At 41.0% G+C, this 141055-nt stretch overlaps 13 protein-coding genes, 8 non-coding genes and 6 pseudogenes across 26 annotated transcripts; 11 read left to right on the forward strand and 16 right to left on the reverse strand.

Annotated features, from left to right (window-relative positions):
* The first annotated feature begins 4544 nt into the window (after positions 1-4544).
* Positions 4545-4616, forward strand: TRNAM-CAU (transfer RNA methionine (anticodon CAU)). The gene has a single exon. It is a non-coding gene; the product is annotated as a tRNA-Met (tRNA).
* A 1355-nt stretch (positions 4617-5971) lies between these two features.
* TRNAM-CAU (transfer RNA methionine (anticodon CAU)) lies at positions 5972-6043 on the forward strand. Its single transcript has one exon. It is a non-coding gene; the product is annotated as a tRNA-Met (tRNA).
* A 224-nt stretch (positions 6044-6267) lies between these two features.
* Positions 6268-6339, forward strand: TRNAM-CAU (transfer RNA methionine (anticodon CAU)). The gene has a single exon. It is a non-coding gene; the product is annotated as a tRNA-Met (tRNA).
* A 3176-nt stretch (positions 6340-9515) lies between these two features.
* TRNAM-CAU (transfer RNA methionine (anticodon CAU)) lies at positions 9516-9587 on the forward strand. Its single transcript has one exon. It is a non-coding gene; the product is annotated as a tRNA-Met (tRNA).
* Positions 9588-10490: 903 nt separating this feature from the next.
* Positions 10491-15522, reverse strand: LOC135634309 (uncharacterized). The gene is made up of 13 exons (XM_065144695.1): positions 15151-15522; positions 14824-14989; positions 13622-13702; positions 13101-13183; positions 12906-13021; positions 12696-12806; positions 12451-12563; positions 12064-12364; positions 11896-11979; positions 11765-11815; positions 11587-11658; positions 10937-11005; positions 10491-10792 (listed from the first exon to the last, which is right to left on the reverse strand). Exons 1-13 carry the CDS (start codon positions 15158-15160, stop codon positions 10754-10756), a joined length of 1296 nt encoding a protein of 431 aa, XP_065000767.1. The 5' UTR covers positions 15161-15522; the 3' UTR covers positions 10491-10753.
* Positions 15523-17276: 1754 nt separating this feature from the next.
* LOC135634431 (5S ribosomal RNA) lies at positions 17277-17395 on the reverse strand (annotated as a pseudogene).
* A 524-nt stretch (positions 17396-17919) lies between these two features.
* LOC135634429 (5S ribosomal RNA) lies at positions 17920-18038 on the reverse strand (annotated as a pseudogene).
* Positions 18039-18225: 187 nt separating this feature from the next.
* LOC135634470 (5S ribosomal RNA) lies at positions 18226-18344 on the reverse strand (annotated as a pseudogene).
* A 279-nt stretch (positions 18345-18623) lies between these two features.
* Positions 18624-18742, reverse strand: LOC135634437 (5S ribosomal RNA). The gene has a single exon (XR_010495354.1). It is a non-coding gene; the product is annotated as a 5S ribosomal RNA (ribosomal RNA).
* A 6564-nt stretch (positions 18743-25306) lies between these two features.
* Positions 25307-25425, reverse strand: LOC135634430 (5S ribosomal RNA; annotated as a pseudogene).
* A 280-nt stretch (positions 25426-25705) lies between these two features.
* On the reverse strand, positions 25706-25824 carry LOC135634423 (5S ribosomal RNA; annotated as a pseudogene).
* A 280-nt stretch (positions 25825-26104) lies between these two features.
* Positions 26105-26223, reverse strand: LOC135634459 (5S ribosomal RNA; annotated as a pseudogene).
* A 285-nt stretch (positions 26224-26508) lies between these two features.
* On the reverse strand, positions 26509-26627 carry LOC135634417 (5S ribosomal RNA). Its single transcript, XR_010495339.1, has one exon. It is a non-coding gene; the product is annotated as a 5S ribosomal RNA (ribosomal RNA).
* A 262-nt stretch (positions 26628-26889) lies between these two features.
* Positions 26890-27008, reverse strand: LOC135634448 (5S ribosomal RNA). The gene has a single exon (XR_010495365.1). It is a non-coding gene; the product is annotated as a 5S ribosomal RNA (ribosomal RNA).
* A 9984-nt stretch (positions 27009-36992) lies between these two features.
* Positions 36993-38563, reverse strand: LOC135632470 (U-box domain-containing protein 4-like). The gene is made up of 2 exons (XM_065141071.1): positions 37443-38563; positions 36993-37341 (listed from the first exon to the last, which is right to left on the reverse strand). The coding sequence occupies exons 1-2, from the start codon at positions 38460-38462 to the stop codon at positions 37279-37281; spliced, it is 1083 nt and encodes a 360-aa protein (XP_064997143.1). The 5' UTR covers positions 38463-38563; the 3' UTR covers positions 36993-37278.
* Positions 38564-39197: 634 nt separating this feature from the next.
* TRNAG-UCC (transfer RNA glycine (anticodon UCC)) lies at positions 39198-39269 on the forward strand. Its single transcript has one exon. It is a non-coding gene; the product is annotated as a tRNA-Gly (tRNA).
* A 457-nt stretch (positions 39270-39726) lies between these two features.
* On the reverse strand, positions 39727-41047 carry LOC103979639 (mitogen-activated protein kinase kinase kinase 18). The gene has a single exon (XM_009395807.3). The coding sequence runs from the start codon at positions 40963-40965 to the stop codon at positions 39742-39744; it is 1224 nt and encodes a 407-aa protein (XP_009394082.2). The 5' UTR covers positions 40966-41047; the 3' UTR covers positions 39727-39741.
* Positions 41048-48197: 7150 nt separating this feature from the next.
* Positions 48198-49474, forward strand: LOC135633116 (uncharacterized). The gene is made up of 4 exons (XM_065142226.1): positions 48198-48309; positions 48385-48576; positions 48637-48819; positions 48937-49474. The coding sequence occupies exons 2-4, from the start codon at positions 48388-48390 to the stop codon at positions 48991-48993; spliced, it is 429 nt and encodes a 142-aa protein (XP_064998298.1). The 5' UTR covers positions 48198-48309; positions 48385-48387; the 3' UTR covers positions 48994-49474.
* A 705-nt stretch (positions 49475-50179) lies between these two features.
* LOC103979418 (UDP-D-apiose/UDP-D-xylose synthase 2-like) lies at positions 50180-53627 on the forward strand. Its single transcript, XM_009395560.3, has 9 exons — positions 50180-50601; positions 50871-50963; positions 51058-51165; positions 52268-52382; positions 52464-52597; positions 52701-52802; positions 52886-52978; positions 53082-53217; positions 53301-53627. The coding sequence occupies exons 1-9, from the start codon at positions 50293-50295 to the stop codon at positions 53414-53416; spliced, it is 1206 nt and encodes a 401-aa protein (XP_009393835.1). The 5' UTR covers positions 50180-50292; the 3' UTR covers positions 53417-53627.
* Positions 53628-54029: 402 nt separating this feature from the next.
* LOC103979415 (DDT domain-containing protein PTM) lies at positions 54030-65697 on the reverse strand. 3 transcript variants are annotated; one of them, XM_018823773.2, is made up of 10 exons: positions 64377-65697; positions 63599-64288; positions 62796-62983; positions 61663-62687; positions 57424-57712; positions 57192-57316; positions 56628-57097; positions 56499-56527; positions 55935-56405; positions 54030-55853 (listed from the first exon to the last, which is right to left on the reverse strand). In XM_018823773.2, the coding sequence occupies exons 1-10, from the start codon at positions 65207-65209 to the stop codon at positions 54880-54882; spliced, it is 5094 nt and encodes a 1697-aa protein (XP_018679318.2). In that variant the 5' UTR covers positions 65210-65697; the 3' UTR covers positions 54030-54879. The 3 variants fall into 3 exon arrangements, with proteins under 3 accessions (XP_018679318.2, XP_018679317.2, XP_018679316.2); XM_018823772.2 differs by having other exon boundaries at positions 61663-62708; XM_018823771.2 differs by having other exon boundaries at positions 61663-62983.
* A 5942-nt stretch (positions 65698-71639) lies between these two features.
* On the forward strand, positions 71640-72880 carry LOC135634396 (uncharacterized). Its single transcript, XM_065144829.1, has one exon. It carries the CDS (start codon positions 71693-71695, stop codon positions 72656-72658), a length of 966 nt encoding a protein of 321 aa, XP_065000901.1. The 5' UTR covers positions 71640-71692; the 3' UTR covers positions 72659-72880.
* A 324-nt stretch (positions 72881-73204) lies between these two features.
* LOC135633052 (uncharacterized) lies at positions 73205-74140 on the reverse strand. Its single transcript, XM_065142112.1, has 4 exons — positions 73853-74140; positions 73645-73755; positions 73460-73540; positions 73205-73348 (listed from the first exon to the last, which is right to left on the reverse strand). Exons 1-4 carry the CDS (start codon positions 74063-74065, stop codon positions 73274-73276), a joined length of 480 nt encoding a protein of 159 aa, XP_064998184.1. The 5' UTR covers positions 74066-74140; the 3' UTR covers positions 73205-73273.
* Positions 74141-75626: 1486 nt separating this feature from the next.
* LOC135633797 (neutral/alkaline invertase 3, chloroplastic-like) lies at positions 75627-80273 on the forward strand. Its single transcript, XM_065143712.1, has 6 exons — positions 75627-76848; positions 77200-77365; positions 77730-77941; positions 78428-78921; positions 79005-79053; positions 79700-80273. Exons 1-6 carry the CDS (start codon positions 76201-76203, stop codon positions 80021-80023), a joined length of 1893 nt encoding a protein of 630 aa, XP_064999784.1. The 5' UTR covers positions 75627-76200; the 3' UTR covers positions 80024-80273.
* A 29934-nt stretch (positions 80274-110207) lies between these two features.
* LOC135633208 (zinc finger A20 and AN1 domain-containing stress-associated protein 5-like) lies at positions 110208-111916 on the forward strand. Its single transcript, XM_065142406.1, has 2 exons — positions 110208-110447; positions 111201-111916. Exon 2 carries the CDS (start codon positions 111222-111224, stop codon positions 111693-111695), a length of 474 nt encoding a protein of 157 aa, XP_064998478.1. The 5' UTR covers positions 110208-110447; positions 111201-111221; the 3' UTR covers positions 111696-111916.
* Positions 111917-113062: 1146 nt separating this feature from the next.
* LOC108952300 (uncharacterized) lies at positions 113063-131414 on the reverse strand. 3 transcript variants are annotated; one of them, XM_065142404.1, is made up of 17 exons: positions 131193-131414; positions 130166-130250; positions 129978-130048; positions 128344-128458; positions 128105-128184; positions 126992-127076; positions 126825-126905; positions 124452-124546; positions 124287-124337; positions 123291-123371; positions 120819-120891; positions 120359-120436; positions 117515-119342; positions 116550-116606; positions 114146-114356; positions 113538-113711; positions 113063-113374 (listed from the first exon to the last, which is right to left on the reverse strand). In XM_065142404.1, the coding sequence occupies exons 1-13, from the start codon at positions 131327-131329 to the stop codon at positions 119313-119315; spliced, it is 1062 nt and encodes a 353-aa protein (XP_064998476.1). In that variant the 5' UTR covers positions 131330-131414; the 3' UTR covers positions 113063-113374; positions 113538-113711; positions 114146-114356; positions 116550-116606; positions 117515-119312. The 3 variants fall into 3 exon arrangements, with proteins under 3 accessions (XP_064998476.1, XP_064998477.1, XP_064998475.1); XM_065142405.1 differs by having other exon boundaries at positions 113063-113711; positions 116550-116602; XM_065142403.1 differs by having other exon boundaries at positions 113063-113711.
* Positions 131415-133690: 2276 nt separating this feature from the next.
* LOC135584321 (transcription factor MYB54-like) lies at positions 133691-134965 on the forward strand. Of its 2 annotated transcripts, none has more exons than XM_065141619.1 (2): positions 133691-134026; positions 134106-134965. In XM_065141619.1, the coding sequence occupies exons 1-2, from the start codon at positions 133879-133881 to the stop codon at positions 134735-134737; spliced, it is 780 nt and encodes a 259-aa protein (XP_064997691.1). In that variant the 5' UTR covers positions 133691-133878; the 3' UTR covers positions 134738-134965. The 2 variants fall into 2 exon arrangements, with proteins under 2 accessions (XP_064997691.1, XP_064997690.1); XM_065141618.1 differs by having other exon boundaries at positions 133693-134035; positions 134106-134963.
* Positions 134966-136144: 1179 nt separating this feature from the next.
* Positions 136145-140213, reverse strand: LOC103979408 (2-oxoisovalerate dehydrogenase subunit alpha 2, mitochondrial). The gene is made up of 9 exons (XM_009395546.3): positions 139878-140213; positions 137976-138113; positions 137648-137830; positions 137395-137552; positions 137223-137322; positions 137023-137134; positions 136805-136944; positions 136546-136731; positions 136145-136451 (listed from the first exon to the last, which is right to left on the reverse strand). Exons 1-9 carry the CDS (start codon positions 140088-140090, stop codon positions 136284-136286), a joined length of 1398 nt encoding a protein of 465 aa, XP_009393821.2. The 5' UTR covers positions 140091-140213; the 3' UTR covers positions 136145-136283.
* Between the last annotated feature and the right edge of the window lie 842 nt (positions 140214-141055).

Here is a 141055-nt window from a genome sequence, read left to right on the forward strand (position 1 = left end):
TTGCGTGGGCATGATAACAAAGATATTTCCTCAACTGCATAGGAAATGAGATTTTCTCAACTGTACGAGGAAGGAAATCTCGCTGCTTAGTTGAGAAAAATCTTCTCTTTCACCGTATATAAATAGACATTATATGACACTAATTAAGATGTGCATTCTTCTTTACCTTTACAATTTTACTCTTCATTCTATTATTTTATCATGTAGTGCAGAGCATAGCAAAAGATTCATTTTCCATATTTATACACTTGACCACTTTGTCAAAATGGCTGCATTTCAAAGACTACTTCCGGGAGTTTTTTTTCTTTTTAATAACATGAAGAGAATTGTGTTTAATTAGTGATACGACATATTTTGGCACCCAAGACACGTCAGGTCAGAATCTGTACTAAGGCACTGCTCGACACGTCCACTATGTCAACCTGCGTACGACCGACCCACATACAGTAATATAAAGACCTCTAGCCAGCATCTGGCCGAGGGGGGGGAGAAAAATCAATTGATCACTCCACTGACTTGCTCGTCGGAGGGGCCTCGTCGGGTGATCCCGACGAGGGCCATTTTTTTAGGAAAACGCAGCCACCTCACGAAGACGAGATACCAACCACCCGGGAACTATCATCCAGTGCACGAAGGAGAGCAGCCAATCGGTTTGGATCCTGACCAATGCCAACCAGCACTCCTTACCGAGGGCGTGGCCACCTCACGAAGACGAGCTGCCAACTACCCCAAAGAAGGAGAGACGCAGCTCGGCATACATAGTGCCCAGATCAACACACCAAGGAATGCTGATCAGCACCCCGTTGTGAGGGCCTGGTCGACCTCAGCATCCAGCTCAGTCGGCAAAAGACTCTCGACATTGACTCTTGGACCAGGCTGTGCTAACTCGTCAGCCACGACACATTTGTTCAGCAACATTTTAGTGCTAGAAGGAGGGCCATGTCACAGGAGCATCCCATGGGAGCTCTTCTCGAGGGAGAACTACCGGTCGGTCACCCTTCTGTCGGGCTCGGAGATCAGGCCCTCCTCGTCCTTCGAGATGGGGAGATCCCGGCCTCGACACCATATCACTACTAGCACCCGTTCAACGACTCAGACTTACCACGGGACCCTCGGCCATGTCGCCCGAGGTGTTCCTCAACCTGACCAAGCAAGTACAAGCGATGGAAGGGATGATGCAGATGCTCGTCCCGCTCATTCCCTAGATCATGCAGCTAGCAGCTCCCTCGATTGACCCAACCCGGTAGAGGCCGAGCAGGGAGCAAGTTGGGACGGGAGAAGCCCGAGACCAAACGATGGACTCTATAGGTCGGCCCGAGCAAAGCATACCCGCACCCTGCCGAGTCACACTACCCCACTTCGAGCCTGACACCGTATCATCTGACTCGACGGACGACTCGCTTAGGGCCCAATTGTCCCGGGTCAACCAACGTATGGACGCGCTCTAGCGTGAGTTTCAAAAATCGCGGGGCGAGTCCAACGAAGGCAGCTCGAGTGGGTCCACTTTCACTTAGGAAGTACAAGACAAGCTGGTACCTCTCAACTTTAGGCTGCCGACATTGGAGACATATGACGGCAGCTCCGATCCCACGGAGCACGTCTCTGCATTCTAGGCTCAGATGGCCCTCTCTGGCACCTCCGATGCATTGATGTGCCAGGCATTTCCAACCACTCTAAGGGGACTGGCACGAGCATGGTTCAGCTGCCTATGCCAATCCTTGGTCTCATCCTTCGACCGACTCGCTGGGGAGTTTGAGCAGAACTTCCTCGCTAGCGCGTAACCTAGGCCTTCCATGGCCACCCTGCTCGCGCTATCCTAGCATTAAGATGAGTCGCATCTCGGCCACATCTAGCGTTTGAGCCACGCACCTCGGCCATCCAACGCCCGAGTCGCATCTCGACCAAATCCAGCGTCCGAGCCATGCACCTCGGCCATCCAATGCCCGAGTCGCATCTTGACCAAATCCAGCATCCGAGCCACGCATCTCGGCCAAATCTAGTGTTTGAGCCACGAACCTCGGCCATCCAATGCCCGAGTCGCATCTCGACCAAATCCAGCGTTTGAGCCATGCACCTCGGCCACCCAACGCCCGAGTCGCATCTCGGCCAAATCCAGCGTCCAAGCCACGCACATTGGTCATCCAACGCCTGAGCCACGCATCTCGACCAAATCCAACGTCCGAGCCATGCACCTCAGCCATCCAACGTCCGAGTCACATCTCGGCCAAAATCCAGCATCCGAGCCACACACCTCGGCCATCTAACGCCCGATCGCATCTCGACCAAATCCAGCGTCCGAGCCACGCACCTCGGCCATCCAACGCCCGAGTCACATCTCGGCCAAATCTAGTATCCAAGCCACGCACATCGGCCATCCAATGCCCGAGCCATGCATCTCGACCAAATCCAGCGTCCGAGCCACGCACATCGGCCATCCAACGCCCGAGCCATGCATCTCGACCAAATCCAACGTCCAAGCCACGCACATCGGTCATCTAATGCCCGAGTCACATCTCGGCCAAATCCAGCATCTGAGCCATGCACATCGGCCATCCAACGCTTGAGCCATGCATCTTGGCCAATCCAATGCCTAAGCCATGCCTCAGCGCATCTCGGCCAATCCAACGCCTAAGCCACGCCCCAGTCGCATCTCGACAACCGTAACTCCGGGCCATGCCAAACCCGTTATCCGACCTATGACACATCGGTTTCGCCTCGTCGGTTTCGCCACATCGGTGTTGACACGTCGGTTTTACCTCATCAGACCCCCGTCGCCCGATCGATAGAGTCAATGCTGCCCGAAGCACGGGGTGTTGCCCCTCTAAATCGCCCCACGATGAGTTAATCCAAATTCCTCTCATGAGCGATCAGCCTCACTCCAACCAAGGAATGCCGCCCGGCCCTTTAAGGACCCTACGACATGCCTTGGAGGGGGAGGGAGAAGTGATACGGTATATTTTGGCCCCCAATACACATCAGGTCAGAATCCATACTAAGGCACTGCTCGGCATCGGGAACCCCGAGACATCGTCGCCCCCAAGACATGCCTAGTCAGAATCCGTACTAAGGCACTGCTCGACACGTCCACCATGCCAACCTACGTACGATCGACCCACGTATATTAATATAAAGACCTCTAGCCAGCATCTAGCCAGGGGGGAGAAAAGTCAATTGATCACTCTATTGACTTGCTTGTCGGAGGGGCCTCGTCAAGTGATCTCGACGAGGGCTATTTTTATAGGAAAATACGGCCACCTCACGAAGACGAGCTGTCAACCACCCAGGAACTGTCATCCAGTGCACGAAGGAGAGCAATCAATCGGTCCGGATCCTGACCAACGCCAACCAGCACTCCTTCCCGAGGGCGCGACCACCATACGAAGATGAGCTACAAACCACCCCAGAGAAGGAGAGACGCAGCTCGGCATACATAGCGCCCGGATCAGCACACCAAGGAACGCTGATCAGCACCCCGTCGTGAGGGCCTGGTCGACCTCGACATCCAGCTCAACCGACAGAAGACTCTCGACATTGACCCGTGGATCAGGCCGTGCTGACTCGTCAGCCACAACACATTTGTTCACCAACAATTAGTATAATTGCTAATAAATATTTTTAATCCTAGTTATCCTTAATCCTCAGATATATCTTTTGGATCAAACCCTATAGGAGAAATCGTATGAGCCCACCCGAGAGTAATTCCTCCATGGTCCTATTATTGATCGATGATAAACGATAACTTATCAAGTGCAAATATTATTATACACTAGAGGGTGTGTGAATGTTGCTCATGAACATATAGGTTGTGTGATCTGAGGAAGGTGCTCTTTCTCAGAAGTCATGCACCTCTAGTTTTCCATAGATTTCACTGTCAAGAAAACAAAAAAGGAAGACAATGCAAAACAACTCAAAACAAATTGTCAATCGAGAATGACAAGCTATCATGAACATGAACTTTGTACATACAGAAACCTTTGGGCTGCTCCATCCAACTGCAGATATGACTGCAGGAGATAATGCACATAATGGAAATTAATACACACTGCTGTCAAATATCTTGCGAGTCCATGAATATCAATCCAATCAAATGCAAAATCCAATATAAGTATCTCTAGTTCTAGTCCGTATTAATAAGATTTATTTACTTTTAATCAAATCATAAAGAATCTACATTGTAATCATAAGATTCATGCTTAACATGAATAAGTTGAAGATATGGTGAACCATGACACTAAGAGCCTCAGGACTTGGTGACAATCACCTCCAGAAAAGCAAAATGACATCAATAAAAATATGGGAAAAGAGTTTCTACTGGTTCACCAAATAAACTTCGAGTACAGCACCTACAAGAATCACAAAGAGAGATGTAATGCAAAGCGATGCTTGGTTTCTAGCTCAAACTGGTGCATAAGAACACATTAATATTCGATGCTCATCATAGGAAGATATGAATACAACTGGTGCAGAAACTTGGCCATCTATCATTGTCATTCGAGTTCTTAGCTCTATAGATAAATAAATAAGTTACCCCAAATCTTACAAGAATCAGAGTGGCGCAGCGGAAGCGTGGTGGGCCCATAACCCACAGGTCCCAGGATCGAAACCTGGCTCTGATACTTAGAGAGAGAAATGCTTCCAATATTTTTAATTTTTATGGTCGACACTAAGAAGAGCTTCAGGGCTTAGTGACAATCACCTCTAGAAAAGCAAAATGACAATTCAATAAAATATGAAAAAAAAAACGAAGGATTTTTACATGGTCCAGTTTCTACTGGTTCGCCAAATAAACATCGAGCACAGCACGTACAAGAATCACAAAAGAGATGTAATGCAAAGTGATGCTTAGTTCCTCGCTCAAACTGGTGATTAGGAACACATTAATATTTCATGCTCATCGTAAGAAGATACACACACAACCGATGCCGAAACTTTTGGCATCTATCAATCTCATATAAAATTATTTATTTAAGAATAATTTATATAAATTAGTCACAATAATCCGATGATGGACCAAAATTTGGCTTTGATATAGAGAAAAGCTTCCAATTTTTTTCATTTTATGGTTTGATCTCAATTTTTTTTTTTTTCCTTTGCTATCCTCTCAATAGTAACAAACGCATGCAATAAATTCCGTGTGAGGGCAATGCAGTACACTTATTTGTATGGTTATTTAACATACCAATGATCTTTTCTCATAATTAGAAAACTTTCAATCTAAAACATGCATAACCTTGTACCAATACCTTGTAGGTTGAGCATCAAAATATGAAACATAATTCACTTGAAAGACAATCAAAGTGACTATGAAAATTAAATAGAAACTCACCTTTTCTGTTCGTGACAGACTTTTTACCCCATCTCTTGCAAAATCGAGAATTTCATCAAGCAGTTCATTTTCCTGCATTACCAATAATAAAAAAATTATTCACACAAGGAAAAATTCAAAGACAGATAATGAAATTGAACAATTAAAACAATTATCCTGTTTTCAAGATAATAAATTTGAACAAGTTAAAAATATATGAAGATGTTAACATAAGATTTATTATGGTTCGATAACTCTTTGCCTATACCAATGATAAAATTAAATTATTTATTATATAAAAAATAAATACAAGAAATTGTTCCTTTTTAAATTAACTCAAACAAGTCCAAAATTTTCCGCACTTAGCTCAATAGCCAACCAAACGGATGAATTTTTTTGGTTGGGTTAAGGCAATATCAACTTGAATGAAGCCATGGGCTTGCAAGCACTATTACTCCCAGAACCAGTTTTGGAGAAGCATACAAAAGATAATATTATTATAATAAATATGATAAAATGAAGAAATTTAGCAGCGGAAGCGTGGTGGGCCCATAACCCACAGGTCCCGGGATCGAAACCTGGTTCTGATATTTTCTCGTAATAGAGCATTCAACATTAAACGAAAGAATTTATTTAGATCTATTCATTCTTTAACCATCAAGTGACATCAGAGTGGCGCAGCGGAAGCGTGGTGGGCCCATAACCCACAGGTCCCAGGATCGAAACCTGGCTCTGATATTTTCTCGTAATAGATCATTCAACATTAAACGAAAGAATTTATTTAGATCTATTCATTCTTTAACCATCAAGCGACATCAGAGTGGCGCAACGGAAGCGTGGTGGGCCCATAACCCACAGGTCCCAGGATCGAAACCTGGCTCTGATATTTTCTCGTAATAGATCATTCAACATTAAACGAAAGAATTTATTTAGATCTATTCATTCTTTAACCATCAAGCGACATCAGAGTGGCGCAGCGGAAGCGTGGTGGGCCCATAACCCACAGGTCCCAGGATCGAAACCTGGCTCTGATATGTTTTTTCCAATATTTTTTTCAACATCAAATACAGATTATTTTTTAGATTCGCTCGTTCTTAACGAACCACTAAATGTGACTTTACCATTCCTTAATGTCCTTCAGTCTCACCAGAACAAAAACAAGATTACATTTTAGATTCAATCATTCTTAATAAACCATTAAAAATAACTTGTATCATTCCTTAATGTCCTTCCGTCTCTCTCAAGAACCAAACACTTTTACATTCATTATCCTCTCGACAATCAACGGTTCTTATGGTAGTAGGTGCATTTAAAAAGTAGCCGTTGCTGTAGCTGAACTTGAACCACAAAGAGGCTTAATTTCAGAAACCACCACCATCATTTTTCCATCAAGAAAAAGGAAACATCAATTTGGACATAAACATTAAGGGCAGATCAATATGTGGCTACAACCTTGAGATCACATGATTGAGGGAGGAAGGAATCTAAACATGGTCGAGGAAGGGATCTGGAACTGGCCTGAAAAGATGGAATTTGCTTTTTGGGATGTTTAAATCAACCAAAACTGGTAAAATCCTTTTAGAACTCATTGAAACTGATCAGAGATCTGTTGTAACTGAGTCAGAACTGTTCGATTAGCTGAATCAAAGCTAGAAAGAAACCACTAGAATAAGTTGGAATCAACATGATACGATGGTAATTGGTTGAAGCCAAATAAATTAGCTTGAATAAAAAAAGCCAACCAAGCATTGCAAGCTTGATAAAAAGTTATCCAACAAACAATTGGACTGAGTATAACCAAATACAATAGATTTCCTATGAAACGGAGTGTTTCCAGATCTCAACAATCAATCATATTTCAGATTGATCGATCCATAATCGGCTCGATCAATCTTTTCATGTAAAATTAGATTCTATCAATTCTAGAAGTCTAAAAGCCAAGTCTTACACAAGTAGATGAGTATAGAGACTTTTAAGTATTGACATTATCGAATGTGAATCTTGAACTTAGGATTTAAGTACTAGCTAAACTAGCTAGCACTTTCAAGAATATATCGGATGAGGCTTCGAACCTTCAACCCTTGGTAAGTGGGTTTGGTACATTAATTGTTTTAAGTGTTATCTAAGCTAATTGTTTGCACCTAGTTCAAACAACTAGATCCTTTTATGCCCATACGGTCTATTTGACCTTTGCAGCCAATCTAAAATGCCTTAGAATGGAGTATTTGGTTGGATCTTTGGAGCATGAGACACTTACAAATGATTGGGACTACCCTGAAGGACAAGATGACAATAAGTAGTAATTAGGCTAATGACAACTAGAAGGTGAACCATCCATTGGTTACAATTTCAAGCTCGTTACGGAGACAAATATTTCTCATTTACCAGCTTATATAAGACATTAAAAGAATGTCAGTTGTAAATCCATAAAAAATATGGTTCCAAACTTAAGCATAAATGCAAAGCTTACATGGTTTCAATAGATGTAGTCATCAAGACAGATTCCACAGTTTAAAGTGATCCCCCAGAGCACCTGCAGAAGCATCTGAATCAATCAAACGAAAGGAAATAAGACTTAATGATGTTGTCTATGTCACTTTGAGAAATGAGGATTCAGAAAAAACCTATAATTTGGTCATCTTTCAATATCCAATTGAACATTATTTAGCCATTTTTCAGTAAAAAAGGAACTGCATATCAGATGACTCAGTTACAGCAAAAGATCTACAAGAAGAAAAAAACCTCAAATTAGTAACATATTATCAGACAAATATTGAACTGTTGGATGGAGACACTCCGAGGTCGAGTCCGTCTCAAACCGAGGTTCCTACCCTTACCATGACTAACCTCCGATTGAGACAAGACTCATCCAAGCCGAGGAGCAGAAAGGGGCACGGATATGACGTATCGAGGAATCCCCTTCACCGCCAATAAATCTCTCTTCCCTATCTCTCTCTACAGGGTGAGGTTCCGATATCTGGAATACCACGCCGATCACCTTCCATGGTCGCGTTTGGAACGACGACCGTCTAGATCGAGATGTCTATAGCCGCAACATCGGTGAAGGAAAAGCTCAGAGACAGGCAGGGGAAGCGCAAACAAACGAATTCTCGAACAAACATAAAGAAAGAGGCGATGCAACAGCGTGAGAAGAATAGCGTCGTTACCGAGGCCTCCGAATAGGAGTACGAGGGCGAGGAGACGAAGAAAGAAGAAGGGGGAAGCCGACCATCTCCTCCTCGTAGTTCTTCTCCGGGACGAGTATGTGGTGGCGAAAGGAAACTTTCGGGGATAAGAGATCGAAGTCTGTTGCCATCGTACGCCGATGGGCTTTACGTTGGTCCTCCGGGAAGCAAGGTGGAGTAAACCGAGGAAATGGAGTCCCGTTTTGGGAAGCATCGAGAAGCATCAGGAAGCATCCAGAAGCGTGCTTGGGAAGCGCGAAGTGAACAGAGGAAACGGAGTCCGGTTTCAAAATTTTGACGTGCAGAATATAAATATTTTTTTTTGTATTTGCATAATATACCTTTTAATTGTACTTATTTGCAAGTTTATTCTTTTAATATTGCTAAAAGCGATTCCTTCTCACTGTAATCTGATAGCAAATAAAGTACATAACAATTTAACTTAGTTTCAAATAATAAAATACATGTTGCGAATGTATTGGGTAGCCTCATGTAAACCCCAAAATATCGAATGATTGCTATGGAACATCTTCTACACAAGAAGAGTCAGAGTTGTGCTTTCAGGATCAGAGAAAGGCTTAGGATCTTATGTTTTTGGTGGTGATTCCTGTCATTTAACATACTTTAATGAGATTTCTTGGTTTTAATTTAAAGGCCTTGAGAACAAGGGGTTAGTGAAGTCAGTCCCAAGCGCGGCCGCCGACGGTGCCTCGCCGTCGACCCACGCGAGGCTGTCCGTCTCCTCAGCCGAAGCACCACCACCGTCACCGTGGGACAAATCAAACTCACCCGCACCCGCGCCCGCATTCTCCGCTCCAGCCTATATACAAGATGATGCATAATTACATTAAAATTAAATTCGAACCCCATACCTGTAAGCCTCCGATCGTCTGTTTTGGCGACAACGACGTCATGCCGATGGAGGAGCACAAGCACGGAGCTCTCCTCCACTTCCTGGAGTAACGAAACTTTAAATAGACTCAGATAATTCATTATACAATAATATACGTAATCTAATTGCAAGAATCAGAGTGGCGCAGCGGAAGCGTGGTGGGCCCATAACCCACAGGTCCCAGGATCGAAACCTGGCTCTGATAGATATTGAAGGTTTTTATTAGTTTTTTTTTGCCTTCTAATTTTGTCTGGTTATATCTCGCCCAAAGAGAACCTTTCACTAAAGAATAGCCTTGAGAAAGGACAGATAGAACCTTTCAACTCTAAAGAACAATCTCTCAAAATGGAATCTATTAGTTTTTTTTTGCCTTCTAATTTTGTCTGGTTATATCTCGCCCAAAGAGAACCTTTCACTAAAGAATAGCCTTGAGAAAGGACAGATAGAACCTTTCAACTCTAAAGAACAATCTCTCAAAATGGAATCTATTAGTTTTTTTTTGCCTTCTAATTTTGTCTGGTTATATCTCGCCCAAAGAGAACCTTTCACTAAAGAATAGCCTTGAGAAAGGACAGATAGAACCTTTCAACTCTTAAGAACAATCTCTCAAAATGGAATCTATTACCAACATCTATTACCAACATATTCTCCGGTGCACCGGTTTAGGATGCAGATGACATAAGCCACTGCTTCAGGCCAATACTCTGTGGGCATATTTGAGGTCAATAGCATGCTTATCATCATGTAAAGAATGTTCTGATTCCTTTCTTTCCGCCACCAAGGGATAATACAGTGCCGTTAGTTGATGTCAATGCCGTGCTCATCTCTAAAGTGTTTTGGTCCGCCTTTCTTAGAGCCATCACACGAGTTCATAGCGCTGCCGTCCGTGTGTAAAGTCGCTTAAAGCCAGAGACAGAATCTTACATCAACAACGAACAGTAACAGTCATTCAACCAACAAAAAAAGTAGCACAAGCGCACGTCATCCTGCTGAACTGCTAAAAATTAAGATCTATTTCATTAGAGAACAACAAACCGTATTAACTGAAAGCACAGGTTTTGCGATATTAAAATCCGAGTCATACGAAGCAAACTTTCCACATAAGTCATCATGAAAATGCACAAAAGCTCATTTTAAGTGGCTTGCTCGAGTCACAATTAATGATTGAGAAACAACTCTGGAGACGAAAGCCGAAATGTGACCAGGTAAAAGATCACATGGCACTAACAGAAAACAAGTTCCTTTGAATTGAGTATACGTCTGACAACCAATACCGGTGCAGCGACTCACTACATTCTGTTTTCAAACAATGATAAAAGATAGAAATCAAATAAGTCTGCAGGAGTGAGGAGACTTCAAATTGCGACCTCGCTACTCCTCTTGAGGGAGAAACTGGCATTGTTTCCTTTCCTGCACATATTGCATGGTTAAGGATAAGCATCGATTTGCAAGAATGAAGCATCACTTTTAACAAAATTTGAGGCAAACCGATGAATCATAAGTTCTGCAAATTTTCGCAAAGAAGAAAGGCTTGAATATCACAGCAAATCGTACCCGAGCCAACTTACGATCCTTGTTCATCTTCTGGGTCCTTCCTTTTTCACCTTCTGACCTAGAGATCTTCTGCACAAGCAAAATCTGACGAGTTAATGGAACACATTCTTACACACATACTGATTAATTTGCAAATAGCATAGAGCTGTCAAAATTATATAACCTATGTCCATGAGTATTGCCATCCAAAACATGAGAAAGCGAAAAATATATATCACATACAATCAGCAGTACTCGGGATTCATCACTTTTAACATTTTCATATTGTGATGTATGTACAAAGAATGACATAAATAACAGTTCACTGCAGGTGCAAGTCAATCAAAGTGAAAATCATGTCATGTGATATGACACAGGTGATCAAAATTTCAGTGTCAAAAGCCCCATTCCAATTATAGTATTATTGACTTCAGAACCAAAGTCAGAGATTTTTCGACATGCAGCTTCAGCAAGAAAATATCATGCTGGAACTTCTCATTTTTCCAACTACATAATGCAAGATTTTGAAAATTATATAGACATCCAAATAAAAAAAAGGAAAGGCAAACTTAAGACATTTTAACAAAAAATAGAAAAAATATGCAGGTTTACATAATAGGAAACACAATTCACTGGAAAGAGAATCTTAAGTGCTCACAAGAGCAACTCACCTTTTCTATTCTTGATAGATTTCTTGACTTATCTGGTGCAAAATCAAAAATATCATGAAGCAATTCATTATCCTGCATTAACAAAAAATGTTTGAATAAAAATCAAAGACAGATAAGTTACAAATAAAACGGTTATCAACTATCTTGGCTATGAGTTTAAACAGGCTAGACTTGTAACCTGGGCATGCTTCAGAAAACCTTTCCCAAGAAAACGCTTCAAAAAGTTCAGCTGTCCAGCAAGTAAACAATCAATATCAGGAATTACATCTTTGTACTAGTAAAACTCACAACATGAGGAAAAGCAAGTACTTGTATTATTTGGGTCCATGTTGAGGCCCTGAGGAAGCTATGCTTGTTCAATATCTTCAATGATATTTCTGGACATTCACCGGTCTGCAATGAAGATACTAGTTTCAAAAAAATAGTTCCGTTGATATAGTGAACTAAAGACATATTGCATCAATGCAGAGAGTGTACCTGAACATAATCTAAGATTTTCTGAAATAAGTCCCGCTGATCATTGAGATTTTTTTTGTCAGTTCCTTTACCTCCAGCTTCAACAGAGAGTTCATTTGCTTTATTCAATATCTTTGCCTTCATGGATTGCATATATCCAAACACTCCACGTTTTGAATCTTCATGGTCAACTCCATCAATTTCAACATGATCATTCTGGTCCAATATCCCTAACTCAAAGAAAATTGCTATTGCTTCCCCAGCAGCAATGCGAACAGAACGGTCATTATCTTCTAGCAGAGTGGAAAGGAACATAATTGGCCTGGACAGATTGACAAAATATGTTCTAAACTCCAACTAGTAAAAGTAAGAACAACAAACTAGAGTTCAGTTTCCACTTCCACATACTCCTTCCACTTATCAGGGTTGATTCTCCAACTGCTGATGGTTGTGAAAAGAAATGACCATGCAGATACCGCCGCTGCCAGTACAGCGGGCGGAAGTTTTTTGACTGGTGCAACCTGAACATAGAAGAAAGAAATATTGTGAATCTTTATACACAGCATACCAGGTTCGTAGAATAATAATATGAATTTAGTAAAAGAATGCGTTCAACTCAAATAATTTTCTTAATCAACAACAAGCTCACATACATTAGGACCTGATTTTGGATATATCACTTGCCACATGGTTTTCAGTGACAATTCAGTTTCAGACAAATCGTTTGCACCTACAAAAGTTACAACAGCTAGGCAATCCAATACCTACAATAGAAGATGATAGATTCAGAAAACAGGAAGTATGTTAATTAGAAAAGAACCGGAGAGACAGCTACAATTTAAAAACTTCAAACTAGATCATACAGATGATTTCTTGAGTGCATCAGACCCAGTTATAAGTGCCTGAGACAACTGTGATACTGATTCCTCCATCAACTCATGGGCACTATTTCCAGCACCAATGGTAATGGCAAGCAATCCTTCAAACGAAAACACAAGTTACATAACCAGAAGCTAGACAAATGTCAAATGCATAGTTTGTGAAGGACTAAATAGTACCAATGGCACGAGAAGCTAAACAAGCCTCCTTTGTAGAACCCCTCTTGATTGAATTAATATACTGACTTAATAATGTAATATATCTGCAACAACCGTAAGAAAGCCATAAAGATGTATTAGACAACTCAGAGGTATCAACATTGACTTCAGATAACCAATTTAAAATATTGAGTAGATGAAGTCGACATTATTATAGATCAAAGCATCACAAGTGCATTATAAGTTCAGTCCATAAAGTTCGTACTAGCTATAGAATTTGTTATGCAGATTCGAGTAATAACGGACCCAATGGCAGAAAAAGATTCATGTAGCCGATCCAAAATAGTTGGGACTTAAGGCCTTGTTGTTGTCGTTATTATTGTTGCTGTATTCGAGTGATAACGGAGATAGATGAGACATGGACTTAAACTTGTAAATATCAGGTAACTAGGAACCTGATAAAGCAAGTATCTGGCCAAATAATTGTCAGCTATACTATAGTTAAATTAGCATCACAATAAAGCCTCAGAAAAAGAACTCACTTGTTTTCAACAAATATATGAAGAACATGCCCTTCAAAAGCATCGACAAGCCCAGACAAAGCCTTCTCTCTTGTTGATCCCCTTTGTCACGAAACAGGGAAGCCATATCAGTTTAACTCTACTTAGAAAATCTCAGCATTAAAGTAAAACTGCCTATCAGCATAATGAAAGTGCTACCGAGTAGAAACATAAAATACTACACAACAACTAAAATACATCTTTGAATATATGAATAAAATAAATTCAAAAATGCAATTTCATTCTAGAAGCATATAAATGTTCCAGGTCCAAGCAAGAAAAAGAATTTGTAGAGGTTCCTCTCTTCAGAAACTTCACACAGCAAAAACCAAGGCAAAGTAGTTTCAACCTAATTCAAGGAATCAGACACTTCCACTTTTGCCCTAAGAATTTTGAGAGATCAATAGACTATCAGTAGAACATGTCCAGATTTTTATAAGCAGCAGAAGGTTCTTTGTAAATTTCTACATAGTCAGCAGTATTGAATACAATAAATATACCAAACACGACTAGCCACTTTCCACACAATTATTCTTGATATGACATAAAGCTATTTTTTGGTTTGTGCAAACAAAGCAGCACAAAAGGGTAAATACCAATGTTCTTAAACCATTAAAATGCATTTCATTACCATCATTGTTCAGGACTCACCTTATTTTTGGATCAAAATTAATCATTCACCATAACTTCTCTAATATCTAAATCAGATCAAATAGAATATTTCATTTTTCATTTGCATACCAGTAACCATTTTTTAAAAAGACAGTCACCTATAAATATTCCCTCAGAGATCTATTCTAAGAGTTTGCTTGAAACCATAACCAAGTATTAATTATATGTTTTGTCAATGAACTCCAAATGCATAGGCCACCATATTAAGAATGGATGGCGTGTGGTATAGGAAACATTAGCCTAAACTGAACCGTGAACTATCAAGAAAACTTTCTCTCCTTTGATGTGCTGATAGCAAACGTAGTAACTATACAAATTACAAAAGTAATCTATATTAAAAGAACGTAGTCAAGGTTACCGTCATCAATATAAATTTGCATCAAGGAAATGATATTCCAACAGCAGTAAGAAAGAAAAAGTAAAAGAAGAAAGAAGGATAACTGAAAAAAGGAAGGAAATCAAGAAAGTTGTTGACCATGGAAGACTTAATGAAAGAGAGGATATATAGGTACCTCTTTTCGAAGAGAGCATCAATATACTTCTCCAGCTCGAACTCCTGAGAGTTCACGTATTCGGTCTCATTACCTAGCGTTAGCTCCGACAAGCCGGTCGAAACGGAACTCACGCTGTCGGCATCACTGCTGTCAAACTGATCACCACCTGCCTTGCGCCGGTGATCTGCAAGATCAAGATCTCCATCAAAACCAAATTTGTAAATCCTCGTATAACCTATACTCGATTCAAACAATTCCTATTCGAACAAACTTCCCAATCTAAATCAGAGATTCAATCTTTTCGCAGATCAACATACAACACCGAGAATGGACAGAAACGCTTACTCTTCCCCATGGCGAAAGCTCTAAAACGTCAGAATCGGGGCCTGTTAGCGACGGTTCCGAATCGAAGCGACGAGAACACCAAAACAACAGCGGGATTCGAGGGCTATAGACGGCTGGGAGGAGAGAATCGCGAGGAAGCAGCTGGAAACGATGGGATCAACTCGATCGCATAAGGGAAGAGCCATGTGACGATTGGAGCTGCCCGGAGAGGGGAGCGGAGGCGAGGGGAGGGGAGGGGAGGGGAGATTGGTAGGTGAGGGATCCTGTGGGGGAGGGGAAGGAACCGACGAAGAAGAGGGGGGGCAAGAAAACGTGAGGCAGACAGAGTACGGGATCGATTTCGCTTGACAAGCGGTGCGCGGTGGAGTAACGAAGAAAGAAAGCCCTAATTTTTATGGTGCCCAAATTGGGGTCTTGAGGAAACTTGCGATTCAATCCACCGCGTAAGCGTCAAGAAGTCGCCCGAAGATATTGGACCTCGAAAACAAACTAAAAAAGACGACGGGTGTAAATGCATATGTTTGCATATAGTAAGTACGTCAAACGTTCTGAATAATCACATTAATTTAAATATAGAAAACCGAGGGTGGAAAGTGTAAAAGAACCTGACACGCGTTAGCTCAACCGTCCAGAAGATTCCTTCTCGATGTGGAATATTCTAAGAAAAAATAGTCGCCCATTACATGAAAAAAGCCACAAAAAAAGGGATAAATTATGATAAATAATTTTTAATTTAAGGAGATTCATTGACTTATAATAGTGGTAATAAATTGAGTCGTATTTATCTCAAATTCTTTTAACTCCTTTCGAAAACATGAGGAAATAGAATTAATTCAAATTCTCATATAAAAAAATTTACTTAGCTAGTTAATTTGGTGATGTACTTTCTTAGGTTGAGGGTTCAAAATTCCTATTGAAAGATTTGACATCCAATTAGTGGTGATATATATGACTAATTTATCTTAGATTAACAATTCAAATTACTATTCAAAAAAATAAAAAACATATAGGCAGGAAGATCAATTTGGCAGTCATCACTTGTAGTTAAATTGTGTGACAGAGTTGTTTCCTCCACTCCACTCAAATTTGCATCAAAAAGAGGCTGTTAATATGGGATCCTAATTTTCTTATCCATTTAATAGAACTGCAATTCTGGAACCACAGAAAATGATTTCTCAAATATATATGTGTGGTTCATCATCTTTAATAGGATGGGGTTTTCTCTGTGGACCAATCAAGTTTTAGGACCATGTCCTCTTGTGAGACAGTGGATTAAATATAGTAGTGGTTGGGCTTTCAAGAACAGTAGACTTGTTGGATTAGTCTCTTAAAGAAGGTGTGAAGGCTAAGCTATTATATATCACTACCAAATAATAAATGGATGTGATCTCAGAAAGGATGACATCTCTCTTTAACATTATGTTGGCTATATATAATATATACATATGTATATGTATATTAAGAACTTAATATATATGTATATACATATATCTGACTTGATCCAATCTCCATTAAGAACTTAATAGGCTAGTCTCAGACGTTATAATATCAACAATAATTAGAAATGAGGATTAGACTTTGACGGTATGATTCATATAGTAATTTGAAATGAAGGTTTTTCGGTCAGTGAATTAGCTTGCCAATTAGTGAACACTCAGCCATTGAAGAAGAGCTTTTTGCTGAGTCCAATAGTCCGACACCAAAACATCCAGACTTTCGTGGCTGCAAGCAAGAAGAAAGAAAGAGGAGTTCATGTGGAAGATAAGGTCAATGGTTCATCCGACCATCCATCCCACAACCAATTTCTTTGACCTTGCATAAAGAGATATATCAATGGCTCATTTGACCCATGCTGCGTGCGTCGTCAGTCGCCTAAGTGTATGTCGCCGCCAGTGATGAGATGGGCGAAGCCCCTTGCGTAGATCGCGCGTGTCGCTTGCCCGACCCCGTACTAAAAGTATCATAATTTTCTTGAACGATTTCGGAATCGCTATCACGATCCCAATCCGAAAACCTCTCTCCGAGCCCCACATGGTTGACTACGAAGTGATCATGGAGAATTTCAGACCTGAAAACCATCACCTCGGAGGTCTACGGTGGAGGTTTTCGTAGCTCGAGCACAAAAAAGAGTGCAACACGAGAACTTTCCAGGTGGTCACTCATCCTAGTACTACTCTTACCCAAGAACGCTTAACTTTAGAGTTCTGATGAGATTTGATGCTTTAGTGCTAGTATAAGCGCACTTGTGTTATATGCATCGTCCATCGCTTATGTGCATATCGCGGTCGGCGATGGGAAGGGCGGAGCCCCTTGCGTGGGTCGCGCACATCGCTGGCCCGACCTCGTCGCACTAAAACCATCATAACTTTCTCGAATGATCCTATAATTGCTATTGCAACTCCAATCCGAAAACCTCTCTTCGAGCCCCACGTGGCTGACTACGAAGCAATCATGGAGAATTTCGGGCCCGAAAACCATCACCTCGGAGGTCTACGGCGGAGGTTTTCGTCACTCAGGCGCAAAAAGGAGTGCAACATGAGGACTTCCCAAGATGTCACACATACTAGTACTACTCTCGCCCAAGCACGCTTAACTTCAGAGTTTTAATGGGATATGGTGTTGGTGCTGCGTGCGTCGTCCGTCGCCTATGGGCGCGTCCCGACCGGTAATGGGATGGGTGGAGCCCCTTGCATGGGTCGCATGCATCGCCGACCCGACCCTATCGTGCTAAAACCATCGTAGGAGGTTTTCATCGCTCTGGCACAAAAAGAAGTGCAACACAAGGACTTCATAGGGGGTCACCCATCCTAGTGTTACTCTCACCCAAGCATGCTTAACTTTGGAGTTCTTATGAGATCCAATGCTTTAGTGATGGCATGATCGCACCCATGCAACTTGTGTCGTTCATCACCTATATGCGTGTCGCAGCCGGCAATGGGATGGGTGAAGCCCCTTGTATGGGTTGCGCACATCGCCGGCCGGACCCCATGGTGCTAAAATCATCGTGAGAATTCTGGGTGAAAACCGTTGCCTCGGAGGTCTACAGTGAATATTTTCATTGCTCAAGCACAATAAGGAGTGCAACATGAGAAATTCCCGGGGGGTCAACCATCCTAGTACTACTCTCGCCTGGGCACGCTTAACTTCGGAGTTCTGATGGGATATGATGCTTTAGTGCTAGTATAATCGCACATGTGTAGTGTACATTGTTCGTCTCCTGTGCGCATGTCGTGGCCGCTGATGGGATGGGTGGAGCCCCTTGCATGGGTCGTGCGCATTGCCGGCCCAACCCCGTCATGTTAAAACCATCATAAATTTCTCGAACGATCTCGGAATCGCTATTGCGACCCCATTCCGGAAACCTTATCCAAGCACCACATGGCTAACTGTGAAGTGATCACGGAGAATTTCGGGCCTGAAAATCATCACCTCGGAGGTCAACGACGGAGGTTTTCGTCGCTAGGGTGCAAAAAGGAGTGCAACACGAGGACTTCCTAGGGGATCACACATCCTAGTATTACTCTCGCCCAAGCACACTTAACTTCAGAGTTTTGATGGGATCTGGTGCTTTAGTACTAGTATGATCGCACCCATGTTGCGTGTGTCATCCGTTGCCTATGCGCACGTCGCGGCCTGTCACAGCCTTAGTTGGAATTGCCTAAGGCATGAGGCACCCTTGTGGCCAAGACGCGAACTTAGCTTGCGTTGCCTAAGTCACGCTTTGCCCTTGCGATATTGTTCCGCAAAGATCAGTCCACTAGCAACCTCTCATAGGTCCCGAAGGACCTGTAAAAGAGAAAGTTGATTAGTTCGAAAAAACAAGCGACGAACAAGTCCCGAAGTCTCGTGAAAAGAGGAAGCTTTACAAGCAATTCAGCAAGCACCTTGTGTGCATAAGAGAAAAGAGAGAGAGGGGGAAAACAAGGGCTTTAGAAGGTTGAACGAACAGCTGTAAGCCCACAAATAGCTGCTCACCGAGTCCCAAGCGCGACAATAAGTTCCCGTCAAGGCAACGTGCGAACTTGTGAAGGAGTGTTCAACTCCCGGTACTATACCGAAGCTCCATCCAGCCCTGTGCCACCCGGGGGTTTCCAAGGGGCTGAGATGGCTGACATTTTGGTGAGCGGAGGCGGATTCCAGAAATCAGCTCGCGGCACACGAAAACGAGGCTGTTTTGGGGCTGTTTTGCTCGGTTCGATGAGCGGTCGCTTTGTAACGCTGCAGCTTATTCGAACTTACATTTTTACAAGCAAAATGACCCAAAACCAAGACAAAACATGCTATCAAGAAGTTATACATGTAAGTGTGAGTGACGAACGGTTCATTAAACGGAGTTGTTGCGAGTGTACGACGACCGTTCGTGACATTCTCTCCCACTTAAACTATCGACACCCTCGTCGACGCTTGTTGGTAGTTGTTGATGATTGCTTCTTTATGTCGTAGGGCGTCTTCAGGCTCCCAACTGGCTTCAGTTCGGGGAAGCTTTCACCACTTCACCAAGTACTCTGTCTGCTTAGCTCCATTGGGTAGCTTTATCTTACGGTCCACTAAAATGGTTTCAACTCGCTTCTCGTAGGAGGCAGTGGTGGGAGGTAGCCGAGTTGGAACACTTCGGGAAGCATATCGCGGATCCGAGTGGTAGGCTTTTAGGTTGCTGGCGTGAAGAACGTTATAAATTTTGAACTACGCCGGCAGCTGCAACTTGTAGGAGACGTTGCCTACCATGCTGATAATTGGGAATGGCTCTTTATACTTGCACACCAATCCTTTGTGGATTTTGTTCCTAAAGAATTGGAGTGATGCTGGTTGGAGCTTTACCAACACCAAATCGCCGACCTTGAACTATTACGGTCGCCTTCTCAAGTCTGCCCACTTCTTCATTCTCCCTGCCGCCTTCTCCAAGTAAGCCCATGCAATATCTGCATTTCAGTGCCACTCCTTTGCGAAGTGGTAAGCTAACCGACTACTCCCAGTATACCCAATTACCATGGTGTGAGGAGTTGACGGTTGTTGTCCTGTAATAATCTCGAATGGGCTCTTATTGGATGCAAAGCTCCGCTGCAAGTTGTAGGAGAATTGGGTAACGTCCAACAACTTCACCCAATCTTGTTGGTTGGCACTCACGTAGTACCGAAGATATTGTTCCAAGAGCGAGTTTATCCTTTCAGTCTGGCCATCCGTCTGAGGGTGGAGGCTTGTGGAGAAATATTACTTTGACCCCAACAATTTGAATAACTCGGTCCAGAATCGTCCTAGGAACCGAGCGTCTCGATCACTAATGATATTATGCGGGACTCCCCAATATTTCACCACATCCTTCATCATTAGCTTGGCCGCCTCTTCTGCTGAACAGTATAGGTGAGCAGCAATGAAAGTTGCATACTTTGAAAACTGATCGACCACCACGAGTATCGATCCAAGTCTCCCTACAAGTGGCAAGCTTGATATGAAATCCAAGGAAATGCTCTCCCACGGCCTTTTTGGTACGGGCAACGGCTCCAAAAGTCCCACCGGCTTCCGCTGCTCCACCTTGTCTTGTTGGCAAGTAAGGCATGTTCGAACATATTCCTCCACATCAGTCCCCATCTTCGACCAGTAGAAGGCCCTCTCCACGAGAGCCAACATTCTGTGAATGTCTAGGTGTCCAGCCCAAAGGGAATCGTGACACTCTCTCTTAAGAGTTCACGCCTCAAATTGTCTACTCAGGGAACATAAACTCTATTCCCTTTTATGTAAACGAGTCCCTCCTGGACCCAAAATTATCATGTCTTACCTTCTTTGATGAGTTGCATCATGATAACTGCTTGTGGGTCACTATACAGTCTATCCCTAATCCTGGAAAGGAAGTTGGAGTACAATTGACTTGCTTAGCCTCCGCCCTCCAATTGTGCGACATTCACGCACTCCACTTTCCGACTCAATGCATCAGCCATGACATTTGCCATATCAAATTCAGCCAAGAAGTCCTACCATCATGCTTGTTTTGGGAAAAGTTTCTTCTGTGTTTGGAAATAGCTCAGAGCGATGTTGTCTGTCCTCAGCACAAATCGCGATTCGAGAAGGTAGTGTCGCCAAACTCGTAGACAGTGGATCACCGCTGTCATCTCCTTCTCATGCACTGAATATCGCCGCTCAGTTTCATTGAGCTTGCGACTCTCGTAGGCCATCGGATGACTCTCCTGCATAAGTACTTCCCCAATAGCGAAGTCCGAAGCATCTGTATGTACTTCAAAAGGCTCCTCATAGTCTAGCAATTTGAACACTAGTTCTTCTATAACAGTAGCCTTCAGATCTTGGAATTCTATTTCACATTTGTTAGACCACTTCCAAGGCTACTCCTTCTTTAGTAGCTTCGTCAGTGGAGTTGCACGCTTCGAGTACCCCGCTATGAAGCATCGATAATAGTTGACGAAACCAAGGAAGGATCTCAACTCTAGCACCTTCTTTGGAGTTCGCCATTCCACAACTGCTTGCACTTTTGATTTGTCCATACGAATGGAACCATCCCTGATTCGATGCCCCAAGAATAAGATCTCTGTTTGGGCGAAGTAGCATTTCTCCCTTTTTACAAACAAAGTGTTCTCCTTGAGAACCTTGAAAATTGTCCGAAGGTGCTGAACATGCTCCTCGAGCGTTTTGCTGTATACAACGATATCATCTAAGTAGATGACCACGAACTTGTCCAAATACTCCTCGAATAGTTGGTTCATGAGAGTATAGAACGTGAGTGAAGCATTGGTTAAGCCGAAAGGCATCACCAAGAACTCAAACTCTCCATACCTGGTCACACAGGTAGTCTTCGCTTCATTGCCTTCAGCAATGATCACCTGCCAATACCCCGACCGAAGGTCGAGTTTCGAGAAATACTTAGCTTTGCCCAACTGGTCGAATAAGTCCGCGATGAGCGGGATGGGATACTTGTTCTTCACTGTCACTTTGTTAAGGGCTCGGTAATCGACGCATAGTCGGAGGCTCCCATCTTGTTTCTTCTGGAAGAGAACTGGAGCTCCGAAAGGTGCTTTAGAGCTGCGGATGAGACCACCGCTTAGTAATTCACCTAACTGCTTTCTGAGTTCTGCCAACTCTGACGGGGACATGCGATAGGGTGGTCTCTCTAGAGATTTCACTCCTGGCTCCAGCTCGATGTTGTGATCCACGCCTCTGCATGGTGGAAGAGTCTTCGGTAACTCGGGTGGCATAACATCATTGAACTCTTTCAGGACGTTCGCCACCACAGCAGGTTCTTAAATGGCCTTCTCGTCGATTGGCTCTAGCTTCATAGCAATCACAAATGTTAATTCACCTTTTCGCACCCCTTTCTTTAGTTGTAATGTCGATATGTGTTGGGGCTCCTTGGTTCCTCTCCGAGAGACAGGAACCACGCAGGGGTCGTCACCTCCCATCATACACAGAGTTCAAGAACGACATTGGCACCAACTTCACTGCGTGCATAAACTTCATTCCAAGAATCACTTGGAAGTCATCTAGTGGCACTGCCATCATGTTGGTGTTCCCGCTCCATGTTCCGATTTTGATGGGAACTCCCTTCGCCAACCCGGAGATTCGCCTGGCCTCTGAGTTCACCGCCTTCATTCGGCTTGGGCTCTTCTCCAAGATCAACCCAAGTCGTTGTGCTTCTCGATCGGCTATGAAGTTGTGGGTAGCGCTCGTGTCCACCATTGCATGGGTCGTTTGGCCATTTAGCTTGATGTCCACATATATCAACTCACTACTTTCTGCTTTTTGTAGCTTTGTCTTCATGTTCTCCCCCACTTGACCCTGCATGGCGTTCAACAAACGCATTGCTCCCATTAGGGGTCCTTGCGACTCCTCGACATCATTGCTGGATTCAGAACTGCTCGAACTAAGAGCAATAGCTTTGCCCTTATCCAATCGGGGGGTGGATGGAAGCCGCCAAAGCATTGAGTGCCTGTTTTTGTGGGCACTCCCTCACCATGTGCGGTCCTCCGCACAAGAAGCATCCTCTAGGTTTTATGGCCTTGCCTTTCGGGTTTGGCCCTTTTGTGGGAACTCTTCTTCTTTTGTTCGCCCCCGAGCTCCTTCCCTCGAGAATGTTTTGGAGTGCGATTGCCTGAAGATTGTTTCCTTCTCCTTGGGTCTTCAGAGGAAACAAAGTCGGTGAGCCTTTCTGCGGCAGTAATTGCCTCGACCACATCGGTGACATTCCTTCGATTTAGTTCCTGTTAAGCCCATGGCTTCAAACCATCGAGGAAACTGAACAACTTGTCCTTCTCGGACATGTCCTGTATGTCCAGCATTAGTGCAGAAAATTGTTTCACATAGTCTCGAATGGTGGTACTCTGGCAGAGTTGTCTCAACTTCCTTCTTACGACGAACTCTGTGTTCTCCGGTAGGAACTGAGTTCTCAACTCCCGCTTCAAGTCCTCCCATGTGTCAACCCGACATTGACCTTGTTCGATCTCCTCCCAATGGGTTCGCCACCAAAGTTTCGCATCTCTGTTCAGATACATTATTGCTATAGAAACTTTGGTATCTTCAGAATCGGGCCTCTAGCTCGAAAGTATTGTTCCATGTCGAACAGAAAGTTCTCGAGCTCTTTGGCATCTCTGGCCCCTCCATATCCATGAGGCTCGGGTGCCCTAAAATTTTATGGTGGTGCAATATGGGTGTTGCTTCCTCCCGCATTTAGTGCTCTAGTAAGCATAGTCACCCTTGAAATGAGTTCCGCCACAACTTCTTACAGGTGTTGCACGGAGTCTTTGGTGTCATCTGACAGTCAGTCGACTAGGGCCTCGACTTTGTCGATCTTGGACTCTACTTCCTCTTATGAGCTCTCTATCCCGACAAGCCTTTGTTGGCCAAGGTAGAGTTCCTCCACTCTAGCTTCAAGAACATTCAAGCGAGTTTCCGCCGTTGTGAGTCTCTCCTTGTGACTCCTTTTCTCAGTTAGTGCTCCAGATTGTGCTTCCTCCACTCGCGGAGAGTAGCCAACTTCTCGCTCATCATGTTCGCTGTCGCGCTCCTCTTGAGCGGCTCTAATAGCATGAGAGCGAGTGTGCATATGCAGCCCACCTGCGGCTGCTTGGGGCAAGGGTCTAGCTTGCCCCATCTTGCTTGATTCACCACGATGCTTTGCCATGGTGAAGTTATGAAGTTCCTTCGCTACTCGCTCGAAGTGCTTGCCCACTCTGATACCACAATGTCACGGCCTTAGCTGGAATTGCCTAAGGCGTAAGGCACCCTTGCGGCCAAAACGCGAACTTAGCTTGTGTTGCCTAAGTCGTGCTTCGCCCTTGCGATATTGCTCCGCAAAAATCAGCCCACTAGCAACCCCTCGCAGGTCCCGAAGGACCTGTAAAAATGAAAGTTGATTAGTTCGAAAGAACGTGCGACGGACAAGTCCCGAAGTCTCGCGAAAAGGGGAAGCTTTACAAGCAATTCAGCGAGCACCTTACGTGCACAAGAGAAAAGAGAGAGAGGGGGAAAACAAGGGCTTTAGAAGGTTGAATAAATAGCTGCAAGCCCACAAACAACTGCTCACCGAGTCCCGGGCACGACAACAAGTTCCCATCAAGGCAACGTGTGAACTTGTGAATGAGTGTTCAACACCCGGTACTATACCAAAGCCCCATCCAGCCCTGTGCCACCCGATGGGTTCCAAGGGGCTGAGATGGCTGACATTTTGGTGAGCGGAGGCAGATTCCAGAAATCAGCCTATGGTACACGAAAATGGAGCTGTTTTGGGGCTATTTTGGTCAGTTCGGTGAGTGGTCGCTTTGTAACATTGTAGCTTGTTCAAACTTACATTTTTACAAGAAAAATGACCTAAAACCAAGATAAAACATGTTGTCAAGTAGCTATACATGTAGGTTTAAGCGATGAACGGTTCGTTGAACGGAGTTGTTGCGAGTGCGCGACGACCGTTCGTGACAGGCCGGTGATGGGATGGGTGGAGCCCCTTGCGTGGGTCACGCACGTCGTCGGCCTAACCCCGTTGCACTAAAACTATCATAACTTTCTAGAACAATCTCGGAATTGCTATTGCGACCCCAATCCGGAAACCTCTCTCTGAACCCCATGTGGTTGATTATAAAGCGATCACGAAAAATTCTGGGCCCGAAAACCATCGCCTCGGAGGTCTACTACGGAGGTTTTCGTTGCTCGGGCGTAAAAAGGAGTGCAACACGAGAACTTCCTAGGGGATCACCCATCCTAGTGCTACTCTCGCCCAAGCATGCTCAACTTTGGAGTTTTTATGGGATCTGATGCTTTAGTGATGGTATGATCACACCCATGCAACTTTCATCATCAGTCGCTTATGCGCGAGTCGTAGCCAGAAATAGGGATGGGCGAAGCCCCTTGTGTGGGTCGAGCATGTCGCCGATCGGACCCTGTGGCACTAAACCATCGTAACTCTCTCGAATGATCTCGAAATCTCTATTGTGACCCCAATCCAGAAACCTCTCATTGAGCCCCATGTGGTTGACTACAAAGTGGTCACCGAGAATTTCGAGCCCGAAAACCATTGCCTCGGAGGTCTATGATGGAGATTTTCATCGCTCGGGCGCAAAAAGGAGTGCAATATGAGAATTTCCTAAGGGGTCAACTATCCTAGTACTACTCTCGCCTAAGCATACTTAACTTTGGAGTTCTGATGGGATATGGTGCTTTAGTGCTGGTATGATCGCACCCGTGCAGCGTGCATCGTCTATCGCCTATGCACGCATCGCAGCTACCGATGGGATGGGTGGAGCCCCTTGCGTGAGTCACTCGCATCACTGACACAACCCTGTGGCACTAAATCCATTGTAAATTTCTCGAACGATCTCGAAATTTCTATTGCGACCATAATCTAGAAACCTCTCTCCGAGCCCCATGTGGTTAACTATGAAGCTATCACGAAGAATTCCAGGCCTGAAAACCATCACCTTGGAGGTCTACGATGGAGGTTTTCATCACTCGGGCCCAAAAAGGAGTGCAATACGAGGACTTCCTAAGGGGTTACACATCATAGTACTACTCTCGCCTAAGCACGCTTAACTTCGAAGTTCTGATGGGATCTAGTACTTTAGTGCTAGTATGAGCGCACCGATGCAGCGACCATCGTCCATCGCCTATGTGCGCGTCGCGATCGGTGATGGGATGGGTGGATCCCCTTGTATGGGTCGCGCGCGCCGCCGACCCGACCCCATCACGTTAAAACCATTGTCATCGTAACTTTCTCAAACAATCTCGAATTGCTATTGTGACACCAATCCAAAAACCTCTCTCTGAGCCCCACGTGGTTGATTGTGAAGCAATCACGGAGAATTCTGAGCTTAAAAACCATCGCCTCGGAGGTCTACTGCATAGGTTTTCATCGCTCGTGCATAAAAAAGAGTGCAACACGAGGACTTCCCAAGTGGTCACCCATGCAAGTACTACTCTCGCCCAAGCACGCTTCACTTTGGAGTTTTGATGGGATCTAGTGCTTTAGTGCTGGTATGATCACACCCATGCTATGTGTGTCATTTGTCACCTATGTGCATGTAGCAGCTGACGATGGGATGGGCGGAGACCCTTGCGTCGATCACGCACATCGCCGACCCGACCCCGTAGTGCTAAAACCATCTTAACTTTCTCGAACGATCTCAAAATCGTGAAACCTCTCTCCGAGCTCCACGTGACTGACTGCGAATCGGTTATAGAGAATTTCGAGCTCGAAAACCATTGCCTCAGAGGTCTATGGTGGTGGTTTTCATTGCTCGGGCGCCAAAAGGAGTGTAACACGTGGACTTCCTATGGGGTCTCTCATCCTAGTACTACTCTCGCCCAAGCATGCTTAACTTTAGAGTTCTGATGGGATCCAATACTTTAGTGCTAGTATAATCACACTCTTGCTGCGTGCATCGTCTGTCTTACTATGTATGTGTGTGTCATCCAAGGACTGTCCAGATAAGATATGTAGATTGCTTGGTTTCATTTATGAACTAAAGCAAGCTTCCCGAAGTCAGAACATAAGATTTAATGAGACAATCAGACCTTATGACTTTGTTAAGAACGAAGATGAGCTTTGTATATACAGGAAGGTAAGTGGGAGCGCTATCACCATCTTAATATTATATGCGGATGACATCATAATGATTGGGAAAGATGTATGAATGCTATACATATTAAAGACTTGGTTATCTATACACTTCTCCATGAATGACTTAAGGGAAGCATCCTATATCTTGGGGATTTAGATCTATAGAAATAAATTCAAGAGAATGCTTAGCTTGTCTCAATCCAGGTACATAGACACCATTGTCAAAAGATTTTGCATGAAAAATTCTAAGCGAGGTCTCAAACCGATGAGATATGAGATATCGCTTTCTATGAGTATATCCCCAAAGGCTCATGAAGAAAGGGCGAACATGGATAGGATACCCTATGTCTTAGCAATAGGGTCTATTATGTATATCATGCTATGTACCAGGCCTGATATAGCGCATACTCTGGGTGTCACGAGTAGATATTAGGCAGATCTAGGCTTGGAGCACTAAAAAGCAGTAAAGTGTATCCTTAAGTACTTGAGAAAGATTATATATCTTTTACTAGTATATGGAGGTAGTAGCCTCAAGGTTGAAGGCTACACGGACTCAAGTTTCTAGTCTGATGTCGATGATAACAAGTCGAATTTAGGGTATGTGTACACCTTGAATAGAGGAGCAGTATGCTAGAAGAGTTCTAAGCAAGATACTACTGCTGACTCGACCACAAAGGTGAAGTACACTACTACAGCAAAGGAGGGAGTCTGGATGAAAAAGTTCATCAAAGATCTAGGAGTCGTGTCAAGCAACAAGGAGCTGATTCCCTTATATTGCAATAACTACAGAGCGATTGCTCAGATAAGGGAACCCGGGTCTTATTAGAAGTGTTCTGAGAAGGTTCCAGCTTATTAGAGAGATCGTGGCTTGAGGAGATATAATAATATAAAGAGTTCCATCTGAAGATAACATCGCAGATCCATAGATAGAGTTGTTATCTCAGATTGTCTTTGAGCGTCACAGGGGTCAGATGAGGATCAGACACATAGGTGATTGGCTTTAGGTTAAGTTGGAGATTACTAGTCATAGGTGCCCTACAAGCCAATCATATGAGTAATGATACGTGTGACTTGACATGCGGTCTTATTACTTATTATTATTATTTGGTATTTTATCACTTTATATTACTTGTTGCTTGAATATATTGTGATGTCCATAGATTTGTGTAATGAGAATCAGATCGTGATGAGATCACGATAATGAGACCAATTCGCCTTTAAACACAAATCCTAAATAATCTCGGTCATATGTTACTCGAGAGGGAAATCGAGATAATTGGATAAACTGGTGTGCTGTATACCCATCTATATAATGGATGCAGCTGGTCTCATAGCTACTTGTGTAAGGACACTAAGGATATAGTACAGGTGCTCATTGGAGAATGAGTTCACCGATTGATCTGCTTATAGAATGCTAGATGGTTGATGATGCCTTATTGTTAGATGATGATTCTATAGTCCCAGTGATGTATTTAGTCCTTAAACTTGAGGTACCAAGGATGTCTTGTATGAATACCTCGTTCTTTGATACTAGACTTATAGGCCTAGAGGTTCCAGATCTAGCACAATTGGTCATCAGGAGTGGTAGTCAATCTTACAAGGACTATTGAGTATCGATAGAGGATCATCCACTCTCGGTATTATGAAAGAAATATCTCATGTGTTCTTGCTCAAACAAATCCCTATCCAGGGTCATTCGGATTGAGAGAGAAAGAGTTCTCTAGAAGAATCTGATTAGAGTGATACTCGAGCAAAAACCGTATGGGTCTGACAACACCATGCTCGGTATACAACCTCTAAAATATTAGATGGATAAAAGACTATAGGTATATGATAACTGAAATAGACAAGTCCAATATATTAGATTCCCCTATATCGTTTGGAGGCTATAGGTATGTGACTCATCCGCAATCGATGAGTCAAGTTAATTATTATAGAGATGATAACTCATTGAACCAGAAGTAGTTCTGACAGGCATGACTCACGATCAGCTCGATATTGGGCCTAGAGGATCACACACATATGGTAGGCATTGCGATGAGTAGATGTTCAGATATGACATATCGCTAGAGCCCCTATCTTATTGGATATCCAATAAGCCCCTAAATTATTGAATCCTATGGATGAGTTCTAATAAAAGCAAATGAGAGATTATTGGATAGAGATCCAATAATCTAAAATGCTTGGGTAGTTTAATGGAGATCCTGTTAGGATCGAGAGCACTAAGAGGGGGGGGGGTGAATTAGTTCAGCGGAAATCTTTCAGCGATTTAAAAATGAAAGCTGCGTTTGTTCGATAAAAACGATTTCGATGTAAAAGCTGATTCTAAGATTTCTTGCAGTTTACGTCTAAACACAGTTTACGTCTAAACGCAGTTTGCGTCTAAATACAGTTTGCGTCTAAACGTAGTTTTACGTCTAAACGCAGTTTGCGTCTAAACGCAGTTTTATGTCTAAACTCAATTTACGCAGTTCTACGTCTAAACGTAGTTTACGTCTAAACGCAGTTTGTGTCTAAATGCAGTTTGCGCAGTTACGTCTAAACGCAGTTTTATGTCTAAACGCAGTTTGCGTCTAAATGTAGTTTGTGCAGTTTACGTCTAAACGCAATTTTACGTCTAAACGTAGTTTGCGTCTAAACACAGTTTTACGTCTAAACGTAGTTTCGGAAAGATCTTAACTTAGAAACTCATTCGTAAAAGCACAGAAGACAGTTTGCAATTTTAAATGGAATCAGAACGTAAACGTAAACCGCAATGTAAAGATCGTACGAAAACACTGATTTACGTCTGAATGCAGATTCGGAAAGATCAGAACTTAGAAACTCGTTTGTCAAAACGCAGAGGGCAGTAACTATGTAGGAGGTTTGCAGTAATGATAAAGTGCTCAAAGTAAAAGCAAACCAGAGATTTAGAGTGGTTCGGTCAGTCTTGACCTACTCCACTTTTGGCTTCCTCCATCGACGAGGTCACCGAAGTCAACTAGAGGCCTTCCTTCAATAAGCGAAGGTCAACTGCCCTTTTACAGTTTCACTCCTTTTGACGGGCTTAGGAGACAACCCTTACAGAACCTTTCTCTCCTCTCTTTACAACTCAAAACTTGAAGAACAGAGGAAGGAGAACTTTTGATGTTTACAACAATTTTGAGCTCTTGGAATCACAGAAAAGATCAAGAATTCGGTGTAGGTCTGTATCCTTTCTGTGCTGAATGAGTGGGGTATTTATAGGCCCCAACCCAATTCAAATTTGGAGCTCAAAACGATCAAATCCCGAAATTCCGGGATCAGGCGGTTGCACCGCCCAGTCTCCCTAGGAGACTTAGCCCAGGCGGTGCTACCTCCTGGCTTGGGCAGTTGCACCTCCTGGTGCAATCAGGGTCTGAATGGGTAGCTCCATTCGACCCAATTTTGGTTTTTCAGAGGCCTAATTGCCCCAAGATTAAGCTAATGGGATCACCTCCCATTTCCAACTTAATCAACATGCTAACTATGATTAATTCTAAGACAATTCCTGCAGCTTTGCTTCAGTGCGTCAATCACTTCTTCCGGCAAGTTTCCGACGAACTTTCGTCGATCATCCGATGAACCCTCGGTGATGCTCCTGCGGACTTGCGACGATCCACTTGGCGAGTTCCGATGAGCTTCGCTTGGCAAGCTGCTGGACTTCTCGGATCTGTTCCCGCAGAACCTCCGACGACTGTCCGGACTTCCGTCGAACTCTCGAACTCCCAACGTGATCATTGACTTGACTCCAGCGCAACTCCTGCTGCTTGTCTAACTTTCATCGTAGTTAATCCTGCACACTTATCTCAACACATAGATTAGACAACAAATGACAATTGACTTCATCATCAAAATCTGAGATTCAACAGATCCAATACTTAATATGGTAGGATCCATTATGGTTAAGTTGACAGGGAACCTCTATAAATAAGATTGAACTAATTATTCATAGGTCATAGCCTTTTTGGGTTGCCTCCCCTATTCTCCTCCTCAGATAGTAGGCTTGGAGTTTTGAGGAGCATCGTCGCAACCCTGTTGTGTGGATCACCACTAGAGAGGAGGGTGCTTGACTTCCTTCACCCTCTCCTAATGATTTGTAGGGATTCAGGGATATACGATCTCCCTAGGTAATATAATATTTTATATACGCAGGTTTAAGTTTCATGATTTTTGTGCACCAATCTTCGTATAACGATGAACACATCTTTGGAAAATTGAGGATTTTATTTTTATGTTCTTCTACTGTGCTTGTGATGTCGCCCCTAAGATTTCCCAACATAGACTCTAGGAAGTGGCAAGAAGCTATAAATTCCAAGATGCATTTTATGTACTCCAACAAAGTTTGAAACTTAGTTGATGCACTTGAGGGTATTATAACCATTGGTTGTAAGTGAATCTTCAAGAAAAATATTAGAGTATATGGAAAGGTAGAGACCTATAAAGCAAGGTTAGTGGCTAAGGGGTATCATTAAAGGCAATGTGTGGACAATGACGAAACCTTCTCACCTATAGCCATACTAAAATCCATCCGAATACTATTAGCTATTGTAGCACACTATGATGGACATGAAAACCATGTTCTTTAATGACAACCTCGAGGAGGAGGTATATATGATTCAATATGATGGATTCATATCCAAGGATTGTCTAACTAAGGTGTGTATGTTGCTTAGGTCCATTTATGGACTAAAGCAAGCTTCCCGAAGTTGGAACATAAGATTTGATGAGGCAATCAGATCTTATGACTTCATTAAGAATGAAAATGAGCCTTATGTATACAGGAAGGTAAGTGAGAGCGTTATCATCTTCTTTTGTTATATGTGGATGACATCCTAATTATTAGGAATGATGTAAGAATGATATCCAGGTTTGTTATTTAGACACTTTTCCATAAAGGACTTAGGGAAAACATCATATATCTTGGGGATTCAGGTCTATAGAGATAGATCTAAGAGGATGCTTGGGGTGTCCCAGCCCAAGTATATATACACTATTGTCAAAAGGTTTGGCATGAGAAATTCCAAGAGAGGTCACATGCCGATGAGATATGAAATATTACTTTCTAGGAGTATGTCCCCAAAGACTCCTGAAGAAATGATGAACATGGATATGATACCCTATGCCTCAGGGATAGGGTCTATCATGTATGTCATGCTATGTACCAGGCTTGATATAGCATATGCTTTGGGTGTCACGAGTAGGTATCAAGTGGATCCAAGCTTGGAGCACTAGAAAGCAATAAAGTACATCCTTAATTACTTGAAAAGCACTAAGGATCTTTTACTAGTATATGGAGGTAGTAGCCTTAGAGTTGAAGGCTACACGAACTTGAGTTTTCAATCTGATTTTGATGATAGCAAGTTAAATTCGGGATATCTATATACCCTGAATGGATGAGTAGTATGCTGGAAGAGTTTCAAGCAAGATACTACTACTGACTCGACCACAGAGACATAGTACATTGTTGCAGTAGAGGTAGCAAATGATGGAGTCTGGATGAAAAAGTTTATCACAGATTTGAGAGTCGTGTAGGATAGCGATAAGTTGATTCCCTTATATTATGATAACAACGAAGCGATTGCTCAAGCGAAAGAACCCATGTCTCATCGGAAGTCTAAGCACGTTCTGAGGAGGTTCCACCTGATCAAAGAGATCATGACCCGAGGAGATGTAGTAGTGGAAAGAGTTTCATCTGAAAATAACATCGCAGATCCACTAACAAAGCCATTGTCTCATATTGTCCATGAGCGTCATAGGGATCTGATGGGGATCAGACACAAAGGTGATTGGCTTTAGGTCAAGTAAGAGATTGCTAATTATAGGTGCCCTATAAGCCAATCACGTAAGTGATGGCACGTGTGACTTGACACACAATCTTTTTGCTTATTATTATTATTTAGTATTTTATCACTTTATATTGTCTATTGCATGAATATATTATGATGTCCATGGATCTATGCAATGAGAATTAGATCATGATGGGATCACGACAATGAGACTGATTCATCTTTAAACACAAATCCTAAATAATTTCGATCATAGGTTACTCGAGAGGGACATCGAGATAACTGGACATATTGGTGTGATGTATACCTATCCATATGATGGATGCAATTAGTCTCATAGCTGCTCGTGTGGGGACACTATGGATATAGTGCAGGTGCTAATTGGAGACTAAGTTCACTAATTGATCTGCTTATAGATTGTTGGATAGTTTATGATATCTTATTGTCAGACAGTGATTCTGTAGTCCTAGTGGTGTATCTGGTCCTTAGACTTGAGGCATCAAGGATGTCCTATATGAGTACTCCACTCTTTGATACCAGACTTACAGGGTTTGGAAGTTCTAGACCTAGCACAATTGGTCATCAAGAGTAGTAGTCAACCTTACGAGGGCTATTGAGTGTCGATAAAGGATCATCCACTCTCGGTGCCATGAGAAGAATATCACATGTGTTTTTGCTCAGACAAATCCCTAGCTATGATCATTCAGATTTATAGAGAAATAATTCTATGAGAAAATCCAATTAGAGCGAGACTCGAGTAGAAACTGTATAGATCTAATACTATCATGCTCGGTATACAGTCTCATGGGTATTAGATGGATGAGGGATTATATGTACACGGTAATTGAGGATAGATATGTCCAAAGGATTGGATTCCCCTGTATCATTTAAGGACTGTGGCGTGGTGTCATAGTATGTCCGCAGTCGATGAGTCGAGTGAATTATTATGAAGATAATAATTCACTGAGCTAGAAGGAGTTCTGATAGGTATGACTCATAGTCAGCTTGATATTGAGCTTAGAGGGTCACACACATATGGTAGGCGTTACAACGAATAAAGATTTAGATATGAGATATCCGTCAGACCCCTTATTTTGTTGGATATCCAATTAGCCCCTGAATTATTAGATCATATAGATGTGATCAAATAAGAACCAACGAGAGATATTGGATTGACATCCACTAATCTAAGAGGCTTTGGTAGTTGGATGAAGATCCAATACACAATAGGGCAGGATCCATTAGGGTTAAATTAACAATGAACCTCTATAAATAAGAGGGAACCAAAGACTCATATGTCAAAGGTTTTCTTAGTTGTCACTTCCTATTCTCTTATTCCCTTCTCCTCCTCACATAGCAGGTTTGAAGATTTGAGGACTGTCGTCGTAGCCCTACTATGTGGATCACCACTAAAGAGGAGGACGCTTGACCTCTTTTATCCTCTCTTATAGATCTGTAGAAATTCATGGATATACGATATACATATGTAATATAACTATCTCATATATGGTCTTCATACAACGACGAACACATCTTTAGAAAATTTAAGGATTTTATTTTCTGTTCTTTTATTACACATATGGTGTCACCCCTAGATTTTCTAATAAATTATTCATTTATTCTCATTAGGGTATAATCATGTTTTAACTTATTTATGTGGATGATTTAATTATTATCAGTAATAAACAAGCAATAATTAATCAATTTATTCAACGACTTGAAAATAAGTTTTCTATCAAGAATATGAGGTCCCTCAACTTTTTTTTCTTGGTGTTTAGGCATCCACATGTTAAATGGTCTATTTCTTTCCAAATAGAAATTTATTCATGATCTTCTTAATCATACCAAAATGATTTAAGCTAATATTATTATTATGTCAATATCTACAAGTGTTCCTCTTTCGTTATATAATAGTACTAATCACAGTAATACTACTCAATATCATCAATTTATTGACAATTTATAATATTTAACATTCACTCATCCAGATATTACATACGTAGTAAATAAATAATTTTAATTTATGCATAAGTTTACTTTCAGATAATTATTAAACGTCTTCTTTCATAATTAAAGGGTACTATTAATTATAGCTTATTTATCCGAAAAAGATTCTCCTTTATTCTTTTATGTCTTTTTAGATGTCGATTGGACATATAATAAGAATAATATGATATATACTAGTGCTTATGTCGTATTTCATGATCACAATTTAATCTCTTGAAGTTTTAAAAAATAATACTTTATTATGAGATTTTTATAAAGGTTGAATATCGAACGATTGCCTCTATAACTATTAAGCTTTGTTGAATTCAATCATTGTTATATGTATTAATTATCATATTCTTTGATGCTCTATTTATATGTTATGATAATATTATAGCAACATATCTATGTGCTAATCTTGTACTTCATTCTCAAATGAAGTACATACTTATTGATTTTCACATTATTCATGACAAAATTCAAAATAGTAAGTTACATGTTTCATCCCCCGATCAATTTGTAGATACTCTTATCAAGTTTTTGTCTCATTAGTAATTTATTCTGCTTTAGTCCAAGATCAATGCCTTTAATAGGAGTGCTATCTTGAGAAGATATATTAGAAAGAATATTATTGAAAAATAAACCCTGATAAAATTATCATGATCCTCATAATATCTAGATGATATATTATAATAATTTTAAATCATAAAATTTATTATAATATATGATCATGATTCTATCAACAACGATGATCATGATCTCAACATATCTCTTACAATATGAAATGATTTAGATAAATATTTTATATTTATTATTGATTAAAAAACTATATAATTAGTATATTTTATAATCTGTATATAGACTCCTATCGGTGAACAATAAAAATTCAAGTAATCGCCTGCCCAAGTGGGGGCCCACCAACTCGGCTTGCGCGTCAGTTTGGCCGATGACACGTTGCAGGACTGAGTCTGTCTGGTCGTGGCCGTCGCGGGAGAGGACATCTTCGGACTCAACTCAGCCACGTGCATGTCACGTGATATCATCTTCCTTCGTTCTCGAGTCAGACTGTGCCGTGGAATATTTCTCCATGCACATTTCGTACATAATCATATAAGCATAAGGTTGTTCACAAGCGTCTGAGCAAATAATAACAACGGCGAGTGGTGACTGATACGGTAGCATCCATTCTGCTGAACGTTAATAGTTTTTTAATATGTGTTCCCTTCTCTAGAAGGTTGTCATTAGGGTTTAAAACTTGTTGATGCCTCCATGTTCCACCCAAAAAAAAGAAAAGTCAAAAGTCAACCAAATGTCGAGGCTTTGCTACCTCGAATGAATTCGATAACTGTTTATAGGAAATTACCTATTAATCGTATGTTGACAGATGATGTGGTCGATATTAGTTGGTAGGGTTTTGTGGATGGATGGATATTTTGACTGCTGTCTTGGATTTCTGATGACTCCTGTGGAAGCTTCTTTTCTTCCTTCTGGTCTTAGGTCTGACATTTTGACCACATTATGCCTACATTTTTTTGTGCATCTAAAATATAAATCAAATTTTATTTCAGCCTCTTATCTTGTAGCGGGGGTCAACTGCTCCTGCTGAAGTCAACTACGGTGGAGAGTTTGGATTGGGTTTAAAGGTCGGTCTAAAGTCAAACGCCTATTAGTTAGTTGGTCTTTCTTGACATCATCAACTGTCAGCCCAGTCTTGGAGTTAACGATTCCATCAAATGAGAAGCTCCCGAGAAAGGAACACAAGATCTTTTAGTAGACTAGACTGACTACCTGCAAATTCTTCCTTTCTCATTGCTGAAACTTACTATTGAGGAAAAATAAAATTATCATATTTCTTTTAATATTATGTTATTATAATTTTAAATCATAAAATTTATGATAATATATTATCATGGATTCTATCGATAAAAATATATTTTAAATCATTAAATAATTTAATAAAAAAATTATATTTATTATTAATTAAAAATATATATAATTATTCTATCAATAAAATTAAGTCATTGACGACACACATAGAAGTGCAGCTTGCAAGAACGAAACGTATACAATTTAAGGTACACATACATATTACATTTGGTTGACCACAAGAACGAGCATCCATCGCATGATTACACATTGCTGCTTAGAGTCCATCAATATTTTGTTCATTATGCATCTCCTAATCCATAAACAATATAAATAAAAAATTGCTCTTTTGTTTCTCTTCATCGCTTTGGAAAGCTGCGGAAGATCGGGGTCAGGTATTTACATCAGGCCCACCGGCGTTGGAATCGCGCCACGCGTCCATTAGCGGCGTGAGTCGCCTGCCGTCCGCGTCGGTTGCCGTAGCAGTTCGATCAACGCCTCCGCCTGGTTTTATTTCGAATTGTTAATTCCATTTTAAGCAAACGAGAAAACAAAACAATCGACAAGGACGGGGGGAATGGGATCACCGGAAACAGTGAGGTTACCTTCTCCTTGGACTTCTTGGTGGCGGACTGGGAGAGCGCGACGAGCGGGGGAATAGCGCCCTCGTGGGCGGCCATCTTGCGGTAGATGGCGCTCTCCTTGCAGATCTGGAGGAGGGATCGGACGGCAATATCCTTCTGCCGCGACGTGCCCGCCTCCACCATCTCCACTAGCACCGGGATGCCGTCCTCCTCCACCGCCGCTGCCCGGCCCTCCGCCACCTCCACCACCGCGTTCAGCACGTATGCGGCCTTGTCCACCATGCCGGAATCCGGGTCGGCCATTAGGTCCAGAAGCGACCGCACGATCCCGGCCTCGACGGCCAGGGTCTTGTTCTCGCGTGAGGCGAGGAGGGCGAAGAGGGCGGTGGCGGCGTCCTTCTTCGCGCGGGGCCCGCCGGACTCGAGGAGGGCCACCAAGGGAGGGATGGCGCCGGAGCGGCCGATGGCGGTGCGGAGGTCGTCGAGCTGGGCGAGCCGGAGTAGGGCGCAGGCGGCGTTCTCGCGAGCGACGGGGGTGCCGGTGCTGAGGGCGCGGACGAGGGGGCGGATGGCGCCGGCGGCGGCGATCAGGGTCTTGTTCTCGTCGCAGAGGGAGAGGTTCAGCACGGCGGTGACGCCGTGCTCCTGGAGCTGGGGATCCGGATGGGAGACCAGCGCGACGAGGGGGCCGACCGCTCCGGCGGCGGCGACACGCAGCCGGTTCTCCGGGTTGTGCTTCGCTAGGAGGCGGAGCTCCATGGCTGCTCGGCGCTGGGACTCGACGGTGGCGGAGGGAGACTCGAGATCGGAGATGAGCCGGCGCACCACCTCGTGGGAGTAATCAACGGCGTAGGAGACAAGGAGCCGGTGGAGTCCCCCGCCGCCGCCGCCGCCGCCGCCGAAGGAGGAAGACGACGTGGTGGGCGATCCGGAGGAGGTGAACTCGCCGGAGCGGTCACTGTTGCAGTCGCTGAAGGCGCCAGAGGTGTCGCTGTCGTTTCGTCCCATGTATCGATTGCTCGACGGGTTCTCCTTCTCCATTCGATCACGAACCGAAGCCAGTCGACTCGATTCCTTCCCGGTCCAATTCGATTCGCCGGAGAACCAGAGAACGGAAACCCGGCGGGCTCGTCGAAGGATTCTTTGCTTTCCAAACGGGGAACGGAGGGGTGAGGGGGGAGTGCGATTAAAAGGAAGCGGGGATGAGATGCGCACGTGCTTTGCGCGTGCTATGTGCCACGGTCGCCGCCATGCAGAGGAGGGCAACCCGAGTGGCGCTCGGCCGCACGTGGGAAAGGCTCGACGCGTCTGTGGTTGGTTTTCTGTTGGGAATAGAGACGACTGACTCCAACGGATGAGCCCCGGACCTCTTCCTTTACCGCAGTGTTAAGTTATACCCTTACAACAATTAATGTATAATTGCGTTATTTACTGGTCCTGCTATTATCGGTGGGATATTGGAGTCGGTTAAAGTTGGTCAACACTGGGAATCGGTGGTCAAAAAGGGCGCAAGATAAAATCGAGAGGAGCGGAAAAGTAGCATCCAACGAGTTGACCGTATACTGATTCAGACACTTGACTCGAGCCTTTTAACGAGTCTTTCACCTGCTATTTTGTGACACAAATATAATTCAAATAAACCTATAAATTTAGAAAAGAGATAATTCAAATACAGTCATATTGGTTTCTCGTTCCCTGTCATCAACTGCAGGCTAATTTCTCTCAAGAACATAAACAAAAGGAGATATAGTATCTGGTGCAGGATAGGTCAAATGAGCGTTTGTAGTCCAACGGTTAGGATAATTGCCTTCCAAGCAATAGACCCGGGTTCGACTCCCGGCAAACGCAATTTTTTGATTTCTATTGTTTTCATTCAAAGCGATCTGAGACGTCGTTCATTGCAAGCCCAGCTGGGTTGCTTTAAGATTTGCGCTCCATCCCACGGACTGTTGGTCCAATTGCTCGCCACCTTCCACTCGCCGGTAGCTGACACCGAATACGACCAAATTAGGAACGTCAACCGCAATTTCCACATCTCTCTCTCTCTCTCTCTCTCAATGTGAGCATAGCATCGTCGTAGGTGTGGTAGGTTTCCCGTACTTGTTTATTTCCTAGTGGCTTGAGACTTAGGAATGTGCATCATGGCCCTCCATAGCTAATCTTTATTATATCCATATCTTAAACATTGATCTTAATCGCAGGCTTCCACCACTGTAATCGCAAGGTGCTATCGCGCCGCCCACGGAGACTTCACGCATGGTATCTATTTTTGACAGTTGGGCCATTCGATGGCACGCACATGCGGCTCCACTAGATCAGATCAGATGCACATTCGAACACATTCACATATCAAAGCAAGCTGGTCTTTTATTCCCTCTGCTATTTCAACATGGCTTGTATCATTAACATTACAATTCGCTTTAATAATAGCGCGATCACTTGATCCCTCTGTGTGATTCGTGCTGAACACGAATTCCTCGCTGTTGCTCGTGACGCTCACGTCCGTGAAAGCCTCGCTGCCGCGGGTGACCTCGTCGACGCTGCGATCCCTGCCGTCGCTTCGCACCGTCACCCAGTCTTCGCCCCACGTCCAGTTGGGCGTAATGCCAAGCAAGCTCTCCATTCTCTCGGACGCGTCCTCCGCTGGTTGTTCGAGCGACTCCTCGTCTTCTTCCTCCTCCTCCTCCGAGAGCGCCGACCAGAAGCCCTGATCGAGCGTGCTCTTGGGAGAAACCCAGCGGTAATCTAGGGGATTCGAGGTCCAAGACGCAACGAATGGGTGCCGGAGGAGTTGCTCTGCCGACCACCGCTCCCTGGGATCCCTCCTCAGGCACCTGCTCAAGAAGTCATTTCCGTCTTCCGAGAGCCAGCAGGGGAACTCTGGCACGGCCGCCGAGAACGCGATTCGGTGGAGGGCGGAGACGGGGTCCGAGGCGTGCGGCCACGGCGGCTGCCCTGTGGCCATCTCGATGACGGTGCATCCCAGGGCCCAGACGTCCGCCGAGGCACTCTGCTCCTCCCCCCGCGCGACCTCCGGCGCCATGAACATGGGCGTGCCCCTCGGTTGGACGCGTCCTCCGCCATCCTTGTCCTCCTCGTCCGCCCGCCGCGCGCACCCGAAGTCCGCGATCTTCGCCCGCCCGCCGGAGCAAATCAAGACGTTTTGGCTCTTCAGATCACAGTGAACGACGCCGTTCGAGTGGAGGTATGCCAGCCCCCGGAGGAGGTCACACGTGTAGGACCGGATGTTGAGCTCGTCCAGCCGACCGCCCCGCTTCTTGATCTCGTCAGACATGGAGCCCCCAGGAGCGTACTCCATGAAGAGATCGTAGCAGAGGCCAACCTCGAAGCCAAAATAAGAGACGACATAGGGCGAATCGAGCGAAGACAGGATCCTCTGCTCCCTCTGCAGGTCCTCGGAGGAGGAAAGCTCCGCGGACTTGACCGCGAAGATCTCGCCGGACGAAAGCGAAGCGGCGACGGAGACGGTGGCGGAGGCTCCCCGGCCTACGATCCGGCCACGGCACCACGCATCAATCGCCATCCTTGTTTAAGCTCGACGCGAGAGAGTGACAGCGAAGGCTCAAACGAAAGCAGAAGAGGGAAGGGGACCGAACAAATGGGAGTCGGCGAGATCGGCACTATATATAAAGGGGGTGGCTTCGTCCGCGTTCACAGAGCCACGTGTCGCAAGTGAAGTCGATGGATAGCCTTCTTTCCAAGCAAATATGAAAGCGTGAACGCATGCTGCATGAGAAACAGCTGACCATCTAACTTTCCAACACACACATCACCTGTTCAACATTAGGTAGCTCTCAATCCTGTTGTTCTCTGTCACTTTTCCTTCTGCCTAAGCCTATCGTGATGAAATGGGCAAAGCATATCACCTTCCTTCTGCCCTTTTTCGCTTCTCTGAGTCTATCCGATCTTTACAGTTGGCTTGTGCCGGTGCCGCCTGGGAAACACATGGACGAGGTGGGGGAAGGGGATCCACCTGGGAATAATACCTGTCCTCTCTGCATGCTTCGGTAAAGGAAGAGAGCACATCCTCCCCGGGAAGGATGATGATGATGATCCAAGTGGCTGGATTTGGCCACGCGTGGCGGTGCCGAAGGCTTCGGAATTAAGCCTGGGAGCTGTCAAACAGACAGCAAGACGCCACCGAATAATAGATCTACGCAGAAAGGAATGGAGGGAGGTGGAGATGGGCAGATGCTGCTGCTGTGGAGCGTCTGCAGCCACATGGTCTGCTAGGTGATCTAAGGAGGAGGATTTGGCGTTACGTCTCATAATTTGGCAATCAGATGCAGGGCTTCTGGGGGTATATTCTCGGCATGATTCATGGCACCATTGCTTCTGCTGCCAACCGTGTTGAGCTTTAGGTGGCCCCATTATTAGCTACAGCAGCAGAAGCAGATCATAACCTTTTTGACTTCACTATGTGTAAGCAATGATGGGAGGCTAAAGCTGTGACCCGAAACAAGCTTCCTGAAAACCTTTCTGAAGTCCCACACATGCATGCACCTCAGTCATCTTCACGACCAGTGTCCTTCGAGGATTCACACTGAGGACCTGTCTCTGGTCATGTCTCACACTACAGATATCTGACAGTGAGTTGCAAATTCTCCCAATACTTGGAGGTTTATGATGAGACTATGGTCGAACAGCACAAAAAAATCAAAAATATTTATTTGTTGCCGCATGCAAAAGTCACAGCGCCGACACCTGAGAAAGCAATGAAAAGACACGGCCGGAAATATCAGTGTGGCTTCCAAGCTAAGTAATCTCTTCTTCCTTGCAGCAGTTTTTACCTCTCTCTCTCTCCTGCAAAGTAATGGCCGGCAAAGTAAAGTTTTAGTGGCTTTTACATGTAAAAGTTGGTGTTGCAGCTGAGGTCATTCTTTGATGGGGATAGCTGATGCAGATGCAGCACACTCAGTTGTCTTCGCACCACATGCCATTCCATAATGCAATCAAACATAATAGTATATATGTCGTTTAGTCTCATAATATTTAGATTAAATAAGTTAATACGTGAGTTGACCATCGAATTGAGCTTTGCAAATGATAGAAAATTAGTTTATCGAAAAAAGAAGAAAAAAAACATGATTAGAACTTTATTTGCTTTATGCATTTATTTATCTTAGAAATGGATTCATTGGATGTATTGCACGACCGGCCTCGAAATCAAGGCGTGCTTTTAGATCACAAAAGGAGGTGAGAGTTGACATGACATGGTATGATTTCGATGGTTGCCTACGCCGAATTGATTGGCTTTGAATACTACTCCTGCCTGCAACCTTTGTGTGTGGCAAAGGTGGGTCGAGAATTGGGATAAGTCCACCCACCATGAAGGTTAATTGAGAATTAAGATACGGAATTCAATACCAATATCCATAAATAACATTAGAGTGTAGACAATACTGTTTAGGTTATACTAACAAAAACAATCGATCACAATAGAAGAACAATCAGAATCTTATAATTTATCTTTATAACTTAAGCGTAGGATAGATCGAGTCACAAGCTCATCCCACGATGATCTTTTCATGCTTTATGTGGATGATTCTTATTCTATGTCGAGTTTTATAACCACGATTAGGTTAGATTTTTATTGTACTTCTCATTGGCGATCGATTTTTTAGACTAACAATATTCATCAACGAGTCTACCATTGGCCACTCCCACTCTTCCTCCATTGCCAATCATTGAGGATGGTGATCTTCCATTGTCCCAAAACTATGGTTGCTCCTTTGCCGATCATGACAACAACAGATAGGTCCTCAGATCATGCCAAGTTTCCTGATATGCTCTTAAGAAATCAAATGCTGCCAACAACACCGTCTCTTTCTACTGTCCTTACTAACCAATCTACAGAAAAAGTGGAGCCAACTGTTGTGGATTTCGACATCTCGTCAGCTCTACTTTCTCGAGAAGTCCACTACACCCCTTCGTTGTCTACCCATGAGAAGAACCGATCTCACTATGTGGAGATCCCTCTCCTCTCCATCGCTAACATCACGAGTCAGTCAACCATAATTTGCCCCACTAATGCTATGTAGTTCCCCCTTTTTCTCTGTAGTTAACACCGCTTCTTCCTCTTCATCTCCTTTAGTGCCTCTTCAAAACCTAATGCCTTCTCCATCTCTTTCTTGGATGCACGTCGAAGCCTCGACGTCACCATTTCTTTCCTCCAGCAATGCTTCGTCCCATTCATTCTCCTATTGATCTTCCTCTTCCTCATGCCAATCCTAAAGGCAAGGATCCCATGGTCATGCAAGATTCGCCTTCGTTCAATGGTCTCCTTCAAGTCAACAACAAATGAGACTTTATTTCAGCAGACGAGGTGTTGAAGTGGAATAGGATTTTCCACCTGTCGTGGTGCCCACAAGAAATGTGGGTCCAACATCTCTCATCTTTGATTAGAATCACTTTATACACACACACACTCTCTCTCTCTCTCTCTCTCTCTCTCTCTTCTAGAAACACACATGCATGATGAAGCCAATCCAACATGGTGGTCTATTGGTAGCCTGAAGATTAGAATATCATCAAAATGTCAATCATCTATAAGAACAAACAAAGTATACATTTTACTACTCAAACTTCTGGTAAGCCCCTTTAGCTTTTCTCAATTATCTTTGCACATTCCTTTCCTATAACAAGCTTCTAATATCCAAAATCAAATTATAGACAAATCAAACTATTATGATTTCTCTCATTTCCATTGTCTCTGACTTGATCTATGATAATTCTTGTCACTAAAATCTCTCTCTGTTGATTTTATGATGGTACTTAAGTTTGGAGTCTCCACTCTTTTAGCATCCTCCAAAAAGCATTTATAGATACCTAAAAGAGGAGACCACCTACCAAGAGGACAGATGAGATGGCTAGAAAGTAGTTTGTAATCTTAATATTCTTCTAAAAATTAAAATTTTCTTGTGAAAACAATTTTAGAATCAATCACCTTTCTACATTGCTGATTTATCTATATTTCTCCATTGTTAAATTGATGTTTGTCACATTTGTCATCTCCAAGAGAACTCCTCTCCTATATTCTTTAATTGTGAGTTTGTCAAATCTTTTTGGATTCTTATTCAACGCCATCTTGTGGTAACTTTTCAAGTGATGCCCAATTGGCGGAAAGGTGTTTGGCTTTAAAAAGGTAGCGACACAGATAAAGTTTCCTCTTCTTTGCTTGTGTCCACTATCAACACTTCATCTAATTAGGGTTCCTTTGGAAGAATAAACATAATTATAGATTCAACAACCGTGCATCCAATGAGTCCTTTTTTGATTCAAGTTCTTTTGCATGTTTTGAATTCTACTTTGCCAATAGTGATAAGAGTCACAATTGCATGTATACTGAATGTTGTGTTATTTTGGATGGTTTTCGCTTGGCAAAACAAGTTTGTCTTTCCAACTTTGTGATAAAATCTGACTCTATGGAGTCCATCAACATACTTAATCGTTCCTCGCCTTCTCGTCGGTCGCTTAAGAATCTTTGTAACGACATTCTGCGAGTTCTGTCAATGTACTTGGATTGTTCATATCAATCGTTCAAGAAATACTTTCGTTCATAATCTCAGAAAGAATGGGGCAGTAGCGAGGTTGAAGGAACACATGACTATGCAGCTATGGGTACACGAAAGGCATGTGTTTTGTATGAGGCTTAGACGACAGCAACATGAGAATTGGATGGAGCTACAGGTCCAAAACTGGAGGAAGGTGACCAGGTTTTGTAGTTGAAGCCAATGGAGGAGCCGAATCCAAGCAGCAACAGTTTTCGCATCTTAAATCGTAAGGCATCCCAAAACATATATTTGAATGGAACATAAATTTTATGCCCTTATTATTGATTTCTCCTATGACAAGTTCAATAATGATTATAAATTATAGTTGATAAACTTTTAATTGAGTGACCAGTAATCCCAAGAGCCTAAGTTATTAGGAAAATATCCAATATATCTATAAGCTCCAACATTTATCCAATTGTTATGTACCTTTATGTCGTGGCGTACGAATTGATACAGCTTAGTCCTATCTATCTCGAAAGCACAAGGTTACTCAAGTGCATTCTTATGGGAGGAGGCTAGAGAAACAAGATCGGGTCAAGGGGTTCGCTCTCGGGGATCCTGAGGGGGGTTTTGAGCCGTCTCGCCTATGTTGTGTTTCTACCTGACAGATCGACATTGAGAGGGAGAATTCCCGACTCGAGCACTTTGATATTTATGTTAGCGAGTGATTTTCTTTGTAGTGTAAAGAGTTTGATCCCCTTCTCTGGGTTAGAGGACCGACTTTTATACCTATGGAGCCGACCTGAAGGTGCACAGATCGTTGGCCTATTTGGCACGACGGTGCGAACGATTGACTCGTATGTTTTTGATAGTGCAAGTCGACCTGTGCAGACTTCTACTGCATATCGTCAACATGTCGGTTCAAACAACGTGGAGTTGGTCATGCGTCGTCTGCCAGATCGACCTCTCTCCCCATCGAACACATATTATGTCATTCCACGTCAGCTTCTTAGTGGTTGCCAGGTGTCGCTCTACATTTGATGCGGGGATATTCCCTATCACCAATACATTTATAAGTTTTAACATTTAATTTTGGAACTTATACATGCCTTACTTTCAAAAAAATAGAGATTATTCCAAATGATGCATATTGAATAAAAAAATAATATCTAAACCAATAAAATAATGAATTATTGTATCATTGCTTCCGTAACCAAAAACTTGTATTGCCATGAAATCAAATAGAACACAAATGTCTGTACATTGTTTTCCTTGAAATCGTGGTTGATATGAAGATATTAGCATTACGTCGTCCTCTTGTATTGTTGAGGTAGGAGAAACCCATAATTTCATCCCATTATGTATGTGTGTGTGTGTGTTTCTGTTGTGTTCGATGAATTGCTTCCAACCATTTGACAGATGGAGCATGAGAAGATGTTGGAGAAGGTGGAGTTCTTCTCCGAGCACGGCGATTTCCTGAAAGGCACACCGATCGAGAGCACAGCAGCATCAGCAGCGCCTCCTTCTTGTTGCCCTTTCATTTAGTAGACAGCAACGAAGGAGCAAACAGCTCAAGTCTGCAGTTGTTGTCATGAATCGTGTCGAGTATGGGATTGCATGCGTCTGCTTAGTATCAGTTGTCGAGTCGGCGAGGTCAGGTGTCAAATAAAAGTCAACGGACTCAAAGTCATTCCTCTAAATACAAACATACCGTAATACACAGTAAAATAAAATAGAATCATAATAAAATATAATATCAAAATTTAGGTGAAAATTTCCTCCAAAAATAAAAATCACATAATAAACCAGAGAAAATCTATTATGAAAATAATGAATATACAAATCTCAAAATCTATTACCCAAAGCATAAACAACAATCACAAGAGAATAACTGAGATACAAGGAATATATCACTATACATAATATCTAAAATCTTCCCAAGTAATTATAGTAAGAAAGTTATAGATCTGATCTAACTTGAGATGAGAATACTATCTAGATGATTGAAAATAATCTTTCCGTATTATCTTTGTTTGCTACAGTTTTCTACCTTTATTTTGATAGTCACCACACCCCCTTATTAGATCTAGGTTTAAGTTAAAAGAGAGATAAGCTATAGACTGTTAAAGCCCACTATATGCTGAACTAGTATCAGCCCAACATATGCATGTAAGTGGATTTGTTAATTTGGTGATGTATATGATTTCTAACTTTCATATTTTTTATAGTAGTCGATGCGCTTATACCCACCTCTATCCTCACAAATTGGTGGGGATATTATTTCTTTATTTGTTATTATTGTTGGATAAACTTGGCTTCAGATACTAAGTTAGACTTTTGATTTAGGAGGTAGAGAGAATTTGATCTTTTAATTGTCCTTGGGCGGGGACAAATTATAATAATTTGTTTCAATCTAAGATATAAATAGAGACAAAGATAATATTTCTAAAAAAATTCAAAATAAAAATAAATAAATAGGAAAATATTCATCATAACAAAAAAATATATTTTTTATTTTGATTATAATGACATGACGTATTGGTGGCATGACTATCACGTGTCGAGTTAGATGATTATTTTTTATATTATTATTAAAAGTAAATTATTCTAAGTGCATATACATAAATCTATTCTTAACTTTGTGTGTAAATAAATTCTTACACACATTTAGATAAGATCCATGCATGCATTAGGTCCCAAATCCATGAACAGAAAAGCTATAAATAGATAGCTGAGTCTTCCTTACAGCCATGATCACCTTTGAAGTTGTACCAAATCTACGTTTGTATGGCAAAACTACAGTAGCCTATTGAACTTAAGTCTCTCTCTCTCTCTCTCTCTCTCTCTCTCCCTCTCTCTCTCCCTCCATTATTATTTATACATGCTGTGAGTCAGTGAGAGACTGACTGCGTCGACCTCATCAATTCAAAGGGAGGGTCGAGGTTTCACGTGACCGTGCATGGCGACCGAGGTAAAGAATGGTTCGCCAATGGGTGGCCCCTCCTTGACCTAACTGGAGAACCGAGCAGATGGCCAAAACGTCAACACCGTGGCCACCGATGCTCGAGTAGTCCTACTCGCTCTCTCTCTCTCTCTCTCTCTCTCGGAGTGTGCAAAAGATCCATGACTGTTGGCCTTGGGAAAAGGCAGTCGAGCAAGAGAACCGGCCGTCTTTGGTGGCAATCAGTGACCTTCTTACCTCCCCTAATAAAGAAGCCAAACCACTTCATGGCTTGTCCTTCTCATAAAGACCTCTCCCTACTCCTACTACTATTACTTCTCCATTCATCTCTCTCTCTCTCTCTCTCTCTTATATAACCACTATTGCTTCCACATTTCCTTCACCACTGCTCGCAGTTTTGCTGCTACCGGTAAGTTATAATGCGAGAGGTTTTTTGTTGTAGACTGAAGCTTGGTCTGATGTTTGTGTTTAGTTGTGGTTACAGAGCATGACGAAGAGTCACCAATTTCCAGCGTTTGGGTGTTGGGATCACTGCGACGAGCTCCCCATCACCCAGTACTTCGAGTCAGCAGTGCAGGCTGGGTTGATCGGACGGCATTACTTTGGCGAGGATGGCGATCTCTTTAAAGTGTCAACACAAGTGAGACCAGCTTACCATCACCACCACCACAGAAAGGTACGCACTCATCACCCTAATCTTTTCAGCTTTCAACCCGGCCTTACCATGCGGTTTTAGGTCAAGAAGGGCGGTCATGGAGGAGGAGAGAAGCACCTCGGGAAAGAACAGCAGATGAATCAAGAAAGAGCCAGTGATTTGACACTCCAAACGGCCCCAAGAAGGCCTAGAAGAGCTCCCAAGGCTGTAGATGAGGACCTGTACAAGATCCCACCTGAACTACTCCACCAAAAGCCCAAAAGGGTATCACCATCGCTCACTCCCATGCCTGCCTCCCATACGCAGATCTTATTTATTCCAGTATATATATAAAAACATACATATGTATAGACCAAATACCTGTTGATATGATGTTTGCAGAAGAGATTGTTGAAGACTCTGTGGTCAGGATGTATGGGACTCAACAGCGTTGCCTGAGGAGATGGAAGTACTCATGGCTTACACAAGCTTCGGCATCAAATGAGATCTTAATTTTTGTACTTTAGTTTCTCCTGCCGTCTTTTCCTCCTCTCCACCAATGTGATGTGATGTATCATTCAAACACCATCAAGAAACATTTACAGCTTGTTTACAGCATAAACCTTGGATTTCTTCTCTGTAGCTGGGCTTCTACAAGTTAAAGAAGAGATATAGGTAGCTCCTCAGTCGAACGTGCTGAGAGAGGCACCTTATTTTGTTGTTCCGTGCATATGACTCTCATAACTCACTGCACTCGAGTTCCACAGAAGCATCTTTACCCGTGTCAGGAATTCAAGGCAAATGTGCTGTGTAGCTTCGAGGAGGCCCAGAAAAAGATTCTACAGCTTGCACTTATGGCAGCCTTTGACAGTCAAAACACTCGAAAGAGGCAAGCATTTACTTTGATTTATATCTGTTCTCTGCTTCACACCTTCCCCTTCCGTGATAACCTCTGATCGTCTTCTAGCTTTACCCCAAAGGATGTTAGGCTTTTTCTGCCCCGGTAAAGGATGTTAGGCGTTTGAATTCACTGCTCTGTGGACTTCTCCTTGGGATTATGCCATCTTCTCCGTCTTTGTTCTTCTTGAAGCTAAGATGGCATATTATATTTCTTCATCCTATGTTTAAGAAAGAGAATATGTATCACATCCTTCGTCTCTACTGATACATCATTTGGATTCCAACTATGTCTCCACCATGCAGTAGTCGTATAGGAGATCACTTGGATTCAGTATCAAATCTCATATAAGTATTCAGAGTGCATCTATTCATTAAAAATTCGTTTTATTTATTTGTTTATAGAATTCGGACAATTTTCCTCGTTTCTCTTTTTTCTCTAATATGTTTTCCGCTTTAAAATTATAGAATTATATAATTAAAATGGCCTAAAATTTCCTCTATTTTTTAATAAAAATTAAAGAATAATTCGTTGATATATTTAATAAATCATAAAAATGAAAAATATGCCCTCACTAATCATTCAATTCATATTTTAATTTTTAAGGATCATACACATAAAAAAATAAATGATTGTCCAAATAAACCTTTTTGTTGATGTTTGTGAGAGGTAGTTGGGGAAGCACCGACTTTTACGTCCATCCCTAACACCGCAACAGCGGTGGGTATTTAAACTCCCCCCTCCTCTTGTGGGCTCCCCAAACCTTCCACTCCCTCCGCTCTTCCTCTCGTCGATTCTTTCTTCTTCTTGTTCGAATCCCTTGCGCAGATTGAAAGCGAGGCTGTTGAGGGGACCCGACGATGGCAGCGGCTGCGAGGCTGGATCTCGACGGCAACCCGATCAAGCCGATGACGATCTGCTTGATCGGGGCCGGGGGGTTCATCGGATCCCACCTCTGCGAGAAGCTGATGGCCGAGACGCCGCACACGGTGCTGGCCGTGGACGTCTACAACGACAAGATTAAGCACCTCCTCGACCCCCCGCCGCCGCCGCCGCCCGCGGACGGCGGGCAGCAGGCCCGCAACCCCTGGGACGGCCGCATCGAGTTCCACCGCCTCAACATCAAGCACGACTCCAGGCTCGAGGGTCTCATCAAGATGTCCGATGTGGTTCGTCCTCCCCCTCCCCCCCCCCAACCCCCCGCCAACCGCCACGCCCCTAATCTTTCTTCGGATCTCTGGCACTCCGTTCTATATGATTCTTGCGGATCGGCATTTTCTTTTACAGTCTCTCTGCTTTCTTCTGCGCATCTTTTCTTTTGATTCGCAGCAACTTTTTGCTTTCTTGGTGAACCGTCGTGTAATGGATTGTGCCGCTCTGCGTCTGTTATCGCGTTTTCTTGTCTCACAAGGAATTCTGATAGCTGTTCGCTTTACAGACGATCAATCTGGCGGCAATCTGCACCCCGGCGGATTACAACACCCGTCCATTAGACACCATCTACAGCAATTTCATTGACGCTCTCCCAGTTGTATGTTTCGGGGTTACCTGCCCTCCTCTTCTTTTTTGGCTTTCCTGCACTTCTTTCTTCATCTGTGTGAAATCTTGGGGACGTGGCTGTGCAGGTCAGGTATTGTTCGGAGAACAACAAGCGCCTCATTCATTTCTCCACCTGTGAAGTGTATGGGAAAACACTAGGGAGCTACCTGCCAAAGGATCATCCTCTGAGAAAGGTGCCTGTTGCGTCCCTTTGACTTCCTGCATCTAAACGAACAGATGATTATGTGAATGCTCATGAGGACCTGTCTAATTAGATTAAATGATCACAATTTGATTGCGTTCAAAATACTTCTGATCTAACCACCTGTGGGTAATGTTCGCTTTTGCATCAAAATGACTTCATGTTCTACCTGAAACTAAGGCATTATACACCGTAACCAAACAGTAATGACACAAAGGTGTCTTCTTTTTAGCTCATAATTTCATTGACATTTAGAATGGCATAAAACATAGAAAATAATCAGATAATCTTTCGCTGAGGTGAGATTATACATGACTACAACATAATATATACGTGTAATATGATATTTTATTAACCGTGATTGCATACTTCATTCTGTATAGTTATGAGAACCACAGAATTATTGGATCAAATGTGCTAATAAATCGGAATAAACTGATATTTCTTACAATTTTATTTCAATGTTAAAAATGAGTTAACTATGTTAACTATGCATCATTCACACCAGTAGCTACTTTTGCTATGTCCTCTCTCAAAAGTGAGCTGTGTGGTATGTCTCCCTTGGTCGCAATGTTGAGCACAAGCCATGATATGTTCCCTGAATTTTTGTACTTATACATTGCCTAATAGGTTCATAGCAGTGGAATACATTATACATGTTTGGAGGATGTGGTGACCCTTAGTCTCACGTATGTTTAGTCATCCTGTGTTTATTCTTCATCATGAATCATCACTTTAATATCATTTTTGAGGCTTAAAGATAATGAACTATGCAAGGAGCATTATAATTTGCAATAGATTTATGTGCACTGAACCGCAGTTTTCAAAGCTCCAATGTAGTTGGACTTCCATGTGCTTTAAAGAGACAAAAATTGTGGCTTGAAATTAACTCTCTTGATGACTTTGTTTCATGATTTTTATATCTGGTCATTTTTATTAGTAACCTACCTGCTTAAGGAAACAATTGGTTCTTCATGGTTATCAGACATGGATGTTCCGATTGAGTTATCTTCTACATGATAAGTCATGTCTATGTTGTACTAGTATTGTTTCTTCTTTTCATTCCCGTAACCAGAACTTGCATGATCGTAAAGGAATCAGAATTCTATGTGCTAAAAGAAGATGCTTCACCATGCATTTTTGGTTCGGTCGAGAAGCAGAGATGGTCTTATGCGTGTGCCAAGCAACTTATCGAGAGACTGATTTATGGTGTGTTTACTTACTTGTCTGTTTGGATGCAACAAAACTATACTATTCCCTGTTCTTACATTTTATTTGGACCATCTAAAGCTGAGGGTGCGGAAAATGGCCTTGAGTTCACCATCGTGAGACCTTTCAATTGGATTGGACCAAGGATGGACTTCATTCCTGGAATTGATGGTCCTAGCGAGGGTGTTCCTAGGGTTTTGGCATGCTTCAGCAATGTATGTATCATAATTTCTCTTATGTTGCATCAGAAAATATTTCTCTTATGTATCATAATTTCCGTTGCTTCTTTTTTTTCTTGTTTGTCTTAATGTGATGCAGAATCTCCTGCGCCGTGAGCCTCTAAAACTTGTCGACGGTGGCCAATCCCAAAGGACATTTGTCTACATCAAGGATGCCATAGAAGCAGTTCTCCTGATGATTGTCTGTATCAATCTCTCTCTTCTTTTGTGTCTCTTTCTTACCTTCTGCAACGAAACAAATAAAACTGTTCTCTTCTCTCTCAGGAAAATCCTGCTCGAGCTAATGGCCACATATTTAATGTGGGAAATCCTAACAATGAAGTCACCATAAAGCAACTTGCTGAAATCATGGTACAGGTGAGTGTTGGCACTCGGCGAACACATACATATACGTTTGACATTGCTAGATGCAGAGATCCTTGCCCAACTTTCCTATGCTATTTTGTCTTCTTCCATGCAGGTATATTCAAAAGTATCAGGGGAGCCTCCTTTGGAGGCGGCTACGATCGATGTGAGTTCTAAGCAGTTCTACGGTGAAGGATACGACGACAGCGATAAACGAATTCCCGACATGACCATAATCAATAAACAACTTGGTATGACCAATTTACATTGAACGGTTGATCCGTTCCCTCTTGAACTCGTAAGAGGTATTAGTTGATGATGTTTTCGAGTGTAGGCTGGAATCCCAAGACATCCCTGTGGGACTTGCTCGACTCGACGCTGGCCTATCAGCACAGAACATATGCGGAAGCTGTCAGAATGGCAATGGTGAAACCCGTAGCGTCCAGCTAGATTCATGCAATGCATTGCGGGGAATCATCATCTCTGATTCAATTCTTTTTAAAGCTCTCATATATATATACACGTTATACTTACTAGCACGTCGCCTAACTGTTTGACCCGTAATTTTCTCCCCGATGTGGAGAAATTATTTAGGAAGCTGCAACAATTGCTGTAATATTCAGGTCTCATCAGACGTTAATTCCTCTATTTGCAAGTAGTACTTCATTGCAGCAGCATCAGTATTCCTTCCTTCCTGCTGCATCTTTGCTGTGTCAACCATAAGCCCCGAGTACGCGATCCCAATCGTGCAAGTTTAACTAATGATTGATTCGGCACGTCTTTTGCCTGATTGCAACGAGACGGCGGTTTCAAGCCTCACCCATCCAGGTGATGTGGATGGTCACCGGTTACTGTTATAGCGTTCAGCCACTGTAAGTTCTCGTTTATGATCACAACGATTTCTCTCTCCCACTCTCACGAGGTAACCGGTGGCGACATTCGGGAATGACATCTCGATTTAACATACAATAAGCTGGAGTAGGGTGTTTTTGCTGTGCTTCCTTTTTTGTCTCGCATATTCCAGGAACAATGATAATACCATCATTTGACTTAAAACCAAGGATGAGAGATATGAACGATAAAGGCTACATTTGTGGGGGCGCAGCAATGCAGATTTTGACCATTGAGTTCAAATACAAAAAAGGCACCTATTCTAAAACACACGTTTTAGATACAAGGCTCTCTCAGTGAATCAACCCTCTTCTCCATAATCTAAAAGGCTCAACCTCAAGCAGAAACGATTAGTACCCTTGAGCTCAATTCTATTCAAGATATTCATTCAAAGTACAATCAGAAATGGGAGAACAGATGCAGCTATAACAAGTCTGAACAAACAGTAACAGGGCACCAGAAATCCTAATTCATCTGCACCTGCGTGAAGGAATCATGCAGCCGCAGCGAGTCAAAGCGCTGTGCAGATCCACGATGGATTTCACAAAATGCGATGCCAAACTTTTCCTCTCTTTTTTTTATCCTTCAGCAATGGCGTAGATAATGTGTGAACTATCTCCTAGGAAACCAATCAGATGTATCACAAACGCCCGCCTCTCTCCCACCTCAGCCCTTCTTTCAACCTCTTATATATACACCGTGACATGCTCACCTATCATGTAGCCACTAATTCTTACCAGTATAAGTTGAATAGAAACAAACTCCCACAGGATGCTTATGCCAAACCTACAAAAAAAGGATCCTCGAAATGTAGCATCCATGCCATTCCATCAAATCCACAAAAAAGGTCTACGTGTTTCCATAAGCAATCGAAGCTGGTTTTATCTGGAACCTTTGTTGGAGCGCACCTCACAACCAGAAGAATCCCTTCTGGCAGCCTGTCCTGTATCTTTTACTGGTGTATTTATTGACCGTGTTCACAGAACTGGCGATATAGAAATCAAGACAGAACCAGCTCTTAACTACCGCCAATCTCGACATCTTCCACATCTCCAGTTCGCATCACTAGAAGGCTGCTCACTCTCAACCCAAGGAGAACAATGAGAATGGATATGCTGCCCACATATTTCACAACTAAGATCTGGAGATGGATGGGCAAGCTTGCAAATGTCACATGCCACTCCGTTAAAGGTAGTCTCCTTAACGACCAACTCCTCGCCGGTAGAATGTACCTCTTCTGATCCTAATCCATCAAAAGCAGGTGCTTCAAAAGATCTGACCTCACCACAACTTGATGAGAATCCAATCTCTACTGCATTCATGTTGTTATCAGATACGTGTAGTTGGTCATCGTCAGATGCCAACAGCTCCGTGAATGAGAAGTAGGTCTGTGGTTCATACTCTGCATCCTCGATGCTTCCACACATTTGATCAGGCCACTGGTAGCCACAGTCAGCATCGTCAACAGAAACAGCTGCACATCCACCACTTTCTTGCAAGTCGTATGATGATACCATGTCAGAAGAATTTGCAAAAATCTCATCGTTTGTCATAGAGAAATCATAGTCATCTATTTCATGTGATATATCGTTTCTTTCAGGAGACTGGCTCTCAAAACACAAATCAGTTGCATGTAGTAAGTGAGGCCTTCTGACAGACAACTTTTGCTGGCTTTGAGCCCCAGTCTCCAGTGTTTGAACTGGAAGTGGCTCAACTACTCCAAGAGAATGAAGCAGAGGATCACCATTCACCACAACCATATCTCCATCCGCCGTATGTGACACCGGGTTAGATGAATGTGTTAATAAAGGAAGATCTGACATGGACCCTTCAAGTGTGTTTGGCTTGTCAATATGTTCTGGCTCCAACTTCTTAGAATCTGTTTTAAGATATGGGCATTTTGGTGAGGCTTTTCTTCGACACCTGCAGCATTTGAACCCAACTAAATCAAAGATTTGGGCTTCCTCAAGTTCCAAAGCATCTGCATGGTACCAATCTGCAAACAAAAGATAAGTATGGGAGCTCAATGAAGATAGTTTGAGAAAGAGGTAGATTGAAGTATCAACTGTACACTTACTTAGGCACTTTTCACAGCGGATATACATCAGGTTGGAATGGTAAGGAGAATTGCAAAGGCAGCAAGTAGGATTCCTCGGCGGATTTATTCCCTCCTTACATTTCAAAATAATATTTTCTAATCTAAAATTCTTGCCCGAATCATCACCCTTTTTCCGCTTCCATATGAGACCATATGAAAGGCATGTCCGACGTTTATTGTTGCCTTCTAACTTAGATGATCTTGTTCCTTGAACCTCAGCCTTACCAGTGGATCCTGAAGAGCAAGGAGCTGTCATCTGAGGCATGAATTTGTTCCCAGACATCAGCTGATCTTGCCTTCGTAAAGGAAGCTGACTGTTGAGGATCTCCTTACGACTTGCATTCAGAGCCGCAGTTTTAGCATGGTAACATATTTTGCATGTGATATTGTATGCTAAATTGGTTCCCTTTCTTTCAATCAAAGGTATTGCACAATCCTTATGACATTTACCTGTAATTTCACAAGGAGCAAATCCCAGTTAGTTGAAAATTCTAATAACCAAACAGAAAGTGCAGCTGGCATACAGTGTGAGCACTTCCATACCTTGACAAATGCTGCATGTTGTAGCATCCCTTAATTACAATTGAAAAAAACAACAAAAAAGTAAGTTAGCAGTTAGATAATTTGTTTTAATTGATCGGCGAATAAATTCAAATGTTAATTCGACAATACCTCAAAATGACATCTTCTTTGCATGATGCACAAGAAGTGCTGCTAGGTTTGTCCCCCTTGTGCAGCAGATAAGAAAAAATATCTCCCCTTCGAGATTTTACTTGCTTTTTCCGAAACTTTGGCTGAACATTTGAGCCTAATGTCATTGAACCAGACAATGGTTTCCCACCAATTTTCTCTTCATATTCCTTTATCAAGTATAATGGGATATGATTTTCAGAAAACCACAATTTACTATACTCGTTATTGATAGTTTCTTTTTCCAAAACATTTTTCATTACACGTAAAGGGATATGCTTCTGATTTGAAAAGGTAAGAGCATACATCATCTTATGCTCAGCAACCCTTTTATCACATATGACTGCATTTCTAAAAGCCAAAGCATCACCATCTAAACCTTTCCCATCCACAGAGGTTTGCTCAGGAGGAACAAGGTCTCTCCACCTAATATGGGAGTCAAGGTATCTGACCTGATGAATCCCAAATAATAAATTAATTGATTATCAAAAAAGGAATCTGCAAATGGACAACAGCTTTTGCATGATAATATGGTACTGAACTAACCTGAAGAGCAAGCTGAGATGCATTTTTGCACATTTGAACAGCAGCTCTCCAAGCAAGCTGCCGGCTTCTTCTAGGAAGATCAACACTTTCAGGATAGCAAATACCAGGTATCCTTCGAAAACCACCTAACATGATGAAAAAGTTTCACCAGCAATCAGCAGCCTTTTTAAAGAACCAGTAGGGAATTGTGTGGGGAAAGAGAATCTGAGAAACTTTATAGGGTAAATTTTACCTTGACGAGCAGCTTTTCTGACCAGAGAACTTGGAAGAGTCCCATTCTGAAGAATAACCTCAGAGAACTTCCCCCCACGCCACCATTGCACATCTTTTCCACTATCCTCTGATGACACAACTGCAGATTCAGATGATGCATATTGTTTCTTGCTCCGCCTACCAGGCCCACGCTTTTGACTTGGTCCAGAGCGAGATGTACCACTTAGTGCAGAAAACCCCGATGGTCCATCAATTATCAGTTTAAACCAGCCTCCAGAAAAAGCAATTCCACGAATATTCTTCTCAAGCTGCATCAGTAGATCCAGAAAAGCCATGTTGTCTGTTCAGAGTCTAATATTCTAAAAAACTAGGGTTCATGGTCATATAAAACATAAACTTCCAGATAAATGTGGTCATACTGACATCTCTAATGATTTTCAGGTTTCTAGCAAAACTTAACTATGTCGAACCAAAATATTCTCGGGGAGATGTCATTTCCAGTGCTCTCAAAGGTGCTTGTAAATACTTGTACTAGAGCAAGATAACTAACTTTGGTTGAATAAAAATATAAAGTAGCACAAGATTAAGAATAGGATAAGGGATAATATAAAAAATATGGTTAGTCAAGGTAAATACTAAAATTTTAGTGAGAACATAATTTAGTATCTTCTGGTACTGTAGTGACGTATACAATATGTAATGATTTTAACAGTATCTAATATTCAATATAAAAGCAAATCCATGAATTGCCATCCAAAAGAATAGAAATTTGGGCATCAACCAGCAAACTGGGACCAGGTATTTGAGCGTAAAGATGGTTTCTCATCATACATTTTGTGATGAGAGCCTTAAATCATTTAAAAGCACATGAATCACTATGATAGCTTAGTAAATCTCTTTTTCCTAAATGGAGTCTTCTAAGCAGAAACCATCAGATAGTTCCACTATACCTTAAACAACAGCACAAATTGAGAACATACAGTAGCAAAACTTGCTGATAATCCAAACATCAACATACATAGACTAAGTGAAGATTACAACATGATTGTAAGATCATACCAGTGCAATCACGTCATAAGCGAAATCTGAATTAGGTAACAGTAAGTTAATGGGCCATTAAACAATGGTACAACTGTCTTTTTACCCATGAGTATGCTGAACTCTTTATAGAAAGAAGGCACATAGCACAATAATCCTGATTATGGCCTCTTGGTGGGACAAGATATTGAACCAATCCTTGATCCTAGAAATCTGGTTCATAATTCTTTTTAGTTTAAAAGTACTAGAAAGTAGACAAAGAGAAGACGTTAAGTGTTTTAGAAAGTTCACCAAGTCATTTAATTAGAGAGGACAGTTGCTGGCTCATTCTGGACAAAGATGGTCCAGTTCATTTGCTTCCTTTTCAGGTACTAGAAATGACATCATATTCAGCATTTAAGAATAGAAGAGCGTAAACCCCAAACAAAAAGGGTAACACATAGAAGATAATGACATACGATAATAGATATAAGGACATCTTTTGTCTTTAACCATGTGGCCTTGACATGTAATTCATCTCCATTATCTACCGTCCAAATTTCTTCCAAGGTAACCTCTTTCTCCAATAGAACCTGTTTCTTCTTTGTAGGAAAAGAAAACCAGGAGCAATTTATCCCTTTCTCTCTCTATATATATACTCTTCTGTTGCTCTTGCCATTTTCACTTAAACACATCTCTTCTTAGTTAAGCACTATAAATCAGCCAAACTTAAATCAGTTCGAATCCCACCAAACCCTGCTTCACCTACCACATGAACTAATGTTTCCTCCGTCAAGATGTCAAAAACGCCATTCAAAAAAATGTCCAAACATTACATAAATACTGAATTTCTAAATAGTGCATCAGACAACTCATTCAAATTTCATTGTTGGATCACTTATTTGTTTGTTTATGATTAAGTTTGTCAATGACAATCAAACTGATTTAGTTTACAGAATCTTGACCTTCAAAAATGACTAAATGTTCAACCATCTAACTGATCTTTAGAACATGTATGTTCACATAAGTTCAGAAAGGACCATAGCATGCAATTAGTACAACATACCACATGGATCCACGATCATCATACCAGCTGCAACAGTGATTTGCAACTTTCTCGGTGATCTAAAGTGCTGCAATAGGGATTTATAATCGCATGTCCAGTGGTCTATATGTAGTTCCAGCATATGGTATTTGGGGAACATAATGACCATCACAGCAGTCTAACAAGCACCACATGACTGGACTATAGCAACTGATATAAGCCCAATGCTTTAGGAGACAAACAATCCAACTAGTCATTGTGTTAAGTTATGTCCTCCAAAAAAGGGCTTCGCTATTTTCACCAACTACAAATAAAGAGAACTAAAGTAAATAAATTTTCATTAGGGCAACAAGAGAGATGGCAACCCAACTCTTATCATTCAAGGGCTTAAAATTACCTACATATAATTAACTAAAACGACTTATGAGTAAAGTTTCCATATAGAAAATTTTCATAACCCACAAAATTCCTCTAGAAGGATCTATAAACCTCTCTAGATACAATTTCGAATAGCTAAGTAACTTCTTTAACCCATAGCATATCCGTACAAGAATTCTTGGACACATATTTGAATTCAAAATAGTGGTAAAAAAAATCCTAACATATCAACGATATAAAACACAATGAAACAAATCCAAAATTCACTAGAAGTAGAATTTCATAATCTACTCCAACTACAAACTTGAAGGAGGCTTGGTCAAGTTTCCCCTTTCCAAATTTGGCAATGAATAGATGTTCTCTCACTCTTATCCCAACTAGGAATGGCCCAAAAGTTCTTTTCTCAAGTTAAACAATGTTTCTACCTTCTCCTGTACAAGTAAGGAACATCCAAAAGCTAGGTAAGCCTTATTCATGTTAGAGCAAGTCTTCTCCAAGTTCAACTGGGCTGGATGAGACCTGTACATGCTAGACCTACACTGATTTAGGTCAAGAAGGGATACCAAAGTTGGAATAGCTGAAGCTATGCAAATATGAACAGAAACAACTTGTGAGGCTGAATAATGCTATCCCGAAGTGTGAAATGCGTACAGAATCACCATAAGCTGCATTGAGCATCCATGATAGTGATCTAAGCCCCTATCTCGGACAGCAATGTTAATGCCCCATGCATATGAGAGATTGGTTCAGGCTAATGGTGTTTCTTGAGTGAAGGCAACTGAAGAAATGATAGTTAGCATGTAGTGATAGAGTTGATCCCATCAAGGCCTCTCAACATAACCAAACAAGACAATTTTCAGTAGAAGGACTGAAGATGAACTTGTATAAGCAACTTAAAGTCACACTGTAACAACACGAATTAGTTAAACAAATGTCTCATTAGTCAATTCAATTATAATCAGTAAAAGGACTGAGGATGAACTTGTATAAGCAACTTAAAGTTACACTGTAACAAAACGAATTAGTTAAACAAATGTCTCATTAGTCAATTCAATTATAACAACCATGCACTGGTTAACTTGTGCTAACAGCTCTAAGTAACCCCAATTTTTAACTCAAGGCTCCCAAGCTACTAGTTTCTTTGAAACCATTAAGACATCCAAATGGGTCAAAGGATATGCAGCAGCCAATAGCATCACTTGCCTCTACTTATGCTTCTCACTCTCTTTTGTATGCAGTGAGTCTTTGCCGAGTACAAAAGTTCCTGATTTCTATAAGTTGTAACATATTGACTTCTAAAAGTTTAGGCCTCAGCTAGGCAAATTGTGGGACCATTAGGTGGGTTACTTTTGCAACTAGAACTCATCCTTCTATAAACCAATCAGGTATCTTCAGTCATTCCCACAACCCTATCACTCATTGTCCATCACCTCAAACCCCTTCTATTCCATTTTCTTTTCTCAGAGACAAAAGTCTCCAGTGAAGTCAAGACAAGCTACTTATCCCTCTAACTGGGGCATCAAAAAGCAGAGGTTTTACTACCATATACATTTTGCATAAAATACTTCATTATTGAAATGGATGCAGGATTATAAAATGTATAATGCATGCCATGAATGAAAAATGAAATGTCAAAAACATTACATAGCCCTATGTTCCATAGCAAAATCCTTTGCCAATAAAAAACACCGAGATTGGTCATCTCATGCAAACAAACCGCCGCATGTTAGCAGTATACAGCAAAGAAGACTCGAGCAAACAGAAACAGGAAAAAATACATAGTAACAATGATGGCAAGAAAATTACTGATAAACTCACTTCAAGCAGTAGAAATTTCAGGACCCTGCAGCTGGAGGATTCTCGAACAAGTTTTCGCCATTGCAGCTTATACTGTGTATCTAGAAATGACCCAACAAATAGACCATGCAGTGTTGTCTCCATGTTTGCTATATGTGCTGCGATGACCGGAAAGTGAGTTTCTTCATGCTTAGTTGGACGAAGTCCATTAATGTTTCTAGCAGATCCTTTAATCGCATTGGTGGCAGCCAAATTTAAAAAACATCCCTTTTTGCTTGTAATTGAACCTTTACATGCAATGCACCAACCACATCTTTCTCTTGGGATGTCCATCAGTTTCTTCTCATAAGTTGGCCACAAAAAATACATTGTAGCTCTGGAAAATGCTTTCATTTGCAGGGAAATGCTTGCAGCCACAGTTTTCCGGGAGTTGGAAGAAATATGAGCATCTGAAAATCTTTTCTCTTCAGTTGTAAGAATAGCCAAATTAGCAGCTGCAGATGCAGCAATGTCACCATGGATATATTGGTTGACATAAGACTGAGGGTTGAAGAAAACTCTATTATTTGAGGCTTTATCATTTCTTTCTTGCACAACAGAATATTGGCTTCCATGTCTGCCTCCACCAAACGCACCAACAGCATCGTTCTTGTTGGAAAAGTATGAGCTACCTGCAGCTGCCCTACACATTCCATACTCATTCGTTGAGGCGCAACTTGAAATATCAGGTACTATTGATCTTTGAGAGGCATATGGCAAGTTTGAGAATGACATGGTTGTCATCATAGATCCATTACCCAATTGCTTACTAGATCTTGTGTGAGTATCGGGGAAAATCTTCTGGACAGTCTCACTAATAACTTTTGAAGAAAATTGTTCATCACTCGGAAATAACAAAATTCCATGTGAAGCTAATTCTGTCTTATCTGTAGCATCATTACAATTTTCTTTACCAGACTCCTGCTGTTCAGGAAAGCTAAATTGGTTCACTGAGTTCAATACAGAACTGCGAACTCCAGCTTCAACATCTGCACCACTCTCTCTATCTGCATAAATATGATTTCCCCCTGTAACATTGTCAATGGACCTCTTAATCAAGGTAATGGAAAATAGAGTACCATGTTTAAAGGTTTCAGCATTAGCCAGAGAATTACCTACAGGTTTAATTTGTCCAGCCTCCAGAGTGGATGCTGGAACCTCCCAGTATTTCAATATTTCATTGCAGATATGAGCATATGATGATGAATTTTCTGCAACTGAAGACATCAAGCTTAAGACCTTGGTGACATCGGTTTGATTGTAGTATCTATAAAATGGCTCTGCATTCAATGATGTCCCAATCCTGCAGAATTAATATAAACAAATGATAAAGATAACCTAGGAAATACCAGATCCAATTAGTCAAAGTTCTGAGAGGAATCATTATAAAGCATCTAAGAAAAGATTATAAGATATGATTGATGTTGTTTCATTGATTCTTTAGGAGTACTCACAGGTGAGCAAGATGAGCCAAGATAAGACAAATGTGACTTCAAACATCTGTGCAACATAAAACATGCAAAACTATGACCGTGACATATGTGCAGCCTCATGGTTGGTTCCCTTCTTCTTTTTGAAGAAGTTTTGGTTTTGGATCCAGGGAAGATCACTCTGCTAATTCTAAAACATATCTAGAAAATTGAGAATTACATGGGGCAAAAAGGGTGGCTAATTTATATAACTACGTATCAGAAAACAAAGAAGAGTACCAGAAGAAGATAAAGAAAGATGAAATAACACAATGAAGAGAGTGTTAGAAGAATGCCACATGCCACAACAGAATTTTTTTTCTTCAATTAACCGGCAAGCAGAATACATATGCTAAGTGTAGCATAAATTGTGTCGAATAGTCTAATTAAAATATGTAAATTCAAAAAAATTCATGTGAATATAACATGCTCTAAGTAGAAAAGCTTACACGAGCAAGTAATTGCATGTTCCCAAGAATAATCGTCCACAAACATCAACGCCAAGAGCCTCCGCTCCTTTTATACTCCTTCCTACTCTAAAAGATGTAGGACCAAGTTTGTTAATTGTACATTCTGGACAAAACCATGGCCCATCTGGTAGAAATGCTTTATTCAGGCCAATACATCTAGAATGATATGCAGAGGGACACCCATCACAACAAATCAAAGTGCCATCCATACCACAGAGCTGACATTCATCACTGTTACCATCTGTATCAGCACTAGAAACATCTGCATTAGATTCCGTTACTTTCGAGCTTGGTATTTGCTTTGGTGGCTCTTTGGAATCCTGAAGAGCACACATGCTCCTAGAAGCAGAATTCTTGAGAGATCTAGAGTGCACATTCCTTGGCCCATCCCCAAGTGGAAAGTTAATATCAGTACCATCTTCTACGTCATCATCCAAATTCTCACGCATTTCAAGTTCAGTTCTGAGTTCTGCAGAGTCCATTACATCATCACATAGTATTTGCAAAACCTTAAGCTTTATTGTTACGGGAAGACTGTAATACTCGCCATTTGAAAGCATGGCACCATATTCCTTCCCATCCAGACCTCTCATATATCCCATTATGTACAGATACTCAACTACGAAAGCTGGCCAAGTCAATGCATCAAGCAAACTCCAATCGTAATATCTGTAAAATTTGAAAAGCCAAAACTTCAAAATTAGTTAAAGAATACAAGCAACACTTAGGCGAGTATAAAAATAAGAGAGAAAACAACCTTAAGCATTTTGAAGCGAGCTCCAAACCCTCAGAAGAAAGCACTTGAAGATGATGCCTCAAAGCCCGCATAAGTGATAGATGAATGGCATCCAGCAAAGAATTCTGGACCGTACATTTGAGTGATCCAACAAACTCATCTATTCCGAAGGGGCTCAAAAACAACTGAATGTTAAATGATCTTAAGAAACTATATACAGAGAACAGATAACTAATTGATTCCTCAGAAATCGGAATATCCCCAGAAGACGGGGGCAATTCTAACATATGGATCTCTGGAGATGCGACGGATGAAGGACCCTGCACGTAATCACAGGAATTGCTAGAAGAGTCAGCATCGTCAGAGAGGTCAGAATCTGTCCTGCCATGCGAAGAGGTGTCAGCTCCATCAGAAGCACCTGGGGCATTCTTCCTGGACCTTGTCCTCGGAGGAGGCACATTCGTGTCCTGTGAACCAGAAGAGACTAGAAGGTCGAGTTTCCTCTTCCTGCAGCTAAGCTTCATGTTTGAGCCTACCCTGGTGTCCTCAGCAATGAGGATCTTGGAGACTTGCAAACGGTCCAAATTCTCACGATTCCCGTCCTCATAGACGACAGTGTACAATCCACTTCCGTGGTCGTAAGACGCCACCTTACCAACGAGGGGTCTCTTGACTCCAGGAGTCTCCTTGCTCACATAACTACCGACGAGAGCACTAGCATCAACATTCCCGGCTTCGATGACCAACCCAGCAATCTCAGAAGCCTCGGATCGTTGACCCGTCCGCACCTCCACGACGCTCTGCTCATCCACTCTATCTCCGTTAACAGACCCCATCACCTCCTCCGATCCCATAAGGTCAGATTTGGGGATGGGAGACTAGAAAGGAGTGCATTTATATTCCATACCACAGAAGCAGAAGCAGAGTCCGGATTGAAGCGTAAACAAACAAAACAAGGAAAAAAGAGGTAGACAAAGAGGCGGAAACCCTAGAAAAAGATGGGGACCAAAACGAAGAAGCCGGAAAGCTTAAAGATCCGACTTTTCGAAACGAGGTATTCGAGGAAGTTCCAAGGACCTGCAAACGTCCGGCGAAACAGCGATCTAGCGGGGAAGGGAAGAGATGGACACGTCCAAGGTTCCTTCTCGTGCACGCGGCCCTCGACTCCCTTCCGCCCTCCTGGTTCCCAAGCGTCGACCAATCGAGCGAGAGGAGGAGGAGGAGATCGATAGACGGATCGGAGGGAGGGGACGGGGGAGAGGGAAGGGTTTCGATCTGGGGAGGGCTGCCGCCGAGGGATCTCCTTTTTGTGCCCTAGCTTTTGTTGACAGAAAGGGGAAGATAGAGTGGAACCATAATAGCAACGTTACCGCCATCATAGTGATTCGAAGAACTCGCCCGGTCCAACCCGGCCCGTGACTCGGCTGAGCTGAGCCGTGGCCGTCCGTGACATGACATCTAAACGGTTCGGTACCGTCCTTCCCCACTAGCGCGTTGTGACTCAACTAGGGCGAGTCAGAAACTCGGCTCCTGCCCCGGTCTACAAAAGGAATTTCCCCTTTCCCGTACCCGCCTGCCTGGCTAATCATGTGGGGCCTGTCCGGCTCCACATTCAGATCAATAACGAGGCGGGTACACGGGACGGGAATCACGGGGCGAGTAGGAGAAGCAAAGCCTACATGGTAGTCCACCGAAGAAGCAGCTTTGAGATCCGGGGAACGCGGGATCTAACGGTGGATAAGGGTTGGTTCCCGTTCTAATGGACGGCTAACAGTACTGAGCTATCACTTTTTGTATATAGTGAATGGACCTTTTTGCCACGTACCGAGCCAACGCGGGCTGAGTTCTGCGACGCCGAGTCGGGGTTCAGGATTTCAAATCATGCGACGCGCAAGGAGGGAAGCAACGGCTACGTATCCCTTGGTGTACGTGAAGAAGAAGAAGAATTCACAAGAAAACCAAGCATGCACCGGTCACTATGGTTCGGACTTCGGAGGCGGCTCATATTCGGAGTGTGACACTAGTCGATGGGATTTGATCCACTAAAAAAGAACGCATGATACCATATATCCAATAATGAACCCGATAACACGCCCCATACGAGTGTTGTATACCATAATACATGGTTGTATGCCTTTAGGAACACAAAGGCAACTTTCAAAGCAAATCTCTTATGTATCTCTAAGCTTAATATAAAAAATACTCATAGTTTCATTCCTAAATTTTCTTAATTCTATTAACTTAAAGTATTAGAGAGACTTGTTAGGTATGTCTCGATGTAGTTTCGTCGTGATCATCTAATAATTTTTTATTTTATGATATTTGAAAAAAATTTAGACGTTAAATTTTGCTTAACGTATTAGACAATTAAAATCTAAAATAACAAATGTTAAAGATATCGAGACAATTTCGATTAGAACCAACGATCATAATTCTTTATTACAATAGATTTTGAGATTTTTACTTAAGTACTAAAATCGAATTTAAGTTAAAAGTGTTTTGAGTGTAGTTTAAGGAGGGTAAATGACAATAGTTCAAATTCGTTGGTTTCTTATCTCTGTTCGTGTTCCTTAAACTATGCTAAACATATTTTATATTATGGTTTCGTGAATGTAAAAATGTGTATCGTATAAGCCTAAATAAATAAAAAAATAGTATCATTCAAATATTTTTTAATTAAGTATTAAAAAACATATACATGATTTGAACTCGTTTTGATTATCTTATCACTAACCCTAAAACCAAATGTCACAAAAAAAGATCTTTCATAACCTCATATATATTTAATTAAAAATTAATTATTTTTTGTTATATATATATATATATATTCCTTCCAAAATATAGAGACATGATTATATTTTCGAGGGATTTATTTGTTATATTAAAGTTTATAATGAGGAAAATGTGATTTCGAAGATTGACAACGATACATAGAAAGAACAGCTCGAACACTTTGCATGGATAACAACGAGACCCAAACTGCCTTGAAAGGCTCAATGCTTTGGGCAGCGGTCGTACGTCTCTCCTCATCAAGGCGGTGGTGACAGCACGCATCTCAAGGCCGAAAGCTAGTGCAGCACATTCCCGTTTGAAAGCCTCGATCATCTTTTTCATGTTCCTGTGACTCTTCTCAGACCTCAAGCACTGCATCACAAATGGCTGCCTGTGCACCACAGCATTTATATCTCATGTGCATGCAAACGTACGTACATCTAGAGATTCTCATCTTTATGATCAATGATGACGTCGCTAAATACAAGACTGATACAAGCACGAGGATAAACATGTCTTCTCGAAGCTAAGATAAGGGATTCCAAGCTCAGGGGAGGCTTCTCAGTGGTTGAGTCGAGTTGGAGGTAAAGAGATTCTTTCAACGACGATTACAGCCACGATTTAGTCAAAAGGTGGAACTTTGGGAGCTGGAACACTACACATGCGGAAGGCATATGCTTGGGGATGGTGGTGGGTCAACGGTGCATCATGGTGAGGTCCTGCAGTGATGTCGCCATTGTTGTTGCTGCCACCTGCTTTGAGGTTCGCATTTCAATGGTGACCCCGACCTCGTCTATATGTACCGTTCTTTGTGCTCCGCTCTACCGCATCTTTCATGTCTGTGTCTTATCTTCCTTGTTCTCGTCGTTATCCTCGCCATGCACGCCACAAGAGTTGCTTCCCGTTTCCCTGCGGCCACCATTAACGCCAGGTAAGGTCTGAATCATACGAATATACGTGGGTATTGATGGAGATCTTCTACGTTAATTCCCATTGCTTTGGCAACACAGATTCTGCTAAGCTTCATGGGGTTCATCGCGTGGAACATGCAGGAGAGGATTCCAATCTATCCTTTTCTTCAGTTGCATGCATGTCTTCACGACCTTGATGCAGTACTTCTTGCGTCTCAGGTGTTGGAAGTGGAAGAGCGCGAGGATGGGAATGAAGGATGCCTGAAGCGGAGGATGACATCTACACGCAAATCCACAAGCCATAGAAGGGGAAAGCAAGATGGAGGTGAAGGCTGTGAGAGAACCCACCTCAGTAGATGACTACTTGCAGGCAGAAGAAAGAGTGTCAGCTTACGAGGGATCAGTGATAGCTGAACGATAATGATGATCGTTCTCAATCTATATTGACTTAATTATTGACTAAAGTCACATAAATATTCACCCAAAGAAGATGTTGTAAAAAAGCATTGACTAAAGCTTTAGGCGACAGATGTTTGATCGACTGACTCAGATATGTTTCTTGAGTAGCTTTTGCAAATTAACCCAAAAGAACATCCAATTCCTGAGACCAAAACACAAAAATAAAAGCCCATCCAGTGTCTAATTCTGGCAGCATCCTTCTCTTATGTGTTCAATTGATCATGGAGATATTATGGCAGCAGTCTTTTCCTTAAAAAACAAGCATGACTCAGACTGGAAACACACACAGAGAGAGAGAGAGAGAGAGAGAGAGAGAGAGAGGTCATAACCTTAGCAGGATTCATGTGATCCAATGGAAAATCTGTCTTTACAAAGAACATAAACACAATTCAGTTCGGATGATGATGACCTACTCAAAGCCCACAGTAAGAGGGACTTCACCTTTCCTCTCTACTGCAGAAGGTGGGGAAGGATGATTGTGCTCGCAAACAAACAGAGAGCACAAGAGAATAGGAAACAGGTGCGAACATGAGAAGAAGACAGACTATATGTCCACAACATCTACCAACATGGAGACCTCGGTCACTCGTAAGTTAGGAAAGAGAGACTACTAGTCAAAGATAAAGTCCAATTCTCATCACGTACGAAGTAGAAAAGGTCAAGATCGATGACCAGCTGATGCCAAAACTGATGTCAAAGCTCTTCTTTTCTTCTCTTCTCTTCTTCTTTCTTTCAGTAGCGCAGTCATCATGCAGTGCAGTAACACCATCGTCTTCCTATCTCAGCCGCATATGCTTCTCCAGTTATGTTCTAACAAATATCGTACCGAAATGTTTGCACGTTAAATCAAACACTAACTAAGAAGATAGTTATCCAAATGATATATATATATATATATATTGGTACTATAAAATATATATATATATATATATATATATATATACTATAAAATATTATATTATGTTAAATATAAGAATAACATTAATATCATAAACTAACAGTCTTTTCTGTATGCTAATTTAAAAAAAAAAATTAAATAGAATGAATGAAGATTGACAATCGAAAATTTGTCAATTGACCGGTGATCCGAAAATAATCCTTTTTATTTATTTAATTTTTAATTTTAATTTAAAAAAATATTATTTTTTCAATTAGTTTGAAATCGAATCAAACCCCTATCTTCGGAATTGATTTGGTTTGAAATCACTAATCGATTTGATTTCAATTTGAATCGAGCTAGATTAGAGCTGCATATTCCCCTTCTACCTCGACTCTCATAAAATGATTGTTATGTTGGTTAAGGAAAACCAAACAATTTATCAAAATTATAATACTTTATATCAAAATGAAGAATTTCTTTTGATGAAACTTTTTTTAACCTATAAATAAAGGTGACATTCTTATAGGGTTTAAGAATTATGATTATTTTCTCTCACTCCCTCTCCGGTATTCTATATCTATTTTCATCTTTTTTTGATATTATCTAAGTTAAACATTACATGAGGATGATGTCATGTAAATTATTGTATATTTTATCTCAATAAAAAGGCTATTCTCATCTCGCATTATGCTCTATGAAGTCAAATTCATTTATTTATTTTTCTCTGTTATATTGAAATGATGTGCAACACGATTATTAATTTCCTCTATCAAGAGCCAAAATTACTGAATGTTTACATGCTCATTTCCAAACTCAAATTTGAATGTTTAACACACTGATGCCGGATAAAAAAAAAATCATACAAAATCATATCAATTAGTTATAAAATAATAATTAAACAATTTAACTAGTTAATCTCCTTGGTTTGATTATGTCTTGAGATATAACATAGGCTCTTAAGTAAATTTTAGATTTATGATGGACTAATGAGTAAATAGAATACTTGAAACCCGAGGATTTATCTTTTTTTGGTTTTATCTATAATAATAATAATAATAATAATTATTATTATTATTATTATTACCATCATCATCATTTATTTTCATCCTAATAATTTGTTAATAGAGATTTGGAGGAGGTGGAGGAAAATGGATATTCCAATTTTGAACCATAATCATCTTTTTTTTATTAAATTAAATATTTATTTTTTTAACTTAAATATTTTTATTTTTTCAATCAGTTTGAAACCAAATCAGATTCCTTGTTTTTGGTTCTGATTTGATTCAAAATCGTAGAACCATTGATTGATTTTTATTTTGATACTTGATCAATTTGATTTTAATTTGACTTGACTCTCATAGACTTTTATGATTGATATGTAGGCCGAGAAAAGCTAAACAATTTACCTCGAATCAAGACAACCTTCATTTGATGGTAGACTTTGTTAGCCTATAATCACTAAATCAAAATGATAATATTTATATTAAAATGAAAATTTTATTTTTTATTATTGAGAGTTGAAAATTCTTTTTTTACTATAAAAGGGGTATCCTTGTAGGGTTTAAGAATTATGATTCATTTCTCTGACTCCCTTTCAGGCATTTTATAGGTGTTTTTATTTTTATTTTTAATATTATCTAAATTGAACATTATATGAGGATGATACTGTGCAAATTATTGTGTATCTCATCTCAACAAAAAGCTATATTCTCACTCTCCATAATAGATTGATGATCAAAATGTGACCTCATTGATTTTTAATTAAATTTATCGTATGTGTTTTTAAGCCATTCTATTATTCTCATCATCTCACATTCTGTTCTAGGAAGTTAAATTCATATTTTTTTTTCTATTATATTAAAATGATGTGCAATAAGATTATTAATTTCCTCTATCAATAACGAAAATGTTCTATGTCTTTGTAATGTGCATGCTCACTTCCAAACTCGGATTCAAAGATTATTATTAATTAAATAATAATAATTAAGTATTTAATTATATAATAATTAAATATATACAATTGGGACTCTCAAGTAAATTTTAAGTTTGTGATAGATTAACAAGTAAATAGAATATTTGAAACCGAAGGGTTTATCAGTCTTTTTCTTAATTTTTATCTATTATTGTTGTTGTTGTTGTTGTTATTATTATTATTATTATTATTATTATTATTATTATTATTATTATTATTATTATTATTTATTATTATTATTATTATTATTGTTTATATTCATCCTAATAATCTGTTAAGAGATATCGAGGAGGAGGAAAGGAGGGACGACGCGGAAGAGGAGCAGAAGCTTCGATCCTTGTTCATGGCTTCCTCGCCTGCTGCTGTCAATCGCCGATCCGACGGCCAACTCTACGCCGTCGCTTTGTCCCGCACCGGGGAAGCCAAAGCCCAAGCCGCCTTGGCCAAGATCATAGCCATCATCTCCACCACTCCTGCCCCGACTCCTCCTCCTCGCCCCGTGTCCGACGCGTTCGGCCGCGGCGTCGGCGGAGATCTCGGGGCGGCCCGTGGGATGACGAAAGAGCCGGGCTTTGGCGTCGATCCGAGGCTTAGGTGGGGCCTGACGCCAGAGATCGGACGAGGACCCGCCGAGGGAGATGGCCCCACGGCGCACGGGGTCGTCGTGGATGCCTCCGCGCCGGTGGAGTCCGGAGGCGCGGAGGGCGCGACCTTCGCGATGGCCCCATCGGCGGCAGTTGGCGGCGTCGACGTTTTGACTGCGGTCAATAGTTCCGAGGGCGAATGCGATCCTGAAGAGAAGAACGAGGGCGAGGGCCACGGGGAGGCGGCAGAACACGACGCCAAAAAGGAGGTCTTCTCAGAACAAGAAGAAACGAAGGGAAGCGGGGAAGGAGAAGAAGCGGCGACCCCTGCAACCACCACCACCACCACCATCACGAGCAGCAGCAGCAGTAGGAGCGCAGGAAAGGACCGCGAGAATCAGGGATGCTTGGATTTGCTTCTGGAGGCTGTCCGTCAGGTGTCAGGCGGCGTCTTCGAGGAGGGGCCGGAGGAAAAGAAGGTCGAGCCAGAGGCTTCGCCCGCGGAGGGATCCTCCGCCCCGCCCGACAGGGCGCCGACCTTTTCGGGCGGTGGGGGAAAGAAACGGTGGATTCCGTCCGATCTCGACGATACGGAGACGGCCCCGATCGTGCGCTCGAAGCGGGGAAGGAGCCAGGCGCTGCCGTGGAGGTACCGCGACTCTGTCCTCGACCCTTGGCGGAAGCCGCCCGCCCTCACCCGCCACGGCCGGGCGGCGTGGCCATGACCGAGCCGCCGCCCCCGGCGCCCGACCGCAGCAATTGGATGTCGTGACCTATTTCGTTCCCGTTTTCTTTCTTTCTTCTCTTTTTGTCTACAGTATAGTAGTCCGGTATTGACGTAAGCAGAATGCATAAGCGTTTATGTTTTGCTATCGTTGGAGAAGAATGACCATCAAAAGCTCTCGTGTCGGATATTGCCAATATTATAACTATATTTACTATCTAACGCAACGTGAATTTGACTTTTCCCACTTCAATTTTGACCTCCCTCGTCAATATTGGAAGCCTCATTGACGTCTCCGAGGAAGGGGAGCCATTTCTCTCCCCGCAGTAGCAGGTTCAGAAGTGAGCGTACCTGGTTCGAGTGGGTTCACCACTTGCCGGTCCCCGCTGCAGTTGCAGATGCCGGTGGGTCACCGCTGCGGCCGCCAACATCGAAGGATTAATAATGCCTGGAGAGAGAGAGAGAGAGAGAGAGAGAGAGAGAGAGAGAGAGATTCCGATGATGCATTAAAGCAATTCGGAACTAAACCATTACAATCGACCGAAACAGAACTTGGAATCCCGATCACAAACATTACTGTAGAAAAAATCCATCTGAAACGCTCCTGCAGATGGACTTAGCGAAAGAAATCTATCGACTTGTTCAACTCCTCCAGCTTCCTCATCCTCAGTCTCTCGCTCTCGCTGACCAGCTGCTCGAACAATGAACATGACGAACTCAATCAACACTACTGCTTCCATGGATGGCAAGCTCATTCAACAGCTTACCAAATAAAAGAAGACGCAAAAGAAAGAAAAGTCACCTCCATGAGTTTGGCCACTAGCTGAGACTTCTCCTTGTTCTTCTCATTGAAGGCTTCGAGAGCTTCTTTGTATTCTTTTTCCTTCACAAAATGTGATCATCCAGGTCATGATTAAACTCGATTGCAACACGTAAATTGATCATCAAACAACACTCGGTTTCTAGAAGATCTAAACTTTGGTTTACCTTCCTCAGACAGGATTGTCCGAGAGGTTTCAATGCACGATTGACTGCGTCTATCTTCTTGCGTAATGCCGCCGCTTCGTTCCTGGTTGGATCTACCATGGCTTCCAGTTCCTACCAGAATCCAAGTTAGGATATGTAATCATGGCCATCAGACGTTTTCCTGGATTCTAATGGATCAGAATTATAGATGGTGCATGGTTCTACTTACGCCTCGGATCATGGCCAAGTGTTTAGTCTCCTCTTCCACTCTGCACAACTGAGCAAAAACCTTCTCTTTGACCTCCATTTTCTTCCTCTCGATCTCTTCTTCTCTTGCTTGGAATGAGGAAAGAGCTGACCTCGGTGATTCTTCTTCACCATCCTCCTCCATTAGCCGCGAGTTCTTGATTTGTCGAATGTGCTGCTGCTGTCCTTCCTCCATTAGACCCTCTCAACGCTTCTTCAGAGCCGACAGACCTCTCTCCTACCTTCTTCTCCTCTTCGACGCAGCCCTTCCTTTCACTTCTGTCCCTGCACGAGCTGCGTTGTTATGAAGAGACTTGGAAGGAGAGTCGTAGGCGCCAAGATAAAGCACATGAGCGACCACCTGGCTTTCCATCATGAACATCCATATTACTCGTACTGCATTATGAAGCTGATCGCAATATGAGACTTCATATTCCGTGTAACGAGGGTGGTCTGCAGACTCGGCCTTTCGACTTCGCTTGGCTTCGAGGCAAAGCAATTTCCACGCAGCAGCGATGGAACACTCCATGCCCCTACTTCTGTCAGGATCACACAAGATGGTTATGATGCGAGTCAAGGAAGTGCACCTCAGCCTCTCATATGTGGGAAATAATGTATTAGCCCTTATAATATTTTTTTTTCTTTCTCTTTATATATATTCCTCTGAATATTAATTGGATTTATACTATAATAGAAAGAATATCACTTGTTCATAACCCAAAGTCTATCCTGTCTCACTCCACAAAACAATCTATCAAGCAGTTTCATGAAAGTAAATATTATCCCATCTTATAAATCTAACAAATATATATTAGTAATAATAATATTATTATTCTTATATGTTTTTTGGATGAATTCTGGTAAAAAGTTCCTTTTTTTTCCAATAAAATTTTTAAATATTTTTCAATCGGTATTCTTTTTGCCATATTTTCTAGAATACTCCTAATAAGACATAACAATTACTCTCATCCTTTTTTTAGGGGACCAATTGATAGGGTAAAATCAATCTAATTCATCAATTAAAGTGATTTTTAATATATATATACATATGTACATATGTATATATATATATACATATGTATATATATACATATGTACATATGTATATATATACATATATACATATGTATATATATACATATATATATATATATATATACTGTAAATAACAAGTGATGAATATAGGATTCAAGCTTAGGACTTTGTAATAAATTGTGGAGGTCCTTACCAATTAAACTTGTTGACATGATAAAAAATATATTTAATAAGGTTTCAAACCATTAACATTTGGTAAGAAAGTAAATCTTCCTATTTGATAGTTTTTGTTTCTAAAATAATAAAAAATATTTATTTGAAATCTTATTTTTACTTATGAAACGTTGAAATGAATTTTATTTAGTTTTGAATCAATTTATCATAATTATGATAATTTTAAAGACTTAAATATTTTGGTGAAGAATCCAAAAACATTATAAACCTATCAAAAATTACTGTACACAAGAGAATAACTAATTCATAATATAATCAAGCATTACTTCAATCATCATGAGGTATTTAAGGAGTTATGTCATTTTTTTTCGAAAATATCAAAAAGGAAGTATCTTTCGGAAAAAAAATAAAAAAATACTGAAATTTGCCCTATTTTTTTTATAGTAAATATATATGACCTTATATCTAACATATGCATAATATTATTTTTGTTGATGGAATGCCGTTCCCATTAATATATATTTGTTCTTATCCTCTTCAATGTTATCATTTCCCCCATCGGATATGAAGCTTCGTTGCGGCCGTTACAGCGAGTGGATATGTTCTTTATATTTCCCCTAATTTCAAGTGTCGTCATGTATGTGTGTCATCCTTAGCAATTCCCGTCTCTTCCGATCCCGTTCCTCGTTTCGAGGTCATTCACTTCCTCTTCCTGGCAATTTCCTGTTCTTCTCGATTAATTGGTGTTGAGGGTTTTCCAGCTTCCTGGTCGGTTAATCGATGTCGTCAAGAATCCGGTCGGTGCTTCTCCCGAGCCTCCGCCGCCCGACTATTTGCGTCTTCTATTAATATTCTGGCGATCATCCGACGGGTTTTGTAGCGTTCGTAGGGTTTTCAATCGAGTTGGTGAAAGAAATTGGCAAGTTGGGGGTTTTGCTATTTTTGTTTGGCGAGTGTACTTTGAGCCTCTTGTTGATCTCATGGGGTTGTATTATCTCCATTTATTGTGACTTTTTGGAACCAAAAATGATCTTTTTCTGCGACTTCTGTTCTCAGGCCGCTGGATAATGTGCGCGGTTGATTCTGTAAGGTATCAATACAAATTTGTTGTTTGATGTTTCGATGATGGGTTCTTCGGTGGTAGCTATGCATGCCCTATCTGGGGCAGTACCTGCCCATTTTAGTCCCAGTTTATTTGCGAATGCGCCGCACGTAGCTATCCACTATAAAACTCGTGGGAAGTACCGGAGGAAGAGTCGTGCGCTCGCAGTTTCATGTTCTACATCAAGAATGCGGAACGGTTGCCTGAGAGATTATGGATTTAGGAACATCAATAACCGATTGTTGTCTTTGAAATGCAAGTGCCAGCGAGCTGAGAGCACCAGTGGAGATGCCAACAAGACCTGGTTCACTGAACCAACGAGTAAGGCAGATCAGATTCTTGGTGAGCTGAATGGGCAGAAAGTTGTTGATTTTGAGAATGGTTCTGCCATCATGCCTAATGATGTATCAGTCAATCAGTCATCGGACAAGACGAGAGGAAACTCTGTTGAGGATGTGGCGTGGCGGCTTTTACAGGAATCTGTGGTTTATTATTGTGGAACTCCAGTTGGAACTATTGCAGCAAAGGATCCATCTGATAACGGTAGCAGTGTTTTGAACTATGATCAGGTTTTCATTCGTGATTTCATACCTTCGGGGATGGCTTTTCTACTGATGGGAGAATATGAAATTGTCCGCAACTTCATTCTTCACACTCTTCAGCTGCAGGTAATGCATTAAATTGTCATACATGCCTGTGATTTGGAGTGTAGGTAAGAAGTTTCCTGTTGTCTTTACTACTAGAAGTGGCACAAGAGTCAACAATTGGAATGAAAAGGGTGTTAAAAGATGTCTTGTGTTTTCTTCTTCGTTAGATTGTTTTTCTACTTTATTTTGTTGCCCATCATCTGTGTATGGAGACTTTCACATCATGAGTTGAGAGTTTAGGAAACAAAGCTTGCATGTTATAGTGCTCGTAGATTCAAATCATAATGTCGTCACTGCACTAACAGCTACACCTGAGTTTTCCATCTATAGAGTATAGAGAACACCATTCAAATTCTTTTTTAAAATTTGTAGAGCTGGGAGAAGACAATGGATTGTCACAGTCCAGGTCAGGGATTGATGCCAGCAAGCTTCAAGATTAGGACAGTTCCGCTTGATGGTGATGACTCTGCTACTGAAGAAGTCTTGGACCCTGATTTTGGAGAAGCTGCAATAGGACGTGTAGCACCAGTTGATTCAGGTATGTTATCCTATATTTTCTTTTTCGCAATGGATAAGTGGCGAAGGCAGAATTCGAGCCCAGGACCTTGTGATAAACTGTCAAGAGCTTTACTAGCTAAGTTAGCTGACACCTTCTACATTATCATATATTGCCACATAGCTGACGAGTTTTCTTATAATATTCATTAGTACCTCAAGGAGTTATACTGTACTTGGATGTTGTTGATAAGAGAAGTCTTTTGCTATACATCTAGTTGCGTTTTGTGGTGTCTGCTTATAATTTTGGATGTTCACTAGGATTTATTCAAATCTCTCTGCAAGGTTTAGCATTCTGCTTAATCATGGATGTTGAGTGTTAAACATGCTATTATATTCGACTGCAGGATTATGGTGGATTATACTGCTACGGGCTTATGGAAAATGCTCTGGAGATCTCTCAGTCCAGGAAAGAATTGATGTGCAGACAGGCATCAAGATGATTCTAAAGCTTTGTTTAGCTGATGGCTTTGACATGTTTCCAACATTATTAGTAACAGATGGTTCATGCATGATTGACCGCCGAATGGGGATTCATGGCCACCCTCTTGAAATTCAGGTGGCATCTTTTGCTTCCATTTTAACGACTTCTATTGTTCTTGAGTTAGATTAAGTGCTTCTGTTTCTTTTTTATAAAGAAAAATCTGAAGCGCTACATTAACATTTGGTATAAGCTGAATGGTAATCCTTAATATATTTGCTCTAAGTTGAACCAGAAGTTTGTCTTAATGGTGTTCTTTCTGAGATATTTTTGGTAGGTGTCCAATTTGGCCATGTAATGTTGAATTGAAATTAGTTTTTCTTTTGCAAATTACCACTTTGACTGGGTCATTTTAACCCTTGTTAACATTTGTTTGCTCTCCATCCACCAAATTAATCTTCTTTAACCCTGAACCAGCAAACTCACACTCATGAATTGCTTAAGATTCTTGCTTCTGTTGGATAGCACCTCAATTTTTAGAGGAAAGCTGTCACATGAAACAAGTGAATGAGTTCCCTCTAAATCATTTATGGGTGTATGTCTGACTGAGCCTTGTATGTGCAGGCACTGTTCTATTCGGCACTTGTATGTGCTCGGGAGATGCTTGCACCAGAGGATGGATCAGCAGACCTTATTCGAGCATTAAATAACAGACTAATAGCACTGTCATTTCACATTCGGGAGTATTATTGGGTAGACAAGAGAAAACTCAATGAGATCTACAGATACAAAACAGAAGAATATTCTTATGATGCTGTGAACAAGTTCAACATCTACCCTGATCAAATTTCTCCATGGCTAGTGGAATGGATGCCTGAGAAAGGAGGTTACTTTATTGGAAATTTGCAGCCTGCACACATGGATTTTCGTTTCTTTTCTCTAGGAAATCTGTGGTCTATAGTGAGCAGTCTAGCAACTACACATCAATCACTTGCCATTTTGGATCTTATTGAGGCTAAATGGTCTGATTTGGTGGCAGATATGCCATTTAAGATATGTTATCCTGCTCTTGAGGGTCAGGAATGGCAAATTATTACTGGCAGTGATCCCAAAAATACGTAATCTTTCAGCATCTACTAATAGTACCTTGCCATTTGAGTTTCCAGTTCTTTACTCTAATCTATGATTGTGCTTTCTGCAGGCCTTGGTCATACCACAATGGAGGTTCCTGGCCAACATTGCTCTGGCAGGTGGGCAATACACCAATGTTATTTTATTTTCAGTATAAATTTTGTGGTAGCATTATTTGTCTGGGATTACCCTGTTTTCTTTTTAGTGTATTGATGATATACACATAAATATCTGACTTCTGCTTTGTCTTTTGCATGCCTACTTTTTGACATGAGTTTGATTATCATTGACTTGAGTAGAAATGATATATCAAGTGCTGAGAGGTATCTTATGCATGCTGCATGTCGAGGTCAGACACTTGAAAATAGTATAACTGGTGAACCATTCTCAGTACTCATACAAATTATTGGCAGTCATAAACCTTTTGTCTGGCTAGGTGAGTATGCCTTGACAAGAAGTAGCCATTGTTTGTGGGTTTATGTCCCAAATGGATCAGAACTCATGGCCTGGAGAGTCATGCTAACAGTGGTTCCATCTTGCCTCACATCCTGGCACTTCGTTGTGAAATTGAGATTTAAGTAGAACCAAATTCTGCATGTTGACACTTTGCTTGTAATGCTGGGAACTTTTACTGACGGAAATGAAGATGTTGCATTTTAAAAGATCTGCAATCTATACTTTGGGCAGATTCATTTGTTTACTGGAGATAGTTCTCACATGAAAGACATTTTAATGCTGACTTATCCTTTTGTGATCAAAATGCAGCTCACGGTTGCATGCATTAAGATGAACAGGCCAGAAATTGCTGCAAGAGCCATTGAGGTTGCGGAAAAGCGCATTGCAGCAGACAGGTGGCCTGAATATTATGATACCAAGCGAGCACGATTCATTGGAAAACAAGCTCGTCTGTACCAAACTTGGTCCATCGCAGGCTTCCTGGTGGCGAAGCTGCTGCTAAAAAACCCAGATGCTGCAAGAAACATATGGAACGACGAGGATGCAGAGATTGTGAATGCCTTGAACATCATTGTCGATTCCAACCCAAGGAAGCGAGGCAGGAAGGTGCTAAAGAAAACCTATATCATTTGAGGAGACAAGCTTTTATTTATTTTGATCAAGGGAACAAGTTTGAAGCTTTGCATATGAGAAATCGAGAAGGAAGATGAATGCCATTGTTTGTTCCCGAATCATACAACTTTGTAGTGTTGTACACATGAATCCCATGTTAGCTTTTTCTTTGCATTCCATATGCCATGATGGAATAGGCTGTTATGTTGTACGACATATTAAGAGGAGAATGTAAAATTCTGATATCATTGGCATAATTTATTTTTCTCAATTATTGATGAATTATTTTTTATTATATTATATTGCGTACAACATGGTTCTATACGAAGTCAAACCTGAAACGTATCATCAATTGTCTAACCATCAGGATATTTTCACAGAGATAATTGTTCAAGTATTTTAATTTTCAAAAGTAAAATTCATAATTTTCTTTCTCATAGAGAAAATATTCACTTCAATCTCGCCTTAGAAATGTGATGGCAATAATCAACAAGGAGAAAATAAATCTCACTCAACAATTGGGTCACGTGCATATCAACCCAATATAAAATATTGAAAGAATATTCTTAATATCATAAGATATTTCTTCGGGTTAAGCCCATTATAAAAAAAATCATCATGTCGTAATAATTGAAATAAGTTATTGTTTACTTGAAATTCTTGTTTTTTGTTTTGTGATAGATTAGATCATCAGAGGGATCACATGCGAAACCCCATCCAATCTCGCAAACATCTAAGCATCCCTTTGATCATCACATCAGACTAGATCATCAGAGGGATCACATGGGGAACCGTATCCATTCTCAATTTTTGTATAGGTCAACCACCCCATCCAATCTACTGTTTGATGATTCGAGCCTCTCTTTTGATCACATCAAACTTTTAATGCATGCGGACTTCAACCGGATCGAGTTGATCCAATCATCACCAACACTCATCAAGAAAATCTATAAGTTTGTATTTTATCTCCAAGTAATGCCTTTATGAAATGAAAGTCCCCATAATAAAAACATTTAATGTGGTCCAACCCACATTAAGAAAAATCACAAACATCAAAATAGTAATTAGAAGCTGACAGGAAGAACATAACTCTTGAATAGTTGCTGACATGTGAGCCCCACTCGTTCACTACTCTTGACTCAACTTTTAAAAAAATTTATAAATTTTTTTTTTTATAAATGATAATTTTACCCTTAGTCCTTGTCGGACTTGTCTTGCTCTTATTGTTCTCGCTTATTATATAGGTAATAAGTTCACAGCCCTCACCTAATGAAAAGGGGGTACGGAGGTGACGACAGATTTGACAGGACCAATGAAGTCCATAAATACAAAGATGGTTTTCGTGTAAGAGTGATGCAAGAGGACGGATTCGATAGGGGTTAGGAATAAAATTATCTTTTCACATGATAAAAGACGCTATGTAAGAATTTTTGAAAGTTAAGATATTTTATGAGAATTTTTCAAAGATAATTAAAAAATATATCTTTTTTTTTTCTCAAGAGAGATTGGATTGATGAGTTTAATAAATTTCTTATGACAACCATTTAGCATGATATTTCCACTTGCCATAAGATAAGTATGTATAAATTGCATACATATTATTAGAAAATCTAACAACTTCTGTACACTATCAATTTTTTTTCATTAGTTATCCTTATAGTGAAAATATAGGGATGTTTAGGTAAATTATGTATTTTATCCTTTTTAATATAGTTGGAGATGTTGAGCTGATTTTTTTTGGATGGATTTTAATGAAAAATATATTAATATTAAATTAATATATATGCTAGACTAAAATTTATGAAGGTAAACAAAGAAATAAGAGTCCACAAGTGAGAGTGTTCCAACACATGACTGCTACATATTCAAATTTTATATGCTAAATATTATCAAAATAATATCAAATTATATAATGTAATATAATATGATATGATATAACATTAACATAAAATAAGTTTGGATAGGACTCACACGGTCCATATTATTAGAAATCCAATATTCTAACCCTACTCGACTACTCCAAGAATTGATCTTCCTCGCCGGTGAGCTCATAAATTATTCTCTCCTATTGAAGTTTGTTCTCACGTTTGATACCAATTGTTCATAGAATGTGGATTGCCTGAATATTTTTCTAATCATATCGTAGGAGGATTATTTTATTTTACTTTATTTATTATTGATAGGGCAGGAGGATTTGATGATGATGTTGAATATAGATGCTGACTAATTAAGAACTAACCACTATTATAAGGTTTCAATATTACAACAACTTCAAAATCGATCATACCATCTTTAATTCCTTATATTATTTAATTATATTAATTTGATCAAAATTATGTGTGGGTCCCATCTAGTTCTCGATCGAGACTGGTCTCATATTTGCTGTTCGGCGCCAACAACCGAGCAGAGGCAGGTTTCGATGTATGCACTGAGCCCATGGAGGGTTAGGTCAATGCATCCTTCGTGGATAAGAGCATATAAAACATATGATGCGTCTTATGTGGAAAAAATAAATAAATTTAAAGTATACATTCGTCTTTTGTGGATAAGTGTATTGATGCAATGTGTCATCAATGGATAAGAGCATATGAAGTGTCCAATGTGTTCTTGATGGACAAATACATTTAAAGAGTATCAAACAACGTTTATTTCATGATATAAAAGTATACAACGTATGATACATCCTTGGAGGATAGAAACATTTGAACAATACAATATGTTTTTCTCGAGCTAAGCATCCAAAAGTGCTCGATACATCTCTCTTAGGCTAAGAAACCAAATAATACCCAATATACCCTTTTCATATAAGGCATACAAGAGCATTTGATGTGTCATTCTTGGGCTAAACATCCAAGGGTGCCGGATGCATTCTTGGGCTAAATATCTAAAGGGTGCATGATGCATTATTGAGCTTGCTAGTCATAGATACCCTACAAACCAATCACGTGAGTAATGACACGTGTAACATGATACGTAATTTTTTGTTCATTATATATATATATATATATATATATATATATATATTGATGTCTATTGATTGGTGTAATGAGAATTAGATCGTGATGAGGTCACGATAATAAGACCGATTCATATTTAAATATATACCCTAAATAATCTCAATCATAGCTTATTCGAGAGGGACATCGAGATAACCGGATAGACTGGTGTACTGTATACTTGTATATGATGGAGGTGATTGGTCTCATAGCTGCTCGTGTGGGGACACTAGGGATATAGTATAGGTGCTCATTAGAGAATGAGTTCACTGATTGATTCGCTCATTGAATGATGGATGTTTGATGATTCCTTATTGTTAAACAGTAATTCCGTAGTTCCAGTGATGTATCTGCTTCTTAGATTTGAGACACCAAGAATGTCGTGTATGAGTACTTCACTCTTTGATACCAGAATTATAGGTCTGAAGGTTTCAGATCTAGCACAACCGATCATCGGGAGTGGTAACCAACCTTACAAGAACTATTGAGTGTCGATAGAGGATCATCCACTCTTGGTGTTATGAGAAGAATATCTCATATGCTTTTGCTCAAACAAATCCCTAGCTAGGGTCATTCAGATTGAGAGAGAAAGAGTTCTCTGAAAGAATCCGATTAGAGTGAGGCTTGAGTAGAAATTGTATGGGTATGAAATTACCATACCTAGTATACGATCACTAGGGTATTAGATGGATAAGAGACTATAGATACATTGTAACTAAGGATGGATAGGTCCAATGGATTGGATTCCTCTGTATCGTTTGAGGACTGTGACGTAGTGGCTTAGTATGTCTGCAGTCGATGAGTCGATGAGTCGAGTGAATTATTATGAAGATAATAATTCATTGAGCTAGAATGAGTCATGATAGATATGACTCACTGCTAGCTCGATATTGAGCCTAGAGGGTCACACACATATGGTAGGTATTGCGATGAGTAGAAGTTCAGATATAAGATATCCGTCGGAGCCCCTATCTTATTGGATATCTAATAAGCCCCTGAATTATTGAATCCTATGGATTAGATCCAATAAGAGCCATTGAGAGATTATTGGATAGAGATCCACTAATATAAGAGGCTTGGATAGTTGGATGGAGATCCAATACCTAATAAGATAGGATCCATTAGGGTTTAGTTGACAAGGGGCCCCTATAAATAAGAGGGAACTAAAGGTTCATAGGCTAGAGTTTCTCTTGGTTGTCATCTCCTATTCTCCTCTCCCCTTCTCCTCCTCAGATAGTAGGCATGAAGATTAGGGCAGAGATTTGAGGAGCGTCGTCGCAGCCTTACAATATAGATCACTACTAGAGAGGAGGACGCTTGACCTCTTTCATCCTCTCCTATAGATCTGTAAAGATTCAGGGATATATGATCTCCCTAGGTAAAATATAATCTTTCATATATGCAGTTTTTAGTTTTGCAGATTTTGCGCACCAATCTTCGCACGACGATGAACATATTTTTGAAAATGTGAAGATTTTTATTTTTTGTTCTTCCATTGCGCATGTGATGTTACCCCTTAAAATTTTCTATAGTGGTATTAGAGCCAGGTTGTTCGTGTGAAATATTAGTTTTGAACTATGTGTGTTGTGTTTTGGGAAGACTTTTATCGTCAAAATCATTGACGCAAAATGTGAGATAGGGCAGCAACTGTTGCTGCCCTTGTAGGTTGGCCAATGGCTGCTTGCAACTGTGGCTGAGGCCTGGCCACCTGTGTGCAAGTGGCTGGCGAGCAGCAACCAGTCGCCTACAGGGGTAGCGACACTTGTAGGCGTTGCGCTTGTGAGTAGAGTTGTCCGCGGGGGCGCCCACCTACAAGATGTGTTGAGATGTCGATGGAACCAATGAGAATGAGATGGATAATCACAAGGCATAGAGATGCACCACTGTATACATAAATCTTGATGTGAGTGATTAGACCCACTAGCTTAGCTTGATCATATTAGACTATGATCCATAATCATTTGGTGTGATTGCTTATGTGATGTGTGATTACTTGTACTCCTAATAGATATGTATATATAATTGCATGCGATGTAGATATATATTAAATATGTATGTGTGTGACATATTATATTAGGAGAGCAAATCAAAATCCCCTCTCTCGACAATATTAAGTCAGTAAACATGAGATAATTAGATTGACCCATGTGGCCTTCCATTATTATAGGTAGGGACCGAATCTTGACGTAGGTTAAGTTATTCGAGTCCCTTGGGGCTCACCTATATCGTGGTTCGCTATCTTGCATACAACATAGAGATGTCACTGGTGACCTACGGATATGGTATGATTGGTCGAGTCCCTCGAGGGTATATCATCGAATCATACTCATCTTGTAACGATGGTGTTGACTTAACCGAACATCATGGTTGGTCGAGTCCCTTAAGACCATGGTGGTTCGTAGGCCGAACATGATAGGAATCACAAGAAGTTGTGATCAGCAAGAGTTACTTATCTTTTAGGCTTAGTGTAATTGGTCGAGTCCCTCGAGGTTACACTAAGATGCTTATTAGATCCCGATCCTCACTAAAAGTCTGCTAGAGACTTCTATTTCACGTACTGAGGGTGTCGCACGACTTACTAGAAAAATAGTAATAGCAGATTAAGATAAAAATTCATATCTTATTTGTTCATTTTATTTGTTCATATCTGTTGGGAAATCATGGGGGGCGACATCATATGCGCAGCGGAAGAACAAGAAAACAAAAATCCCCGATTCCCAAAAATATGTTCGTCGTCGTGCGAAGATTGGTGCGCAAAAATCCGCAAAACACAAAACTACGTATAGAGATTGTGTTACCTAGGGAGATCGTATATCCCTGTTTCCTTGTAGATCCTTAGGAGAGGGTGAAGGAGGTCAAGCGTCCTCCTCTCTAGCGGTGATCCACACAGCAGGGTTGCGACGACGCTCCTCAAAACTCCAGGCCTACTCTGAGGTGGAGAGGGAGAGGAGAATAGGAAAGGCAAGCAAAGACTCTAGCCTATGAGGCTGTGAATCCCTCCTATTTATAGAGATCCCGTGTCAAACCCTAATGGGTCCTTCCCTAGTGGGTATTGGATCTGCATCCAATAAGACAAGGGCTCCGTCGGATATCTCATATCCGAACCTCTACTCATCGCAATGCCTACCATATGTGTGTGACCCTCTAAGCCCAATATCGAGCTGGCCGTGAGTCATACCTGTTAGAACTCCTTCTAACTCAGTGAATTATTATCTCTGTAATAATTCACTCGACTCATCGATTACGGACGTACTAGGCCACTACGCCGTAGTCCCCAAACGATACAGGGGAATCCAATCCATTGGACATGTCTGTCCTCAGTTACCATGTACCTATAGTCCCTCATCCATCTAATATCCCAGAGACCGTATATCGAGCATGGTGCTGTCAGACCCATACGGTTTCTACTCAAGTCTCGCTCTAATCGGATCCTCCCGGAGAACTCTTTCTCTCTCAACCCGAATGACCCTGGCCAGGGATTTGTCTGAGCAAGAACACATGGGATATTCCTCTCATGACGCCGAGAGTGGATGATCCTTTGTCGACACTCAATAGCCCTCGTAAGGTCGACTACCACTCCCAATGACCAGTTGTATTAGATCTGGGACAACAAAACCTATAAGTCTGGTATCAAAGAGTGGAGCACTCATACAGGACATCCTTGGTGTCTCAAGTTTAAGGACCAGATACACCACTAGGACTATGGAATCGCTGTCTGACAATAAGGCATCATCAACCATCCAGCATTCCGTAAGCGGATCAATCAGTGAACTCATTCTCCAATGAGCACCTGTACTGTATCCCTAGTGTCCCTACACGAGTAGCTATGAGACTAGCTGCATCCATCATATGGACGGGTATACAACACACCAGTCTATCTAATTATCACGATGTCCCTCTCGAGTAACCTATGATCGCGATTATTTAGGATATGTGTTTAAAGGTGAATCGATCTCATTATCGTGATCTCATCACGATCCGATTCCCATTGCACAAATCCAAGGACATCACAATATATATATATATATATATATATATATATATATATATATATATATATATATATATATATATATATATATATATATATATATATATATATATATATATATATATATATATGCGTTTATGCAATAGTTATAAAGTGATATACGCTAAAATATAATAAGCAAAAAGATTCTGTATCAAGTCACACGTGCCATCACTCACGTGATTGGCTTGCTGGGCACCTATGACTAGCAATCTCCCACTTGACCTAAAGCCAATCACCTATGTGTCTGATCCCCATCAGACTCCTGATGAGACTCGGGTTCCCTTATTTGAGTAATCGCCCCATAGTTGTCGCAATATAAGGAAGTCGACTTCTCGCTATTCGGAACGACTCCCAAATCTGTGATGAACATCTTCACCCAGACTCCCTCCTTTGCTGCATCTGATGCAGCAATGTACTCCGCCTCTGTGGTCGAGTCAGCAGTGGTATCTTGCTTGGAACTCTTCCAGCACACCGCTCCTCCATTCAAGGTGTACACATACCCTGAATTCGACTTGCTATCATCGACATCAGACTGAAAACTTGAGTCAGTGTAGCCTTCAACCTTAAGGCTATTACCTCCATATACTAGTAAAAGATCCTTAGTCCTTCTCAAGTACTTAAGGATACACTTTACTGCTTTCCAGTGCTCGAAGCCTGGATCCGCCTGATACCTGCTCGTGACACTCAGAGCATGCACTATATCAGGCCTAGTACATAGCATGGCATACATGATAGACCCTATTGCTGAGGCATAAGGTATCATATCCACGTTCGCCCTTTCTTCTGTAGTCTTTGGGGACATACTCGTAGAAAGCGATATCCCATGTCTCATCGGTATGAGACCTCTCTTGGAATTTTCCATGCCAAACCTTTTGATAATGGTTTCTATGTACCTGGACTGGGACAAGCCAAGCATCCTCTTGGATCTATCTCTATAGATTCTAATCCCCAAAATATAGGATGCTTCCCCTAAGTCCTTCATGGAGAAGTGTCTAGATAACCAAGCCTTTACTATGGATAGCATTCCTACATCATTCCCAATGATGAGGATGTCATCCACATATAACACCAAAAAGGTGATAGCGCTCCCACTTACCTTTCTGTATACACAAGGCTCATCTTCGTTCTTAACGAAGTCATAAGATCTGATTGCCTCATCAAATCTTATGTTCCAACTTCGGGAAGCTTGCTTTAGTCCATAAATGGATCTAAGCAACCTACACACCTTATCTGGGCAGTTCTTGGACACGAATTCCTCAGGTTGCATCATATACACCTCCTCCTCGAGGTTCCCGTTGAGGAATGCAGTTTTCACATCCATCTGCCAGATCTCATAATCATAGTGTGCTGCAATAGCCAATAGAATTCTGATGGATTTTAGCATTGCTATGGGTGAGAAAGTTTCGTCGTAGTCAACACCTTACCTTTGACGGTACCCCTTAGCCACTAGCCTTGCTTTATAGGTCTCTACCTTTCCATCTACTCTGATCTTTTTCTTAAAGATCCACTTGCAACCGATGGATACAATACCTTCGGGCGCATCAACTAGGTTCCAAACCTTATTGGAGTACATAGAATCCATCTCAGAATTCATGGCTTCTTTCCACTTCCCGGAGTCTATACTCATAATAGCCTCCTCGTAGGTCTGAGGATCAATATCCTCTACATCCTCTGCTCTAATATGTCCCACATATCTCTCAGGAGGATGAGATACTCTATTAAACCTGCGTAAAGTTGATACTTGTGTATTAGGTACCTGAACAGACTCGGGCTGTAGAGTGGTGCTTGAGCTTGGTTCTCCAACCTCGCTCAATTCTATCATTCTCCCACTGTCTCCGTCAAGAATGTGTTCCTTCTCAAGGAACACTGCTCTCTTAGCTACAAAGACCTTTTGGTCCTCGAGATGATAGAAATAATACCCACAAGTTTCCTTGGGGTATCCCACAAATTTGCATCGCTCTGTCCTTGATTCTAACTTATCGGGGTTGTGTCTTCTAACATGGGCAGGGCAGCCCCAAATTTTAACAACCTTAAGATCAGGCTTCTTCCCTTTCCATATCTCATATGGTGTAGACACTACCGACGTAGTTAGAACTCTGTTCAGAAGGTAAGTTGCGGTTTCTAGGGCATATCCCCAGAATGAGATGGGTAGGTCAGCGAAACTCATCATGGACCGTACCATATCTAATAATGTACGATTTCTCCTTTCAGAGACACCATTGAGCTGAGGTGTATAAGGAGGTGTCCATTGGGATAATATCCCATGGTCCTTGAGGAACTGAGTAAACTCTGTACTTAAGTATTCACCTCCTCGATCTGATCGAAGAGTTTTGATACTCTTTCCGGTCTGGTTCTCCACCTCATTCTTATACTCTCTGAATTTCTCAAATGCCTCGGACTTGTACTTCATTAAGTATACATATCCATACCTTGAGAAATCATCAGAAAATGTAATGAAGTATGAGTAACCTTCAATGACATGAGTTGACATGGGTCCACATATATCACTATGTATGAGTTCCAACAACTCATTGGCTCTCTCTCCAGTTCTACTAAATGGAGATTTGGTCAGTTTTCCACGAATGCAAGGCTCACAAGTTGCATATGACACATAGTCGAATGGATCTAGATATCCATCATTTAGCAACTTTTGAATCCTTCTTTCATGGATGTGACCTAGCCTACAATGCCACATGTATGCACTGTTCAACTCATCTCGTTTCCTTTTGGACACATTTACATTCATGATATGTGGAGTGTGTTAGGATCGAGAGCACTAAGAGGGGGGGGGGGGGGGGGGGGGGGGGTGAATTAGTGCAGCGGATATCTTACAGTAATTTAAAAACGAAAGCTGCGTTCGTCCGATAAAAAACGATTTCGATATAAAAGCATAATCACAGTGCAGTTTGCGTCTAAGCGCAGTTTGCGTCTAAACTCAGTTTTACGTCCAAACGCAGTTTTACGTCTAAACGCAGTTTTACGTCTAAACGCAGTTTTACGTCTAAACGCAGTTTTGCGTCTAAACGCAGTTTTACGTCTAAACACAGTTTTACGTCTAAACGCAATTTTACGTCTAAACGCAGTTTTACGTCTAAACGCAGTTTTACGTCTAAACGCAGTTTTGCGTCTAAACGCAGTTTTACGTCTAAACGTAACTTTACGTCTAAATGTAGTTTTGCGTCTAAAAGCAGTTTTGAACCTTGAAAAGCGTTTTACGTAGAAAGCAGTTTGCAGTTATAAATGGAATCCGAATGTAAGCGTAAACTGCAGTGTGAAGATCGTACGAAAACACGATTTACGTTTGAATGCAGATTCTGAAAGATCAGAGCTTAGAAACTCGTTCGTAAAGGCGCAGAGGGCAGTAGCAATGTAGGAGGTTTGCAGTAATGATAAAGTGCTCAAGGTAAAAGCAAACCAGAGATTTAGAGTGGTTCGGTCAGTCTTGACCTACTCCACTTTTGGCTTCCTCCTCCGACGAGGTCACCGACGTCAACTAGCTGCCTTCCTTCAATGGGCGAAGGCTAACTGCCCTTTTACAGTTTCTCTCCTTTTGACAGGCTTAGGAGACAACCTTTACAGATCCTTTCTCTCCTCTCTTTACAACTCAAGACTTAAAGAACAGAAGGAGGAGAACTTTAGGACTTTACACAAATTTGAGCTCTTAGAATCACTGAAAAGATCAACAATTCGGTGTGGATCTGTATCTTTTCAGTGCTGAATGGGTGGGGTATTTATAGGCCCCAACCCAATTCAAATTTGGAGCTCAAAACGATCAAATCCCGGAATTCCGGGATCAGGCGGTTGCACCTCTTGACTGGAGAGGTGGCACCGCCTGGCAGAGCTCGAAGACTGAGCTCAGGCGATTGCACCTCTCTGCCAGAGCTCGAAGACTGAGCTCAGTGGTTGCATCGCCTGGCAGAGCTCGAAGTCTGAGCTCGGTGGTTGCATCACCTGGCAGAGCTCGAAACTGAGCTCAGGCTGATGCACCTCTCTGCCAGAGGTGGTTGCACCTCTCTGCCAGAGCTCGAAGACCGAGCTCAGGCGATGCATCACCTGTCCAAAGAGGTTGCACCTCTCTGCTGGAGCTTGAAGACCGAGCTCGGTGGTTGCACCTCTTGGCAGAGCTCGAAACTTGAGCTCTGGCGGTGCTACCTCTTGACAGAGGAGGTTGCACCGCCCAGTCTCGCTTGGAGACTGAGCCCTGGGCGGTTGCACCTCTTGGCTGGGGCGGTTGCACCGCCCAGTCCTGCTGGAAGATATGGCCTGGGCGGTTGCACCGCCTGGCTGGGGCGGTTGCACCGCCCAGTCCCGCTGCCCAGGCGGTTGCACCTCCTGTCCTAGGCGGTTGCACCGCCTGGTGCAATCAGGGTCCGAATGGTTCGCTCCATTCGGCCCAATTTGAATCTTTTCAGGGGCCCAATTGCCCCAAGATTAAGCTAATGGGATCACCTCCCATTTTCAAGCTTAATCATCGTGCTAACTACGATTAACTCTAAGACAACTTCTGCAGCTATGCTCCGATGCGTCAGTCGCTTCTTCCGGCGAGTTTCCGGCGAACTTCCGTCGATCATCCGATAAACCCTCGGTGATCCTTCTGCGGACATCCGGCATACTCCTGGACTTTGCGACGATCCACTTGGCGAGTTCCGACGAGCTTCGCTTGGCAAGCTTCTGGACTTCTCGGATTTGTTCTCGCTGAACCTCCGACGACCGTCCGAACTTCCGTCGAACTCTCGAACTCCCAACGTGATCATGATCTTGACTCCGGCGCAACACCTGCTGCTTGTCTTACTCTCATCGTAGTTAATCCTGCACACTTATCTCAACACATAGATTAGATAACAAATGACAATTGACTTCATCATCAAAATTCGAGATTCAACAATCTCCCCCTTTTTGATGATGACAATCAATTGATAAAGGAGTTGTCCTTAACTCCCCCTATCTATATGCCATAGTTGAGATAAGTCAACCTTGAATTCAAGACCTAAGAATTCAAGTGACGTATTGATAAGTTAGATCAGTTAAACTTATCAATGCTCCCATCATGATGCCCATCATGATGTATCTCTTCAAGAATGATGTCAAGGCATGACATACATCATTAAGTTTGTATGATAGTGTTTGTAACTATCCATCATGTAATCATATAAAGCTACGAAGGACTTTTTACATGATGCATACATTTGAGATTTTCTAGCAGGTTTGCATTTACTTCACAAAATAGAATATCAAATCAAGACATGATGCAAACTATAGCACATGTTCACATATCTCTTGGTGATGCAAGGATGGCATAACTATAACATTGTTTATAGCATCACTCAAGTATTTGCAACTATGACATAGATATGATTATGGCAGTTCAGCTAAGACATAGTGTTTATCAATTCATATGTTTCTCCCCCTTTGTCATCAACAAAAAGCATGATAGCATTATCAAGCACATAAAGAAAGTCATGACACATATAATTCTTTGAATATCTCTTTATTGTTTGTTGCTTGAAGGAGGAAAGTCATTTTTCAAAAAGTTTTCATAAGAATGTACAGGAAAATCCCATTTTTAGCATACAAATCGAAAAATGAACTTCTTATATGCATTTGGTTAAAAATATTTGTCACATAATTTGCAACATGTTATTTGATCAAGCGTTGTCAAGGCATGTAATAGTAATAACTTCCGAAAAATAATTTTAACTAGTTTAAGTATTCGGACACATCAACATTCCTAATTCTCTTCTTATGTAATCAAATTGTTCTTCACATAGGGGTTTTGTAAAGATATCAGCTAGTTGATGTTTGGTATCAATAAACTCTATGGTTACATCATGATTAGTGACATGATCTCGTATAAAGTGATGTCTAATATCAATGTGTTTTGTTCTTGAGTGTTGTATAGGATTTTTAGTTAAGCATATTGCACTCGTGTTATCACATTTAATGGGAATATCTTTAAGATTCACTTTGTAATCTTCTAAAGTGTTTTTCATCCATACAACTTGTGCACAGCATGCACTTGCTGCAATGTATTCAGCTTCGGTTGTTGATAGAGCAACCGAGTTTTGTTTCTTAGATGACCAGGATACAAGGGCATGTCCTAAAAATTGACATGATCCCGATGTGCTTTTTCTGTCTAGTTTACAGCCAGCGAAGTCCGCATCAGCATAAGCTGTTAATTCAAAATTTTCTGATTTTGGGTACCATAATCCTAGATTGGTAGTTCCATTAAGATATCTGAGTATTCTTTTGACTACTTTGAAATGAGATATCTTAGGGTCTGATTGAAATCTAGCACAAAGTCCTACACTGAACATGATGTCTGGTCTGGTGGCAGTGAGGTAAAGTAAACTTCCTATCATACCCCTATAGGTTTTTTGATCGAAGCTTTCTCCATTCTCATCAATTTCTAACTTAGTGGAGGTGCTCATAGGAGTGTCAATGGCTTTTGAATTATTCATTTTGAACTTCTTTAGCAAACTCACAGCATATTTGGTTTGACTAATAAAGATGCCATTGCTTAGTTGTTTGATTTGTAGGCCTAAGAAGAATGTTAACTCTCCCATTAGACTCATTTCGAATTCATGACTCATAGTTTTCGCAAAGGATTCACAAAGAGATTCATTTGTAGAACCAAAGATAATATCATCAACATAAACTTGAACAATGAGAAAATTGTTTTCAAAGTTCTTGATGAATAATGTAGTATCAACCTTGCCTTTTATGAAATTATTTTCAATAAGAAAAGAACTAAGTCTCTCATACCAAGCCCTAGGAGCTTGTTTTAAACCATAGAGAGCTTTAGTTAATCTAAACACATGATTAGGGAGACTATTATTTTCAAATCCAGGAGGTTGTTCAACATAGACTTCTTCGGAAATAAAGCCATTAAGAAAGGCGCTTTTAACATCCATTTGAAACAACTTAAAATTATTACTGCTAGCGTAGGCAAGGAGCATCCTTATGGCTTCCAATCGTGCCACAGGAGCGAAGGTTTCTTCGTAATCGATACCTTCTTCTTGGTTGAAACCTTTGGCCACTAATCTAGCCTTGTTTCTAACCACGATACCATTTTCATTTTGCTTATTTCTGAAGACCCATTTAGTACCAATAACTAGATGATCATTTGGTCTAGGAACAAGCTTCCACACTTCATTTCTCTCAAATTGATTTAATTCATCTTGCATTGCGATAATCCATGAATCATCTTTCATGGCTTCATCAACGCATTTGGGTTCAATTTGGGAGAGAAAGGCGGTATTTGCACAAAAGGTTTTAAGAGAAGATCGTGTTTGAACTCCCTTTGATGTGTCTCCTAAGATTAGCTCCTTAGGATGAGCATCTACATACTTCCAATCCTTGGGTAAGGAAATCTGAGAAGTGGATGCATTTAGGTTGCTAGTTGGAGACGGGGTCTCGTTTAAATTTAAAGAGTCAAAATTAACATCATCGTCAAGATCATTTTTCGTGATTTCAGAAGTCTCATTGAAAACAACATGAATGGATTCTTCAATAATTAGAGTTCTTTTATTAAAGATACGAAAGGCTTTAGAAACTGTAGAATAATCAAGAAAGATTCCTTCATCGGATTTAGCATCAAATTTTCCTAAGTTGTCTTTTTCATTCAAGATAAAACACTTACACCCAAAGACTTTGAAATATAAAACGTTGGGTTTTTTATTGTTCCATAACTCATAGGGAGTTTTGGTTAGTAGAGGTCTCACTAGAACTCTATTTAAGATATAGCATACAGTATTTACGGCTTCGGCCCAAAAATATTTGGGTAGGTTATGTTCATTCAACATGGTTCTTGCCATTTCTTGTAAATTTCGATTTTTTCTTTCTACAACTCCATTTTGTTGAGGGTTTCTAGGAGTAGAGAAATTATGGTTGTATCCATTGAGTTCACAAAATTCTTGGAAATCATGGTTTTGAAATTCACCACCATGATCACTTCTAATTGACGAAATCATAGAATCTTTCTCATTCTGAACGAGTTTGCAAAACTTGGTAAAAGATCTAAGGCATTCACTTTTCTGTTTTAAAAAGTAAGTCCATGTGAATCTGCTATAGTCATCTATGATGACGAAAGCGTATTTGCTACCTCCTAGGCTTGATGTGGAGATGGGTCCGAACAAGTCCATATGGATCAATTGTAAGGGCCTAGAGGTGCTTACTTGATTTTTAGATTTGAAGCTACTCTTAATTTGTTTACCTAATTGGCAGGCATCACATACATTATCTTTGATGAACTTGATATGAGGAATTCCTCTTACAAGTTCTTTAGATGATATTTGAGTGATTAGCTTCATGCTAGCATGACCTAATATTCTGTGTCATATCCAAGCATTCTCATTTAAAGCAGAAAAACATGTTTCATTACATAAATCATTGATGTCAATAGTGTATACGTTATTTTGTTTTAATGCAATCATGGATATGTTTTTGTGAGGTTTTTCAATGACGCAAGCATTAGATTCAAATTTGATGATATATCCTTTATCACATAATTGACTAATGCTTAGAAGATTATGTTTTAGACCATCAACCAGCAAAACATCTTCAATAGAAAAGTTGGATTTGTTACCTATGGTTCCTTTGCCAATGATTTTACCCTTGTTGTTGTCTCCGAAGGTGACATATCCTTCGTTTATGCTAGAGAGCTTAGAGAATTGGGATGAATCTCCGGTCATATGCCTTGAGCATCCACTATCAAGGTACCATCTCTTGCTCCTAGCTTGCGATGGTTTAGTTTTCTACAAGAAAGGATGATGTTTAGGTACCCATTTGCTTTTGGGTTCCTCACAAATAGATCTACATTTTTTATCATGTTGCATAGAATTTGTCATGGTTCCTTTAGGAACCCATATCAATTTGTTTGGACTCAATTTCCTGAATGGACAATAATGTGTCTTGTGACCAAACTTGCAACAAAAGTTGCATTTGCTTCTAGCATGTAAGATAGGGCCTTTTACAAAGGTAGTTGGATTTCGGTGAGGACTCCTCACAAATCCAATCCCACTTCTTTTGGGAGCATGACCCTTGTTTGTAAGGATCATGTTTAATGACTTACTACCAACCTCGAATTTCTTCAAGGTGTCCTTGAGCAGCAAGTTTTCTTTTTGACAGATTTCTAGATCATGACATTTTATACATGAATTTAAACTATCATGATATTCGATTTTTAACTTATTAAAATCACAAGTAAGACTATCATGTACCTTTTTTAGCAATTTGTATTTTCTATTTATAACTTTGCATTCATCAAATAAATCATGGAAGACATTTAATAATTCATCGAAAGATAAATCAGCATCTAATAAATCCGTTACCTCCTCTCCGATGGCCATTAAGGTGTAATGAGCAACTTGCTCGGTGTTGGACTCCTCTTCTTCAGATGCGCTCGAGTCATCCCATGTTGCTTGAAGAGCCTTCTTCTTTGATGTTCTTCTTTTGACTTGGGGACAATCATTCTTGTAGTGTCCCGGCTTTTTACATTCGTAGCAGATCACTTGGTCCTTCTTGGGTTCAAGTTTATTTTTCACATCGTTTTTAAACTTGTTTCTTTTGAAGAATTTCTTAAACTTTCTTGTCAAAAGTGCCAAGTCATCATCACAGTCCTCATCACTTGAGTTTTCTCTCAAGTGGCATTCAGAAGTTTTAAGTGCCATATCCTTCCTGTTCTTTGGAAGGATGTCTTCTTGCTCTTCATGAGCTTTGCAAGTCATTTCGTAGGTCATTAATGACCCGATTAGTTCTTCAAGAGGGAAGTTGCGCAGATCTTTTGCCTCTTGAATGGCAGTGACTTTAGGATCCCAACTTTTAGGAAGGGATCTTAGTATTTTATTTACGAGTTCAAAATCCGAAAAACTTTTTCCGAGTCCTTTTAGACCGTTGACGACATCCGTGAAACGGGTAAACATGTCGCCAATGGTTTCACTCGGTTTCATTCGGAAAAGTTCAAAAGAATGCAACAACAGATTGATTTTTGACTCTTTCACTCTACTTGTGCCCTCGTGGGTCACTTCAAGTGTGTGCCAAATATCAAATGCAGTTTCGCAAGTTGAAACACGATTAAACTCGTTTTTATCAAGTGCGCAAAATAAGGCATTCATAGCCTTTGCATTAAGAGCGAAAGCCTTCTTCTCCAAATCGTTCCAATCGATCATTGGAAGAGAAGACTTTGAAAATCCATTTTCAACAAGGTTCCACAGTTCAAAATCCATAGAAATAAGAAAGATCCTCATTCGGGTCTTCCAGTAGGTGTAGTCCGTTCCACTGAACATGGGTGGACGTGTAATAGAATGCCCCTCTTGGTTTCCGGCGAATGCCATCTCTCTTGGGTTTTAATCCTTTAGAGAGTTAACCTTGCTCTGATACCAACTGTTAGGATCGAGAGCACTAAGAGGGGGGGGGGGTGAATTAGTGCAGCGGATATCTTACAGTAATTTAAAAACGAAAGCTGCGTTCGTCCGATAAAAAACGATTTCGATATAAAAGCAGAATCACAGTGCAGTTTGCGTCTAAGCGCAGTTTTGCGTCTAAGCGCAGTTTGCGTCTAAGCGCAGTTTGCGTCTAAACTCAGTTTTACGTCCAAACGTAGTTTTACGTATAAACGCAGTTTTACGTCTAAACGCAGTTTTACGTCTAAACGCAGTTTTGCGTCTAAACGCAGTTTTACGTCTAAACGCAGTTTTACGTCTAAACGCAATTTTACGTCTAAACGCAGTTTTACGTCTAAACGCAGTTTTACGTCTAAACGCAGTTTTGCGTCTAAACGCAGTTTTACGTCTAAACGTAACTTTACGTCTAAATGTAGTTTTGCGTCTAAAAGCAGTTTTGAACCTTGAAAAGCGTTTTACGTAGAAAGCAGTTTGCAGTTATAAATGGAATCCGAATGTAAGCGTAAACTGCAGTGTGAAGATCGTACGAAAACACGATTTACGTTTGAATGCAGATTCTGAAAGATCAGAGCTTAGAAACTCGTTCGTAAAGGCGCAGAGGGCAGTAGCAATGTAGGAGGTTTGCAGTAATGATAAAGTGCTCAAGGTAAAAGCAAACCAGAGATTTAGAGTGGTTCGGTCAGTCTTGACCTACTCCACTTTTGGCTTCCTCCTCCGACGAGGTCACCGACGTCAACTAGCTGCCTTCCTTCAATGGGCGAAGGCTAACTGCCCTTTTACAGTTTCTCTCCTTTTGACAGGCTTAGGAGACAACCTTTATAGATCCTTTCTCTCCTCTCTTTACAACTCAAGACTTAAAGAACAGAAGGAGGAGAACTTTAGGACTTTACACAAATTTGAGCTCTTAGAATCACTGAAAAGATCAACAATTCGGTGTGGATCTGTATCTTTTCAGTGCTGAATGGGTGGGGTATTTATAGGCCCCAACCCAATTCAAATTTGGAGCTCAAAACGATCAAATCCCGGAATTCCGGGATCAGGCGGTTGCACCTCTTGACTGGAGAGGTGGCACCGCCTGGCAGAGCTCGAAGACTGAGCTCAGGCGATTGCACCTCTCTGCCAGAGCTCGAAGACTGAGCTCAGTGGTTGCATCGCCTGGCAGAGCTCGAAGTCTGAGCTCGGTGGTTGCATCACCTGGCAGAGCTCGAAACTGAGCTCAGGCTGATGCACCTCTCTGCCAGAGCTCGAAGACCGAGCTCAGGCGATGCATCACCTGTCCAAAGAGGTTGCACCTCTCTGCTGGAGCTTGAAGACCGAGCTCGGTGGTTGCACCTCTTGGCAGAGCTCGAAACTTGAGCTCTGGCGGTGCTACCTCTTGACAGAGGAGGTTGCACCGCCCAGTCTCGCTTGAAGACTGAGCCCTGGGCGGTTGCACCTCTTGGCTGGGGCGGTTGCACCGCCCAGTCCTGCTGGAAGACATGGCCTGGGCGGTTGCACCGCCTGGCTGGGGCGGTTGCACCGCCCAGTCCCGCTGCCCAGGCAGTTGCACCTCCTGTCCTAGGCGGTTGCACCGCCTGGTGCAATCAGGGTCCGAATGGTTCGCTCCATTCGGCCCAATTTGAATCTTTTCAGGGGCCCAATTGCCCCAAGATTAAGCTAATGGGATCACCTCCCATTTTCAAGCTTAATCATCATGCTAACTACGATTAACTCTAAGACAACTTCTGCAGCTATGCTCCGATGCGTCAGTCGCTTCTTCCGGCGAGTTTCCGGCGAACTTCCGTCGATCATCCGATAAACCCTCGGTGATCCTTCTGCGGACATCCAGCATACTCCTGGACTTTGCGACGATCCACTTGGCGAGTTCCGACGAGCTTCGCTTGGCAAGCTTCTGGACTTCTCGGATCTGTTCTCGCTGAACCTCCGACGACCGTCCGAACTTCCGTCGAACTCTCGAACTCCCAACGTGATCATGATCTTGACTCCGGCGCAACACCTGCTGCTTGTCTTACTCTCATCGCAGTTAATCCTGCACACTTATCTCAACACATAGATTAGATAACAAATGACAATTGACTTCATCATCAAAATTCAAGATTCAACAGAGTGGTGTCTAACATAAATAAACCATTATACAATGTTCCTTTCGTGATGATCTTATCATCTAATAATATCGAACAACCATTGTTCTCAAAAACAAATTTATATCCACTAACTGTTAAACATGAAATGGAGATAATGTTTTTGATAATAGAAGGAACAAAAAAACATGCATCTAATGCAATAAAAGCTCCACTAGGCAGATGTAGGGCGACGTCGCCAACAGCTAATACAACAACTTTTGCTCCATTACCCATCTTGAGGTCCATCTCGCCTCTCTCTAGTCTCCTAGGCCTTGCCAGAACCTGCAACGAATTGCATATATGATAAGCACTACCGGTATCCAATACCCATGTGTTATCATAAGAGTCTGACAAATGGAGACTGATCATGAATGTACCTGAAGCTTCATCAAGCTTTTGTTTCGCCCTTTCTGCAAGGTACTCTTTGCAGTTTCTCTTCCAATGCCCATCTTTACCACAGTGGAAGCACTGGCCTTTGTCCTTTGCTGGGTCTTTCTTAGCAACCTTTGCTTTACCTTGTTTGCCCTTGCCCTTTCCCTTCTTAAGGGACCTTTCTGCTTTCCTTTTCTTTCTGGTCTCACCAGTGTAGAGAACTGGCTTCTCTTTCTTAATAGTACTCTCTGCCTCCCTCAACATATTGAGGAGCTCTGGGAGAGTCACCTCAAGCTTGTTCATATTAAAATTCATTATGAACTGTGAAAAGGAATCTGGTAGGGACTGAAGCACAATGTTCACACACAAGTTATCCTCTAGGACCATTCCTAGACCTGTGAGTTTCTCTATCCACTAAATCATCTTTAGGACATGGTTCTGAACCGGTGTCCCCTCAGTCATCCTAGCGCGGAAAAGGCTCTTGGATATCTCATATCGTTGAGTCCTTCCCTGTTCCTCAAACAATTTGCGGACATGTAGGAGAATGGATCTGGCATCCATCTTTTCATGTTGTCTCTGTAACTCTGGAGTCATAGAGCCCAACATATAGCACTGAGCAAGAGTGGAGTCATCAATGTACTTCACGTAGCGAGCGATCTCATCCTCGCTTGCCCCTTCTTCGGGCGTAGGCATCACTGTATTAAGGACGTACACGATTTTCTCTGTTGTGAGAACAATTCTCAAGTTACGGAGCCAATCCGTATAATTTGGACCAGTGAGGCGGTTGACATCAAGTATGCCACGTAAGGGATTTGAAAGCGACATTTTCTGAAAATAAAGATGTAGCAGAAATGAATAACATGCAGATTTTGCAAGAAATAAACTATCAAGATATGAACTTCTATCTTAATATGCTCCCACTATTTTACTAACGAGTCACGCGACACCCTCAGCACGTGAAACGGAAGTCTCCGACAGACTTCTAGTGGGGATCAGGATCCAATCAGCGTCTTAGTGTAACCTCGAGGGACTCGACCAATCACACTAAGCCTAAAAGGCAGGCAACTCTTGCCGATCACAACTCCTTGTGATTCCCGTCCTGTTCGGCCTCCGAATCACCATGGCCTCGAGGGACTCGACCAACCATGATGCTCGGTTAAGTCAACACCTTCGTTACAAGATGAGTCTGATTTGATGATATACCCTCGAGGGACTCGACCAAGCATACCATGCCCTCAGGTCACCGGTGACATCTCTATATCGTAAGGAAGATAGCGAATCGCGATATAGGTGAGTCTCGAGGGACTCGACCAACTCAACCTACACCGGGAATCGGTTCCTACTCATAACGATGGAAGGCCACGTGGGTCAATCTAATTGCCTCACGTTTACCGACTTAATATTATCGAGAGATGTTTCTATAATTTGGTCTCCTAATATGACATGTCACACATATACATATTTAATATATATCTACATCGCATGCAAATATATATACATATATAGTATGTGTATAAGCAATCACATCAGATGATCATGGACCACAACCTAATATGATTAGGCCCGAGCCAGTAGGCCTAATCACTCACATCAAGATCTATGTGTGCAACGGTGCATGCCCTGTGATCGTCTATCTCGTCCTTGTCGGTTCCGTCGATATCTTGATGCATCTCCATGCATCACGATCGTCCGTCTCGTGGGTCCCGCTATCGCATCCACGCTCCTGCTGCGCCTCCTCATGTGATTACAACTTAATCATAGGCACGCAGGCCCGACAATAAACGAGAAATATAATGGAGGTTCGCAGACCTCAATAATAATAATCACAAGTACACACATCACACGGTCCATGATCATCCGTCCACACATCATACATCACATGTATAAATAATCATCATCATGTACGACTACTAGATAATAATAAAAATAATAATCAACTAAACCTTTTAATTAATTAATATTTTTCTGAAATCAGGGACATGTAGGAAATTTCTCAATTCCTAAGGGTATTTTCATAATTTGGTCAAAAGACAGAAACTGGAATTTCTCAAATTCCGAGGGGCAAAACTGTCTTTTGCCCAAAAACCCTAATACCCTTTCCCCTTTTCGCTGCTGCCGTTGCCGCCACCCTGCCGGCGGCGGCCTGTGCGGCGGGGCGAGGGCACTGCCCTCGCCTGCAGGCGGCACGCCCGCTGGTGGCGATGCCGCTGCGGGTGGGTGCCCCCTTCGGGCGTCGCTGCCTCCGCAGACGGTGCTGTACCGCCGGGCGGCCGCCCCTGTGGGGGGGGGGGGGGGGGGGTTTCGCCCGCGGGAGCAGCGGCGGCAGGCGCCTCTGCCCGTGGGCTGCCAGCCCCGCCAGCAGCAACCTTGCTGCAAGCAGACCGCCGGCCGGCTGCTGCAGGCACAACGCTTGCGTATGCGCCGGCGCTGTGCTACCTGGCTGCGGCTGCCGCTGCAGGCATGCAGATCGAGGGCAGCAACTGTTGCTGCCCTTCCTCACTTTTGCGTCAACGATTTTGACGTCAATATTCTTCCTAAACACAACACACGCAGTTCAAAACCAATCATTCGCACGAACAACCTGGCTCTGATACCACTGTTGGGAAATCATGGGGGGCGACATCATATGCGCAGCGGAAGAACAAGAAAACAAAAATCACCGATTCCCAAAAAGATGTTCGTCGTCGTGCGAAGATTGGTGCGCAAAAATCCGCAAAACACAAAACTGCATATAGAGATTGTGTTACCTAGGGAGATCGTATATCCCTGTTTCCTTGCAGATCCTTAGGAGAGGGTGAAGGAGGTCAAGCGTCCTCCTCTCTAGCGGTGATCCACACAGCAGGGTTGCGACGACGCTCCTCAAAACTCCAGGCCTACTCTGAGGTGGAGAGGGAGAGGAGAATAGGAAAGGCAAGCAAAGACTCTAGCCTATGAGGCTGTGAATCCCTCCTATTTATAGAGATCCCGTGTCAAACCCTAATGGGTCCTTCCCTAGTGGGTATTGGATCTGCATCCAATAAGACAAGGGCTCCGTCGGATATCTCATATCCGAACCTCTACTCATCGCAATGCCTACCATATGTGTGTGACCCTCTAGGCCCAATATCGAGCTGGCCGTGAGTCATACCTGTCAGAACTCCTTCTAACTCAGTGAATTATTATCTCTGTAATAATTCACTCGACTCATCGACTACGGACGTACTAGGCCACTACGCCATAGTCCCCAAACGATACATGGGAATCCAATCCATTGGACCTGTCTGTCCTCAGTTACCATGTACCTATAGTCCCTCATCCATCTAATATCCCAAAGACCGTATATCGAGCATGGTGCTGTCAGACCCATACGGTTTCTACTCAAGTCTCGCTCTAATCGGATTCTCCTGGAGAACTCTTTCTCTCTCAACCCGAATGACCCTAGCTAGGGATTTGTCTGAGCAAGAACACATGGGATATTCCTCTCATAATGCCGAGAGTGGATGATCCTCTATCGACACTCAATAGCCCTCGTAAGGTCGACTACCACTCCCAATGACCAGCTGTACTAGATCTGGGACAGCCAAACCTATAAGTCTGGTATCAAAGAGTGGAGCACTCATACAGGACATCCTTGGTGTCTCAAGTCTAAGGACCAGATACACCACTAGGACTATGGAATCGCTGTATGACAATAAGGCATCATCAACCATCCAGCATTCCGTAAGCGGATCAATCAGTGAACTCATTCTCTAATGAGCACCTGTATTGTATCCCTAGTGTCCCTACACGAGCAGCTATGAGACCAGCTGCATCCATCATATGGATGGGTATACAACACACCAGTCTATCCGATTATCACGATGTCCCTCTCGAGTAACCTATGACCGAGATTATTTAGGATATGTGTTTAAAGGTGAATCGATCTCATTATCGTGATCTCATCACGATCCGATTCCCATTGCACAAATCCAAGGACATCACAATATATATATGCGTTTATGCAATAGTTATAAAATGATATACGCTAAAATATAATAAGCAAAAAGATTCTGTATCAAGTCACACGTGCCATCACTCACGTGATTGGCTTGCTGGGCACTTATGACTAGCAATTTCTCTATAAAATCTGTATGTTATTTATTTCTACTATATCTTTATTTTTAGAAAATGTCACTTTCAAATCCCTTACGTGGCATACTTGATGTCAATCACCTCATTAGTCCAAATTATACGGATTAGCTCTGCAACATGAGAATTATTCTCATAAAGAAAAAAATCATTTATGTCCTTGATATTGTGATGCCTACGCCCGAGGAAAGGGTAACCAAGGATGAGATCGCTTGCTACATAAAGTACATAGATGACTTCACTCTTGCTCGATGTTACATATTGGGCTCAATGACTCTTAAGTTATAAGTGTACTGTATACCCATAAATATGATGAAGGTGACTGGTCTCATAGCTGCTCGTGTGGGAATACTAGGGATACAGTGCATGTGCTCATTGGAGAATGAGTTCACTGATTGATCTGCTCATGGAATGCTGGATGGTTGATGATACCTTATTGTCGAATAGCGATTTTATACGGATTGACTCTGCAGCATGAGAATTATTCTCATAAAGAAAAAAAACATTTATGTCCTTGATATTGTGATGCCTACGCCCGAGGAAAGGGTAAGTAAGGATGAGATCGCTTGCTACATAAAGTACATAGATGATTCACTCTTGCTCGATGTTAATATTGGGCTCAATGACTCTTAAGTTACAAGTGTACTGTATACCCATAAATATAATGAAGGTGGCTGGTCTCATAGCTGCTCGTGTGGGAACACTAGGGATACAGTGCATATGCTCATTGGAGAATGAGTTCACTGATTGATCTGCTCACGGAATACTGGATGGTTGATGATACCTTATTGTCGAATAGCAATTCCGTAGTCCCAATGATGTATCTGGTCCTTAGACTTGAGACACAAAGTATGTCTTGTATGAGTACTCCACTCTTTGATACTAGACTTCTAGGTTTGAAGGTTCTAAATCTAGCACAACCGATCATCGAGAGTGGTAGCCAACCTTACAAGGGCTATTGAGTGTCGATAGAGGATCATCCGCTCTTGGTGTCATAAGAGAAATATTCAATGTGTTCTCGCTCAAACAAATCCCTAGTTAGGGTCATTCGGATTGAGAGAGAAAGAGTTCTCCAAGAGAATCCAATTAGAGCGAGACTCAAGTAGAAACTGTATGGGCCTGACAATACCATGCTCAATATATAGTCTCTGGGGTATTAAATCGATAATAGACTATAGATACATGATAACTGAGGATAGATGGGTCCAATGGATTGGATTTCCATATATCGTCCGGGGACTACAACGTAGTGGCATAGTACGTCCACAGTCGATGAGTTGAGTGAATTACTATGAAGATAATAATTCACTGAGCCAGAAAGAGTTCTGACAAGTATGACTCATGAACAGCTCGATATTGGGCCTAGAGGGTCACACACATATGATAGGCGTTGCGATGAGTAGATGTTCAAATATGAGATATCCGCCGGAGCCCCTATCTTATTGGATATCTAATAAGCTCATGAATTATTGGATCATATGGATGAGATCCAATAAGAGCTTGGATAGAGATCTACTAATCTAAGAGGCTTGGGTAGTTTGATGAAGATTTAATACCCAATAGGATATGATCTATTAGGGTTAAGTTGATAGGGGGTCATCGAGTACAAATAGGAGGGAACCAAAGGTTCATAGGCTAGAGCTTTTCTTGGTTGCTACCTCCTATTCTCCTCTCCTCTTCTCCTCCTCAGATAGCAGGCGTGAAGATTAGGGTAGCGATTTGAGGATCGTCGTCGTAGCCCTACTGTGTGGATCATCGCTAGAGAGGAGGACGCTTGACCTCCTTCATCCTCTCCTATAGATTTGTAGGGATTCAGGGATATACGATCTCCCTAGATAAAACATAATATTTCATATACGTAGTTTTTAGTTTTATGGATTTTGCGCACCAATATTTGCATGACGACGAACATATTTTTAAAAATTTAGAGATTTTTATTTTTTATTCTTCCGCTCCGTATGTGATGTCGCCCCCTAAATTTTTTTATAGGGGTAAGCATCTAAAACACTTCCAATGCACCCTTTATGGGCATATGAAAAACCACCTAATGTGTCCTTGAGTTGAGCAACAATAGTCCTCGACATGACAACACTAGTATGCCAAGTCACCACTGAGAGAAATGATTTCACCCCAAGGCAAGTAGATTGACTGACCTTGGGTCAACCTACTTGACGTGACCATGTCAACTAACGTCTAAGGTGACCAAGTTGATTAATGCCTAAGGTGCCCAAGTCAACCAGCTCTTGAAGTGCCTAGGTTAGCCAACGCATAAGGTGGCCAAGTCAATCGATGTTCGAGGTGCTTGTTGAATCTCGTATTTTGATGATGAAACCAATTGATAATTGTATTTATATTTTAATCTATGTTTTGAGTGATGCAGGATGCTTCGATCAGGATGAGACAATTAAAGTAGGAAAAATCATGTTGGGCCGAAGGAACATGTCAGAAGATTGGACGTCGGGCGGGTGGATCAGTCGACGTATCGACAGAAGGCTTCAGGCCGTGGATTTGAGCATCGGGCCAAGAAGAGTGGACATTGTGCCAAGGATATCGGAGTTGCGGAGTCAACTGACTGATTGGGAATAGGCCGCAGGAGAGGACGATGCGCCGAAGTATCGGACGAAGCGTCGAGGGACCAATGACATATCGGATAACTTGATTAATGCTTAGTATTAATTGTCTAGATCAAAGTTTATTTTATATGTGCAGGATTAACTACAACGGAAGTAAGACATGCAACAGGAGTTACGCCGGAGTCAATACCATGATCATGTTGGGGGTCGAGAGTTCAACGGAAGTCCGGACGGTCGTCGGAGGTTCTACAGGAACAAATCCGAGAAGTCCAGGAGCTTGCTAAAGAAGCTCATTGGAACTCACCAAGTAGATTGTCGCAAGTCTAGGAGTTTGTCAAAAGTCCATCGGAGCATCGCCAAATGTTCATCGGATGTTCGGCGGAAGTTCGCTGGAAGCTCATTGGAAGAAGCGATTGACGTACCGGAGCAAGTTGCAGTATTAATGTCTTAAAATATCATAGTTAGCATAAAGATTAAGTTAGGAATGGGAGGTGATCCCATTAACTTAATCTGGGGGCAATTGGGCCCTTGACAGACCTAAATTGGGCCGAATGGATCAGCCCATTTGGACCCAGAATTCCTGGCCAACAGTGGCATCGTCAAGGAGCTCAGTCTCCCAGGAATTCTGGGCGATGGTACCGCCCCTGTCAGGTGGTGGTACCACGTGAGCTCGGTCTCCGAGCAATGCGAAGCGATAGTACCGCCCAATTATGGCGATAGTATCGCCAGGACCCCGGAAATCCGGAAGATGACATTTTTGAACTCCAAATTTAAACCAGTTGGGGCCTATATAAATCCCACTATTTTCTTGATGAAAGGTGACCAAAATCTTGATCTTATTCTGATAATTTGAGAGCTTAAAAGTGTTGTAAAAGGCTAGAAGTTCTCCTCCCTCTTTACTTTTAAGTTTTGATCATTCAAGAGATGAGTGAAAATCTATAAAGGTTGTCTCCTAAGCTCGTCAAAAGGAGTAAAGCTGTAAAATGGTGGTTGGCCTTCGCCTATTGAAGGAAAACCTCTAGTAAACGTCGGGACCTCGTTGGAGGAGGAAGCCAAAAGTGGATATAGGTCAAGATTGATCGAACCACTCTAAATCTCGGTTTGCATTTACATTCTACTCTTTATCTTAACTACAAACTATCTCTATTGTTTTACATCATCTATACTTACGTTTGCTCTCAAGTTAAAATTCTTTTCGAAATGATTTTCGTACGAAAGTTTCTTTTAACCGATAAAGTTTTCAATTACACTAATTCACCTCCCTCTCTCTTAGTGCTTTTAATCTTAATAGTGCCATGTCGATCAATGCCCGAGGCATCTAGGTCGACCAACGCTCAAGGTGGCCTGGCAAACTGCTCAACATGACCAAGTGGACCAAGTGCTCGACATGACTAGGTCAATCAAGTTCCTGACGTGACCAGGTAGGCCAAGCATCCGCACGAGTGAGAAGAGCAATGCTTGTGGTGACTAAATCTACTAACACTCGAGGTGATTTGGTTGGCCAACACACGAGGTGACTAAGTTGATAGGGCCCAAGGTGACCAAGTTGGCCAAAACCCATTGTGCTCATAATTGATGTGCTGAGCCAACACATGGCCGACTTCAGTATCTCTTCGAGAGATCAAAATACACATTTGATGAGATACATATAATAAGAAAAATATTCATACCAATAAAAATTTGACATGTCATAGCCTAGTTAACATGAGGAGGATAAGGGACAAATACTAAGGGATTATTCTACTCATACCTCAAAATATTTCATAGGTCAAACCCATCATAAAAAATGCTTGCTGAGTCATGGAAATCAAGATGCAAGTTACTCATTAAAATTACTCCACCCCTTATCGGTTATTGACTTGAGCGTTAGATATACTTCATCGAGAATCCCACTAAACCATGGTCTTCGTACATATTGGTCGTAGAGCATACATTACAGTCTGCGTAAGCCCTTGAGTGAGCATCCTAACCTCTCTTCCAATTAATATTAAACTTCTTATTAATTTGATTTTCTCATAAATTAGATTTTCTTTACCATCCGAGGGAAGGGGTGTTTGTATCCCTAAAGAATATAAAAGGAAATTAATAAGACTATAAGCAAACAGTGAAACGGGGCGACGAAGAGAGAAGGAAAACCATGCCAAGTCAAAAGACACGTATCACAATGGATGCATTCAAGCGAAGATACAGATATCACGCCAAACTGCGACCTCATCTCTCAACATTTTTATCCTGGAGGAGACAAAGCAGTGCATTAATATATGGCAACCGAGCCGGAGTTGCAGAAGCCAACAAATTCACAAGACAGGCTTTGAGAAGACTCGTGCAAGCTGACAGCAAAAGGCAGAGGGGGGTGTATGTGTTCTTAGGGAAATAGGGGATGCATTTTACGTATTCCCACGAATTTGTCTCAGGTTGTCTTTTCACGAGGACAAGTAAAATAAGCCTAACTAATTACTCGTTTTGATGATGTACCTAAATTGTTGGTTTCAATCATCTTAATTTATTTTTAATAACAAATGTGTGTAAGTAATTTTCCTTTGAATTTTTAGAAAAAGTTTATGAAGAATTCTTATAGAACGTTTCAATTTTTTAAAATTTTTTAGAGTATTTTTTATAAATAATAATTTTATCATTGATTCTCGTCGGACTCGTTTAGTCATCGTCATCCTTGCATATTGTATAGGTGGCTAGTATCATCGTTTGCGGCTTTCACGTGGAAAATGAATGCACGGAGGTGATGACAAATTTGACAAGGGCCAATGAGATCATAAAGGTGACGATGGTTCTCGTACGAGGGTGACATAGGTAAAGACGGGTTCGGTGGAGGCTAGAGACAATTATTTTTTCACAGAGATATTTTACAAGAATTTTTTAAAAGTTACGATCGAGAATTTTTTTAAGATAATTTTTTTTTTCAATAATTTATTTTTTTTCTCAAGAGAGATTGGATCGAGAGTGTAAGAAATTTCTTGTGACAAACCGTTTAGTATGATATATTGGTTTGTCAAAAGATAAAATTGTAAACTTATTTTAGAGTATTCAAATTTTATACAATGTAATATAATATAATATGATATAACATTAACATAAAATTGACCGATGCATGAGTTTTGATAGGACTCAAACACTCCACATTAGAAATCCAATCTTCTAACCCTATTCGACTCTTAGACCTTTCCCACCCGTGAGCTCATAAATTATTGATTCTCATTGAGATCGGCTCATCTCGATAAGACTTCAACAAAATAATGATTGTATCGATTTGATTTTTTTATGATGATAGGATTATTATTATTATTATTATTATTTATGTTGATAGAGGATGGAGGAGGATTCGATGATCATACCATCTTTAATTCCTTATATTCTTTGATTATATTAATTTGATCAAAATTATGTGTGGGTCCCATCTAGTTCTCGACCGAGATTGGTCTCTCGTTTTGCTGTTCGGTGTCCGACAGGCGGGCAGAGGCGGGTTTCGGTGCATGCACCGAACGCACGGAGGGCACTTGGAATCTTCCTGGTGGGGCCGACAGGGACCACCGCCGTTGTTTGGTATCATTGGGAACCCACCTTCTAATAATACCCACTACGATGGAAGTAGAATACCTGTGCGCCCACCTCTTTCCTTCACCACCCTCTCTCTCCTCGCCTCTATCTCTCTCCTGCTCCTCCCCTATATTACGATCCAGCCTGGTATCGACGCTCTTCCCGTCCCGTGTAGCAAAGCCGGAACCATCTGTACCCTTTGTCTTTCTATTGTCTCACCGTCATTGATTCGATTCGGAGGCACCGGTCGTAACGGATTTGACTTTGTTCTTGTTGTTCTTCCCCAAAGGTGAGATTTGTTTACCCTTATTTTTGTCTGTGTTTAGGAAAACTTTGTTGATCTTCTTCTTGCTGTTCTTCTCCAAAGCTGATATTTTTTTTGCCATATTTTTGTTTGTATTTAAGAAAACTGTGTTCTTTGTGGAGGATTGCTTGCGATTTTGTTTGTTCGTGGTTGATTTGATCTTCTTCTTGCTGTTCTTCTCCAAAGCTGATATTTTTTTTGCCATATTTTTGTTTGTATTTAAGAAAACTGTGTTCTTTGTGGAGGATTGCTTGCGATTTTGTTTGTTCGTGGTTGATTTGATCTTCTTCTTGCCGTTCTTCTCCAAAGGTGAGATTTTTTTTTGCGATATTTTTTGTTTGTGTTTAAGAAAATTGTGTTCTTTGTGAAGGATTGCGTGCGATTGCCTTTTTTTTCTGGTTGATTTGATCTTCTTCCTGATGTTCTTCTGCAAAGGTTAGATTTTTTTTTTTCCTTTTCCTTGGTTGTGTTTATGAGAATTGTGTTATTTGTGGCGAATTGCGTGCGATTTCGTGGTTGATTTGATCTTCTTGTTGTTGTTGTTCTTCTTCTTCCCCAAAGGTGCGATTCCTTGCGGTTGTGTTTATGAGAACTGTGTTCTTCGTGGAGGATCGGGTGTGATTTCGTGTGTTTGTGGTCTCGGGTTGTTGTTCTCTTGCTTGTTCTTGCACCGGAGGAAATCGGATTTCGTTGATTCTTATGCCAAAGAGTTTAATTCGTTTGATTTGCTGCCTTCAGATCGACCGAGAAGACAAGAGGATGGCGGAGGAGCAACGATGCCAGGAGGGCCACCGCCTCTGCGCTAACAACTGTGGATTCCTCGGGAGCCCTGCGACGCTCAACCTCTGCCCCAAATGCTACCGCGACCACCGCCTTAAGGAGGAGCAGCAGCGGCAGGACGCCTCGCACGCGGCTAACGTAGCCGCCGCCGAGAAACCCCCCCACGCCTCCTCCTCGGCCTCGGTCGTGGCGTCCCCGGCCGGGAACGCGAGAGGGCCCCCGGCGCTGGCCTCTCCGGCGGTCGCGGCGGCGGCGGCGGGACCGAGCCGGTGCGCGATGTGCCGGAAGAGGGTGGGCCTGACGGGGTTCCGGTGCCGGTGCGGGGCCACCCACTGCGGGGCACACCGGCACGCGGAGCAGCACAGCTGCACCTTCGACTTCAAGGCGGCCGGTCGGGAGGCCATCGCCCGCGCCAACCCCGTCGTCAAGGCCGACAAGCTCAACAGGATCTGAAGAATCCCCACCCTCCGTTTCTCCCTGCTCCCCCTCGATCGACGGCCCAGATCCTCCCGGGACGGTAACCCCCTCCCGTGCTTGACGCCCTTGCGATGTGACCTTTGCTGGTTATGTTTGGCTGCTCCCAATCTTTTCTTTTTCCTTTTTCTCTATTTATTTTCTTTTTTTTTTCCTCGTTGTAGTCTGGAGAAATATGGCTTATTAATATTATTATCGTAGTTTCTCTCAAATAATAATAATAATAATAATAATAAGCTGGGAAATGGTACGTGGACGTGGTCGTCTCCGTGTATTGGGGTTGGCACGGAGAGTGAGTCATGACTCGGTCAATTAGAAGTGGACTCACTCAACGCGGACCACGTGAGTGGCCGTAGTAGATCCCGTACAAGCGAGGAGGCCCTCGAGATGGTTGCAGTCCAAGGCAACGTTGTTGGTAGCATACAATGCAATGCATTTGGAAGGACGGAATACCTGAACGGCTATGCAACCGTTCGGTGAGGGGATCGAAAAGAATGGCTATGAAATCAAATCAATCAATTTATAGACTTAAATCGATGGATCAATAAATTGATGTGGACACCAACGTGGAGACCGGTTGAAAGGATTATAATATTTAATCGAGTAAAATAAATACAAAATTCAAGATTTGTGCTTTCCTTTTATAGTTTCTAACAATTTTTATATTTATTGCTTTAAATATAAGCTTAACAGGTAGATTATCTTAGGCAGCTACTTGTCCACACTAAAAGTATATATAAATTCTGATTTAATGTTTCATCTCTTGTAAAATCTTAGTCACTGATAGGGTAAAATTGTTCTTTCAAACTATAAATAGTTGAGTTTTTTTCTCTCTTCTCTTTGAACTCTCGATCATTCCACTCGACAACCATCTTGTACGAGAATCTAAGATTGAGGGCATCTATTCGGGTTCGGGTGATCGAGAGCTCACATGTTTTAGTACAATCTCACGGATCTAACTCCAGTATAGCTCTCAATCGATCAGATCAACCTACTTCTATGTCAACAAGTCTAAAATTATTGTAATCAAGATGGAGATTAATATGATTTCACTAAATTGTCACTTGGAATACCTACTCCCCCTTGTCAAATTGTTGGGCCTCTCCTAAGCAATTGTAAGTCAACAGTGTTCGCACACATTTATGATTGAGTTGCATGTATTCCCTAACAAACAGTTCCTTCTGATGGCCGAATTTCTATATTATATGGTGACTTAATTCAAATATGACAAGCCGGTTTAAGTTGGATGATCGCCAACTATTTGACCTCCTCTTCCTCCATTGTTTTTAATGCGGAAAGATATTATTACCTCGTCTTCCTCCTTGGATGTAGAACTTGGCACCTAGTTTTCTTTTGTGGTCGCTCGCAGATCTCGTAGATTTGGGTGGCAAAGGACTTACAGCTTTTACAAACAGGTAAGCCGTCAGTTTGTTGAGGTGCAGACCACACGGTACAAAAGGAGCTACCGCCGGTGATAAGGTCCATGTGACTCTGCTCCCTCCGACTTCATTCAACTCGGACTTAATTGGTACAGAGATCTGTTCTACAGTCACACCCAGCTTCCAGATGACTTCTTTTCCAGTTTGCCATCATCATGTATTTAACGCGGTGGGCTCGATCCAAGAAAATTAACGCGGGCAGGAATTGAATACTCCAACCTGTTCATCATCATGTATCAGTCCAGTTTGACTCCCAGACAGCAACTCAAGACAAGAAGAAGAAGGGGGCACTGCGTTGCTCATGATGGGTAGGCCATGTGAGGCATGCAGTAAGTAGCATGAACTCGATGGCACCTGCAGGTGTCTGACCATGCAATCCTACCTTTTGCATGATAAGATCGTGTTCCTCCTTCCACAGCCTCATTCTATCACGCCAAGTGGGACGCACGCAGTTCTGTGACACGCAGTTTTGCAGTTTCCATTCCGAGTTGTCCTGGTAAATCTAGAGGGAGTTCCTCCTCATGCTCTCATCCTATTAGCATTGCCAGATTCACGCCTGCAACGAGAGCACAAACCAATGAGAAGGTGGTGAATGTTAGTATCTCGAAGGAAGGAAGAAACGAAGACAGGTGAGGGGAAGGTGGTGAATGAAACAAGAAGAGGCATCGATGCGATCATGGGGAAAAAAACAAAAGCGCATCGATGGCGGGGAAGGGGGAAGGGGTCGGTGATGATGATGATGGGAGGGGTGGGGGAGGAGGGAGGAAGGGGACGCCATCATTGCGAATCTCTGGGGCCATCATCATCATCATCTCGCATGATGCCTTCCCGGTGAGCCATCCCCAGATATCACGTGACGCCACCCTCTGCCTCCTCCTCCCCCTCTCGGCCGCCTTCACCTCCCTCCCTGCTTGCTTACGTCGCCACATGCATGAATCCTGTGAGTGCAGAGAGAGAGAGAGAGAGAGAGAGAGAGAGAAGATGTCTCACCTTTTCTGCTCCTGGGCACTATAAATAACGGCACACTCCCGCTGCATTCCATCTCCTCCCGCTGCCTCACTTGGTTCTTCTCATCCAAGGTGATCATTCTGCAAGAGAAATCAGACGTCTTCCAGCAGTGGCTTCGGATTCACATCCGCATATGCTTGCTTTTTTCTTTCACTTGCATGCCTCTGATTGTGATGCTTCCGGGGTACTGTTCCTGCAGGCAAATCATGGAGAGGCTCAACACCAAGCTGTACTTGCAGAACTGCAACATCATGAAGGAGAACGAGAGGCTGAGAAAGAAGGCGCAGCTTCTCAACCAGGAGAACCAGGCGCTCTTGTCTGAACTCAAGCAGAAGCTAGCCAAATCCAGTTCCAGCTCCAACCCCAGTGCCAATACCCCTGAGCTCAACATTCCCCCTTCGTCATCCATGGCCTCCAACGGAAGCAATCGCTCATCTTAGTATAAAGATCTCTGCTACAGGACACCTTTTTTTTTTTTTGGGATTTTGGTGTTTCTAGGCCATGGATCCAATGTAGCTGGATCGATTTGGCCAAGAGGCAATATAGGGCAGCAACATGTATTATGGTCTTCTCTAAAATTTGGCTTGAACATGAAACCTCTCTTTTTGTTTGATATCTTATCGACAGACTTAAAACCTTCCTCATGAATCAATTGTGCAAGATAATCCTTTCTAAACATATAGATAAAACCTAAGCTTGTTGATTTGCTATGCTTATATTTCTTTTTCTGCAATAAAAAAAAAATCACAGGTACGAAGTTCTGTCTACGGTTTCCTCCATTGTTTCCATTCCATGCAAAATTCTTCTCAACCTTCCATCTTTAATTTGTTTTGCCTCACTGTTTTAGATCTACACAAGCTTTAATCAAAATCCATGTGCCAGTAGACAAAGAGTCCATTGTACTGAGAGTATCAAACAACATCAATAAACTAATCCTTGCCTTGCTAAATCAACAGTTCAACAATTTCATGTCAAGAGCCATATTAGCCAAACCAGTACAGGCATAATTCAGAGAATAAGAACTGCAATTGTAAATGTGCATCAGCAGGAGTTTTGACTGTTTGAGACTATATAAAAATAGTATGGCATTGTCAGAAGATGGCATTGTCAAAAGATATCTCCAATCTAATTTGAATATTATGATGAGCATCAATTGACTTATGTTAAGAGCCAAGACAGCCCTACACTGGATTCATCACTAGCAGAGAGCCTTTAGCCTTGTGTTATCATTGCTGTCTTTTATGAATGGATCCCAAAAAGGAGGGCGAGTCTTGTCTCTGAGATGATGTCTGGGATATAAAATGCTGATAATGATGACGGATCAAAGACAGATGTCAAATGAGATTGATTCAGATGCTGTTCTTAAAATCCAACAAAGACCATAAGTTCAAAAGATGAGAAATCAAAGAGAGGAAGGTCGACCACCACAAGATCACAGCAACGGGAGACATGACATTTGGTCAGTGCGTATTAAAGACGTTGACCATCTTCCATCATCACGTCATATGCACTCCAGTTTACAAAGTCCCATCAGACGTCCCATTTGTGACAGTACGCAATCATGTCAGGGAACAAACAAAACGCTACTAATTTAAATGATGAAGCTATAGGAGAAAACGCCAGTATCAAATACTTCCTCCTTCAAGCATAGTTGCGATTGATCTAAAGTTGATAAAGCCATGAATCCTTGCTTCAAGCAAGCTAGAATAACACAAGCATGGTGGGATTGATCTAAAGTTGATAAAGCCAGATTTGCATACTGTAATTTGTATTTAGTTAGATGTTGTGAGGATCAAAGTGGGAACAAAATATTGCTGAAGTTCTTTCAGGTGTAAATTAATGTATCGTGTTGGTAGAATTGGTAATCCAATTCATTGTCCATTTTGACTAAATGATATATTACTAGCATAAGTTCCAACACATAATCTGTTTGTATAATTACTTCAAATCACAAATTTACTTGCAGTATTAGAAGAGTCTAAATACATGGAGACATACTGCAAATGACTTTCTTACAGACAATCCAACACTTGTAAATCCACTACTTATTACGGAATGATTCATAGTTTTCCATGTATTTTGTTCAGTAGTATGAGCAAAAAATTTAGGGGAAAAATGGCAAATTGGAACTAGCAATTGTTGGGACATTCACTTGTCTATGCCAGCATCAACATATGATCAAGAACATAGCAATTCAATCATCACTATAAGTACTAAATTGAGTGCAATTCTAAACCTGTAAGATCTTTTACAATGAGAATAATGGCGATGAAGGTAAATCCAGAACTACGAGAAAACATGCTTATAAGATAGGTAGCTAGAAGATAGCAAAGTTATATGTATTAAAACTTGAGACTAAAGAGCAGAAAGTGTGAATCCATTTTACCTGGTTAATTGACTTTTGAGTTAGAATCACCATCACAGTGTACTTGGAAAGTTCTTCCTTCATGTCAAACAAGAAAAAATATATATTAATAATCAATACACGAACAAATTAAATGATAAAGAAAAGAAAGATGCAAACAAATCACTATGTCGAGTCAACATGCAGGAATATAAGCAATCACAAGAACAAGCAGGCCTGATCTGTGAGGAACGAAAACACTCTTGGAATAACTTAATGCAAATTACCTCTGACTATATGTAGTTATCACAAAAAAAATTTAACCAGATAGAAATGTGTAAATAACATAAATGGTCTTTCATGCGTTCTTGAATGAATTAGAAGAAAGAAACCCATGATGGAAGTTCACATTCCTGAACCTCAGCATGAGCATTAACTGGTAACTAAGTTGATTGATTAATCACAATACTAGAATGGTTGAATTTAAGATAAGCAATGTGAATCAGAAACACATTGGCGGTATGACAGATAGCAAAAAATAACCAAAAGCAGAAACACATTGGCGGTATGACAGATAGCAAAAAATACAATGTGCATCAGCTTGCCACATTCGTTCTTTGGTAAGATGGTGTATAAACAGGCAGTGTGTAGCCCTCCCTGTGTTGAAATGAAAGGACCATATATAGCAAGCCACAATAATTATTAGTGAAGGTAAGAAACAAAATATTAAGCTAGGACATGTGCAACACTTAATAGTAAAATAAAAGAGAATAGGATGCTCTTTCACTGAAACATTTAGGATCTTTATCATTATTTATCAGCAGTTTAAAGCACTTAGTAGGAGTCACTACGCATAGAAAGAAGAGAAGCTTTCAACTTCAAAACATAGGCATAAATCCAATAGGACAAAGTAGAGATATGGGCTTTCAAGGGCTGGTGAAGATGATTTCTTGAGAGTATAGGCACTTCATTTATTTGTATGGAGACTAAATATTTTCTAATGATACCTTGGAATTCAACAATGGATAAAGATCCATTGAGCCGATCCCAAATAGCTAAGAATTATGGCTTGTTGTTATCGTTGGACCTCGGAATTCAAGATTCCAACCAAAAATTCCGATCAATATCAGGTTGTCTTCGGTGCTTAGACCTCTCAGCATTTCTTTTGTAACCATTATCTCCACTCTGCAAGGAACTTTTCCTGCCATGGTTACCCTCCCTGTTGAACAAGCCTCTGGTAGGTCGCAGTGTCATCGTCTCTGTTACGGACCTGCTATTGGCACTGCTGCATTTTCCATTAACCGATCTTAACCATTTCTCCCTTGCCAGACGTCAACATTCAAACTAAATGAATCCCCAAATCGTTGGCTGATGCCATTTCTATGGTTTCTTGTACTAACATTTGCTATACAACCAGCTTCTCCATCTTCCATCTTCAAGTCCTTGGAAATTAGCCGTCGCTTCGTCACTTTATTCCGGCCAAATCGATCTGGAACTCTTTGCCTCCGCGCCTCGCCCCGTCAGAGTAGCTGTCCATCCTTCGGCAGGCATCCATGGTGACATGATCCCGTCCAGAAATCCTCCAATCTTCCCTTGCGTAATAATCTTGACGATTAGGGTTTTGCCAAGATTTTCAACTCTTTGAGGTAAGGGTCGAATGTTGATCAATTTGATCACTCGCTGCACCCAGATTCTTTCTCTTACACATCTATAGCCTCGGACGACGACGACGAACTATGACTCTCTCCACCACTCGATGTTTCCTTCTTGACCACCACATCCTCCTGCCATCCTATCCTATCCTGCGTCCTGCTCCGGTGCTCGGGCGATGCCCGTAGGGAAGAGCCGTCCCGGACGTTGCACATGTCGCAGCCGCCGGGTCGCTGAGAGCGATCGGGTGGAGCTTCGAGCTGCTCGTCGGCGATGACGGTGGCGAGGCTGGAGGCACGGTCCAACTCGGAGGCGCGGTCCAGAGCTCGGCCCTCTTGCGGATCTCGTATATCCGCGATGGCGGCAGCCGCGGGCCTCGAGAAGTTGTTTCGCCGTCTTCGCCTGCATCCACTCCCAAAGCAGAATTCCGTCTTCTTACTTTTGAGCAGTGATTAGCGAAGTGACACGCTTCCCACATGTTCCGATGATAAACAGGGATTCTTCCCAGAATCTGTAAGTAATCGCTCGTCAACCTTTGAACTCTCTCCACTTCAAAGGAGAATTCAATTTTGTGGCACATTCTCTTCCATGCCGCAGTGTATCAACAGATCCATTTCCATAACTAATTTTCTTACAGTCGATGCATCAAACTGTGCACAATATTGTTTGCTTTGCTTCACTTGGCATCCTGGTTTCATTTGGAATCCTGACGAGTTGTTTTCTTACCAAGTTTGAGATTCAAAAAAAAGAAAAGAATTGAGATCATTTATATAAGAGAGATTAGCATCGATTTATATAGAATTGCCATCAGTGTAAGATCAGATCGACATCATGTCGATCAATTCCAGCCAATTACATACAAGGTACAGTGCATCAGTTACCACTTGACCATCAAGTTGTGAGTTAGAGGTGGTCTTGTTCCCAGAATGTAGAAAAGCTGACACAAAACTTGTCTGCTAAACTATGTAAGCATCAAAGACAATGAAAAACATATCTAACTAGACAACAGCACATGCCCAAGATGATCTCAAATTTGCTTAATATGTAATCTGGAGAAAAATCCAAAAGACATACAAACTTTAGCGATTGAGAAATTATTTTTTCTACCACTAGAACTGCTCAATTTTCTCAGCCACCTCTCAGAAACTAGTTCTTCTACTGTGGTCGTCGGATTAACCCTGGAGTCTGCAGAAGCGAATGCAAGTCATGAACTGAATTAAAAAGGAATGAAAGCCACAATGATAACAAAAAATATGAACATAGAACATGTTCGAGCATGATGTTTGGCACAGGCAACAGAGACACCATGATCACATAGCTATCCGATTGAACTAAATCTATGAGATGAGGAAATTACCATAAGTTACTATTATAATTTTTTGCTAAGTTGGTCATCATAATACCAGGTTAGCATGTCCATTCACAATGAATTACTCCTTTGCCCTGCTTTTAAGTTCTCAAACTAGACAAACAGTTCATGCCACATATTTTTATGCAATTTTAAGGTCGGAAGTCATGTTGTCCAGATGCCTGATCAACCTTCACAATGTTTAGTATCTGTCTTTCAGAAACATACATGCAGCTGAGCATAAGATAATCAAACTTAAAGAATTACTAGCCATCCATGCTCACAGGATACTGTTGGGAGATTTCACTGTAAACCTTCCATCGAAAGTCAGTCCTATACCGATAATATCATAAACATGTGTATCACGTCGGGTTGCTCTTTAACCAAGAAATGCAAGATTGAGACAGAAGAACTCTATAGTGATAGTCTGTAAATAGCAACTGATATCATGACATTAAGAACTTGACCTTGTTGGTTTCAGAGGCCTCTTAAAATCTTATCGTCTTTCATTTCATATCTTCATAATGCAGAAAACACATGTACCATATATCATTTATAAAAAAAAAGTTTTCTTTCCACATGTCCTACATCTCATCTTTCCTTGAATATATGATTTACATGATGCAGCTTAAAAATTTTAAGCTATTTGTCAACTTAAACCAAAAGGTACCTATTTATTGTTTTTGAACACAAACCATGGCAAGTGAAACTTAACATTTACATCTAAGCTGGATTACGGTGATAAAATACTACGATCTATCATTGCAGATGGCAAATTCAAAGGAAAAATGTATTAGCTTAAAAATATAAGAAAAAAAATTTGATCTCAAACAAAGTCACAAGAGTTATTAACCTCGACACCATTTGGGCCTATCCGGTTGCGAGATATAAAGTTGATTATGAGAGATGCAAATTCTTCAGGTACATCTTCCTGCAATAACAGCAATGATGTGAACATGTAGTTTTAATGAAGTTCATGCTTTACATATAAGAAATAGATGCCTGAATGATTGGGAACACCCTGATAACATAATGTAACCAGCTCGCATTAATGAATTTAGTGCATTATTGAGACTGTAATACTAGCTCTACTGTTACATAGTATATAAAGCCCCAAGTGTACACTGTACATTAATATATGAAATTTGAGGTTATTATATTAGCCCTACTTTAGTTGTTGTAAAAATAGTTAAACTGATGAAAGCAGGCAACTTTTCCATACATGTTGGGCCAGTAGTGAATCACTAATATATTTTAGACATCTGCAGTTTATTTTTTTGCCATAAGAATTGGTAGTTTGAAATGATCATCACCTGTATAGCGTGTCCAGTGTGCCGAACAACTACCATTTGGAATTTGCCTTGCATTTGTCCAATTGTGAGAGATCTGTTGTATCAAAAGACATACAGTTGTCAGCGTCATGGATTACATCTTACTAAAGCATCAAAGGCTACATAGTGCTTAGGCCATAGATTAAAACTTTACAAAAGCTTCAAAAGTTTAATCATACAGAATGGATTGTCATTGAGACATTAACTTTACAATATAAAGTATACGAGCGACAGAATGGAAGTGCTAATTCTGAATCCAACAGAATGGCATAAGTTGGATGACATAAATTCATATATTTTATAAATTAAACAATTCATTAAAATGATTAATCTATTAAAAGTTGATGATAAGCAAGGAATTTTCTTTTTATTGGCTCCATGACAGTTATTTTACCCCGTGACAATTGGCACAAACAAACATAACAAAAAGGTGATGCATACTGATCGAAGAAAAGATTGTGGTACTAACTGAATATATTTGACAGAAATAACAACAGACCTTCAAATGACCTCAACAAGTAAAAACAAATATGTAAAATAAGATCACAATAAGGGGAAGGAAACCAATAATTAAGGACAGATCAATGGAAATTGATTCAATCTTTTCCTTTCCAGTTGCATCTAAAGTGGTTATAAACTGAAAAAAGCAACATAAGCTTGCGCATCAATAGCAGCAAGAAATCTTTCCATAATAACAATGGTGATGTTCCACATCATGGAGAGAGTTCAGAGGACCTAGAGAGCAAGTACAGAATTTTTTTCCCTGCTTTCTTCATTTCATTTCTATTTGGTCATCGTCCCTTTTCCACCATTTTTCACTTAGATTCCTTCTGTTCATCATTTTCTTGTCATTTTAGAACTTCCAGACAATCAAAAACACCACAGAGCATTCCACTGTCCGACAAAAGTGGATCCCAAGCTCAGCCAAGTGGCTGAAGAAAACATAATATGACCATTCAACATCACAGGGCAGATGGCAGTCTCCTGTGGCTTTATCTCATTGACATCACACTTGAGGCCTTAGGTCCAATTAATCCATTGTGGAGAAGCCCAGGATTGATGATGAAAAGCAAATTCTTGTTGAGTCTGCAGTTATTGCTCAGACCACTTGACAGCATGACCTAACTTGGACATTCAAAGACACCCAATCAAGGTTGTTCAAGACCGAAACAAGTAAGGAGCCAGACTGATCTAACGCGGATTGGTCAGGGGCCAGTCGAAACATTGTTGCTTTGTTTTTTAGTATAGACTAGGCTTTGGTTATGCATTCTTTATTTGTTCACAAGTTTATCCTGATATACTATGAGATATACTAAGAGATGTTAGATTATCCTCACATAATCCAAGAAAATTAATTGGAACATCCTCCTACCTTAATCACCTGAAACATAATTGGTGCAAGCTAACCCATGCAATGAATATGAACTGGATTGCTGCCAGAGGTTAACCGACAATGGAAATTCAATGCCCTATTGTCACGGACAAAGCTCTAAACAGGATGTTTGATGTAATACTTGTGTATGTCCATGTTCTGTTTGTTCATGCTTTGCACAGCATGTAGAGGAATGATCGAAGGCTTAACAGTCCTATTTTAGTTGAGTTTGGTGGTCTTCTTAGGCTTGTAAATAAATGTTGTGTCATATGGACACTTGTGAGAGATAGTCGATTTGTAGTTGACCATTTTGACCCTTTGTTGTGCAACTGTTCAGAGCTTGTAAAGTATATTTGTAATTTGCATTGTCTATGAAGTGTTTCCTGGAATGTTTGCTTTTGGATCCCGAGTGAGGTGCTTTCTCTAACCCGTTTTCTCTTTTGTAGGTCCTAAGGGACTATGGGAGGTTTCAAGGAGGCTGACCTTTGCGGACGGACACGCAAGGGTGCCGCACGACTTAAGCAAAACCAGTTAAGTCCGTGACACTACAGCGGCATAATCAGGTTAGTTCAATCAGCAAGAGTCAGTGCTCTGCATATCAGAACATACTATTCAGTTGTGTATATGGAAGCCAAGAAATTTAATGGATCATCTCCACTATATCTTGATTTAAACCTAACAATTTCTTGCAGATTATGCCAATGGCCTGCACTACACATCAAAGTGCACAAATACAAGAACAGGAAGCAGACTAGAATGAATAATATTTTATTGTGACAACCATAGTTGTCTTACCGGTCCATACCGATGTACTGACCAACCATCGGTATGCTATGTACCAAATTGTATCAATGTATTAACACATGGTACGATGGGACATACCGACAAACCGATATGTATCGCCCATACCGGTCTCCTGTTGGATCGGTATATACTGCTTGTACTCGGCAGTATGCCATGGTATGGCAAACCTTGGTGACAACTATCTAGATTCAGCTCTAGCAATTGATTTTTCATCAGTGACAACATGCTGGACTAAAGATATATATAGTAAGGTGTGCTGGAGATCTGCCAGAGAGGACCTGTCTAATCTGTCTGTTCCAGCTAACAGCAACAGCTTTGGCACTGGACATGATAAGAACATTTCTGAGAGGCCTTCATACCTGGAATCACACAGCAAATAAGATATAACAACTACAGCAGAGGGTGATATGAATAACTGTAATTCTTCTATTTGCCTCCTGATTTGTGATTCTAAACAATATCTTAAAGTCACTCCGTTAACTAAAATTTCTGCATCTTAACCCTTCTAAATAAGTTTGTAACATTACAAGTACAAGATCATAATGAAATAGAAATCCTAGGATATCACCCATACTTACAATCATAGTTATTAGAACTAACCAGATTGTTGGCTGGACCAAAAGAATGGGAACAAGACCTCTGGCCAGTTTGATTCATTTATTAGATCAATTTGCTTGAAATACATTTTAAACCAATCAACAAAAATGGATTTTTTATTGACCTGCAGGAACTGGCCGAGTTGAACAGTACCAACCCTATTGTCACGTGGCACATAATGACTAGAGTACCCTCCATCCAAGCTATTACTTGTTTTTATCTTGAAGACTTTTCAGTCTATTCAATCATAAGCATGATTGAACCCTCTCATACGTGAACCGCTACCCTCTCTCTCTCTCTCTCTCTCCCCAGCAATTGACCTCCTCCTGTCTTTTTTGTCCTTGCTCCCTCTTCTTTCCAGTCATCATTTTATCTCTAGCTGCAAAATATTGCACCATTTCCTTACTTCTTAGTACTTTCAGATTTTTAAATATTTTCCAGTATGAGATAATTTTATTTTTCTTTTAAGTTTTTATATTTTTTGATAAAGCATGAAACTAGATTGATCTTGGCTGTCTTATTGGTCCAACTAGTAATCCGAGGCTTAGTAAAGTCATTGTTCAGTTTGAGCTTGATAATTATGGTTCGAATGCTTAAAGACTAGTAAATCTACGGAAGGTTACAAAACCCCAGAAAATTCTAGCTTATACTGCAATAAAGAAACATCTTCGACCTACCAGCCTTTCCAGTATCTCTCGGTTTTTTCCAGAGGAGTACGGTAGGTGTAACTGCAATAAAACTTTCAATTAGAAACATTCTAGGTATATGTCAAACACAGACTGCATGAATTGATGAAATTGCTGAAGAAAGTCATTTCATAATATAGCCACAGGTATACTTACCACTTCTTTGAATCATCATACACTAGTGTTGATGGAACAGATACACGGGAAGATTCAATATTTCTTAATGGGCCTCCTTTAACACTCCACTCAATCTACAGAATTTGGTAATCAATGAATTAAAATGAAGTCAAATGCATCTGAATTGATGGTTAGGCATGTTGTAACTTCTAGATAAATCAAATAATAGTCCATTAATTTTATTATTTTCTAAAAGCAGATTTCATACCCAAGAGGACTAACTAATGGTGGTTGTTACATATGAAATTCTTAGATAAAAATTTCTACAATATATCTGTAAAATTGACAATTGATGCTAAATTTGATACAGACAAAAAGATTTTGGTAGGTATGACATATAACTTTGTTTCTGCAACTAGCTAAATAATCTGTTCTACCCTCATTGAAACCTCAAATTTTAACCCTGAAAATTTATTGAATCATCTCCAAGTAAGGAAAAAAAATTCTTTAACTTATTTTTAATTGTTATATGCATAATATTAGATCTCCTGTGCAAGACCACAAACTATCTTGTAAACTTATGATTTGATCCATCACCAGTTTCACAGACCTGTTGTCAGCCTTAACCCTTAATTCTTCAATGATTAACCAACAATATCGGGTGACATAGAGCTGGCTATTTACAACTGAGCTACATCATGTGCCTAAGTACAGGAATACTGGGACATTTGACTGATATTCTACTGTAGTTAGATTCTGCCAGAAGGTCAATAGTTAATAGACAACTAATATGTTGCAGATCAAGTAATTTAAGATTGATCATATGTAACAATAACTATTACCAAAGTATTAAGATTAACCGCACAAAAGTCTGTCATCGATAGCTAAGTGAGAACTAACAAGCTGACTTAGAAAGCGAAAAATGAAATAGATAGATGGTAAAATGGACAAAAGGATCCACACTTCATAATCAATCAAGCTTAATTTGTGGACCATGCAAACAAATTACAACAACCAGTAACTTTAACAGAACAGTTCCTAGAAACTCCTGTACAAACATAACAGTTGAGATGATATAAGCATAAAAGACATTTGAGTGAATACCAAAAGCTGTACCCTCATAGTCTTCATTATGCTAGCATGCAATTGAACCAAGACAACATAGAACAAAGATATCACCTTGCAATCTTTATTACGCCAGCTTGCACTTGAACTAAGACAACATACAAAGCTAGAAGACAACTAAGTAAATCTCTAGCTGAATAATATGACAGTATATGGGCTGCAGATAATGTTTCACAAGGGCAATTTCCATAGACACAACATGAAATATGCCAACACTAGAAAATCAATCCACTTAATTGCTAACATATATCAAAAAGTTTCTTAACCAAGGAATATAACATTTGGTTGCGAGGTTAGCTCTTCAGGGTTGCATTTCCAATCAAGCTACTAGAAACATACTCTGAAACAAACACCCCAGTTTTATGTTTGACAGTCTCAAGAGTTCAAGGAAACAAAACAAGCTACTTAAACAACATGTACCATGACAACATCAGCAACTCCTCAAATGACATTTCTATATGGACCAACTAGGATTACGAGTGATATTGTTGCTACATACTATCATGGACTTAGCATTGTCTGGCAAATTTATGCGGCAGTCGTCTGTTGCACACTGCCAAAGAAGTCAACCTAAATGAATGATTGTTAAGGTGAAACATGTTGATTGCTTGTAAGTGCAACAATTCGGTAGACAAGGATCTCAGATGTGTCATTATCAATGGAATGGGTAACTTATTATTTCAATGGAAGGCACACAAAATTTGCATTGGAAAATTTTTACTGATAATGGGAATGCTTACAACTCGATATGACACCACAATTTCCAATAACAAGAAAAAGGAAAACCATCAAACAAAACTATGCAGAAGTGTAAAATAGATGGCTTAGTTCTCAACTGCCATGTCCTAGGTACCATCTGCAACTATATCCTGTGTGCCACTTGCGGGGCTTCCAAGGTGATGAAATGAATGGTGCTTGAAAATTGATTTCATCCATGTCCCTTGTAAAACTTTCAGTCCATGATGGCATAAGAAAACTCCCACTGTGATATGGTAAAATGGTCCCATGCAATGCCATGTGATGGATGATAAACAAAATTATTATTATCCATATCTACACGATTGTTAAGAACACAACACCAAATCCTGAACATTCTCAAACACTTGATCACTTTGATGACCATGTAATAACATGTCAATACACAAAATCTATATTTGCATTACTGTACTAGGAAACTGTGGCATGCCAAAATATAGAAAACAGATATTATCCAATGTTTGACTAAAATTTTCATTGAAAATGACAACAAACAATCAGAACAAAAAAGCTTAGTGGCATACTACATACTGCTTTTTCTATTGTGGGAAAATATTGCATTCGACTCGAGAGGATTTTCTGCATATGGACTAAGGATGCCATGGCTGTTCCCTGTTATTCAAGATGAAATTGACTGGATTAGCATTCAACAAAAAGAAATCAACATTCGTGCAAACAGCTTCAAATGTGAAACAGACCTCGACAACATCAATGACAACAAGACCAGCTAAGTTACGTATAACTTTTCTTGCAGCTACATGCACGGCCACTGAACCTCCCATGCTACAGGGACAGAATTAGAAGAGACATTTATTTATCGATTATTTTAGTCCAACGTAAAACAAATTAGATGTTCAAAACACATGCATGAGAAGTTACATATTTTTAAACAACAACAACAAAACCGTAAACACATATCATTGTATAAAATTTCTCATTCACTACATAATGAAGGAACAAACAAAATAAATTACTAGTAGTTGTCTAGGTGCACAAGGAGAGCTATAAATTTTTTTCTTCTTCATAGCAGTTCTGTGATGCAACTTCAGCATTATCCCTTTAGTTGACTAATTTCTAGTTAAAAAGTTAACACAAGAAGAACCTGGATTGTTGTCTTATTGCACCTGCAGGTGCTTAGAGAGCAAATAGATAGTAAAGATTCTTGGATCAAAGGATGCTGCAGTAATAAGATTTACAAGCTTGAAAGCTACTCTTGGTCTTGGGAAACTTGAACATGACAAGTAGAGTAGACTTATGGACGGGATCCATGTCTTCTTTTCTTTTTCACTGTCTCTAGGTCAGGGAAATAAGGTGAGCATTATTTGCACTTTCGTAAATCTTTACTACATTTTTAAGCATGTCAAAATTAATATCACCGGTTTGCACATGTGCACCGGAGAAACATGCTTCGGTTTGTCATTTTCATATTGAACTTGAAATAGTCATTTTCATATTGTACTTCAATGTCAAGGATAATGATGTGCTAATTTTGTATATGTTAGGTCAACCATGTTTGAATTATATATTAAGTGCCATAGTTTCATTTGCACTATGATAAGTTATACTGATCATAGATGGTTCTTATATAATTTGCTCATGCAAAAAATGATCAATCTTAGATCGCAGACAAAGGAGAATTCATAATTTAATAATTTAATTAAAAACAGCATCTTTGACATCATATTAATGTGTATATTTCGAATTCCCAATTGTGAATGAAATGACTAGATGCTGAGCTACAAAAGACCTCCAAGCTTAAGCAAATGCATTAATATAATCATAAAGATTTCATTATGCTCCAATGAGAAAACCTGTGGCCGACAAGTATAACTGCAGGTGGCGAATCTCCATACAGTGTCTTCAAAACACACAAAATATCATTGCATAAAGTCTGCAAATTTGAATATGTTACTTCCCATTTTTAAGTAAAAAAATAGTATCATCTAGAATACACAGGCTTTATCGATCCCTGTAAGAAAAATTGTCAAAGATGTCATGAATATTTATAATCTGCTCTCTTGACAGATTTACCAACTAAGAAAGCACGCACTTCTATAGATAAGTCCAGGTCATTGTCGGTGACTGATTTTCCATGCCCTCGAAGGTCCATGGATAACACCCTAGCTTTTTCCTTTATCTTACTCGCTGCCAGAGCAAAAGAAAGCCTAGCCAAAAAGTGATAGCCGAATGTTAACGTAACATGTAAGACGACTGCAAAATCTTGTCATTTACTTGCTTAAAAATGCTATAAAAAAGTTTATGAAGTTTCATGATTGACAACAAAATCATAACAAAAACAAGAGAGGAAAAACATACTTGTACCTAAAAGAAGTTACACACAAAAGACAAATGTCCAAAAACGTATTCAGCAGCATTGCCATATCTGATTGAACTAAACAGAGGATGCCTTCTCACTTCTACAACATATCCTAATAATCATAGAGGACTAGACTTATGTTTCTACTATGTAAATTTGTTGGGAAAAATATCCTGAAAAGCTCAAATGGACATCAAATATATCCACTTATGGTCGATGGAGTTAGATTACAGACCAACTAAACTAATCATGAAGAATATAATGTGACAAGAAAGCCAGACAAAACAGTCACATACATGCTTCAAATTAGATGGTCATGTTTATCCATAAGCATGCATTTTATATGGATATTCAGAATATTACTAGCCAAGGTGCTGTGCTGCAGAAGACCATCAATCACAAGTATTATTGGACAAAGAAGAACCTTAGGATTTGTGTGGAAAGATGATAACCACAAATACTCAAATCGTAATAATTCATTAATGCAAAAAAGTGAGTAATTTGAGAATCCATGTTTCAGGGACCACAAAGATTATAAAGGCTACAAGTCATATGATTGTTGCAATGTCAAACTAGGTTAGCTTAATATGATCGTGATGCTGCACCTTTCTTTTTAAAAAGTTCCAAAATTAACCTTTAGATAAGACAAAGTCAGGAAACAAAATAGCCGAAGCATAATGTCATTGACAAGTGCAAATCTTAGCCATCACAAATGGACCTCATCTTAGATTGATAAGAAAAACTTAGTTCAATCATTCATCAAATCATCCAAACTGTCTTTTTTCTTTGTAAGGGCAAGTGACGAAGGAGGGATTCGATCCCAAGATCTTGTGATAATCTGTCAAAGTCTTTACCAGACAAGCTAGCAAGCACCTTCAAATGATCACAGTTGTCAGATCAAAATGACACCATACTCTATTGTAAATAGTTAGCAGAGGTATAATAGTATGAACAGAGATAGTGGCACTATGTGTACGGAAACGTGATATATGTTAAACCATAACATCCAAAACCTATTTCCCAAGGCAGAAGTATCTGAATGAAAAGTACATTAAATATAGATATTTTAAAATCATCTCTAATTATAATCAGCCAATTTCTTGTCTAATGTATTACATATCAGTCAATGCTTATACACTATTGGTGACTGACAAATTAAAGTGAACTATCATAAGTTACTCATCCCAATTATACCAAAAAGTGAAATTACTGCACAAAGCAAATATCATAACGCCTGAAACATAGAGTTGACTACTTAAAGCCTGAAATGAATTCAAGAATGAAACACAAGAAGCACTAATATTGTTATATAGGATGCAGATACAAAATTGCAAACTAATATCTCTGGCTTGAGAAGTTTCAAATACCCTGAATAGCCACCTCCATGTATGCAAAAAACAACTGGTCCTTCAGATCCAGACATATAGACATGAAAAACCTAATCAGAAAACAGCAGAGGCATAATGTTATACAATTTCTTATGATAGGAAATCAAATTCAAAAACTTAAATCAAGAACATTTAACAAATATCATAAAATACTAAAGATTACTCACATTATCTGATCCAGGAACTTTTACATCATCTTCTTTATCAAAATAATCTGACCATTCTAAAGGTGCATACTTTTGAAGTGAACTCCTGCATAAGCATTCTAATATACAGTTACATGTCCTATCTATCAAGTTGCTTACACATAATTATAATGATAACTTTAGTATAAATTTCCTTTAAAGAAAAACTATCAAGTTGCTTGGTTAATAACAGAGAAAAGCAGCTACACGAACAACCCTTGACTAAGGGAGCTACCTCACCCAAAAGAAAGTAAAGGAATAGAACAACATAAACAGGGAACATTCCAATGCTACATTTACTTGGTGATGAATCAGAAAGTTGTTATGACTTATGACATCACAGTGGTTCAGAGTTAATTAGACTTATTCATATAGCAACCAGTTCCTAATTTGATGCGACAGAATCAGATCCATGCAGTGACACATTGAAATTAGAAGTCCATGCACGAGAACAGGCCTAATTTCTGTACTTGAAGTCTAATTCCAAATTCGATGCAATTAGAATCATATTTACACAAGAACATGCCTAATATATGTTCTGGAAGACAATGCTCCCCCAGTGGTTGATGTAAGATCACTAGACTTGCTCATTCCTAAAAGAACAACGAGAAAACTTCTACACCTGATGAACTGGTAAATCTACAGAAACGCAAATGAGAAGTACACCAAAGCGATGACACTATGGAACCCTAGCTTGCCTCTTGATCGAACATCTTACTCGAACAAACGCATAGCCACCGTGAAAAATCGTGTCAAACGACGCGATCAATCAGATGCCGTAGCTTCACGTGCATCTTTTATCTCCCGAAATTTCCCATCCAACCGAACAGCACGAAACGAACGATCGGAAACGGAGACAGCTCGGATTAGAGTTCTAAATGTTACCAATCAAAACAAGTTCCTGGGTTCTAAATTCCCGCAAAAAACATTCGATCTCACAACTGTTGCATCCAGATGGTTAGGATAAAACAGGGTAAGGAAATGGATCTATCCGGAGAGGTAATCTCACTGTGATGCGGGGCGAGGAGGGATCGAGTCGGGAGAGAAGGCGGACGGGGCGGCGAGGCGTACTTGATCTCCTCCACCGACGGAGGTCTCGTCCTCGTCTTCTTCTTCTTTGAGAGCGGAGAGGTTAGAGGGCTCCATGAGTGTCCGTTCCCCTCTGGGAAAACTCTACAGTGACGAGACGCAGCGAAGAAGGTGAGAACGGGAAGGGAATTCCTCGGAACAAAGGACGAAGGCCGTGGGAGCGTTCGGAGCTCGTGATAAATAGTACGGGCGAGGGACCCGAAATTGCGACCCGGATCGAATCCAGCCCGACCCGTTGACTGCTCAAGGAACCGTGACCCGAACATGGATCCGACCCATATACTCAAACGGGTCGGATCGGTTCACCAGTTTCTTTGGTCCCCTTATTGTTCTAAATGAACGATAACTGCTAAAGATTCTCTAAATTCTCGAAGTATTCTAATTACCAAATTACTTTCATTATTATTAATTACAAAGAATAATAGGTTACAATAACGATCGTTCATCCATCCGTATTGATTTGAATGGAGTCGATTAGGTTCATATTTTTCGATCCATCAACATCACTGATGAATAATAGTAGTTGGAGCACACTTCCAATGACATATGTTCTTCCTCTTTCATCGAGTAATTGGTTTCTACAAGACTAAAAGAGATGTCAACATATTTTTTTAGTAATACATCTTTGATACTCAAGTTAGTGTTTTTCGAGAGTTGATGACTTACGAAAGTCACGATGCTTTGATAGAGTAATAAGATTTAGCGCTTGGTAGGAAGAGTTGACACGCGATACAAGAATAATGTCTTCTCCGAAAGATAGCTCATAGCGGGAAATAGCTATTTGAACTTTGATTAATTTATATAAGCCTCAATGTTTGATTAACGAAGCCATTTCCTACCTTTGCCAGTACTTCATGACTCATTAGAGAAGCCATGCAGATCTATAACTGTGGTGGGGAAAGGAAAGATGAAATATGAATGATTTCTTAAACTGTTTTCTCTGCCAATTTTAATGTATGCTTCTATATATAATTGGATTAATTGTTGTGTATATAATAAATGTTGCTTCTTTTAATGTTGTCATCTGCAATGCCTTTTAATGGTTGAGACTGCTTCTTTTGACCTCTTCCTCCTATAGTCATTGTTTGATATATCTGCCTTGGATATATAATTTTGGATAGCATTTCTTATTCCACAAGCATGCCTAAACTCAGTGGGCCATTCTTGTTTCATTTAATGGAAACTTTGATGGGATCTTTTTGTTGGTGCATTGTCATGCACTACTTGTAGGATCACCCAACCTTCTTAACAAGCAAAAGCTTTATAATGCACTATATTATGATGGTTAATGCACCTATCACTATCTACATGTGTACATCACCTATAAGTTCTTATATATTATTTTTTTATGAAGTAGATTAGGTATGACCATATAATGTGGCAGCCAACTGTTGTATGATATCAGAAGTTTCTCACTGAATGGATAGTGAAACTACTTTGACTAAGCAACTCTTTGTGATTAGTTGGTAGTTAGCTAATGAATTAGGATATTGCCTTTTGAGGATTAATTTTATGTATAAAGGAGGTTGAAGATTAGTTCCACAATGTTAGGATATAAATATATGGCTTAAACTTTTATGTTGTATTGGTGTTCAAACCCTATTCCTTTAGGACTTGAGTAATTGTGATCTAGTTTTAGTTTCATCCTTATTCATTTTAGGCACATTAATTTCCTCCATTATACTATAATTTGAGCCTTATAAAGTGCTGATATCAGATCTAACTTGGCTCATACATCAAAAACAATTTAATGATGGTTGGCTTCTTTTATTGCATTTACACATTCTCTTATTTCTGAACATTTCAAATGTCTATTATGGAAGGCAGGAGAGAGTTTAAGCTTTCTTGGAAAGCCTCTGAGCATGACAGCAAAGTTAGATAAACATGGCCTTCTGACATTGCAACTCAAACAAGACACTGTAAGTTCATGCATGGAGGATTAATTATAACCTCGTCTACAAGACTTTTTCTAAGGACATAGTTGATTGATTCAAAAGTTGCTTCTCAGTGTTCTTGACGTGCTGTCTGTTCCCTATCTTCAGCGAGACAAGTCGATCATGTCTTCAACCCTGAACTCTTCTGGAAACCTGAGCCATGTCAATGCTTTGAAACCCTACTCTACTTTTGCACAAGGAATTCATGGCACCTTTGTATATATATTAGTTACCTTTGTCTTTGTAGCAATCAACATTAGTTATGTGGGTATTCCAGTCACCTGTTTCAATAACGTGGATGAGACCATGACGTTCTTTGATCTACCAAAATAAAGAACTTGATGAATCTGTTTCTTGCACTGTTGTTAACCCAAGACCTCTCAAAGAAAGATTTTTCTTTGGAGAGATGTGTATGATAGAGAGGATTGTCGAGGAAGTTAAAAGGAAAGAACGTGTACATATGACTCCATTAATGGAGTTAGGACAGGTGCAATTTGATAGAGAGAGATGTTGGGCAATGGCCTAACACGCAACTAGAACACTGCCACCCTTCCTTCTCTGTCGTGTACAACTAACAAAAAGGACATGCCATCCAAACCCTAACCCAATCTAACTCCTCATTTCTTACTTCTCTTCCTCTCTTCCCATCCCCTAGTTTTAGTAGGAGCAGTGATGGAATCGACGGCAACATCCACTGGATCAGGTGACATGAAGGCATGCCCTCGTGGGCACTGGAAACCAAGCGAAGATGCGAAGCTGCTGCAGCTTGTAGAGCAGTTTGGGCCTCACAACTGGAACTCGATAGCTGAGAAGCTGCAAGGTAGATCAGGTGTGTTTTCTCTTACCTTCTCTTGCTCTCGAAGAACTGTGTGCCATGTGTTGTTTTCATCCTTTTGCAGGTAAGAGCTGCAGACTGAGGTGGTTCAACCAACTTGACCCGAGGATTAACAAAAGCCCATTCACAGCGGAAGAGGAAGAAATGCTGCTTGCAGCTCAACAAGTTCATGGAAACAAGTGGGCACTGATCGCACAGCTCTTCCCTGGAAGAACAGACAACTCAGTGAAGAACCACTGGCATGTCATCATGGCTCGCCGGCACAGAGAAAGATTAAAGCTCATGAGGAAGAGAACCGATCAGGATTTTACTTCGCAGCTACCTTTTGAGGTTGGAGATGGCACGAACGGTACAACTACTCCTGCATCAGCCTTCTTCGGATCAAGGATCCATTTGGTACCACAAGGATTTGGTTCAGAGAGAAGAAACTACTCCAGCTTTAGATGTAGTTGCTGTACTCTTGAGACTTCACAGCTCCATGATCAATCGATTCGCCATCGTCACCAAACTTACAGGAGTCTCAGAGCATGCGAGGATGGTCACAACAAGAGGGCTGCTGCTCCTAACTCCGAATTCTCCTCCGAGTATGATAGTTGTGTAGGCCATGCAATCAGACGTGGGGATGATAATGAGCAGCATGAGAGGGGCAAGAACGTTCCCTTCATAGACTTTTTGGGAGTTGGAATAACACCTTGAATCCAAAACCTCAATTAGCTGTAAAATATGATAGGAGAGAAGATGTGATATATACGTGATAGTTTCTCAGGTGCATTTGTTCTCATCAATGTAGCTTCCTTCTTTTACCCATGGCACATCAGTGTATGATATGCATGAAGAAGTGCAGGATAAATTATGGAGTTAGATAATTCAGTATTTGGTGAAAATTCTTTATAGTACAAGGAGAAACATTATATAATGTTGAAGAAAAGGTGAATTCCAAATTTTTTTTGGGTTTTGTTCGGGAAGTATCCTTCATTTTCATAATTCTCTAATGGCATTTTTTTTTTGTCTAATATCTATTTTTATTTTTCTATGAATGGGTTCCGTTACGTATTTTTACACTTATGTTATAGTATTTTCAGCAATATTAGAAAAAAATATTGTAACATAATTATAGTAATTTCATATTATTATTGAAAACATTATAATGTAGTGTAAAAATATTGTAACTAGATCGATTTATGTTGTGGATAGGTCCCTATGAAAAGGAAGGGGAAAGGGGTATTTCAAGTATTAGGTAAAAAAAAAGGATAGTGTTAGAAAATTTGAGGATGCTTTTTTTGAGAAAAACTCAAAAAGAAGTTTTTTTTTTTTTTTTGGAAATCTACCTTTGATGAAAACCTTTTGAATCTAGATGATCATAGAATATATTATATTATGAAAATATTATCCATGAAGATATTATTAATAAAAATTTAAAAAATAAATTGGAGAGTATATTAAAGGAATGATTTTATCATACTATTATAAGATCAACTATAGTATATGTATAGGAACGTTGAACGACTAAGAATTAATTTGCATAATTATGAATTGGTCTAATACTTATCTTTATTTATCTATGAATTGGTCGGTCTACGGGGTGAACCGATCTAGTTATAATATTTTTACACTATGTTACGGTATAAATTTGATAAAAATATTATTTATAATAAATAATATTTTTGCACTTTGTTATAATATTTTCAGTAATATTTAAAAAAACAGTGCAACATAGTCTTTTTTTACTCTATTATAGTATTTTATATTATTATTAAAAATATTATAAGGTAATGTAAAAATATTATAAGGTAATGTAAAGATATTATCCATGAAGATATTATTTAAAAAAATAAAAAAAATTAAATTGGAGAGTTTATTAAAGGAATAATTTATCATACTATTACAAGATCAGCTATAGTTTATGTATAGGAACGTTGAACGGCTAAGAAATAATTTGCATAAAAGAAATGTGTAATTGAGGTAAAAATACTGCACGTTATCAGAAAAGATGAAAAAAAATATTTTAATATAAAATAATTAAGTGTTTTTTCAAAATTAATATAGCAACAATTGCGATTAGTCATACGAGTAAAGATAGAGGAGGATCTAATAAGACTTAACTAGAAACAATATAATGAATGTTTGGCTATTCAACTTGTTTACATTTATTCTATCCTTTGTTCTTGGAATACATCTATTGATGGTTCCCAGAAACAACAGAGTTGTAATGAACTACAGATATGGGCCTTTGGATGTTCTACTAGACCGGCACATCAGATGGATAGTCGTTCCGATGTTTCTTGATGGTTTCGCGGAGTGATTTCTCTTGCTCCCGCAGGTTCGCAGGAACTTGATCATACACATCTGTGAATAGCTCGCTCAACGGAGGTTTTTCGGCTCTCTCTGCAACCTGAATAGCTCGCAATAGCTGCAAGATGGGATGCCATGCACAGAGATATTAGAGGGAATGGATGCTGAGAGAGTTCTGTATCACAAGCATTACAATTTGCAGTTTACAATACCTCCTTCCTGGTACTGCTTCTGTGTTCCACTTCAGCAGCTTCACTCCACCAGCCATTTCCTTCAACCCATTTCCTGAATCTCGACACAGGGTCTCGTGCAGTCTTCCAGTGCTCGATCTCATCGATCGACCGATACTTGGTGGAGTCATCTGATGTAGAGTGATGCCCCACTCTATATGTCAGTGCCTGTTCGTTTGAAGCAGTGTTGAGTTCAGCAATCTTGAAGAGTGATTTTATCAGTAAAGATTGACACCCCCACCTCAACCAAAACAGGCCTGCAATCATGGACGGCCATCTCGCGGGCAGCATGCACTGCACTGTACACAGCAAGAGCATCATTGCCATCGACACGGATACTGTGTATTCCATAAGCCTGACCTCGGACAACAGCACCGTCACCTACCATTTCAACAGCACAGCAATATTAGATCTAGTTTTGGGGGAAGATCCTAATGAACTACGTGGATTCGTCAATACTTCGAAATTGTTCTTCTGTAGGTGTGCTTATTGCCCATCCATTGTTACGGCAAAAGAAGATGACTGGTGACTCCATGACCGCGGCAAAGTTTAGTGCAGCATGGAAATCTCCCTGCCACAACATTTCTCAATCAGAAAAATCAATCATGCATGGTGGTGGAAGTTTTACTGATGCAGCAGTAGTGAACTTGCTTGTGTACCTCGCTGGTGCCACCGTCTCCGAAATAAGTGATGGTGCATGCATTCTTCCCGTCCGTCTTGAGGGAATAAGCAGCTCCAACAGCATGAGGGATTTGTGTACTGTGAAGTACAGAATGTGAGGAGAAAATATCTGATCTATATACTGGCTTATAAGAGGAAGTTGATCCTTACGCTATAGGCGATGAGACCGTGAAGTAATTGAGCCGGCTTGACCCATAGTGGATTGGCATCTGTCGTCCTTTACCATAATCTAACATGTTGCCAAAGCATTGGTTTGCAAATTCTTGCAAGGTGAAACCTCGCCACAAGAGCACACCAGGCTCCCTGTACTAGATTAAGCATGGTTATCCATAATGATTAGATTATGTCATCAGCGGATAACAGCAACAAGAGAAAAAAAGGATCATTCATTCTGTTTATGTACCTGAGGAAAGACGATATCATCCATGGTAAGAGCAGCAGCTGATGCAACATTTATAGCTTCCTCCCCATTAGAGGTAAGATAAAAGGAGATTCTTCCTTGTCTCTGAGCTTCATAGAAGATAGTATCCATAACTTGAAGAGTGACCATGTCACTGTACATTTTGATGGCGACTTCTTTGCTCACCTGATGTTAAAAAATGGATTTGTTAGCAACAATCAATAGCACACTAAAATTTTGTGAACTCTTCTTCTTACAATGCTCTGAAATTTCTGCTTTGTTCTGCTTTAAAAAAATTGCAAATCACTACCAAAGAGGGGAGAACGAATACCTCCTGGAATCTGCTGCCTGATATAGTTTGCCCATTGTCATCAAGAACACGGTAGCAGTTGATTCGTTCATTTGGAGACCCTGGTAAGAACCTCATTTCAGGGACAAACATAACCTTTCCTCCAGGAAAATCCAGCACCTGCCATTACCATGACGAAAATCCTTGAGATGCAGCCAGAAATCTTAAGAATCTACAAGACTACCATTATACTTCTGCAGTAGGTAAGTCTAATTGTTCGTAATGTAGTTGGAAACTACAGTCCTTGATCTATAATTTACTAAACCATGTAGTAATCTCAATATTCCAAGGACTCCTGAAATGTATAAAAACTAAGCAGTGGTCAAAGCCAAAACACTGAACCTAAAAACATAACTGGTAATTTATTTTATTTTCACCTCAGTAACATGAGAAGGACCTCCTTTCCAACCAACAAATTTATGTCCCCTTATCTAAATCCTGTTCCTCCCTTGCCCCGTTCTATCTCTTTGGCACGTTTTCCTTGGCTTTCCTGTCTTCTAGGATCAATAGTGAAATCAGGAACAGTTCTACTTTTGGATAAAATAATTGTCAAGTCTCCCAATTCCTAAGCTTGAAAATTTGTGGGTATATATCACTCCAAGTTGGCCACACATCCAACATAATATTTTTCAACAAAAGAAACCATCATCTCTTGCTTACTATCATCTTGCACAGTAATCTATTTAACACAGCATATCTGGTAAGGTCTCCTCCAATTTAAAGTCCTCAAATATCTCCCTATTGTTTGCTCAGCAATAAATTTAATCAACTTAGCAGATGAAGAAAAGTAGATCTAGGATTTCAGCCTTATATTTGTACACAAACCAGGAAGATTTGCTAGGATTTCTCAAGTTTTCAATTACATACAGTATAATCCTTCATGATGCTGTCTAAATAAGCATATAACACTTCCTTACTCAATAAATCTAAGTCAAAACATGACACACATAACAAGAGACCTATCAAAAACAAACTGTTGGCATTCCATTATATGTTTTCATGTCCATTAGCGTCATTCATGAATCCTGTCCTCCAAATGTTTCCACAAAATAGTTAAGCAAAAAAAAATAAAAATGATACATGAACTTCTGAGCCCATATGAAAAGTTATGAGTATTCTCCCAACTTGTCAAAGAATTCTTTTAACTAGAACTTTGCTATTCAATTCCATTGAGCAATCATATGGTTAAAGATCTGATACTATGCCTTTCATCTACCAAGTAAGGCCATGATCTGGTCAAACATTTTTATCTCTTGATCCTCATGCTCAAATTTGCAAAAGATAAAAAAGTAAGAAGCAACTTGTGGTATACGGCTGAAACTAATACAAGAAAGCATTAAATATCAGTCACATCTATCACATGGTCTCTACGCGGTGAGCGAATTAAAGAGAACCATGTACCGATTATCATGTTGATCCTTTTCCGTAAACATGACATAATGAATTCTCTTGCAATTTAACAGGTTTCTCCCATACAGAGAACGTTCAAATCTACAAGCAGATAGTACAAGCCACTGGGCATTTGAGAGGGAAATGTCAAAATTACATCAGAAGTTCTAATGTCGTCTATAAAATCCTTTACCCTTGAATTTAATAATCGGGACACCGACACTCACAGGAATCCAAATCCTCGTCACCAGCAACATCAACATCTTCCCTCCGTGAATGCATCGGGCTCTGCGTTGGGGCAGCTTTGGCACATTTTCCCATCACTACCCTCAAGTCAAAATCTTACCTGACCACCCTCTCAAAATGTCTAATAAAAAGAAGGATTCAACTAAACTTAAAACCTAAAAACCAAATATATCACTTTCATAAGAAAGATTGGGTACATAAACCCTAAGATAAATCCGGCACAATCGCATATAAGGCAAAGGATTAAACCTGATCACTGCAGCGATTGTCCACCTGCAACACGCCTTCACCAGCGGCTTCTCCCGACCCAAGGTGCCGTACCGGGCGAAGGAGACTTCCGTGGTTGCCGCAAGCCGGCGCCGGGAACAGAGGCGATGTAGGGCAGAGGCTACGACCAAAGGCGGCCAGAGAAGCCATCTTCCTCCACGCCAACGTTGGTGATCTCATCAATCGGACAGCCATTGTCGCACACTGTTACATAAACTCCTCGGAGAAGAAGGGGGGAAGAAATAGGGAGGGAGAGGGAGAGGAGAGGAGAGGAGGAGATGGTGAGATGGAGGAAGGAGTTTGTCTCATCGTTATCTGGGCTTGCTTGTCTCCTTTTCTCCCGGACCAATACGTACCATAAGATTACAGATGACGCAGCGATCCACGGACGATCATCATGACCGTTGTCGTCATTCACACAGCCGATACGATCACCACGTCAGCGTGCTCGTGGCCCGAGGTTTCGACCTACCGCGTTTTGGTCATTTACGGGGATCGGCTGCTTCGTATTGAGCAGGGTTCGGGTCTTGAGAAGACGTGTCGTACAGAGAGTGCACGTTAAGGCTGTGCGTCCGCCGTATGTTGGCGGGGGGAAGAATCCGGCACGTGGGTTTTGGTAATTGTTAGTTTCTTTATTTGCACGCCGTACCTTTTTTCTTGCGTCTCGGAAACTCTTTCTCGGTGGCGTTGGACACGTCAGCTTGGACTCGGGAAAACGTTGCCGTTGATCACAGAACTAATAATAAGAAGTGCAGTTTAGTTAGTATTAAAATTATTAACAAAATTAATTTTATCGATTATAAATGTAATTTATCCATAAAATTCTTACTTTTTCAGTTTTTACATGAGATTATCTTGTTTTTCTTAATTTACTTTGTGGTGTCTCAATCTACTTAAATGTTTATATGTATGACTCGCTCAATATTATGTTAAATTTTTTTTATTGATAAAAATCGTTAGTCGTATTTTTTCTAAAGTTGCTTCATATTTTTTTACTCTTTTTATAGATTCTCTCGTCTCGATTATAATAAAGTATTTGGAGTTGATTTGATGGGTTGACTTTTTATATCATGAATGGTAAAAGATTTGCTCATGCATAAGTCAATCATTGACCATTGTTTCTCTCATCTTCTTTCCAAGGAGGACCTCGACAACTTCTG

Source organism: Musa acuminata, chromosome BXJ3-3 (assembly GCF_036884655.1).
Source record: "Musa acuminata AAA Group cultivar baxijiao chromosome BXJ3-3, Cavendish_Baxijiao_AAA, whole genome shotgun sequence".
NCBI classification, from domain to species: Eukaryota; Viridiplantae; Streptophyta; class Magnoliopsida; order Zingiberales; family Musaceae; genus Musa; species Musa acuminata.

Bases quoted from the DNA above. Each gene is read 5' to 3' on its own strand.
- LOC135634396 (XM_065144829.1), top strand. From the start codon at position 71,693: ATGGCTTCCTCGCCTGCTGCTGTCAATCGCCGATCCGACGGCCAACTC.
- LOC103979639 (XM_009395807.3), bottom strand. From the start codon at position 40,965: ATGGCGATTGATGCGTGGTGCCGTGGCCGGATCGTAGGCCGGGGAGCC.
- LOC108952300 (XM_065142405.1), bottom strand. From the start codon at position 131,329: ATGGAGCCCTCTAACCTCTCCGCTCTCAAAGAAGAAGAAGACGAGGAC. The intron at 128,459-129,977 runs GTATTTGAAACT...CTTTTTGGCTAG, and splicing joins CATGGAGGTGGCTATTCAGG to GCTTTCTTTTGCTCTGGCAG. The intron at 124,338-124,451 runs GTAAGTATACCT...GTTTTATTGCAG, and splicing joins TATGATGATTCAAAGAAGTG to TTACACCTACCGTACTCCTC.
- LOC135633116 (XM_065142226.1), top strand. From the start codon at position 48,388: ATGACGAAGAGTCACCAATTTCCAGCGTTTGGGTGTTGGGATCACTGC. The intron at 48,577-48,636 runs GTACGCACTCAT...ATGCGGTTTTAG, and splicing joins ATCACCACCACCACAGAAAG to GTCAAGAAGGGCGGTCATGG. The intron at 48,820-48,936 runs GTATCACCATCG...TGATGTTTGCAG, and splicing joins TCCACCAAAAGCCCAAAAGG to AAGAGATTGTTGAAGACTCT.
- LOC135633208 (XM_065142406.1), top strand. From the start codon at position 111,222: ATGGCGGAGGAGCAACGATGCCAGGAGGGCCACCGCCTCTGCGCTAAC.
- LOC135633797 (XM_065143712.1), top strand. From the start codon at position 76,201: ATGATGGGTTCTTCGGTGGTAGCTATGCATGCCCTATCTGGGGCAGTA. The intron at 76,849-77,199 runs GTAATGCATTAA...TAAAATTTGTAG, and splicing joins TTCACACTCTTCAGCTGCAG to AGCTGGGAGAAGACAATGGA. The intron at 77,366-77,729 runs GTATGTTATCCT...ATTCGACTGCAG, and splicing joins TGTAGCACCAGTTGATTCAG to GATTATGGTGGATTATACTG.
- LOC135632470 (XM_065141071.1), bottom strand. From the start codon at position 38,462: ATGGAGAAGGAGAACCCGTCGAGCAATCGATACATGGGACGAAACGAC. The intron at 37,342-37,442 runs GTAACCTCACTG...AAATAAAACCAG, and splicing joins CCAAGAAGTCCAAGGAGAAG to GCGGAGGCGTTGATCGAACT.
- LOC135584321 (XM_065141618.1), top strand. From the start codon at position 133,879: ATGGAATCGACGGCAACATCCACTGGATCAGGTGACATGAAGGCATGC. The intron at 134,036-134,105 runs GTGTGTTTTCTC...ATCCTTTTGCAG, and splicing joins GAAGCTGCAAGGTAGATCAG to GTAAGAGCTGCAGACTGAGG.
- LOC103979408 (XM_009395546.3), bottom strand. From the start codon at position 140,090: ATGGCTGTCCGATTGATGAGATCACCAACGTTGGCGTGGAGGAAGATG. The intron at 137,831-137,975 runs GTATTCGTTCTC...TTTTAACATCAG, and splicing joins CAGGCAGCAGATTCCAGGAG to GTGAGCAAAGAAGTCGCCAT. The intron at 136,732-136,804 runs GTGGGGGTGTCA...TCAAACGAACAG, and splicing joins GCAGGCCTGTTTTGGTTGAG to GCACTGACATATAGAGTGGG.
- LOC135634309 (XM_065144695.1), bottom strand. The intron at 13,022-13,100 runs GTACTATTTAGT...TTTCGTTTGAAG, and splicing joins TTTAGCTTCTCGTGCCATTG to GATTGCTTGCCATTACCATT. The intron at 11,816-11,895 runs GTACTTGCTTTT...CTTGCTGGACAG, and splicing joins CATGGACCCAAATAATACAA to CTGAACTTTTTGAAGCGTTT.
- LOC103979418 (XM_009395560.3), top strand. From the start codon at position 50,293: ATGGCAGCGGCTGCGAGGCTGGATCTCGACGGCAACCCGATCAAGCCG. The intron at 50,964-51,057 runs GTATGTTTCGGG...GTGGCTGTGCAG, and splicing joins TCATTGACGCTCTCCCAGTT to GTCAGGTATTGTTCGGAGAA. The intron at 51,166-52,267 runs GTGCCTGTTGCG...ATGATCGTAAAG, and splicing joins AGGATCATCCTCTGAGAAAG to GAATCAGAATTCTATGTGCT.
- LOC135633052 (XM_065142112.1), bottom strand. From the start codon at position 74,065: ATGGAGGAAGGACAGCAGCAGCACATTCGACAAATCAAGAACTCGCGG. The intron at 73,541-73,644 runs GTAAACCAAAGT...CATTTTGTGAAG, and splicing joins GACAATCCTGTCTGAGGAAG to GAAAAAGAATACAAAGAAGC. The intron at 73,349-73,459 runs GTGACTTTTCTT...TTGTTCGAGCAG, and splicing joins TAGTGGCCAAACTCATGGAG to CTGGTCAGCGAGAGCGAGAG.
- LOC103979415 (XM_018823771.2), bottom strand. From the start codon at position 65,209: ATGGGATCGGAGGAGGTGATGGGGTCTGTTAACGGAGATAGAGTGGAT. The intron at 57,317-57,423 runs GTAAAATTTACC...TCATCATGTTAG, and splicing joins CAGAAAAGCTGCTCGTCAAG to GTGGTTTTCGAAGGATACCT. The intron at 56,406-56,498 runs GTATGGAAGTGC...GTGAAATTACAG, and splicing joins AACATGCAGCATTTGTCAAG to GTAAATGTCATAAGGATTGT.